Source organism: Panthera pardus, unplaced genomic scaffold (assembly GCF_024362965.1).
Source record: "Panthera pardus isolate Hobbes unplaced genomic scaffold, ASM2436296v1 HiC_scaffold_8, whole genome shotgun sequence".
Lineage (NCBI taxonomy): Eukaryota > Metazoa > Chordata > Mammalia > Carnivora > Felidae > Panthera > Panthera pardus.
Window position 1 is genome coordinate 56,027,066 of NW_026527013.1, and position 143,720 is coordinate 56,170,785.

The 143,720-nt window shown below is 50.8% G+C and overlaps 1 protein-coding gene across 1 annotated transcript; it reads left to right on the plus strand.

Annotated features, from left to right (window-relative positions):
- The first annotated feature begins 2,426 nt into the window (after positions 1–2,426).
- On the plus strand, positions 2,427–65,158 carry WNT7A (Wnt family member 7A). Its single transcript, XM_019433644.2, has 4 exons — positions 2,427–2,800; positions 7,884–8,110; positions 26,578–26,849; positions 62,701–65,158. The coding sequence occupies exons 1-4, from the start codon at positions 2,730–2,732 to the stop codon at positions 63,178–63,180; spliced, it is 1,050 nt and encodes a 349-aa protein (XP_019289189.1). The 5' UTR covers positions 2,427–2,729; the 3' UTR covers positions 63,181–65,158.
- Positions 65,159–143,720: the final 78,562 nt, after the last annotated feature.

Consider the following 143,720-nt stretch of genomic DNA (forward strand, 5'->3'; position numbering starts at 1 on the left):
TACAGGAGGAAAAACATGGCCAGGACAGACTTTGTGACTTTCCTCCCGAGCCCTTAGCTACTCCAATCCCCCTCCCCCACTATCACTCATGACTGCCTTCATCCATCCAGGACTCCAGCCATCCTAGGGGCTCACTGTTCATCCCTCTCTCCACTCTGTCCCTTCCCTGCCCCTCTCTCAACCAGGCCCTTCCAAGTCCTGTCAGACCTTCTTGTGGCCCAGGCCCAGCATCCTCCATTCTCCCTGCACACCCCCCTTCCACCTTAGTTGTTTCAGTTACAATTGCTGTGTAACAAGCACCCTACCCCAAAGAATGGCATAAAACAATCATTTTATTCTACTCCCAAATTATGGGGCTTGGAGATTTAGACAGGGCACATCAGGGATGACCACAGAAGCCCCTGTCCACGGTGCCTCAGCCGGAAAGACTCAAAGGCAGGGATGACTTGGTGGCTGCAGGTTGGAATCATCCACATGTCTGGCACCTGGGCTGAGAGGACTCCGATGCTGAACACAGCTGGGACTGTGGACTAGAACACCCACATGTGGCCTCTATCGATGCCTGAGCTTCCTCACATCATGGCAGCCTCCAGACCCCTTCCATGGTGGCTCAGGGCTCTGGCAGGAGTGTTCCAGCCAACAAGCAGAAGCTACACTGCCTCTTATGACCTAGCCTGTGGCAAGTCTTGTGGCATCACTTCTGCCACACATACAGCCACCCAGATTTAAGCAGGGAGAGCACAGACAGCCCACCTCTCAATGGGAGGCACATGGAATAATTGTGTGATCGTGTTTTAAAATCACCAGTGTCTCATACCTGGACCATGGGGTAGTCTTCTCTCCGGTCTGCCTGGCTTCACTTTGCCCAGCCCTACCTTTCCCCCACTAGTGGATTTTCCACAGGGCAGCCAAGGGGAGCTTTTGAACACACAAATGAGATGAGTCATCCTTCTTCATATCCCTCCAATGTCTTCCCACTGAACTTCCCCTTAAAATCTAAGCTCCTTGACATGCCTACACAGCTCTGTGGGATCTGTGTACCCCCATCTCCTCCCTTCCATCCCACTGGCCGCCTTTCTCTTTCTTGAGCAGAGCCCCACTTCCCCTCCTGGTGCTCATGCCCACCTCCAACCTTCTGCACTGCTGTCCTCCTTCTTGAAGTGCTGGGACCCCAGATCCTGCATCCTTCAGCTCTCAACTCAAACACCACCTGCTCAGATCTCAAATAATCCCTAGGCACCCAGTGTTGTCTCCCTCATCATTCTGTTTTATATTATCTTCACATCACAGGAAGCTGTGATGTCTGAAATTATGTGTTTACCTCTCTCTGGTCTGTCTCCCTCACTAGCTCCAAGAAAGAAGGTCCCTTGTCCTTCGTGTTCCTTGTGTCCACGGGCCTGCCATGATGCCTGGCATAGACATTTGCGGAATGTGAATGAATGCATGAACAGCGGTTTTCAGGGAAGATTTAGAAAAGCAATTCTGAACGATAGGCAGGTCTGGCGTGGTGGTGGTTAGAGTGGGGGATGGGGGGCGGTGTTTCCAATCTGCCTCTCCCACTCACTAGCTGCTGACTTTGGGAAAAAACCTTCGCGTCTCCGAGCCTCAATTTCTTCAGCTAAAACGTGAGTCCACCAGCCCCTAGCTCAACTGGACTCTGGGGTGTACATCATAGGAGGGGATCAGCATTTCTGCTCAGCTGGAAGGCTCCGAGCACCCCGTTTCAGGGAACTAGGAGGAGCTAACAGCGCCCACCGCGCCCGCCAGGTGTCGCCGCGAGCGCGTGCTGAGCGGCCAGCGGAGCCTGGCGCCCTCGGGCGGCTCCGGAGGCCCACGCCCGGGTCTCGTGCCGGGCATCCTGGCCTCCGCCCGACTCCGACAGTCCGCTAGGAGCGGCATTCCAGAAGAGGCTGCCCTACCTGGGCACCCACCTGCCGCACCCCCTCTAATAGACAGGGGTCGGGGAGGAATATGCTGAATCAGTTATCCCCGCTCCGCGGAAGGGGGCGCCCTCCCCTGAAGCTGGGCTCGGAAGCCTGGGGAAAGGGGGAACCGGGGTGCCACCTAACACCCCGCCCCCCAGCTCTGAGCGTTCCACAGGGCGGGGAGGACGAGGAGGCGAGCCAGGGTGCGGGGGTTTTCGGTCGCGCTTGATCCTCTCAACCCGAGGGGCAATCCCAGGGCGCCAGCTCGACCCGCAACTTGCGAAGTAGCGACGCGTGGGGGTCGAACTGACTTCCACCGCCCCCTGCCCGGCTCGGCGCCCCGGAGCCGGGAGGGGGCGCCGCGGGAGCGCGTGGGGCAAGGCGTGAGCGCGCGCTTGGAGCTGGCGGCCCTGTCCCGCGGGCTCTGGGGTGCGGGGCGGGCGCTCCGGGGAGGCGGGCGGGGGAGGGGGTGGGGGAGGGACAGGAGAAAGGAGGGAGGGAGGGGCGGGGGCGGGCGGCAGCAGCGCCCCCGCACTCCCCGCGCCTCACACACTTGCACCGGCCGCTCGCGCGCAGCCCGGCGTCGCCCCGCGCTGCGCTCGCTCCTCCCTCCCTCCTCCCGCTCCTTGGCTCCCGCGCTCCCGGCGAGGCTCAGGCGCCGAGCGCGCGGACGGGCGCACGGACAGACGGCCCCGGGGACGCCTCGGCCCGCGCCTCCCGGGCGGGCTATGTTGATAGCCCCGCCGGGGCCGGCCCGCGGGATCAGCACTGCCCGGCCCGCGGCTCCGGCGGCCAGCGGGGACTATGAACCGGAAAGCGCGGCGCTGCCTGGGCCACCTCTTTCTCAGCCTGGGCATGGTCTACCTCCGGATCGGGTAAGGGCCGCTCGCATCTCCTGCACGCTGTCCCGGCAAAGTTGGTGTGGCCTGGGGAGGGGGTCGGCCGCCGGCCACCAACTTCTTCGGCCCCTCGGGGAGGCTGGGTGGGCGCGGTGTGGGAGCCGTGGGCGCACAAAGGCCCCCCGCAGGCGGGCGCCCCAGGGGCGCGCACAGCTCTAGAGACTCCAGCAGAGGTTCGGCCATCCTGAGGATGTCTGAGTCTGGAAGCCCCAAGAACCAGAGACAACCAGCAGGGACGGTCCGGCCTGGGGGACTCTGAAGAGAGCTATAGCTGCTGCAAAGGGTCAGCCCCTCCTAGGGACACTTCTGACCCAGGTATAGGAACAGCAGGTCCTTCAGGAGCTCCGGAGCCGGGAGCCGGAACGACAGCCGCTCCCAAGGAACTTAGCCCCCGGAGCCCGAGAAGAACTCTGTACACAGAGGCGCGGGCACAGCCACTCCTGGAGTCAGGGCAGTCCCGGGGTGGCAGGTGGGGCTAGTCCGTGCAACAGGGAACAGGTACCTAAAGGGAGGGACCTTCGATGGCAAAAGCACAAACCCGCTGCTCAGAGCCCTGACACCACCGATTTCCGAGGACCCTCGTACTCCTGGAGCCCTTTCCTAGGCCAAGGGGACAGCTCCTCCCATCCCCACGAACACACACAAAGGTAGGACGAGAGATGGCCCTAGACACCCAGAGAGACAAGCTCGCAGAGCCAGCGCCAGAGAGACGCGGGCCACCCCGCCCCCTAAAACTGGGCACCCGAGTCCGCTGGCGCGCCTGCGGAGCAGCCCTCCCCGCTTCACTCCAGCATTTCTGTGGAGGTGGGGCCTGGGGCGGCGCTCTGGCTGGAAAGTGGGAGGGGGTGGCTCGGGACGCGTCTCGGAGCTGCAATTGCAGGGCCAGTCACCCTTTGTACTTCGGAGATAATGCGTGTGAAGCACGGAGGGGCGGGAGTGGGGGCTTTAGGGATTGGTAGAGGTTCTGACGCTAAAGGAAGGGCCACCTTGGCAGGTTTCACACAAGCTGCTTTCCCACCTCCAGCGGTGACCACCGCCCCCCCTACCCCCCCTCCCCCGACCCCGACCGCTCGGCTTGGGGAGAGGGCGGACTGCGGGGGTTGCTGCGAGGGGGTGTGTGTGGCAGAGCCTTTGTGTTTTGCCACAACCACTCCTCCCCTCTCCCCACCCCGCGTCTCCGGAGCGAGCGGGCATTTCGCAAGTTGAACAGCCGCCGGTGCGAGCAGGTGCGCACAGAGCGGACGAGGCGGCCGCCAGCCGCTACCGCGGACCGAGAGGCGACCGCAGGCGGAGAGGCGGCTGCGGGGCTCGCGCTCTGTCTGCCTGCGGGTGTGTTTTAAGTGTTATTGATTCATCCGCGTCTGGGTGGCTTTTCTTTCTCTCCCTGCTTTAATCTTCATCTTGGCCCGCGCCCCGCCGCCCCGCGCGCATCCAGCATCCAGGAAGCCGGTCGGGCTGATTGGCGCTGGCCGCGTGAGGCTTTATCTTCTTTTTAATTAGAAACGGGGCGGAGGGACCAGGGAAGGGAGAGAGAAAGGGAAAACAACAGAAAATAACCTCCCCTAGCTGCCCCGCCCGCCGGACCTCCCGCCGGCCGGGAGACCTCACTGGCCCCGAGGGGGCCCAGCTGCCCTGCAGGGAGGGAGGGAGCTAGGAGGGCGCTGGCCTTCAGCACCGACGTCGCCCTTTGGGGCAGGGAGAGGTCCAGGTCAGGAGAAGAAGTTGCAGGGTGAATTTGGCCCGGCCCCACTGCTCCCTGAGCCTCGGGTTATACATCTGTAAAATGGATATGAGGAGTAAAGTCCCAAGGTCCTTCAGAAGCCTTCCAGCTCCCAGGATGTGACTGGTTCCTCCCTGCTCAGGACGGATGCTAGGGCAAGTGTCTCAAGCACTATCCCCTTGTGACAGCAAATCCAATAATAATCAAAACCATGAGAGCAGCATACTTACCGAGTACATACTATGTGCCTGGCACTTTCTATGTTTTAATTTTCACAGCCACTCTGAGAGATGAGGACTAATTATCAATATCCTCATTTTAGTGATGGAGAAGCGGAAGTACAGAGAGGGGATGTAACTTGCCCAAGGCCACAGAGCTAGTAGGTGAAGGAAGCTTGGATGGCACCCTAGGCCTGACCTCTTAGCTGCTAGATTATTGTTCCTATGAATTTTTGACCCTAATAAATCATTACAGTCTGCTGGTGTAGGAATTCTCTGGGGGTCACAGGTGTTCACAGGTTCCTCCCGACTTGGGGCCAAAACGTCTCCACTTGCCACCTCTTCCTCAAACATCTCAAATAGTCTGGCTCTAGGTGTCTTAGACTCTCTCTTAGTGCCTCGGGTGAATGAATGAGAGCTCTACTGAGTCTCCTATTTCAGATCTGTGACCCACTGGCCCCCAGATCTCAATCTCTGTGAGCCTCAGTTTTCAGATATGCGAAATGGATATGGTGATTCCTGGCAGCCAGGGCTGTTTAGGAAGGTCCCAGGTATCTAATGTTTGCAGCAGCACTGGCCACACTGCCTTGGCATATGGTAGGGATGTTGCCAAAGTTCACTGCTTCATTCAGCACGTATTTGGGGGGCACCTGCTGTGTTGAACACAGGTACTTATTCTGAGTGATATTTTTGAAGCTCCATAATTCATTCATTCAGTAGCCATTTAGTGAACCAGCAGACGGCCTCCATGCCCCTCCGAAGAGCTCATAGTCTAATAAGACAAGTGGGAACAAAGTGGGCACGCAAAACCAAACACATTTTAAAACATTTCAGAAGACCGTAAGTCATAAAGAGAATTAAGTAAACAAAACAGAGACTGTGATAGAAAGTTATAAGGGGCGGGATGTGGAGGCAGGTTCCCTTAGCTGCGGTGGTCAAGGAAGGTGTCCTTTGAAGTCACATGAATGATGGCAAGAAGCCAAGCCTGGACATCTCAGGGGACCAGAGAGATTCCAGGGAAGGGGACGGGTAAGGACCTGAGGGAGGAAGAGCCTGAGGCAGGAAGAGGGCTGGTGTGAGGAAGGAATGAAGGGAAAGAGGGCAGGAGTGGTCTGTTATGTGCTTGGAAAGGAGTGGGATCACCTCATCTCCTGGGCCACTGGTACACAGAGCCTCGCTTTAAGAAATTCCAATTCCAGAACAACTTCCTGTAGCTGAGCCCCAGGATGGAAAGTGTGAGGCACTTCGCCCAGGGCTGGCAGTGACCTTCAATAAATGGAAGCTCTTATTATTATAACCAGAGTGAGGCATCAGGGGTGAGGTCTTCTCTTTAAAAGCTTCAGAGTGCGGACCATCTTTGTGTAAAGGGAGGGCTACCTGCACCATCGCAGGGTTACCACTGGAGCTTGTCTGGGGTTATCTTGGTATTAGGAAATGGCCCCACTCTCAGGCCAGACACCCAAGAGTCACACTGACGCCTGTCTTTCCCTCAGACCCTACCCCATCCCTCCCCTCAGCTCTGCCTTCAATCAGTCCATCAGCAAGTTTGGTCAGCCCCATCTGCAGCCTCCCCCACTGCTGCCAAGGCTAAGCCACCACCCCTCTTACCCGTCCGTCTGTTCTCCCTTCTCCTGCCCTGGCATCCTGCATTCCTCCCCACCCCCGCCCCCGTGGGGCTGGAGGGAGGGGATCCTGTGGGTTTCCCTGCTTTCAGCCTTTCAGTGCGTCCTGATGCACCTGAGAAAATTCTACTCTCTACCAGATCCTCTCCCCAGACCCTCCCCTTCCCTGAGCCTGAGGCAACAGCCTCTGTGGGTTCTTTCTGTTCATTAGCCATCCCAACAAGCTTGCTCCCCTCCCAGAACTTTGTGTTTGCCATTCCCTCTGCCCAGATTACTCTTCCATGGCTGGCTTCTGGCCATTCAGGCCCTGCTGCTCTGCTCCTCCCCAGGGAGGCCCTCCTTGACCACCCCAGCTAAAGTGGGCCCTCTCTCTTCCCTCCCAACCACCCCCCAAATGCCATCACAGTGTCTTCATTTACTTTCCTCATAGTGCCCACCACTGTCTGCAATGGTCTGTTTTATTCACTTGTGAAATGGGTGTAGTCCCTTCCATAGCTCCTGGAGGGCAGGCTGTTGCCTCTGTCCCAGCATGGTGCCTGGCACTTGATAGGGGTCCAAGACGTATCTATGTAGAGAATGAGTCAGGAACATAGGAACTGTAGACGGTTCTGTCATAGGCATCCTCTAGGTGGGTCATGCCTAGAATGGGATGCACATGCTCTGTTGGCATGAAGTTCTATGTAAATAGAACTTCTATTTACAATTACTTTTTAAAGATTTTGTTTGTAATAGAACACATACATACATACCAGAGAGTATATATAACATGTACAAGCAGTTGGGTGGGGTTTTTTTAATTAAAAAACATTTTTTTAATGTTTATTTATTTTTGAGAGAGAGAGAGAGGGAAGGGAAGGGGCAGAGAGAGAGGGAGACACAGAATCCAAAGCAGGCTCCAGGCTCCGAGCTGTCAGCACAGAGCCTGACACGGGGCTTGAACCCACGGACCATGAAATCATGACCTGAGCTGAAGTTGGATGCCTAACTGACTGAGCCACCCAGGCGCCCTGTTTTTTAAATGAATGTCTGTGTATGGACAACCTGCTGCCTGAAACTTTATAGTTACCATTCCCTGGCTTGACTTTGCAGTTTTACCACATAGAGATGATTCCTAGACAATATTAGGTTGTATTTTGCATGATTTTAAATTTCATCTCAATTGAACCCAACCATAAATACAAGGGCAACTTCTTTTGTGCACATTATGTTTGTGACATACATCGTCTTTGTGTGCGTATATCTTAAAAGGAAATCAAGCCTCACTGATATTGTGTGTATATATATATATATATATATATATATATATATATTTCAAAAGTGCCAATAGGGAATAAAAAAAATGAATAAATGTGGGTTGGGGGTGCAGTGTCAAAAAGTTGGGACCCTTGCTGGGAGCAGTGGGAGGCGGTGGCCAGGGCCAGACACACTGGGAGGGCTTGCAAGCCGTGCCCTCCACCTTGCTGGCCTAACACTCCTTCTCTCTGTGTCCCCTGTTCCAGTGGCTTCTCCTCGGTGGTAGCTCTGGGCGCGAGCATCATCTGTAACAAGATCCCAGGCCTGGCTCCCAGACAGCGGGCGATCTGCCAGAGCCGTCCCGACGCCATCATCGTCATAGGAGAAGGCTCACAAATGGGCCTGGACGAGTGTCAGTTTCAGTTCCGCAATGGCCGCTGGAACTGCTCTGCACTGGGAGAGCGCACCGTCTTCGGGAAGGAGCTCAAAGTGGGTATGTGCTCACCCAGACACCTCAGGCAAGGTCTCACAGGCTGTGGGAGACCACAATCCCTCCGGGAGCCCTCTAGGACCCTCTCACCTGCCCCGTGTGGGAATGCTCCCTAATATGGGATCATGACTTGAATTCAGATCTCCTCGTGAGGGTTGGCTTCCTAATTTGAATCCAGATCACCCCAATCATTTATGGCAAAGTTGAAAAACAGCAACCAGTGGCCTGAATGCTAACTGGCTGATATAGCACTCTGCTGTTTCGTTAAATTGAAGACCAATTAAAAAAAAAAAAAAAACTGTTTTGCCTAGAAATATGAATTTCTGTCTTCTTTTAAAAAATCAGCAGATCTGATGACTTATACATGTGTGTACATAGTTATAATGGGGTCAGACTGAGAATGCAGCTTCTTCAAGTGGAGCCGGGGCAGGCCAGTCACTGCCACGGTCCCTACCACTCCCTATTACCACCCAGTCCCCTTACGTGACCCACCAGGCCACTGTGTGCATTTGCATTGGTAACCTGCGATTTGTGGGGATTGTGGGTTGCTTGGACATGCACACACGGGCGTGCACGTGCACCTGCACACGTATACAGACAGACACGCACAAAGCATCAGGCCACACATTTGGTTTTCAAAGCAACTGTGACAAAAACCTGGTGGAAAGGGGTTTGGTCATAGCACTTGTGGAAAATGTCATGGTGTGTGTCTTGCTTGGGGGCCAGGAATTCTGCAGGCTCGCTGCTAAGCTGTGAACTTCCCTGAAAATAAGTCAGCCTCAAGTGTCTTTGGGCTGGAGTGGTTCAGCCGACCTGCCGGGCTGCTCTAAAGGCACCCCTGAGTTCTCTCTCTCCCTCAGCCCCAACACCAGCAAATTCAGTGGACACTGATGAGATCCATCCCAAATCCAGCCATTTTTCTGTGTCCTGACATCCTCCCTCTCAGGTCACAAAGCTGGGCTCCCAGGCACCCACATCATCCTGTTGCCCCCTGACTCCTGCAGACCTTCCTGCAGGCAGGGTCCTCCTTTGTAAATGAAAATCAGATCACATCATTTCTCTGCTCAACACTCCATGGAGGCTTCCTCTCGTTTCAAAACGCCCCCATCTGCCCCCATCTGCCCCTCCCCCCTTGCCCACCCAGGCTTGTTCTGTTTCCCAAACATACCACGCCGGGTCCTGTGCTGGAGCCCCAGCACCATGCATTCCTTCTGCCTCAGATGCCTTCTCACAGGCAGCACCGGGGCCCCTTTTCTCTGTGCATCTCTCCCTCCCGGCATCTGGGCCACCCGGGGCCTCCCTTGATCACGGGTGTCTAAAGTCCCCTCTCACTACGAAGCTGCAGCCCATCGGCCAAGCACTCGGCACCATCTGAATCATTCCTCACCCACTGAGATCGCCGGCTCCATGAGGCTTGGGGCTCCCCTGTCACATCCACCGCTGGATGTTTCGTTCCTCCTTCTTGGAAGGAAGAACAGTATCATCTTGGTCCTAAGCAGGTCTTGTGTCACAATCTTCTGTAGGCCCTTGCTACTCTCATACCTGAGAGGGAAAGAGCTCAGCATCATGGTGAGGTTGGCAGGGGGGCATGTCGGCCCCCTCTTGCAGAGCCTCTCTCCACCTGTGTGCCCTTCTGACATCTTCATGGTTAGACTTTTGCCTTGCAACACTTGCCCTTCCTTCTCCCTCTTCCCTACCTCAGGGCTGACTTTTCAGGTGGAGAACTAAGGCCCAGAGAGAGTGTGGGCTGCCCCCTGCTCACACGAAATTGGGACTCCGATTCAGGTCGCTGAAATCCCTGTCTTGTTGGCACCTGTGGTTTTTCTGCCGTCTCCTGCTCACATCTCCAGCCCCCTGTTCCTGGGAACCAGGCCTGGACTCCGGCATTATTTTAAACTCGCGTTTCGCTGACATATGAGATGCTACAGATGAGGAAACAGGCTCAGAAGGGACTTGTCCAAGGCCAACAAAAGTGAAGGACACGGTCTCCTGGGACTGGGTTTATGCCAGCACAGCCTGTAGCCTTGGAATAGCCAGCCCTTAGCCTGCCATTATAGTAGTGCCTGCTGGGGTGCATTGGAGGGCTGTGGTACACAGAGCCCCTACTGTCCAGCAGCCCCCCCGCTGGCTAGAGTTGTAGAATTGAGGGAATTCATTGCACGTTGGGTGGTCTCAGGGAATTCAAACAATAAGAAGAGCCCAAGAAAACCCCATGATAGTATAGCAATGCTAGGGCAACAGGTTCACAGGCTTGGAAGGGGAGTGGGAGCCAGGGCCAGGAGGTGTGTGGCATCCATCTCAGAAGTTTGGATTTCTAGGCAGTGGGAGCAATTGGAGAATTTTGAACAATGGCATAGCTGCCAAAGTAAGGTCATACTGTATGAAATAGCCACTATTCAATGATTTTTGACCTGCAAAAATGGCAACATCATATGATCCAGCCTAACAGCAATCCTGGAAGATTCATTAACGGGTGGCTATAAAATTCATTCATTTATTATGTCATTCATTAGCTCATACACTCACCAAATTATTTATTGAGTGCCCACTATGGCTGGAGGCTGCTGTTCCAGCCTGTTTGGTCAAAGAAGGCCTCTAGATTCATGAGGGAGTTGAGCTATGGCAGTTCTGGGTAATGGCATGCTAGGCAACGTGAATGGCATGTGCAAAGGCCCTGAGGCAGGAATGTGTTTGGCAGTTTGAGGGACAGTGAGGGGCCTGGTATAGCTGGAGTACAGCAACAAGGGGGAAGAGGATGTCTCAGAGGTCAGAGAAGGAGCCAGAACCTGGACAGTGTGACATTTCTCAGGCCACATCAGGGGTTTGGGTCTTACTCCAGTGAATGGAGGGCAAGAGAATGACAGGATCCGACTTTGAATTTAGCAGCATTGCTGTAGCTGCTGGGAACAGAATGAACCGTGGAGGCGCCACTGGGAGTTAGGAGTCTGGTCTAGTCTTCCAGACAGGAGGTGACAGTGGCTCTGGCCTGAGTGATAGCTGTGGGGATCTGCTTTGGAAGTGAGTTGCAGAGGATGGAGGGAGGCCAACGACTCAAGGGCCACTTAGAAAGGCATTACCCTGGCCAGGAAGTTGTAAGGTGGTGGCAGTGGAAGAGAGGAAAAGGAGGCCAAGATGAGACCCTCCCTTGGGTCTGAGAAGTCACATCCCTTCTGAGCCTTGGTTTCCTCACATATAAACATATCCTGCTTAAAGACACCAAGCAGTAAGCCTCAGATTTCATCTTTCTGGGTTCTTCATCAGTGCTCTTACCCTCATGGGGTTGCCTCTTCCTGTCAATGGCCAGCCAACAGGCTGCTTGTAGGTGAGGCATCAAGCGTGTAGTCTTTGATTTTGGGAGCTCTGGCCATGAAGACCGCACTCTGGATGGCAGGAAACGTTGTCTTTGAAGAGACTTCCCAGAAGCCTCCTGGCCTACCCCCTTCATACTTCTTCTGCTTACATCTCATTGGCCAGCACTCAGTCACATAACCACACCTAGCTGCATGGGAAACTGGGAAGTGTAGTCTTTTATTCAGAGTAGCTATGAGACCAGCTAAGGATCTGTGACTGAAGAGAAAGAGGAACATTGACGTTGGGGTGGGCAGCCACCCCCTGGCATAGTTATCCATCCCATGCTGAGACCGGGACCAAAAGGCTCGCCTTCCACTGCCTCCTCAGCCTCCATTCTGGTCCCCAGCTCTGCGTTTCATGGCTCTGTCTCCCCTTCTGAATGTTCCAGATTTTACTGTATAGATCTCAGGAGAGGGCCAGGGATGTGAACCAGACAAAGGCCACTGGGATGCTAGAAACTGAACCCCAGTTCAAGCCGCCTCAAGGTGAAAAGGGGAATTTATGTCTGCCTAAGTCACTGGAAAGTCAGGGATGGTGCTAATTTTTGAATGGCTTGAACCAGAGATGGTGTTGGCCTCTACCAACCCCACAGCTGCTTCTTGGGGAGGCAAGATAGCTGTTCAAGTGCCAGCACTGCAGCTTCCAGGTTCTAGAACTGCAAGGAAGAGCCTTAGCCTTTCTCTGGCTGCACCTACAAAAGTCCTAGGGTTCATCCTGACTGGATCAGCTAACAGGGCTTGACTTTTGGTCATGTGTCCATCCCAAACCAGTCATAGTGGCTGAGGGCGGCAGTGATTTTGTTGGCCAGACATGGGAGCCCCACCTAGACCGTCTCTTGGGGGAGAGGCACCGCTCACGGGTCCATCAGCCAGCTGGGGCTGCTGTAACAAAGAACCACAGGCTGCGCAGCTTAGACACAGATGCTCCTTTTCTCACAGTTCTGCAGCCTGGAAGTCTAAGATCAAGGTGTCAGCAGGTTTGATTTCTTCCGAGGCCTCTCTCCTTGGCTTGCAGGTGGCTGTCGTCTTACTGTGTCCTCACATGATCTTTCCCCCGTGCGCGGGCCCTTGATGCCTCTATGTCCTAATCTCCTCTGCCTACAAGGACACCTGTCAGATTGGATTAAGACCCACCATGATGGTCTCATTTTAACTTAATCACTGATTTAACGGTCATACCTCCAAATACATCTTGCCCCTTGCCATATTCTGAAATACTGGCGGTTAGAGCTGCAACATATTACTTTTGGGGAGGACATAAATCAGCCCATAACAACGAGCAAGCAGATTGTGGAATGGTTCGTGCTTTAGGGAAAGGCACAGATGGTGTGGTGGGTGCTCAGAGGTGAGACTGGACAGTGAAAGGTGAGACAAGTGGACTGGACAGTGAAGATGGCCCTTGCTCTGGGTCTTCAAGGGTAAGAAGAATTTCACCAGTGAATGCGATCTCTGGCGGAGAGAACCGTGGGGCAAAGATGTGGACATTGGATTGCTAAGAGGATCTTGGACAAGGCCCTGCAGCCTCAAGATGCAGGGGGTCAGAAGTCTCGGATGAGATTGCAGGCCAGCTATTCAGGGGTCTTGAATGCCAGGGATTATTGGAATCTACACTATTGGAAGCCACAATAGTGGTTCCACATTGGTTTTATCAATTGCTACCCAGTGTGGCCCTTGGGGGCTTAAGAAGGCATTCACCTCTCCCCCTTCAGCCTTTTCCTTTTTTGAAATAATACAGTGAACCCCCCCTTGAATCCAGCACCCAACACAACATCTAGAACAAGAATGGGTAATTTACATCCACCCCTGTGAGCATCCCTGTGTGCCCCCTGCTCTCCCCAACCCCTGCTCTCCCCACCAAGCCATACGTTCTCTATTCTGAACTGTGGGTTTCCCATTCCTTGCTTGTTTGTGTCTGTTTTATCATATTGATATAGTCCCCAGAAGTAAATTATTTGGTTTTAGTTCTATTTAATTTTATAAAGAAAAGACATCATCCTATACGCAATCTTTTGGAATTTATTTTTTTCACTTACTAGTAATAAAACCCATCCACGTTGTTCCTTTAGCTGTTGCTGATTCATTTTAGCGGGGGTAATAGACTCTAATCTATGCTCCTGTGCTTTTGGTTGTGGGACATCTGGGTTGCCTCTAAGCATTTATTGTCACATTGCCACCACACGCCTCCCTGTTCACGCCTTCCGGGGCCCATGTGCATGTGTTTCTCTTGGGTGCATACAGAGGAATGGAATTGCTAGTCACAGGTATGAATGTCAACCTGATTTCCACAGTGATTGCGCCAGGTGCCACTCCTGCCAGCCAGCAGTGTTGATCCACAGCCTCTGCAACACTTGGAATTATCCAGACTTCATTTTTGCCTAGGGATTGGGTATAAAATGCTTTCTCACTGTCGTCTTGATTTGCATTCTCCTGAGAAGTAATTCGGGTGAACCCTCTTCCTATATTTACTGACTCTACATGTTTACTCTTCTGTGAGTTGCCTGTTCATGCTTTTTACCCATTTTTCCATCCAGTTGTGTGTTCTTGCCTCAGGTTTGACTGTCGTGGTAGTAGTACTGAGTCATGGTGCAGGGGAGTGAGGCTGGATCAGATAGCACCCCAGTCTATGGTGGCTCATGTGGGGTTCACTCTTTTGTCTTTTCATTGAGGATCTGTGAGGGCCAAGCACTGCGATAGCCCTTCCTCATGTATGGCCTCATCTGCCCCCCAACAGGAGGTCTGTCTACCTTCATCTCAGGCTCTGAGTGAGGCGGAGGCTGACCAAAGTCACATGGCTGTTTTGTGGCAGAGCTGAGATGGGTAGAGAGTTCCCTGATGCTGGGATATTCTTCTCCTTGTGTGAGCCTGCCAGATTTGAGATTCTCGAAGATGCCACGTATTTGAGAACCTTGTCTTGCTGGGCCATGTGGCAACCAAGTGAGCACTGGGATCAAAGTCACATGGCCAGGTTTCCATTCCAGCCCCACCACTACCTTGCTGAGGACTCTGAGAGAGTACCTCACCTCTCCTATCTCAGTCTTCCCATCTGCAGAATGAGGGAGTTGTGTGGCAGCATTGTGCAGGATTTAAAATCCTGGCACCTGTAAATTAGGGCCATCAGAAGGTATCCCTTTGTCCCTCCCAGGAGGCTCACATGCCCATCTCAGACGAAGATGAGCTCAACGAATTGGGGATGCATGCACTGGGTTTTTTTCTTGGTGCAACAGAGTGAGGAGATGCAGAGAAGACTAGGGAGAGGCTACCGGTGCAATTGCTAATCTAAGCTCGCCATTTTGACTCTACCTGTGAATTGTGTCTGCCAGTCTGTCCACCTCTCACCAGCTCCACCACCACCTCCTGGTTCAAAACCTCCATCTTTAGAGACTTGTTGCCCAGACAGCTACATCAGCCTCCTCATGTACCCCCGCCTCCCCAGCTGCACAGCCATCCGGCGTAGCATCTTCCCAGCATTGCTCTGATCATGGCAGCCACCCCCCCCTCACTGTGCAAAACCCTGTAGTGGTTTACTGTTCCTCCAGGAATAAAATACCAGCAGGCCCCCTGGTTCTTTACAGACCCCTGTGACCTGCACCCAGACCCCCTCTCCCCTCCATCTCCAGCCCCTCTGCCTTTCTTTCCACCCTCAAGCATACCAAAGCCCCTCTCACCTCAACGCCTTTGCCCTGCCTTGTCCCCTCTGCTGGGATGCTCTTTTGTCCTTCCATTGAGGACACCCATGGGTAGCGTCGACCACCTGTCCCTATCTGCCCCTTACCTTGCCAGATTTTTCGTATCACTTCACTACTCCAGGGCATATTCCCTATTTGCTCATTTGTGCAGCACTGTATAACAGTTCAGCCCCTAGACTGCCCGCTTGGTTCTTTTCCTGGCTTCCCCATTTACTAGCTGTGGACCTTGACCCCACGGCAGTGATAATAGTGTCTGCTCCATAGGTTGTGTCCCATGGGCTGAGATCATTTAGTCCCCACGAAGCATTCAGAACTGCGCCTGGCACATAGGATGTGCTCCGGAAATCATAGTTGTGATGTTGCTATCATCTCTGCCTTGGGCCAGAAGGCAGCTCTGTGAGGAAGCAGACGGAGGCCTCTGACATGGCGCCTGGTACATGGAAGGCATGGTGACCACAGACAGGCACCAGAGGATGTGGGGACCTCCCTGGGTACTGGTGCAGACACCCGCCCTCAGCTCCCTCTGGAGAGGAGGCAGAGGAGAAGGGTGAAAGGGAGCAGCTGCCAAGAGATAGCAGGTAACCTGCTTGCTCCAGCATCAGGCAGGTCTCCACCCAAATGCCACCTCTTCCAGGAGGCCTTCCTGGACTGTCCAGCCTGAGATTGGTCAATCTGTTCTGATGTCTTTACAGCACTTACCACCTTCAGAAGGGACATTGCTTACTTTTGCAAAGATGTGTCCAATATCAATCTTCTCCCTGACTGTGGGGGTGTCCATGGAACCCAGACCTGTCAAGCATCTTCTCCTGGGATGCCCCACCCAGGGCCTGGCACACAGTAGGTGCTCAGGGCACACATGAAGAAACACATGACCCCGGAGCTCCTCTCTATCTTATGTGCCAGCAGCTGCTCTGAGCCCTTGAGGACAAGGCCCAGGTCTTATTTATCTTCTGACTCCCAGGTCGGTGGTACCTTGCACACAGGAAGCACTCTGTTTCCTCTGTTGTGTGAGTGAATGCTTTTCATTCTGACCTCAATACAAGGCTGAACATTCATTCCCGCACATTTTCATTTTAATCCGTTTTAGCCCGGCATTCTGTTGGCTCTCCCTTCCACCTTTTCATTGGCTTCAAATGGGGTAAACATGCTAATTAGGTCAAGGCCTAGGGAAGACCCCTTCCCCATGGCATGATTCAAAAAGACGTGTTCCCAGTATCTTGTCAGCAGAATGATACTGTCCACCCGCTCCCTTCCTCCACCAGCGTCTCTGGAGAAACATAGGAGGGCTCCCTGGATGACAAACTGGGGAGCTCCCTACTTGGGGGAGCCAGAATGCCCACCAGCATATTAAAGGCCCTGAAAAGTCTTACAGACAAGAGAGCAGCTTGAGCAGGCTTTTTCTGGAGGACCCACTCATCTCTGACCTTGGACTCACTGACCATCTGGTAGAATGCTCTGCAGAGGCACCCCCTGCCCCCCACCCCACAAGAAACACCACTCATATATATATATATATATACACATATATATGTGTGTGTGTGCACATATATGCATATATATATATCCCATTTATATATCACATTTTATGTATATATCATAAAATACACACACACACACACACACACACACACACACATATATGACGTTTTCTTTGTCCATTCATCCATTGATGGACCCTGAAGTTGTTTCCACATCTTGGCTATTGAAAGGAATGCTGCAGTGAACACAGGGTGCAGGTATCTTTCCAAGAGAGTGATTTTGTTTCCTTTGGATATGTATCCAGAAGTGGGATTGCTGGATCATATGATCATTCTATTTTTAATTTTTTGAGGAACCTCCATACTCTTTTCCATAGTGGCTACACCAATTTACGTTCCCACGCATACAGTGTTTTTATTTATTTTTCCCTTAGGGGCTTTTGGTTGAATTTGTAGAATTTAAATGCTCATGGGATCCCATACCACAAGCTCCCCCTGCCCCACCGTGTGTCCGCCATTCATTCATTTATCAGTTCCACAGATATTTACTAGAATCTTCTGTGTGGTAGACTGATGAAATGGCTCTGCCTTCAGTGTGCTCACAGTTTGGTGGGGACAGACAGCAACATCAGAGCAGAAAATGTGCTCTGGGATCTCATAGGAGAGGAGACGGCACCAGGCAGGTAGACTGTAGCACAGAAGGCTGCCTGCAGGGGTCATCTGTGATGGGCTGGTCCACACTAGAGGGGGGAAGGCTGTGGCAGGGGAGAAGCCATCAGGAGAGGCTTGCAGGTGTGACCCAGCCCAGAGCCAGGGGGTCCGGAGTGTGATCCGGGCACCCTGGACTCTAGGGTGTGGGGGAGGGAGGGCAGAAAGAGGCTGGAGAGAGAGGTGGGCATGAATCAGTCCGCCAGTGCTTTGCCTGGGAGGGGAGCTGTCAGAAGAATTTCTTTCCCTTGTGTCAGGGGAGAGACAGGATGTGGGAAGATAATCACATTCTTAGCACATATAGAAATTTGCTCTGTCCCCAGCATTATTGTCAACAAAGAAATGGTGATTTCCCGACATGCGGGACGGCTGCATTCTTTTCCAGATACTCACGACCTCCTGTTTGGTACTCCCCTGCCGGAATTTTTCCAGGGATGGGCACAGATGACCTAGGATCCAGGCCCTGGGAGGGGAGTACCACCCTCCCGTGTCTGCACACCGGATGACTTTAATGCATTTCTAGGCTTTTGCTCCTGTGGCACTCTTTAGAGCAGGGTGACCCGCTGGTCTGGGAATCCGTGCCTCACACAAATGGCTCCGTCTTTTTACCCATTTCAGGCTGTGAAAACAGCCAAAGCACATGTCTGGTGAGCTAATGACTGCTTGGAAGGATGGATTCGAAGGCCTTTCCAGTGAGTGAGAGAGACAGAAGCAAGGGGCGGGCCAGCTCCACTTTCTCTCTGCCATTTCTTAACAATGCGCCATCTTGCCTGAGCGAAAGACCTATTCTTTCCCTATTCTTGCTTAGAACGCAGCTAACAAAGGACTTTTTGTCTCCTTTGCATTTTTTTTTTTTTTTTTGCAAGCCTCAGTTCATCCTGGGTTTTAGCTCTCCTGACACTATTCTTTGAGATGAGTCTTTTGTTATAATGTTCTCTTTCCAGCTTTCATATGGTGGACAGACAGACACACACACACACACTCACATGCTTACACGCTTTTACACACACTGTCATTCACTCATTCAACTATGGAGGCTACGCAGATAAATAATCCAGCTCCCCACAATCTAGTGGGAAGAGACAGAATTCAATTCAACACCAAGTAAGGAGAGCTAAGGTGCTGGGCCACAAGCAGAAGGAGGGGCATATCAGGAAGGACCCTCAGAGAGGGGGCACTGGAGCTGGTTAACCAACAGTGCATCTTGTAAGAGCTACTGGTTATTGATCCCTTACCAGGTGTGGATAAGGGATTGACAGATTCTGTCATGTGCTTTGGTTTTTTAACCACCCAAGCGACCTTAAGAAGGTGACTATATTCCCAGTTTACAAAGGAGGACACTGAGGCCTTGAGAGGTCAATGAACTATCTAAGGTCCTGCCACTGGGAAGTGGAACCAGAATGTGAAACCAGATTTATCGCCTCCAGGGCCCTGCTTTGAAAACACCTGCCTCTCACCAGGCAGATGGGAAGAAGACCATGTCCAGGCTGACGGAACAGCACATGCAAAGGCATGGAGGCAGGAAGGGGCAGATGTTGACCCTTCGTGGACGGTCAGCAGGATGCACTGGCTTTGCCCAGTGAGAAGAGAGACCCTGAGGTGAAACTGAGGCAGGAGAGAAGGGTGGAGACTGGGGGCCTGCACATGCCCCTCCCCCAGTTTCCAGCTCTAAGGGCCTATTATCTTAGCCAGGCTCAGCCCAGACATGTACTCCCAGCACCCCCAGTTCTTCCAGTTGTTCACCGAGAAGCTCTCTAGTTCCTCTGGATGGAGACAGCCAGATGTGGCATTCTGAGCCCAGAAGGGCTGTGAGCTGCCATGCCACGGGACTGGCAAAAGCAACCTTTTTCCATCTGTATATTTTCCAAATCATCATATATTTCAGCCCGTGTCACTGCAGATTGCTCACTCTCTGACCCATTGGCTTTAAATAGCAAAAGAAAAAAAAATACAATGCACTTTGTGGTTTCCAGTAAGATACCGTAAATACACCCAGATAATATTCCGGTGCAAACCATTTACGGTGGCTGCACAGGGCGGTGGAATGGAATCTTTCGGGCAGGCTTGGTCATCAGTTTATTTCCTCTGTACCCACCGGGATCGTTATGGAGCTGGGCTGTGTGGAGGGCACCATTCGGGCTCCCCATGTTCACCTCAGTGATAACACTTGCCTGAGCACCTCCTAGGGCCTGGGCTCTTTACACAGAGGGTGCACTACTCTTCATGGCAACTTGGCAGTGTCCTCCTGGTGGTTCTCGTTTCACAGATGGGAAAGTTGAGATTCGGGGAGGCAGAGCCCTTGCTCAGGGTCCCCCCAGCCGAATAAGGAGTAGAGAGGAGGAAGGATGGATAAGCTCCATCGTATCCAAGTTCTGAGCTAAAGCCAGTTACCTGGGCTTCTGGATGGAAAGTTTACCAGGAGATGTGGGTGTCTTGAGAGTTAAAGAGGATGTGGTGGAGGTGAGAGTGGGGACCCCATGCTGGGAGCCAGGAGAAGAGCCTCGTTCTAGTCCCCCTAGTCTCGCTGAGTCACTGGTGACCTTGGGCAAGTCTCCTGGACTCCATGAACCTATCATTCCAGGAGGAATTTACGTCTGCGGCTCTGGGAGTCTGTTCTCTGATTCTGAGGATGCCTCTGTGCAGGGCAGGATGGTGGAGCCAGCAGAACCTGCCACCCGCCCTTGAGAGCTTCGGCTCCCCTGTGCCCCCCGCTCTCCTGCTTCTGCCAACGGCTCTTCTGTGTCAGGGTCATCACACGGGCTTCTCACACAGAGAGCTGCGTAGCTGGCTCCTCTGAGCTCTAAAGGCACCACAACCGGTGCACCCGGCTAGCAACACTGCCCTGTTTTATGTTCTTCAGAGTCCTCAGCTGCCACTGAATGATGTGATCGTGCTGTCTGTTCCCCTATGAAGGCAAGGCCATGTCTGAGTCTCTCCTGTCGGTATCCCCAGGCCCCAGCACGTGACAGGTGCTTAAGAAATATCTGTGGAGTGATGGCACAGGGCACATGGCTTGGTCCAGGAGATTTGATGGAGGTTCTTCCTCAGCTCAGGGGTAGGAGAGACAGGTAGACTCTCCAGGCAGAGGGGGGTGGGTCTGTTCTTGGAGGGCGCGTGGTCAGCAGTGGCCAAGCCCAGCGTGTGCTGCTCAGTGACTCCATGTGGAAGATCTGGGAAAGTGCCTGGGTCGGGGTCAGGAGGACTGAGTGGGTGTCATGACCTGGAGGCAGGAGAGTGGGTCCGACTCTGGAGCTGAGCCAAGTTTAAGTCCTGGCAGGTTGCATCACCTCTCCAGGCCTCAGTTTCCCCATATGTAAAATGGAGATAGTAATGGTCCATACCTCATAGGGCAGTTGCCAGGATTGAGTTGATCTATATTGAGTGCTTAGGAAAGAGCCTCTCAAATAATAAACATTTTATGACTTTGCCATGCTTATGATGAACTATGCCATTGGGCATAGGATGTCATAAACAGACACCCTAAATGCACTCTTGCAGATGCCTCATAAGAGACAAACAAGGTGGCCTTCAGGAAATCACCCAAGCAGCTGAGACACGGGCTGTCCTGGGAGCCCTGAGAATGGCCAGGGTGTAGGGCATTGCCCTGGAGTGGTTGGAGATAGCATGTGACCTCGAAGTTTGCATCCTGGCTCTGTCTGGGCAAGTCATTCTTCTGAGCCTCAGTTTCCCCACTGATAAATCAAGGCATTACTCACATGGGATGGGTGCAGGAAGATCCCATGGATGGATGCAGTGTAACATGGCCTCTCACCTTGAGAGCCTGAGATTTTAAGATTCTGGAATCCTTTTCTACCTTCTCCCTGCCATCAAAACCGGCTCTTAGCTTAGCAAGCCATTTCACTTGAATGGGTCTTATAAATTATTTGTTGATAGGTTTTAACTGATAACCTAATGGCATCTCTTGACAGAAATAAAGGCATTTTGATAAGCATCCATGCCTTAAGCCAAAAGAATCTCTCTTAACCGTGGGCTTCCAGATGCAACGAGGAGCCAGGAAGAGAGGTGGGTGGGGCTGAGAAAGGACACTTGGGTCCAGTTGTGGCCAGTTTGTAGGTGGGTGGCCTCAGTGAATCACTTTTACCTCTCAGAGCATCGGTTTCCTCATCTGTAAAATTGTGGACAGTGACGTCTACCGATAGGGCAGTTGGGAAACACGACACAGAGAGCCAGGTGTGGGTCTAGCACATAGTAAGTGCTCAACAAATGTTACTTTCAGGCCTTCTCCCTGAACCCAAACCCCCCCTCAAAAACCCCATCTTCTGGCTAACTCTGTGCTGGTACCTTGGAGGAAGTAGGCTGAATGGGCTGAGTTCACCACTGCTCCCCACCCTCCTGTCAGACCTTCTCTGAACCTTTCAGTCGGGGTTGTTTTCCTAAGGAATAGGTGAGCAGACTTTCCCAAATTGCCTAGCCGGGAGCCTGGCAAATAAGCCCTAAATAAAAGTTGTTGGCCACCATTTGAAGCTTTCATTCATTCATTCATTCATTCATGCAATGAAATTTACCAAGTACCTACTATGTGTCAGGCCCTGGGGACCCAATGGGGAACATGACAGAGTGCTTACCTTCAAGGAAATTATATTCCAGTGGGGGGATGGGAGTGGTAGGTGTGTGAGGAACAGACAATAAGCAAATCAATCTAAAATGGCAGGAGGGCTATGTAAAAAAACTAAATGGGGGGGAGGGGAGTTTTCTTTCTGTATCTCCCAACAGCGTGCCTGTAATTTCATCAATTATAATCTCTGCAATACTCACTGCAGTTTATTTAAGCACCAGCTTTGTGCTAGGTGAGACATATTTCTTCCTACAGAGTAGGTGACGCGAACAGGTATGGAAATGGTGACGCAGAGAGGTTAAATGACTCGTGCAAGGTCATCCAGCTCCTGGCGGGGTTGAAATTGGAAACAGACCTGCTCCTTCATTCATCCCTCACGCATTATTGGGGGGGGGGGGAGTTGTAAACAATGGAAGCAAGACAGATGTGGTCACTGTCGCCTTGTGAACCTGCAGTTTGGCTGGGCAGGCAGACATGGCTGGCTCAACCCCACCCACTTGCCTCTGGGTGAGGCTGTCTTGTCCTTCGGGGCATTATGGAGCACAGTGAGGCAAAATGGGACCTGGGGGTAATAATAACAAAAACAACAACGATGCTTGGCATTTACTGAACACTTACTACATGCCTGGCTCTGTACTCAGCCCCTTCCCCTCATTCTGTGGTTCAGTCTGCTCAGTAGCCCATGATACATAGATGCTGTCATTATGCCCATTTCACAGAAGAAACAACAGAGGCTTAAAGCGGTTAACAGGCCTGACGTTAGGTACGCAGGTAGCCTGATGCACAAGCCAGTTTCCTCAGTGGTCAGGTGGGGGGTGGGGGAGAAAGGGAGGGGGGATCAGGCAGTGCCAGTCTAATGTAGGTGGGCAAGGCCCACATCAAGGTCAATGGCAGGGCTCACAGTGACCCTTTAGCACCCAGAGGCATTGGACTTGAGCAGCCAGTACTTGGGTCCCTGGGAACTCTTAAGCCACAATTTTCACTTTTCAGGGGCAGTGGGTGCTGAGGTAAGGGCCAGCTTGGTGGGGAGGGGAAGGCCATGGCCCATGATGGGACTTCACTGTGGAGCGGGGAGGGGGGGTGGGGTCCACCTTGAACTTAGGGGAGTTAACTGTGTGGGGGTTCAACTGCGCTTCCCCGACCTAAGTGGATGTACCTGGGAACAGAAGCCGTGTTTAGTTCGTTGTCTGCCCCTCACCACCTGCACTGGTGTGTGCTGCTCAGGGGGCTCAGAGGGACCAGGGGCAGGTCACCTGCACTGAACACAAAATTACCACAAAGGACGCTGGTCCCACCCCTCCCCACCCTGCCCCCGGCCCCGCCTCCAGGGAGGAGTCTGGGAGAAGGGCAAGTCTCAGATGACCGGCCTGGCTCCCCGCCCCCTCCTCAATTTGCATACTCCATTCTTGGTCTGATAAAGGGGACACAGTCTCCTTTCAGCTGCTGCCGCACCTCCGGCCATTTAATCCCTGGGGACAGACTTGATCTATATGGGGTGTCTGGAGGCCAAGTCGGCAGCTCAGCTCTGTTGCCCACCCGTTGGGTGGCCCCAGGGCAAGCCAGACCTTTCTCTTGGCCTCGTTTTCTTCAACCATAAATGAAGATCAATGTTGCCTCCTACTCTTTACCTCCTCAACCTCTCATAAAGAACTGTTACTTGGGTATGGGGCATTAAGGAATCTGAAATCATTGTTGCACTATTTGCTAACTAACTTGGATGTAAATTTAAAAAAAAATAAATTAAAAAATAACTGTTACTACCGTCATGAATAGAAATTGTAATAAATCTAGTATCTGGGGCCCCTTTCTCATACCAGGCTCTGTGCTAAATGTTTTATCTTTGTTAGTGTTTCTAATCCTCTCAGCTACCCTAAGAAAGTGGGTGGTTGCCGTCCCTATTTTATAGTGGAGGAACTGGAGCACAGAGAGGTTAGGTGACTCACCTGAGGTCACACAGCTGGGAAGTGGTGGAACGGGAATGACCCCCATCCTGTTCTCTTTATGCTCTCCATCTCATTACTCTTTCCTTTGGTGTCACTGAGGGTCTATTCTCACTGTTGGCTGAATCTAGTATATTATTTCCTCGTGTGTTTCATACTCTCCTGTGAGCTGGTGCCTGGCAGCTTTATCTTTGCTTCTCGAGGGGTCTTAGGGAATGACTGGCCTGGGGCCAGTCTTCCCCCTTGACTTGGGAACCCCTGAGCATGCAGAAGGACAAGTCTGAGCCATATCTCGAAGGTAGGGACAAGGCTCCCAGTTTCCAGGATTCTGATGTCCTCACCCCTTACCTTCCCACCTCCTGTGCTGCCTCAGGTAGCTTGTTTATTGTCCTGCTTTGCTGGGTGTGTGTGCATGAGCAGTGACTTTCCCAGCGTGCCCTCTCTGCAATTCTGTCCATCAAGTAGTAGCTCCTTTCCAATGTCCTGCCCCTCTGGGACCCAGGGCCTGATCATCAGGCCTTGAGGCCTTAATTCATGAGCTCCCTTTTCTGCAGAGCCCAGCAACACAAGATGGCCACATCCCATGCCTACTCACCCTGCTAGTGATCAGTTCTGTCCTCAACACACGGCCCCCACGGGTTCCCTTGCCTTCCTGTGAGCCCGGCCGCGCAGCAGACGATCTTATGCAGCATTTCTTAATTTCACAGAATGAAAGCGTTGTCAGGAATCCAGCCTGCCCGAGGTCCAGCCTGTGCATGTGCCCACACTGTGGCTGTCCCCTGTCCACGCTGGGGCTGTCCCCTGTCGATGCTCCCTTGTGCTCAGCGCTCTGCAGGGCACGTGTTACACACACACGGTTTCTAATACTAATGTGATCAATAATGTGTGCAGGGTCAGGAACCTGGTAGGTGCTGAAATAATGCCTTTTCCCAGGTTCGAGCTTGAGGTACAGTGAAAAGGAGAGAGTGCCCAGTTTAGGGGTGTTTGGTGAGTCAGGTACTGGGCTAAGCAGGTCACCGCCACTCCTTTTCCTTCTGAGCAGCTCCTGTCAGGTAGGCACTGGCATCATCTGCATTTCACAAGCAGGGAGACTGAGGCTCAGAGAGGACAAGGAGCTTGCCTAAGTCACAGTCCGGAAGTGGTGGGGCTGGGATTGGAGGCGCTGTGTGAACAGGGGTGCCACGGACGGCTGGCACGGGATGGTGGAGCAAAGCGCCCTGGTAGAGTGAATCCATCTGACGGGTGGGCAGGCCGACGTCAGTCAGACAGTGGGAGAGCAGTGGCCGGGGATGGGGTGGGAGGCAGGCTGTTTGTGTCTCAGCAGCCCGGGTGGGCGAGGCCAGGAGGTGGATGAGGGGTGGATGGGGGAGGCATCTACCTGAGTGTGCATCAGTGTGACCTGAGGCCCAAAGGAGCTTGGAGGTTGCCTCACCCACTGCTAAGGTCACGTGCATCACAGCACCCTGGAACCCTCTCCCTGCCCCTTCATGACTGGACAGCCCTGCCTCATCTGCCTGCTCTGGGTGTGGGGCCTCTTCCTCCAGGGAGCCCTCCCTGAACCACCCCACCCCACTGTGACAGTGGACTTGCTGAAGGCTCACTGGGGCTTCCCAGAGAGTGCCTGGGTTCATCTTCATTCCATACAGCAGACGCTGCTCTCGGACCCATTTTACAGATGGAAAGACTGAGGCTCAGAGAGGTTAAGGGGCAGGATGGCAGCGCTGCTGTGCCCCAGCTACTCAGGACCCTTTTACTCCCACTTAAAGCCCTAGCACCATCCTGCAGAGCCTTTGTAAATCCTTACAGGATTTACGCCATCTCCACGCAGCTGGGAAGACCTGTGGGAAAGGTGCCCCCAAACGCCCTCCCTCCACTGAACCTTCCTGTCCATCCTGCCCCTTTCCACCCTGACTGTGGGCAGTCCCCATCCCTTCCCTACACCTTGCCTTCTCTATCAGACTGATGATGCCTGAGGACACAGACACGAAGGGGCCAGGTCCCAGCCTTCTCGGAGAGGCTCACAGTCTAGTGAGAGGACCATGGGGAAGAGGAGGGGATGGGGCTTATAGGCGACACACAGCCATGATAATAGGGACCACAAAAGCAAGACCTGCTGTGTCAGGCAGGTGCCATGAGCTGGGCACGGAGTCGAGAGCTTGACACGGACAAACTCTTAACGTTCTCTGTCATTGCTCTGAGAAAGGCACGATGGCCACATCCCCATTTTACAGCTGAGGAGACTGAGACACGGGGAGGAGTCATCATTGGCTGAAAGTCCCAGAGCCAGGGATTGACGGTCCTGGGATCTGAGCCCAGGCCTCTGGCTCCAGGGCCTGTGCACACTGGGGGTGTTTTAAGAAATGCCGCTTTGTAGTGTGTTGCCGTTAGTGTGCACACAGTTTACACGGCCACATCAAGTGTGGCGGGGAGTGGGTGGGAATCGACAGAGAGGTCCCCTCATCCAACCCTCCGGAAGCCGGACAACCCCTGCGCTGCCCAGCTGACACCCCAAGGGCATTCAGTGACAGGACTGAATGGGTGTGTGCATGCTGGCGGGTGTCGGGCATTGTCATCGGCCCCAGACGGAGCTTTCTCGGGGGGTGAGGAACGGTAGGCACTCAGTCCGTCTTTGCAGAGCATTACAGTGAGCTCGGCTCCCCTTCTTATCCAGGCTGGCCTTCTCCCAGGGTGCCCCGGACTTGACCCCAGTCTCTCCACTCTTCTCCCTGCAGGGAGCCGGGAGGCTGCCTTCACGTACGCCATCATTGCCGCCGGTGTGGCCCACGCCATCACAGCTGCCTGTACCCAAGGCAACCTGAGTGACTGTGGCTGCGACAAGGAGAAGCAAGGCCAGTACCACCGGGACGAGGGCTGGAAGTGGGGTGGCTGTTCTGCCGACATCCGCTACGGCATCGGCTTCGCCAAGGTCTTTGTGGATGCCCGGGAGATCAAGCAGAATGCCCGGACTCTCATGAACTTACACAATAACGAGGCGGGCCGAAAGGTAGGCAGCCAGGGAGGGGAGCCGGGCGGCTCTGGCAGATGTGCTGTGAAACAGCTTATTCCTAACGGCTGGTGTTGGGTGTCTGGTGGTGAGCCCCAGGGCTCTGCCCTCAGCCTCATTCGGCTGGACTCTGTCGTCGATTTGCTGCTGGTCAGGATCTGGGTATGGCGTGAAGCGTGTCAGTTACTGGAGAGATTGAATAACCGAGTCTCTGTTAAAACTGGATGGAACTCGGCAAGATGGAACGAGGGACGGATGTGATGTCTTATCCTTGGGCCCACAAAATCAGCTATACAGATCTCTGATTGTGGGGAGGAGGTGAAGTGAGTTCAGTAAGAATCATCCCTGTGGAGCAGCTGCCGGGGCCGCTGAAATGTCCTTGCTCACCTTAGTCAAGATATGGGTGACTGTTCTGTCTTTATTGCCTCCTGAGATCCTCCTGGATTCTGGGCTCAGCTTAGAAGAGAGTCAGGGATGTTTAGGAATGTTTCTAGTGGAGGTGCTGGGATCGAAAGGGGGCTGGACATCTCTTCCCATGAGGAGCTGGCTGTCCCAAAGCAAGGGAGCACATGGGTCTTCAGGCCCAGAGTACAGAGTGAGGGCCCATGGGTGGGGGGTGTCACAGAGAGGCAGGTCCTACCGGTGTGAGGACAAGCCACGGCCATTGAGAAACAGATTGAGTTACCAAGAAAGTGAGGCCCCCATCCCAAGAAGTATTCAAGCACAAGCAGCTTGACCAGGCGTCTCGGGGCTCCCAACTCAGTGCTGCCTGGCTTGGGTGCTGTCCCAGACAGAGGCCTGAGGTTGGGAGTGGTCTCTGTAAGTGCCTGTGAAGGCCACGGTGCTGGGAGCCCACGCTGGAGCCCCCAGGCCCAGGAGGTGCTGGGAGAGGAAAGTCTCTGGGGGCCACTTGCAGCTCGATAGAGAAGCCTCTGTGAGCCAGGGCAGATTGGGAGTGAGGGCTCCGTGCCACCTGGGTGGGGGATAGACCACCGCAGTGACAGGACATGTGCGGGCACTACAGGAGCTGGGCAGGAACAGGAGTGACAACAACGAGGGAAACCGTGCACAGGGCTATGGCGAACCAAGGAGCCCAGCGTGGTTCCTGCCTGGTGTGGCTCTGTGGGAATGCGGCCTACTGTGGCCGGACCTTTTGATTTTACACTCAGATTTTTCTGTGCAGTCCCTTCGTTTTTAAGTGTGGGTGTTTAGAACTGGTAGTCACCGGTAGCTCTTAAAAAATACAGAAAAAGGTGAAAAGGAAGATGACCAGAGGCTCCAACACATACATCTCCTGGCAAAGTGTGGGCCGCAAGCTGCCCACTCAGGTGACAGATGGTTAAGGGGCACCAATCTTGTTCTGCCAGAGCCTGTCCATCGGTCAGGTAGTCTTCTAGCTCTGGAGGCATCCGCTCACTTCATCCTCAAGGCATTCCTATGAATGGTCTTATCGTGATCCCCATTTCCCAGGTTAGGTAACAAGCCGAGGTTCCCACAGCTGATGAGCAAGGTCAGAATTCGAACCCAGTGCTTCTAGCTCTCGAGCTGGCCACGCGCTGCCACGGCGTGATGGTCGCAGCACAGGCTGGCAGCAGGCTGCCTGGGTTTGCGTTCTGGCTCTGTCGCTCCTTCCTTCACGAGAAGGAAGCAGAGCTGGCAGGAGTGTCCTCGGGGCTGAGGTGGAGAGGGAAGGAGACGGGGCAGGGGAGCACTTACCCCAGGGCCTGGCACCTAGGTGGTCCTCAGCACAGGCTGGGCATAACTACAAGTCGTGCGAGCATGTGTCGGGGGAGAGGGAGTCTGTCTGGCAAGTGGCGGGGGGTCACGCATGCACACCTTAGAGGGGAGCGAGCCCCCCTGGTGTGCAGAGGAGTGACACAGGCCAGCCGGACCCTTCCTGCTGCTTTCAGGCCTCCCACTCTCTTCCTTCTCCTCTCCAGCCTCTTGCCACATCCTGTGTGTCAGAGCCTCCCAGGCTGCCAGGGTGAGTCACACAGGCCGAGCTGCTCACCTGGCCTGCCCCAGGGTGATGTCCTGGGGTAAAGCGTAAGGCCCTGCCTATCCAGTCCTGTGGCTGGGAGTGCCTACCTATAGCCAGCACACCCCTCCAGGGTCCCCAGCTGCCCATTCCTCTGTATTCCTGTGGTCAGGAATGGGTTATGGCTGGGGTTGCAGATCATAGGCTCCCTCCCGCCCTGGAAGCTGTCACTCCCTGGGGGTGGACAGAAGGAAGGCAAGTGGCTTCCCTCTCCTGGCCTCAGTTTCTTTACCTGTGCCTACCAGGTTGGGCTCCTGTGAGAACTGAAGGAGAGAAGTCCTAGCCTGGGGTAAGAAAGGATCTGTGTATATCACATGGGAGAGGGTTTTAGGAGCCATGTCACTGCAGCAGGTGTGAGGGCCATGGTTGCCGTTCCAGGCAGCTCTTGGGGGAAGCAGATGCTGGGAGCTGTCAGAGATCAGAAAACCAACCTCGGTGGGCTTCCTGGAGGATACGGGCCCCCCAAATGAGTGAGGTTTGACTAAGCAAAGAAGAGAGATGAAGGTAACCCAGGTCTGCTGTATGGAGGGGGTGGCCAAAGGCCAGAGGTGGGGACTTGGGGTCAGTTTGGGGGTCATGGGTCCCTGAAGGGGTAACAGCCACTGTTACCTGCAAGGTCACCTGCCACGTTAAGGAGTGAGAAGGGCCTTGCATTCTCCCCTCAGATCTTCCTGGGGCTGCCTTCTTCTTACTGGTCACCTTTCAGCTCAGATGTCCCCTCCTCAGAGAAGCTTCCCTTTCAATTCCTTCTTGCCCTTTACTCAGATGCTGCCTTGTTCTGGAGCTTGCTCCCCTCCCTAGACCATAAGCTTGATGAGGACAGAGACCCTGTGTGTCTCATTCACGGCCACACACCAGAGCCTGGCATACAGAGACCTTCTGCATACATACAGAGTGAATGGTTGAGCACCTCATGGTCACTGGGGAGCCACTGATGGTTCTGGAGCAGAGGAGGTACGAAAATCATAGAAACTGACTCCAGGGATGCAGAGTACAGCTTTGGGCAGCGTCTGGGAAGAGTGCAGGCTGGGTCCTACTTGATGTTTCTGAGCAGGAACAACTCTCACGGCTCAGGGAAACCCAGCTGAGGGGATACTCCCCATACCTACCAACTCCACTCTAGTTTGGGAGGACCCTTGAGGGTACCCTTCCTGGAACAGCCATTGACCCTGACGCCATGTATTTTCCAGAGCCCGGAAGTAGAATTCAGGACTTCCCGTTGTACATGGGAATAGACCTGAGCACCCCTTTGTAGGGTGCAAAGGGAGGCCACCCAGGGCAGTGGTCATACTACTCAGGCAGAGCACAGAGGGAAGGCAGCTTTCCAGCCCAGCCCTGCGGTGGCCAGACTGTCACTCCCTGCTACAGGGCCTGCCAAGGGTCCAGGCACATATCTAAGTGGTCAGGAGCAAGGACAGCCACTTAGCCTGGGGTTAGTAAGGCTCAGTGTTAGCTCAGGGTCCCATCTCTGTTTGAAGCCTCCGTTTCCCCATCTGTTAAATGGGGCCCTGATCCTCAATTTGTTCTGGACCCTCAGGTGCTGGTCAGGGCCTGGTGAGAGCCCCAGTGGGGAGATGCCCGCGGGATCCTGCAGGGTGCTATTTGTTATTCAAAGACATGGGGTCCCACCACAGGACCTCCCCCACAGTAGGCTTCCGTGGGCCCCACACACAGCAGAGGTAGGGAGCTGACAGCAGAAAAGGGGCCAGCCCGCAGCCATTCCTGACGGAGCATCTTGGAAAGGATCACAGATGTGTTTATCGCTGGCTCCCTTGCCCCTGCTGTGAGAAGACAAGACTCAACCCGACCACAGGCTCTGGGCTTGTTGGCAGCTGGTGAGAAGCAAAAGGAGGAGGAAGTCAGGGAAGGGTTATGTGTCCTAAGGGGCAGAGGTGGGGTGGCAGGCCCCGTGACGGGGAACCCAGGGCAGCCCACCGCCTCACCTGGCAGATGAGGGAGAATAAACGCCATGGGGCACTTGCCTGACCTTACGGGTCTCCAGTTTGGGTCTGAGCCCAGGCAAAGCCAGTCACTCACCTGCAGATGTGGGCCTTGGGCCTGGGGAGGCGGGGGTACCACTGCAGGCCGGCAGGGCTCCCCCCGCACTGTCTCATGCAGTTGTGCGGTCCTTGAATCAGAATGGTCAGGGGAGAAGATAGAAATGGGGGTGCCAACAGCTCTTTTGGGAAGGTGATTTTAGAATTATAGTCTCTCCCTATTGGAAAATCAGGGGCATGATATTTTTGTAATGAAATCACAGACCGCTCAGGTTGGGATTGTAGAACGTGAGGTTCACATGCTCACGTGTGGAGTTTGGAATCATAGGATCTTTGGTTGGGAGGGAGAGAGGCGTCAGAAGCGCTGGGCTGACATCTTTGGATGGCAGGATTTTTGTGGCTTTGCATGATTTCTTCCCAGCCTTTTGGGGAGATGAACTAACCACAGTTCTCACCCTCAAGATGCTCAGTCTTGTGAGAGCGTCAGATAAGAGGAACAAAAAATAGGATTCCGGGCTACCCTCCACAGGAGAAATGCAATGCAGAAAGAAGAGGGAGTGGCTTCTTCTTGGAGAAGTCCGGAGACCTCTGGGAAGAAGAAGGGACTCCTTAGCAGGGCTTTGAAGGTTAAGTAGGAGTCCTCCAGGTGGACAAGGCAGGTGGGAAGAAGGAGGATAGTTCAGGCAGTGCAGGTGGCTGGTGAGGTGTTCTGTGTGTCCAGGGAGAGAGGGGTAATAGGCGATGAGGCTGCACAGGGGTGAGGACCAAATGCAGGGCCTTGAATGCCAGTTCAAGGAGTGAGACTTTCCCCTTCTGCAGGAGGTTGCTGAAGAGGCTTTGGTGGAGAAGTGTGTAGGCAGGTTTCTGGTCCTCTCTGGGACATAGTGTACAACAGAGTAAAGGGGGCAGGGCAGCAGCATGTGCCCAAACTCAGCAGGGGCCTCGGGAGAGTGGGGAAGGACAGCTGTTCAGGAAGCAGAATAGACAAGACCCACCTTGAGTTGTGTTTGGGATGGATGGGTGGACGCCTCTTCTCACTGGGATCAGGACCTGGGGCAGGGGGAGACCAGTGTCAGGGGAAATGATCAGGGTACCTTTGGGTGCTTTGGGGACTGGGAGACCCTGTGGCCTGCAAGTGGGGGTGCCCAGGGGTATCCTGGATGCCTAGATCTTAATTCTGGAGAGAGATCTTGTCTGGAGCCACTTCCCGGCAGCCACCAGCAGGAGGCAGTAACAGAAGCCCTGGCCTTTGGTAGGATTGCCCAGAGGGAGGATTCGAGTGGGAAAGCAGGAGAGCTGGGCATTTGCCTTTGGGAAGTGGGCACGGGACAGGAGGACTATGGGGAGCCAAAGAGCAGTCCTGGAGGTGGAAGGAGAGCCAGGTGCGGGGGCCCTTCCAGAGACATTCTGCTGCACATGTAGAATGCCCCTGTGGGGTTCAGAAAAGCCCAGCCTCTGCCAGGTGCCAGCTCTGGAACCCCAGCCGGGGGGATAGGGGACCGGCCTCTTGGAGCCTCCACAAACACATTGCACCTGGCGGGGCAGGCTGGCGAGGTCTTGCTGTGCACAGAGAGGGAAGTGTGCTGCAGCTCTGGGGCCTGGAGGGAGGGAGGGGCCCTCAGAGATCCCTTCCTGGGAGTGTGGTGACTGAGCCCCAGAGAGGCAGCCCCCAGGGATGGGGGCCCAGCTGGGATGGGGCTGGCCCTGCTGGAATGTGCTGCTTGCTCCGAGGGAGGTGAGCTCAGGGGGATGGAATGCCACTGGAGTGAGAAGTCACCTTCCAGTCCCTGCCCAGCCTCTCGCTCACGGGAGTGGTGGTGGTGGGGGGGTCGGTCTTGTCCCTTCCTGCCCTGCCCCGTCTGGTCTGGGTGCTCCTGGGAGCTGGATTCCCACCCTGCCCTGGCTGCAGGCAGGCCTGTGAGTCAAGGGACACCAGAGACCTGGCCCCTGGCAGCTGGGCGGGGCCCAGATAAGGCTTACTCAGCTATGCTCCTCTCCACAGTGCAGAGGGCCACTTGCATATTTGACCAGATAGAGTGCTCAGCAGTGGCACGTTGAGGGCCAGAGGAGGAGCCAAGCCCTACCTGGTGTGAAGCCGGCTGCCCAGGCAAGGCTGAGTCCTCCTGGGGCCACCATGCCCTCCATTTCTGCCCCAGATTCAGGAGCAGCTATGGGTTCTCACCTTCCCAGATGGAAAGGCTTCTATTCAGAATTGAGGCACATGGGCCAGTGGCAGCTTTCGGCCAATCTTGACCTCTAGAGCTTTGGTTTCTTCCATGGTGGGACCACATGGTCTCAGGAAGGTCTTCCAGATCTGACATGTGGGGAAGGGGAAGACACAGGGTTCTTAGGACCAGTGGATACCAATTTTGTCTGAGGCCATGCATTCCTGGAATTTGCCAGTCTTGTTCCTGCCTCAGGGCCTTTGCACATGCTCTTTCCTCTGTCTAGAATGCTCTTCCCTCAATCTTTGCATAACTAGCTCCTTCTATTCCTTCAGGCCTCTGCTTAGATGTCCCCTTCTCAGGGAGTCCCTCCCTGACTTTCCTCCCCTACATCTACTTCAGCTCTCTCTGGATACTACTCTGCTTTATTTTCGATGGAACACTTACCCCCATATGAAATTATCTTATTTACATAGCTCATTATGTCTTTATTGCCTGTCTTCTTCCACTTCAATGCTAGCACCACAAGGTAGGGATGAGGTAAGTGCACAGGTGGGTTCTCTGTGCCTAGGACAGTGCCTGGCACATATTAAGTCCTCAAGAGATCTTTGCTGAGTGAATGAATGAAATGACAAGTATCTGCTCTTACCTTGGGGAATTTCCCAGGAGTAAGATTGCCAGATAAAATACAAGACTCCCAGTTAAATTTGAATTTGAGATAACAAATAGTTTCTTGGTATGAGTATGTCCCAAATATTATGTGGGACATACTTATACCCAGAAACTATTGCTGTTTAACTCAAATTCAACTTTTACCGTGTTTCTTGTACTTTTAAGTACAAGTTTTTTATGCCAACATATTATAAATACACGTGCAGTTGCCCCAACACAGAAAGATACCACGTACCTTTCCCCGGTTTTCCCTAGCAGCTTGCAAAACTATGGTACAATATCACAAGCAGGATGCTGGCATGGATACAGTCATGGCATGGAACATTTCTCTGAGATAAATGCCCCAGAGTGCAAACGCTGGGGTGTATGGTAGTTGTCTGGTTAGCTTTGTAAGAAAGTGCATCCCCACGGGCGATGTACAGGGATCCAGTTTCCCCGCGTCCTCACCAGCATTTGGCATTGTCGCTGGTGTTTACTGTTGCCATTCTGGTAGGCGTGATAGTGGTAAGGCCACCGACACACTGTGGCCTTAATGAGCATTTCCCTAATAGCTAATGATGCTGCACATCTTTCCGTGTGTTTGTTTGCCATCCATATATCTTCTTCAGTGGAACGTTTTCATGTCTTTTGCCCGTTTATTTTTATTTTTGAGTCAAAAAAATTTTTTTTAATATTTGTTTATTTTTGAGGGGGGAGCAGGGGAGGGGCAGAGAGAGAGGGAGACACAGAATCCAAAGCAGGCTCCAGGCTCCGAGCTGTCAGCACAGACCCCGACGCGGGGCTCGAACCCACGAACCGTGAGATCATGACCTGAGTTGAAGTCGGACGCTCAACCGACTGAGCCACCCAGGCGCCCCTCTTGTGCCCATTTTCTAATTAGGCTGTTTATGTTTGTACTGTTGAGTTCTGAGGTTTCTTTATACATTCTAGATGCTAGTCTTTTGTCAGACACATGTTTTGCAAATAGTTTTTTTCTCAGTGTCTGGCTTGTCTATCTGTCCTTGTTACAGGGTCTTTTCAGAGCAGTAAGCTTTTAACTTTGATCAGGTCCAATTTATCAGTTTTTCCTTTTGTGGATAGTGCTTTTGGTAATGGGCTAAGAACTTACTGACCCCCGTCCCAAAGTCTGTGATTTGTTTTTTTAATGAGCTAGTTATTTTGAAATCAACAAAAGGCTTCTTTGTTATTTTAAAAAAATGTATTTATTTATAATTGTAGTAAAATACACATAACATCACACTTACCATCCTAATCATTTTGAAATGTACAATTTGGCGGTGTAAGTCCAACAGCACGGAGCCCGACACAGGGCTCGAACTCATGAACCACGTGAGATCATGACCTGAACGGAAATCAAGAGTCAGCCGCTTAAGGAACAGAGCCACCCAGGGGCCCCTCTCTGTGGCTATTTAACTTTAAATTAATTACAAACAAATAAAAGTAAACGTCCAGTTCCTCAGTCCACATTTCAAGTGCTGGGGGGCCACATGTGTCTCATGGCTGCCGTCTCAGACGGTTTCATCTTTTCAGGGAGGTCTGTTGGACAGCACCCATCAGCTTGGGGGATCAGTGGGCGCAGACATTGGTGTTGTTATTAAGGGGACTCGGGAAGGTCTTGGCAGCAGTGGGAGCGAATCCGTTCACCTCCTGGCCCCTAGCCAGCCCAAGGGGTTCTCAAATAGTGGCCATCTGATTTCTCTTGGAAGGAATTCTCAGTGTGGCTGCTGGCCCTTCAGCCAGGGGGCTCATTTGAAACCGAAGTGAGGTGGGGAGGGGGCCCTGAGGGGCCTCCCAAGTGGGGTGAAGCCGAGGGGGCTCAATTTCACCGTGGTGAGACCTAGTCAGAAGGCGCCCACCAGGGACAATCGCTGCCTTTGTCCTCAGGAGGGGGACTGGGGTTCCTGGGTGTTATCAAATCTGCTGGGATGAAGGGAGGGGGAGCCAAGTGCTGGTGGGGGAGACAGGGAGGGGAGGGGCAGGAGTGGTCTTAGAGGGGAGGAGGGAGGAGTGGGGTGGGGCCCAGCGAGATGGGGGAGCAGGCGGGTCACTTTCCCTAATTCTGAAAGCTTGCATGTCCTTTGAGGAGAAACCCAGGTGCCTGTGTGTCCTGAAAAAGGGCTCTTTGCCTGAGAAATGGGCTTCTTTAAATCATGACCTTGCAGCGTGCCGTAGAGTTGCAAATAACCAACACTGCTCACAGCGGCCAGTGCTTGCTGTGTCCCAGCGCTCTGTCTAAGGGAGTTAATCTGTTTCACTGGCCTAACAACCTTGGGAGATGGGGGGGGATCCTTGTTAACTCCATTCCACAGTAGGGCAGCTGAGGTCCAGGCAATGACTTGAGCAGCATCTCAGGCTCCTGGGAAGTCCCAAAGGTAGCAGAATGAGTTACCTCATCTCAGGGTCTCCCTGGATGTTGCGGGTGGGACCAGGCTCTGGGCCAGGAGGGTGCAGGCAGTGTGAGCCCAGCACTCAGCTGCTCTGTGCACCCCTCTCAAGGCCTGACGTAACACGTGCCCGCCCATTCCAGGTGCTCTCCGTAAATGATCTCACAGGGAAGGGCCTGTGTTGTCACTCCCATTTCACAGATGTGGAAAACTGAGGCACAGATCAGTTAAGCGGTACACTGAGGTTGCTGAGGTAGAAAGCATCTGAGTCAGGATTCCCTCCCGGCTATCTGCCTTTGTAGCCTGTGCTCTATGCAGCCTCTTCTCATCCTGCAGTAATGTATATATATAGTTGTGTGTGTGTACTGTATATGTATACACACACATACGTGTTTATATATACATAATATGTGTGTGTATGTGTATGTATTTGAGGGAGGGGGAGCCTAGAGGATTGATTGTATTACAAAGTAATAATTCTAACAAGAACATTGGTAAAACACTTTATAATTTGCAAAACCTTTCTTTGACACTTTGATGGCCAAGGCTTGAAACGCTCTTCCAAGGGAGTGGTGAAAATGTGCCCATTTTGCAGGCAAGGCGATTGAGGCTCTGGCTGGGTGCCACGCAGTTTGCTGGGAGGGTTGCTCTGTGGGGAGCTATTCTCCCCTGGGCTTTGAGGCTCCTGGCAGGGTGCAGGGAGGCAGGTCAGAGGGCTCCTGGCCACACTGTGCTCTTGACTCATGAAGGGATGTTGGACTTTTGTTCCACTCTGGGAGCTGTGAATGACACAGCTGGGGAAAGAGCTACAATAAAAACCCCAACTTTGCAACTTGTATACCGCATGACCTTGGGCAGTTTTCCCCCTCTGAGCCTCAGTTTCCTCACTGGGAGAAAAGTGATGATTTGTACTCCCCAGAGCTGCTGTGTAGACTGAATGGGACAATGCTCAAGAGTGCTGGGTTCTGTGCTCTCTTGCTTGATGACTGCTCAGAAAACAGTAGCTACTATTGTGAATATTGTTATTATTACTAGCAATGCTAGTCATTTTAAAGCTACGATTAGGTTTTAATCCCTATATTCTATTCCTAAGGGTCTTTCTAGCTCCATTTAAAGCTCCCTTTTTCCCCACATAGCAGACAGGTAGCATGCTGGAAGGACTGGGGAGCAGATGTGTGAGAGGTCATTGGAATTGTCACTTTACTGGACAGGAGACCAAGCCCTTGCAATGCCACACTGGTCCTCCCGGCTCTGAGACAGAGGAGGTCTGTCTGGGTCTGTCAGTCATGTCTGGGCAGCCACCTCCAAAGAGGGCCCTGCCCTTGCCCTTTCTGGCCCCATGCCACAGGTACCCAAGTTCATGCCACATTCCGGGACCTGCAGGTTGTCCAGTCCCGTCTCCTGCCCAGATTTCCCACCCAAAGGCAAGCCTCACACATCCAGCTGCCTGCCACTCTCCGCTCCAGGATATCTGCTGGAAAACTCCACCTGCCCCAAACCTCCCTGCTCATCTCGCTCCCGCCAACGGGCTCCTGCTTCATTCCTCCCAACCCCCAGCTCCATCCTTCCAGTTGTCCAGGCCCAAAAGCTTGACTTGGTCCTTGACACTTTCCTTCACACCCCACATCCAATTTGTTGATTCTACCTGTGACATCTTTCCGGAATCTTCCCCCTTCTAACAGCCCATACCCCTGATCCTCTGGTCCACGCTGCCGTCATCTCTTCCCTGAAATAGTACAACAGCCTCCTAACTTGTTTCGCTTCTCCCACCTTGGCCCCTGTGGTCTTATCCAGCATAAGTGAAACCATGTCTCCTCTGCTCATGACTTTGTAGTGGCTCCCAACTCACTCAGAGTAAACATCAAGTCTTCACCATGCCCGACATGGCTCTTCATGACCTGGGCCCCCATGACCCTTTGACCTCATCTCCTTCTACTTCCTCTTTGCTCTCTCTGTTCCACCTGTTCCTTAAACACACTGGGTCTATCCCTACCTCAGGACCTTTGCACTTGCTATTTCCTCTGCCTGGAATGCTCACCCTCCAGACATTCACCCCTTCACCTCCTCAAGTCTTGGCTCATGTACTACCTTCCTAAGGAGGCCTTTCCTGACCACTCTATTTGCAACTGCTGCCCCGTCGGCCTCACCACTTCCTGTCCCCTTCCATGTTTTCTTTTTCTACATAGTACTTATGACCACCTGACATAATATTGGTAGTTTGCCAAATGATCCCAGTGTGGCTGGGAAAAGTTAAAAGTGTTTGCTGTAGGAGCCCTCCTATGGGAACAGTGCAGGCTCAGACAGACGCTTCCTTCCCGCCTTTTAAACTCAAGTCTGTGCCTTCAATATTGGTTCCTATGACCAGCTTTACATTGGGATTTCATTCTTAAACTCCTATGTAGCCTTTGTCTTACTCTGGGCACTATTCTAAGTACTTCATATCTATGAACTCATAAAAATCTCAACCTAGTGAGATAAGTACTGTTGTCAGCTGCCTTTTATGAATGAGAACCCTGAAGCACATAGAAGTTCATTGACTCACCCAAGGTCACACGGCTAAGGAAGAGAGATCCAGGATCTGAATCCAGGCAGTCTGGCTCCAGAGCCTATACTTTGGCTATATTCCTTTTTTCTGCACTCATTCAGTCATTATGTATTTATAGACTGTCTTCTTTGTGTCAAACACAAGATTTTAGAGACCCACAGATGACAGAAAACATGGTCCTTTCCATCAGAGAGCTCACAGTCTTATAGGAAGTGAAGAGCAAGTAAATAAGGGGAAAGGGAACAAATATTCATCCAGTGAACATCCACTAACACCTACTAAGTGTTAGGCACTGGAAAGCAAGAGATAATATTTCTGCTTTTGAGATTCTTACATTGTAATAACAGAAGGAAATGGTGAATCACTGCATATATTCATGATGACATAAGCTGGATTTGGTAAAAGACAGCGTAGGGGACTGTGGGACCCCAGGATATGAGGTCTGACCATCTGGGGGTTGGTTTGGATGGGTGGGTGGTGGATGGCTGAATGGTTGGACAGATGGTTGGATGGTTATGCAGATGGATAGATGGATACTTGAATGGATAGATGTTAGAAGATGGATGGATGGATGGATGGATGGATAGTATTTGGAAGGATCATTGGATGAATGGTTATATGGGTGGACAGGTGGATGAATGGATGGATGGATGAATGGATAGTTATTTGGAAGGATGGCTGGTTGAATGGATGGGTGAAAAGCTGAGCTCATTGCTGGCAAGCTGGACATTTTCCCAGTGAGATCAGCAGACCAGCTGAAAGAAAGGGATGGAAATCCATGCATTCATTAATTCAGCAAATGTTTATTAAGCACCTATTTATGTGTCTGGTACTGTTTTAGGTTCTGGGATTAGAGGGTGCTTGCCTTTATGGAGCTGACATTCCAGAGGGAAAGCAGAGGACAAACAAATAATCAAACAGAGAGAATCTACTGTGAGAGAGCAATAAAGCCATGATTAAAAAAGGAAAGCACAGTGAGAAGAGGGGATGACAGGGGCAGGGGTGGGGGGCGTTTTATATTGGGTAGTCAGGAGGAGTCTCTCTGAGAAGGTGAGTTCTGAGCAGGAAGTGAGGAAGGGGCCCCTGTGGGGAATAGCATTGGAGACAGAGGGAACCACAGGCACAAGAGCCTGAGGCCCAGAGGCCAGTGTGTTTCTCACTGAGGGAGAGAGGGGAAGGTAGGAGGTGAAGTCACATGGGTGTGTTTGGGAGTGGGGCTGGGAGCCGGGAGGGCACATCACCTCCCAACCCCTGTGGGTTTGGTTGTGTCCTGGAAAGCCAATGGTGGATTTTGAACCTGGGCCGATGTGCCTTTGGAAATGCACCACCCTCCCTGTTCCCCTCTTGTGGGTTCCCAGCCCTGCTCCCTCCTGGCCTGCTCACAGTTGGGAGGCTGTCAGCATTTTAATTACAGCTCCCAGCTCTCAATGGTTTACAACTCAACCGTAAAACAGGCCCTGGGCAACCCGTGGCACCTCTGAGTGATTTACTTGCTTACCATTTCTATATTTAGTGCCATTTAATGCCTGTGGGCCAAGTTTTCAGAGAGAAAAAGAAGGAGGAATTTAGGGGGAGTTGGTCACATTGGTTTTTGTTTTTTTTGTTTTTGGTTTTTTTTGTTGTTGTTGTTTTAACACACAGCTCTGTTTTCCAGTTATTTTCTAAGATTATTTCCCAGCCTTTAAAAAGTTACAAGGTGCCAACCAATGGTGTATTCTGTGTTCATTTCTAAGAGAGACTGGTCCCTCGCGAAGCTGCCCTTTTTTCTTGAAAGTATGTTTGCTTCCTGGTGCGAGAGAGCAGGGTTTGAAGGACGGCATGGACCAAGTGTATGACTCTGGGACAATGGCATCCGTTGGGATTTCATGTAATGCAGGCTGGACTTGGGGCCATTGGCTCCCACTCCATGTCGGAAACGGGGATCCCCCAGACCTCCAGTCGAGGCATCCACAAGGCATCTCAAATTTACACGTGCACACAGATCACCTAGGGAGTGTGTGGAAAAGCAGATTCCGGAATCTGTACTTCCAATGAGCCCCCACGAGGCCATGCTGTTGGTCCTGGGGCCATGCTTTGGGCAACAAGGAATTGACCAGCTGTCCGATAGAAATTAACACAAGCTGTGTAGGTAATTTAAATTTTCTAGTAGCCACATCAAAAAAGTTAAAAAGGGGATACTAAACTTAATAATGTATTTTATTTAATCTAAAACACCCAAAATGTTATCATTTCAATATGTAATCAACATGAAAATACTGAGATGTTTTATGTTATTTTTTTTTTCCATAACAAGTCTTTGAGATCTGGTATTTGCTTTACACTTAAAGCTCATCTCCATGCAGACTGGCCACAGTCTGAGTGCTCGTGTGGCCGGCGGCTCCCATTTTGGACAGTGCAGATCTAAATCTGGCTTGCACACCTCTGGTGCTGGAGAGCCCACTCCCTCTGCAAAGTCCACTCCCATCCTGCAGGCTCAGTTGGGAGTTGCACCCTAAAACAACTAGGAAGAGCCACCTTTGCTCCCCAGGTCCTCCAGCTCATTGGCATCCTCTGCAGAAAAGAGTCCTGCAAAAATCTGGAAGCACCGACCAGGCCCCCTTGAAGCCCTGTCCTCTAGCTCCCTCCTGTGAGGCAGGCACGTCACACACTCTGCCTCGGTTAGCAACCCTGAGCCAGTTTCTGTTGTTGTTCTCAACCCCCAGTTTTCTTGCTGAAGAATCAGGCTCAGAGAGGCGAAGTGATATTCCTGTGATCACCCAGCCGGGAGGTGCCAGAGCTAGGACTCCCAGCGGGGACGCTGAAAACTCCTCTCTCTGCTCTAAGATGCTCCAGTTCCCTTGGTGTGATCTGGCTTCCGAGGACCTTCCAGGCCCACTCGCACTCCACCAAGTTCGCAGGGCCAGCCCACGTGGCACTGACAGAGCCTCAGAGATGGCCGGGAGAGTGGGGCACAGAAGCGACGCAGCTCTTGGTGGCTGGGCTGGGACAAAAGCCCAGGTGCCTCTGAGCCCTTGGGTCTCAGCTCCTGAAGCAGTTCCCTGTAGCTTCAGAGCAGTAAGAAATCAGTTATTCCTCCATCGTGGCCCCCCTCCGCTGCGGGGCGAGGCCCCACCCCACCTCTCTGGAAACTGGCCTGGCATAGAGATAACCCAGGGTGTTTTTCCCAGTTGCCTGGCTGGAAAAAACCTGACTCCATCAGGGGCAGGAAAAGGCATATCTCAGGGGACGTGTGCCTGCGCCCGTGTCCTCTGGGACATGTGGGGCAACAAGGAACCTGAGGCGAGACCGGCCCACCCTCCTGGATACCAGCTCCTATGCCCAGACACCGACACAAAGAGAACTTTTGTCCTGGGATGGGGGTTCAAAGGGCTTCATTAGTACTGGTCGCCCAGGCAGGGCCTTGTTGGGATCAGGGAGGTTCATCTGGGGGTGGCCAGGGGCACAGAGGATGACCTCATTCTTGAGTCTTCCCTCCATGCACTGGAGCGTCCATCCCTTATGTCCCCTGTTATTAGGCCCTTCCCTGGGGTGTCAGCCTTCCTCTGTGGACTAAGTCAGGGCCTCTTTACAAGATCCCACCGGGAAGGAAATGGCCAGCTAGGCTCCTGAGCCGGGATGAATTCATTCATTTGTTCACTAACTCACTCCTTGATTGCATCCAAATGCTGGCTGAGCACCTCCCATGAGGTAAGCCTCTTCTAGATGCCTCCTGAGCAAGAGATAAGGGCAGTGCTTTTTTGGAGCTGACATTTAGGCAGGGAGGGGGGAGGAAAATGAGTTATCTCCAGGGGCCCTGAGTCTTGGAAGATGTAAGTGGAGATACGACAGCTGGGGGAGAATGCATGGGCCACCATGGAGAGTTGCTTTGAGGAGCGGAACTGTAGCTGAGGGACCAGAGGAAGGGTGTCACAGGCAGAGGGAATAGCAGCTGCAAAGGCCCTGAGGCAGCGTGGGCTTCATGTGGTTCAGAAAGACCTGACATTAAGTGTTTACAGAAGGGATTTCCAGGGCCGCGCAACCAGCCCCGTAAAAATTTTAGAATGTTTTCATCCCCACCGAAAGAAAGCACGTGCCTATTAGCAGTTGCTCCCCACTCCTAATTCCCCCAGCCCTGGGCAACCACTAATCTGCTTTCTCTCTCTGGATTTGCCAGTTCTAGACATCCATATAAACGGAATTGTACAATATGTGACCATTCACATATTGTGAAGGTAGATGGCTTATTTCACTCAGCTTAATGGTTTCAAGGTCCATCCGTGTTGAGCCTGTGTCAGTATTTCATCCCTTTTTATGGCTGCGTAATACTCCATCATATGAATATGCCACATTCTGTTTATCTGCTTGTCAGCAGGTGGGCACGTGGGTCGTTTCATGTTTGGGCTCCCGCGAATAGTGCTGCCGTGAACATTCTCGTCCGAGTTGCACTGTCCTTGTGGTCAAATACCACAGGCCTTTGAAGTTTCACCTTCAGCATTGTCCTTGAAGGCGCACAGGTCTCTGGGTCAAGAGAGGAGGGTCTGGACATAGGCACCGGCCTGCTGGGCAGCACGGGCCGGCCGTGCCCTGGGCACTGGGGCTCTGATCCCCATAGGGCTGGCAGGGTGTGGCTGATTCACCACCGAAGCAGGTTCATAGGGGCCTTCCTCTGGAAAATGGCCAAGCTCTCTTCCAGCTTCTGTGAGCTTCCTTGCTGTTCATCTGCAGTTCTGCCCGGCTGAGCCCCCGTCTTATTGCTTCCCACACCTGCTCAGCCCCCCGGTCTGTCATCCATGCGACCACACGAGGGGGCTTCCCAAATGCCAAGTCCCTCTCTGTCCCATGCGAAGGCCGGGCTGGCCCTCTCCTCATGTCTTGACTGCTTCCTGCTCCCTTGTGCTCTGGGGCCTTTGCCCATGCTCTTTTCTCTGCCTGGTCTGTCCTTGCCTCCTTTTTGTCCGGCCAGGTCCTTCTCGACATCCTGGTCTTGACTCAGGAGGACATTTCCTCACCTCACTCCAGTCAGTTTCCTCTGTTACTGCTCTTAGTCGTTCATTTAGTGAGTATTTTCCGGCACCAACTATGGTCCTGGCACCAGTCTAGGTGCTGGGGACCCAGCAGGGAGCAGACAGACAAGTCCCTATCCTTGAACAACGTACATTCTAGTGGGAGACAAGAGCAACCGAACAAAGAAAATGCATGCTATGTCACTTACTGACACAAGGGAGCAAAATGAATCAGGGCAGGGGTCAGGGAAAGTGTTCTTGGAAAGGAGAGATTTGAGCAAGGGTCAAGTGAGGGACGGAGCCCTACGGAGGGTGGGGAAGAGTGTTCCAGGCAGAGGGATAGCAAGTGTAAAGGCCCTGAGGCAGGAGCACGCCTGGTGTGTGGGAAAAACAGAAAGGAACCTATTGTAACTTGAGCACAGTGGACAAGACATCCGAGGTGAGGTCAGAGGTAGCAGGGGATGATAGGGGTAGATGGAGACAGAACTGTATAGTGAGCCCCACGTACCCAACGCCGAACTACAACAACCCCAACATTTGGCCAAGAGCCATCAACATTGTTTTAGTCTCCACCCCAGTTCCTCTAAACTGGAACCGCTTAGGGCAGACATCATGTTACTCCACTAATCAATAAGGATTTTTTAAAAACATAATAATGGTACTGTTATTACCTGGAACAACACAAAGAATTCGTCAATGCTCTATGATACCCCATCTGATTCAGATTCCTCCATTGGCTCAAAAACGTCTTCCAGTCGGGTTGCAGGAGGCAAACTGCTGGGGGCTATGACCGCGGGAGGGGCAGGTGTGTGCTTCCCTTCAGAGCTATCGCTGGGAGAGGCTGGCCTCAGCCTGCGTGACACTTGGGTGCATGGTCACCTTCCCTGCAGAGCATAAGCTTCCAGAGAGCAGGGGGCTTGCCTCTTCCTGCCCACCTGGCCATCAACCTCAGGGCCCAGCCTAGGGCAGGGGTTAAATGAACACGTGGTGGAAAGGTGAATAGTAAAAGAATGAATGAATGAATGAATGCTCCGGAAGTCGGGGGGAACGTGTGGGTTAGTGGCTCCACCTCGCTCCTGCCGGCCTCCCTGCCCCTCATGCTATAGTGGGGTCACCTGACTACCATCTGGGCCACGGTCCACATTCCCCACCCAGACCCCGTCTCTAGGGCTGACCCCGTCGGAGGCAGCCCCTGCCCCTTAGTCATCCCAGCTCCTCCCAGTGAGTCCCCTCATGAGAAAGAAGCAGACAGAGCGTGTCTGCGAGAGATGGGCTGGGGCTAGGAGGCGGCTCCTGGAGCCACCACTGGCCCCCTTGGGCCTGTCCGTTCCACCTCGAAAATGGGGTTTCTACCTTCCATGCCCTAAACAGCCCTTTCAAAGGGTTGTGCTAGAATCAGCTGATAGGTGAGCAAAGCTGAGGCCTGGCCTAGGGCCCCTGGCAGGAAGCACAGTGAAGCCCGTCTGCTGCTCCCAGCTGGGCTCGCTCACCTCCAAGGGTGTGTGTAGGGTGTGTGTGAGCATGTGTGATGTGTGCAAGCCTGTGAGGAGTGTATGTGTGTATGATGTGTGAGCATGGGGGCGCTCTATGTGTGTATGTATGTGTTGGAGCACAGGAGGTTATGCGGTGTGTCGGGGTGGGTGAGGGACTATCTGAGTATGTGCCGTGCAGGGCTGACTGGCGTGTGGTGGTGTGTGAGAGTGTGCACACGTGTGTGTGACTGGGAGTGGGGCAGCAGGCGAGCCCAAGCACCCGTGCGACTGTGTGGTGAGGACCGCGAGGGTGTGAACAGGGTGGGGGCCGCTGGGGCCATGCATACGTGGAGGGTGCGTGTGCGTGTGTATGTGGCGTGAGGGGTGTGTCTGGGTGTGTGTGCCTGTGTGCAGGAGTGTACAGGTGTACTGGGGGGAGTGGGAACCTAGAAGGAGACAGGTCTAGGGGTGGGGGGGGGGGTCTGTCCCTGAGACGTGGCTCCCTACGAGTCCCCAAGGTTGGGCAGGGGCCAGTCCGTGGAGGCCTCGAGAGCCGGGCAGACTGGGCTCGAACCCCAACGACAGGGAGCCAGGGTGGCCTCTGAGCAGTTGTAACCTGGCCAGCGCTGAGTTTCAGAAGGTCCCAGTCTAGACCAGGAAACTTCTCTCTCCGCTTTGGGTTGACACTCCTTTTCCTGAGGCCCGGGCCGGACGCTGGGCCTGCCTCACTGTCAGGGCTAACCCGGCTGCCCTCCACTACCTCTGTCCTGTGGGGTGTGACTTTCCCCCTGCCATTCCCACCTGAGGCAGACGGGGATATTTGCTTGAGGTCAGTGCATCCAATATGACTTAAAGAATGTGGCTGAGAAGAAAATACTCCAAATGTTTACTGAAAAAAAGCTGCCTTTTCCTCTCTTTCATCTGAGTTGCCCAGAGGAATACAGCTGCAGCTGGGTGATATGCAGCTTTCTGCTCATGATGGATTGACACGCGGGGCGGGGGGGGGGGGGGGTGGGAGGGAAGGAGGATGAGGAGCAGAGGGGGAGGGGCAGTAGGAGGGAGAGGAGCAGCTGGAGGGGGAGGAGCAGCTGGAAGGGGAGGAGCAGGAGGAGTAAGAAAGAGGAGTAGCAGGGAGAGGAGGAGGAGCTGTAGGAGGAGGAAGAACAGGAGGAGGAGGAGCAAGAGGAGGAGGAGGAGGAGCAGGAGGAGGAGGAGGAGCAAGAGGAGGAGGAGGAGGAGCAGGAGGAGGAGGAGGAGCAAGAGGAGGAGGAAGAACAGGGAGAGGAGGAGCAAGAGGAGGAGGAAGAACAGGAGGAGGAGGAGCGGGAGGAGGAGGAACAAGAGGAGGAGGAAGAACAGGAGGAGGAGGAGGAGCAGGAGGAGGAGGAGGAGCAGGAGGAGGAGGAGCAGGAGAAGGAGGAAGAACAGGAGGATGAGGAGCAAGAGGAGGAGGAGGAAGAACAGGGAGAGGAGGAGCAAGAGGAGGAGGAAGAACAGGAGGAGGAGGAGTAGGAAGACAAGGAGGAGGAGCAGGAGGAGGAGGAGCAGGAGGAGGAGGAAGAACAGGAAGAGGAGGAGCAGGAGGAGGAGGAGGAGCAGGGAAAGATAAGGAGGAGCAGCAGAAGCAGGGGCAAGTGGTGTGGACTCTGGGCTGTCAGCCTGCAGCCCCTCCTCCCAGGGTAGTGCTCCGGCCTGTGGTCTCCTGGGGGCACGGTCCACGTCCAGCGGCCCACTGAGTTCCACACGGTCTTTGGTCGGGGCCCCTGGAAAGGGCCTCCGACGTGGAAATTCACACGCAGGGCATTTCCAGGAAGGGCTCCGGGGAGATACGCCCGGAAGGAGGTGAGGGGGAGAAGGTGGGCTGCGATGCGGCCACAGCGGAGTCTTCGGCTGGTCCCGTGAGACGCTCTGGGCTGGAATGGCCCTTTAGAGTTGTCCCCAGCGGAGACAGGGAGACCGGGCCTTTGCAGCCAGTACCAGCCGATCACCGGCTGGGGTTGCCCCGAGGAGGGTCATGACCTTGTGTGAGGTGGCTCCCATGATGGGAGAGTGGCTCCCAGGACGAACTGGCCTTCGAGCATCAGCGGCCATGGCCCGGGCAGCCGGGCGGTGAGCGTGAGTCCTGGAGGGGGACCTGGGTGGGCACCACAGGGTCCGCCACGCACACTAGCCCTGGGGACCACAGCCTGAGGGAACAAGGCCTTCCTGGCCCCCGGCCTTCCTTCTGTTCAGCTGTACTCTCCTTCCTCGGCCGCAGAACGGGGATGAGGATAATCCTGCCTGAGATGGTTGCTGTGCAGATTCAAAGAGTTGCTCCCGCCCTGGTGGGAGGAGCAGGTGAAGCTTAGGTGCGAGGCCAGCACGGAGACCTTTCCTGAGAAAGTGTCCCCGCTCTTATCTGAGCCCAACATAAAGATTTCACACAACACCAGAAATAAATAAGTCCTAGGAGCAGCAGCTGTGTTTCCTCACAGCCTCCTCCGGGCCCGGCACCGTGCCTTTGGTCATTCGGTGTTGGCCCTCCCGCCGGCCAGTGTGTTCCCTTGACTGAGGGGGCAAAACCAAGGCGCACAGAGGTGGTGGGACTCACCAAGTGGCCCAGCCAGGGTCTTGCAGATGGCACAGTTGGGGTCCCGGAAGAGGGTCTGCCGAAGGGATTACTTACAGGGGTGTGGGCAGCATCGGGTGAGTCCCATGAGGCCTGTTGCTGACCCGGTGTTGGTAACCCCAGCAGCTCTTACTGCCCGGAGGCCTGAAGGGGCAGTGAAGAGAACTGTGTCACTGAGAAAGTATAGCTGGAGGAGAGGGACCAGCTGGCAGGAGCCACCTTTATGGGTAGGGGAATGCGGTGACAGCCACCAAATGGCCCCACAGAGAGGGAATCGGGGGAAGAAGTGTCCCAGCCTCTTTTTCTTCCTGCGCTTCCGTCCTCTGTGGGGTCTCCCACTGGCCAGATCTGTCATGAGGCTGGGGGACAGGGGGTCTGTGGGTGTGGGGTACACAGGTGAGCCTCCGGGCTGGAGAAGGGGGCAAACAGACTGCCCGGCACAGCCAGGCTCTCATGGGAGGTGAGCAAGGGAGCAGGCCTGACTCCAGCAGGGCCCCGATCTTGTCAGGCTCCTTGGGATGTGTCTGTGAGGCACTGAGCACAGAAAGTGGCACATGCATAGTCAGGGACACCGTGATCACGCACAGAGGATGAGGGACAGGGTTCATCTCGGTTGGTGCAGGTGGTTTGGGTCACATGCGGCTGCGGGCAGTGAGGGCATGGAGGCCTGGGAGAAGCCAGCAGGACTCGGTGACCATGTCCTAGCCCAGGTCACCTCCCTTCGGTGGAAACCACGCGCCAGCCCTAGGGAGACGAGGCCTCCATGCCCAGCAGACCCACCACCTGCTTTCTGGGCCTCTCCTTGACCAGTGGCCAGCTTTTCCTGGTGGCCCAGCTCACTCGGGGTTTGTCCAGAGAAGGTTCTGGGACCAGGTGTCCTACTAGGGAGAGGGTGGTCAGGATCTCAGGGTGGGAGCAAGCACCGGCGATGACACTGATGGGAGGGGACACCGCAGGCACCGGGAATGGGCGCCACACGGGGAGAAGACGTGGCCTTCTCGGGGGCTTCATGAAGATGCCCTGGGCTCCTGTGCCATGTGGCAGCTGCACCGACAAGCCTCGGGAGCTGTGCTCGGGGTGTTCACAACAAGATGGGTTTTGGGGTGAGTCGGCCTGGCTGTGGGAGGAGGCGGGAGGGAGGATGAAGACCCAGAACCTCCTCAGCAGGGTACGCTCGACACGCGCAATGACCTCCGTGTCCACGTGGCTGCTGTACCATGCTGAAATTAACACACACCCCGGGAACGCCTGGGAGGATGCAGCCAGCTGCTCTTCTCACGTTCCTGCCCTCCTTGCCCCTCTGCGTCCCTGTCTTCTCTCTTGGAGATCCCTCTCTAGCTCCTTCATTGTACAGGTGGGGGAAACTGAGGCCCAGAGAAGGAGAAGGACTGGCCTGCAGCCACACAGCAGTGTAGAGGACCTCCAGCCGATTGCTCCTACAGCCCACAACGCTGCTCCTCTGCCCCTGCCCTTGGAGGGCTGTGCCCATGCATCTCAGCATTCGTAAAGGAAACTGGAAAACTCCTATAGGCCAGGGCTGCTAGGTGAGGTGCTCTGCACCAAGTCCCCATCGCCCTTCTCCCATTCAATCCGCACTGTTCCTTCTGAGGAACAGCTTGCTCCTACTTTACAAGAAGAAGTGAATTACCGAGGATGCATTTGGTTACAAGTAACAAAACATCCTACTAGAAGTGGTTGACGTGATAGGAGGTGGCTGTTTCTTACAAATGAAGTCTGGATGTAGGTGGTCTTTTGTTGTTGTTTGTTTTTGTTGTTTGTTTGTTTTTTCAGAGGCTCTCTTCCAGGGCCCAGGTTATTTCCATCCTTCTGGTCTGCCATTGTCATCTTGTCAGCCTCTGGTTCTCTTGACTTTCGGTCACAAGATGGCTGCCTAAGCTCCAGGAATCTCACTGTCACACCACAGCATCCGAAGATAGGAAACGAAAAGTTACTCTCTCAGGTCTCTCTTTTTATCAAGTGGTGTCTTGGGTTTTCCACCTCTGTGGTCAGAGGCAGGCTGGTTGTGATGAGGAAATGGAGAGCGAGACAGGGAGTGTGCCCTGCTCCCTTTGGTCATTTCTGTCATCACTGGCATGTGGCAACTAGAGGTCGCATTTGAACCAGGGTTCTTGGGCTACCTAGGTAGCTTTAGGCTGCCTTTCATCACAACATGCTGTCATGTAAGGACCAATTCTGATTGCTTGAGTCACTGCTCCTTACCTGGGGTGCAAATGGCCCAGAACTGACCCCTCCTGCAGAGGAACCAGGCTGGCCAACAGTGGAGGGGATTAAAGGGGCGGAAGCAGCAGACCACAGTCTCCAGCCCTCGAGGCCCTGGCCTCTTCAAGGCCCTTAAAGAAAACCCACAGTGCTTCCCCCACCCCCTCCCAGATCTGCTCCATGCTGCGACTTGAAACTCATGGACTGGCTATTAGCTTTACAAAGGGCACCTCTCCTACAGATAAGGGAGCTGTGTATCACTTAGGATATTTTAGGATGTGAGGGACAGAAACCCAACTCAAGTCAGCTTTGAAACGAAGGAAATTCATCAGTTCATGGAACTGAATGGTCCTGGGGGAATGAATTCAGGTCCAGCTTGATCCAGGATGCAGATGCAGAGATATTCTAGGAATCAGTTGCACACACCCATCACTGTCTCTTTTTTCTCAATTCTGCTTTCTTAGTTAACTCCATTCTCAGACTCACATGACTGACTGCAAGATGCCTATCCATAGCCCTGGCCCCTGAATTTCTTCTTCACATATGGTGGGAAATAACTAACAGTTCTTGTCTTTTCCTCACATGGAATCCCCAGGACTTGTTCTGATGGCCTGGGTTATGAGCCTGTCCTTAGGAATGACTAGTGGGAACGGGGAGTGATGAGCAGTGGGAACCATGAGCAATGATCAGTGGGATATGGGAACAAGGAGTAATGACTAGTGGAATCTGGGAGTGATGAGCAGTAGGATCTGGGAGCCATGATTGGTGGGAACTGGGAGGGATGAGCGTTGGGAGCTGGGAGCCATGACTGGTGGGAGCTGGGAGCCATCACTGACAGGATTACTCTAGTCTGGGCAAGCCTCACTGAGGAGCCAGGATTTGCAGAGCTCTGAAGGCCATGCCAGGCTTGCTGTGAAACACGGCACAAGGAGAAGGGCATTGGGACGGGGAGAAGGCCATGCTGGCAGAGTCCTGCCAGCATACAGTGGGCAGGGCAGGACTCTGAGAAAGAGGGCCATTTTTGGAGGCCCTTGAAGGGTTGGTTGGGTCAGGCCATGGGGGGATGAGGGAGCTGCACATCCGGGGGAGGGCATGGCAGGAGCGACGGAGCTCCACGAGGTAGGATTTCCTCCCGGACTGTGTAGGGCTTCCCGTTCCTCCCGGTGGCCTCAGTGTTGGAGGGTTTGTGAAAGGGAGTGGTGGAATTCAACGCTGGGAAATGGCTTTTGGGTTTTAAAAATTAGATGCTCTCAGGACGCTTTGGAGAGTCAGGACGCTCAGAAGCTTCCAGTCGCAGGAGCACCATGTGGCATGGACTGTGTGGGAACCAGAGGTCACTGTCTGACCTCCCTCCCTTCAGAACCCCTTCCTCCTCCAGGAAGTTCACCCCCAGATCCTCTAGGCAGCCCTAAGAGTCTGCAACAGGAGGCCAACTTTGATAGTATCTATTCGGTGCTATGAATCAAGGAATTTTCTGGAGCCAAGTTTCTCCCAAGGCCCCTCCCAGGCCTAAGAATCCTGCCCTGGGTAATTCTGGGCTCCGGGCAGCACCTGGTACATTGTTGGCACTTCCTGGGGGACCTGTCGGAAAGAGATTGATTTTTCTCCCTCCAGCGGTGCAGAAAATCCTTCCTACTCTCCACGCAGGTTTGGGGCCAGAGAAGCAGTTTGAGAGCAGCCCCACCCTACCCTGTGCAGGAATCCCCACTGCAGACCCCAGCTGCTGCTGCCACTTTCTCCAGGACAAGGAGCTCATTACCTCCCCAGCAGCCCCCATCCAGTTCTGGTCAGCTTGGTGGGGAAGGCTGGCCTTTCACCGAGCAGGCATCTGCTGTCCTGTGACTCCCCTCCACCTGGAGTTGCAGTTCTACCCTCTGGATGGACACACAGTCCCTCCCACTCACCCTGCCCCAGGACAGGCCTGCACAGCCGGTGAGACAGTGACCAGGGACATCATAAACTGCCTTCTCTAGGCTAAGCAGCTCCAGCTCCTTCGGTTTGGGGTCTCCAGCCCCTTCCCCTACACATGCTCTATCTCTGTCTGTCTCTGTCCATCTGCCAGGGCATAGTTCAGTTCTGAAAATCACATAGCAATCTCCTCCCTTACTGTGGGCACCCGACCTCCATTAATGTGACCTCAGGCCATTGGCTTTTTAGTAGCTTATTATCTCATGTTGAACTTGTGGTCGTCTAAAGCTTTCAGTCTTTCTCAGAGTTTCATGTCTTGTACTCTTGTAATCTTTTTTTTAATACCCCAAATTATAGGCGCTTACCCCGCTTCTGGCTGGTGTCAACCACATGTTCTAGTTCATGGAAGTGACTGAACCCTGACTGGGACTCCAGTCGCATGATGTCCTGTGGGCACCCATGCTGACGGGGGCCAGACTTCAGTGGCCCTGAAGGCTCCCCAGATGCCCCTCTTCTGGGCTACTCCCTGGGCCTGGGATTTCCTCATTATGCACTCAGTGCGTGTTCTTTCTCTAGCCGGGTCCTCCTTCGGGTTCCTTGTTTTAGTGCATGGTCTCCGTCCCCATTAGAGGCCTGTGAGTTGCCCCGGGCCCCCCACAAACTCCCCATGGATCACCCAGCACCAAGTATTGCCGATGTGGCTCCCCCTCTCCCCTCCGCCGCCACCGTTTTGTCAGAGCCGCTGGCATCTCTGGATGGGGACAGTTTCCTTCCATCCTGCCACTCTGGCCTTCCCTAACCTCATTTCTGCCCCATCTGGAATGATCTTTAAAGGTGTCATTCGGACCTCACCACTCCCCTGTGTGAAAGGCCTTCGGTGGCACCCCTTGGCGTGCAGCTAACCGGGTTCCTCCCTGCCCCGAGTGGCCAGCCCCGCTGCCCCTTCCCATTCACCTCCTGGGCAGGCCACATCCCTCCCACCCCCGGGTCTTGGCATGTACTGTTTCCAGGTCTGAAATACCCTTTCCCCATCCTGTAAGTTTGGCTGATCCTATTTTATCCTTCCTGTTATCTGGCTGCCAGCTCTGCCTTTGCCTTCTTGAGGGAAGCTTCCTGGACGTGCACGTAAGAGCAGCTTCTCTTGGGCCAGAAGTTTTCTTTGCGTTCTGTTCCACTCCTTCATGGAACTCACAAATTTATAATCAGATGCAGGTGGATTATTATAACTGCTCCAGGCTCGGATCTGCAGGCCTGAAGAAGGCAGGAAGAGCATCACCTTGTATCACGGTCCTCCCAGGGCCTGTGCCGCAGGGGTGAGGCCCCGTAGCACACAGTAGGTGCTCAATGCACAATGATGGAGTGAGTGAATACGAATAGACACACGCTAGGTCCGTCTTTCTGCTTCCTACTGGCCAGTACCTTCTCCACACCAGGCTTTCTCTGCCAGAGGCTGGGGTGGTGAAGGTGAATGTCCTGGCCCCAGCCTCCAAGGAATGGCACAGGTGGGGTTCTCCAGAAGCAGAGGCTGAGCTGGAGTTCTGGGTCCAAGCTGTTCATTAGGGATCAGCAAAGGGAAAGGGGAGGAGCAGGACTGGGCTGGAGTGGAGCTGCGTCGCTGGCTGGACAAAGCTGTAGGGGGAACTCCAGAGGAGGTATCGCCCATCGAAGTGGCCAGACCTCTTACTCTGGCCTCTCTCAGCCCCTGGCTGCAGCCTACCCAGGGAAAACTGTGGTTCTGCGGCTGGGACAGGCCCTGAAGGATCTGACAGCCGGCGGCCGTATGTGGATCCCACCCCCCCGTCCCGTGACACGCTGGAGCCGGCTCCTGTGGGCTCACAAGACCCAGTGTTAAAGATTCGGGGATTTGTGAGCCAATTGTCAAATCGTTTGCAGCCTAAAATCAGCTGCGGTAGGAACATTTATCGCAAAGAAATTAGCAAACACTACAAAACAGTCTGTACGGGTTTTTTGTTTGTTTTTTGTTTGTTTGTTTTTTTGTTTGGGGTTTTTGGTTTTTGGTTTTTTTTGAGGGCCAGTCTACTAGCACATCACTAGCTGTAGCTTTGAAGCAAGACTTTCCTTGAAGGGGCATCTGAATAGTATATCCCCACGTCCACCAAAAAGGTCTGCTGGCTTGATGGGAGATGCTGACAGGGAGATAGTCGTCACAGGGCCAAGGTGACAGATACTCCACAGCCCAGGACAGCCATGGAAACCATGAGGGAGTCACTGACTGCCTTGGCAATCAAGGAGGGCTTTGTGGATGAGGTGACTTTTTTTCTGACGTAATAGAATATTCGAAAGCTACAATACCACGAGAGGTAAAGCTCGTGTCCCTCCAGTCCCCCGGCACTGGGTGACCTCCCCGGAAGTAGCCACTCTTACTGATTTCCCATGTATCCTTCCAGAGATATTCTGTGCTCTTACTAACACACATGCACAGATCTTTTCTTTCTCCCACAAGTGAGCTCATGCTCTGCATACTTTTCCACGCCTCGCTGTGTTCTCTTAACCATGTATCTTATGGATCAGCCTTCATTAGGAAGTACAGAACTGCCTCATTCTCTTTAACCGCTACAGGACATTCCAGTTATTAGAAGTGTTATCATTTCTACAACCAGTCCCCCTTGGTGGATCTCTAGATTCTCTCGGCCTCTCGACATTTCAGATAATGCACCCGGTCATTTGGCACATGTGTGAGCCTCCGCAGAGGGTACACATCCAGCGGTGGAAATGTTGGGTTGAGCCTCTGGGGTGGCAGTAAAGATTAGCCAGACAAGGAACAGGGGTCAGAGCCAAGAGGTGGACGAGGAGGGAGAGCAAGGACGGACCTGGGAGTCAAGAGGTAGGGGCCCATTGTCAGCTCGCCGCAGAGGAACGACGTGTAGCCTGTGTGGCCTCTGGGTCATGGCCGGTATACTGGGTGCACTCAGACTAGGACATTAAGGGCAGTTTTAAAAGGGGGCTGGGGCACCTGGGTGGCTCAGTTGGTTAAGTGTCCAACTCCTGGGTTTGGCTCAGGTCATGATCTCATGGTTTATGAGTTCGGGCCTTGCATTGGGCTCTGTGCTGACAGCACAGAGCCTGCTTGGGATTCTCTCTCTCCCTCTGTCTCTACCCCTCCCTTGCTTGTGCATGCATGCTCTCTCTCTCTCTCTCTCTCTCTCTCTTTCTCTCTCTCTCTCACAAAATAAATAAATAAACCTAAAAATATATATCATAAAGGGGACACAACAACTGATGAATGGGACAGAGTGTGGCATATCTGGACAACGGAGTATTATTCAGCCATGAAAAGGACCTTGAAAACATGCTGAATGAAGGAAACTAGACACACAAAAGGCCACCTGTTGTATAATGCCATTTCTATGAAATGTCTAGAAGGGGCCAATCATAAGACAGGATGCTGTTTCGTAGTTGCCTAGGACTGAGGGGAAAGGAGACATAGGGAATGACTTCTAATGGGTATGGTGTTTCTTTCTAGGGAGATGGAAAATGTGAGGCCCTGTAGGGAGCAAGTAGGAGCGGGACTTGTCAGGACTTTCCTCCTTCCCTCCAGTCTCCCTCTAGTGCCTTCCACTGGTCAGGCCCAGGTAGAAGTCACAGCTGCATTCAAACTGTCCTATGACTGATATGCAGCCGGCCCAACCAACCAATCACCAATAGCAACGGTCAGAGGCCATTTCGTCCCCTGGGGCAAGGTCAACAAGGGATGGAAGTGTGGGGAGCGGTCTGGAGACACATATGGACACACACTCTGTGAACCTGCTGAAGTCCCTCCCTTTCTCTGAGCCTCCCTTTCTTTACCTGTGAAATGGGAGTTTAATGTCCATCTGTCAGGGAGTGTCAGGAAAATCAGATGTCATCAAGGTCTGAAAACACTCTGTATAGGTTAAAAGCAGTATGGATACAGAGCCAAGACAGACAGAGTCAGAAGACAGAGAGACTGTGGCAGAAGCGGCCTTGGAGATCATCTAGTTCAGACCCTTGAGTTCAAAATGGGGAAACTGAGGGCCAGCGAAGGTACACAGCCAGTTAGCATCAGAGATGGCCCAATCTCCACGCCAGAGACCATCCCCGCATACAGCTTCTCTTCTGAGATCTTCTTCTTTTTAAATTTTTTTTTTTTTGATTTTTATTTATTTTTGAGGGAGAGAGAGAGACAGAGTGCAAGCAGGGGAGGGGCAGAGAGGGAGGGAGACACAGAATCCAAAGCAGGCTCCAGGCTCCGAGCTGTCAGCACAGAGCCCGACGACGGGCTCAAACCCACAGACCTCGAGATCATGACCTGAGCTGAAGTCGGACGCTCAGCCGACTGAGCCACCCAGGCGCCCCTGAGATCTTCTTCTTAAAAATAGACTTTGTTTCTCAGACCAGTTTTAGGTTCACAGCAAAGCTGAGCAGCAGGTACAGGCATCTCCCACACACGCCCGGCCCCGGCACGCACAGTCTCTCTGCGCGAATGTGGTACGTTTTTTACAACGGCTACGCGAGCTTTATAAATCCTGACTCGTGGTCCTGGCCTCCACTGGCTTCCCTGTCCACTCACGATAAAGTCCCATCTCCTAGCCGAGCAGCAGCGACAGGTGGGGAAGAGAAGGGAACTCTGCCCCTTCGTCAGGTAAAACTTGAACCCTGCAGCAGGAACTTCTTGTTGCCCCCAAAGTCCTCCCACCCCACTAACCTGAGGCCCCTTGCGGTGTTCAGACCCCAGGGCACTGGCGGGAGGCGGGAGGAGTCCCATGTTCTCCCGAGACACCATGAGGCACCAGACTCCAGGCCTCGAAGCTTTATTTTCTCCTTCACTTTCCTTTTGCACTGAGGCATGTCTGCATCACAGGCTGGTGAAATGGCAGACCCCAACCAGTCTTATGTGGCTGCTCTGTAAGCTGGGACCCAGCAGTGCCACCAGGGACATAAAATACTGACACGTGTCCATACCGGGTGCTCCAAGCCCTGTGATTGCCCCTCCCCGAATCACGGTTGCCCCGGGGGTCCTCCCCACTTCCCCTCGGCCCAGCGACGCAGGGTTGATGCCTGGCCAGGCAAGGCCTCCCGGACCCTGAACATTCAGGGTGCCCCTTGCTGGTCGTGGAACAGTTTGAGCGCACCCTGATGTTGAGTTTACCTTTGGGCATTTCCTGAGCACCTGCTGCGTGCCAGGCACTGGGAGGGTACACCGGGTTGTGTCATCTTAGAGCCTGCAAACCTTCTGACTCCGTGTCACTGCATCACAGTCCAGACTCTTCAAGTGTAAAGGGAGTCCTGGAAGTCCCCCTGGACAGCCGAGAAGCCCGTAGCCAGCCTGGCCTCGGGGGGTGGGGGCAGGGGCCGCAAAGAATGTGGCTTTGTCCCACACTTGTTTCCTCTGCTGTTGTCCCCTGCCTCGGGCAGAGGGCTGGGTGCCCATCCGGATGCCCGTCTGGGTGGCCAGTTCTGGCAAGGGCGGCTGCGATTATGCCCGGCTTAGTGCGGATATAATGCAATCACTAAGTCTCTCAAAATGCAGAGTTTGCAGGGTTAACGGGCTGGACATCATCTGATTAGGGGCCCACACAAATACTGCCATGGCCCCAGGCCAGCTGTGGCCTCACAGGAAGAGGGAGGCGATGTGCGGGAGTGGCAGCTGCACCCAACCTGACCCGGGAGCCTGACCCTTGCCACTGGGGTTCAGGGCCCAGCATCCGCCACAGCGAAAACATTGGGTGTCACAACCTCACAAATACAACCTATTGCTTTTTCACTAAAACCTTCCAGGGACTTAAAAAAAAAAACAGCTTGGGGCGCCTCGGTGGCTTAGTCGGTTAAATGTCCGACTCTTGATCTCAGCTCAGGTTTTGATCTCACAGTTAGTGAGTTCGAGCCCCACGTCGGGCTCCACGCTGACGGCAGGAAGCCTGCTTCAGATTCTCTCTCTCTCTGCTCCTCCCCAGCATGTGTGCGCTCTCTCTCTCTCTCAAAATAAATAAATGAACTAAAAAAAAGAAAGAAAGAAATTTCTATTAAAAAAAGACAGCTCTATTGAGGTATAATTCGCATACCATATAGCGCACTCATTTAAAGTAAACAGTCCAACAGTTTTTAACACATTCTCAGATATGCTCAACCATGATCACAATTTTAGAATATTTTCGTTACCTCAGAAAGAAGCCTGTGCCTCCTTTCCCCCAGTCTCTTCCCAAACCACACTAATCTACCTTCTGTCTCTCGGACTTGCCTATTCTGGACAATGCACATAAATGCAGTCATACCGTTTATGTCTTTTGTGTCTGGCTTCTGTCCCTGAGCACAATGCTTTCAAGGTCCATCCATGTTGTAGCATGTGTCAGCACTTCATTCCTTTTCGTGGCGGAATAACGTTCCATTGTGTGGATCCGCCACATTTTGTTTATCCATTCATCAGGTGATGGACAGTCGGGTTGTTTCCACACTTTGGCAATTATGAAGAATGCTGCTGTTCACTTTGGTTTACAAGTTGTCGTATGGGCATATGTTTTCATTTCTCCTGAGTGTATCTGTAGGAGCGGAATTGCTGGGCGGACTCGGTCTGTTCAGGCTGCTGTCACAAAATACCACAGACCCTATAAACAGACACTTACTTCTCACAGTTCTGGAGGCTGCAAGTCCAAGCTCAAGGCGCCAGCACGGTTGCCTTCTGGTGAGGGCCCTCCTTCTGGCTCAAAGCCAGTGCCTTCTCGCTGTGTCCTCACATGGTAGAAGGGGCCAGGGGTCTCTCTGGAGCCTCCTTTAACAAGGCATTTAAGTCTTCATGACTTAAGAACCTCCAAAGTCCCCACTTACTCCTTGGGGGTTAGGAGTTCAACACATGAATATGGCGGTTGGGGGCTGTAAGACTCAAGGGAGGTCATAGCACTGGGCCATGTGACAACCCTGTTTAACATTTTGAGGAACTACTGGATAGTTTTCCACAGGGCTGCTCCATTTCTCATTCCCACCAGCGTCACGTGAAGGTTTCCATTTCTCCACCCCCTTGCCAACACTTGCTATGTCTGTATTTCTTCTGTCAGCCATCCTAGATGGTGGGAAGGGGTATCTCACTGTGATTTTGATTTGCATTTGCCTGATGCCTAATGATGTTGAGCATCCTTTCCTGTGCTTAGTAGCTATTGTACCCATTGCATTTTTTTAAATGTTTATTTATTTTTGAGAGAGAGAGAGACAGAGTGCAAGTGAGGAGGGGCAGAGAGAGAGGGAGACACAGAATCCCAAGCAGGCTCCAGGGTCCGACCTGTCAGCACAGAGCCTGATGCGGGGCTTGAACCCACGAACCTGAGATCGTGACCTGAGCCCAAGTCGGATGCTTAACCGACTGAGCCACTCAGGTGCCCCGTGTTGCATTTTTATAAATTGTGAGATAAAGCATTTGTGCAAAAAAGCACAGAGAACACCTACATTGGTTTAAAAGAATAATTATAAAGCATCCATATCAAGGAACAGACATTGCCAGCACCCCAGAAGTGCCCCAGGTGACCCTTGTCAACCACAAACCCTCGTGCCCAACTCCAGGTACAGCCACTGTCTTGATATTTGTGACCCTCACTTCTTTGCCTTTTATTGTAATTTTCCCCTCTATATGTGCCCTTGAACAATACAACCCAGTTTTGCCCACTTTTGAACTTGGTATAGATGAAATCATTCTGTGGAAGTCTTTTATGATTGCTGTTTTCCCTCTCCCCTGTGTTTCTGACCTTGACCTCTGTTGGTGTGGTTTGCTGTGGCTGTTCATTGTCACTATCCTGTAATGTCCCATTGACTGCACCCCTCAGCTTACCCATTCCATCATGGATAGACGTATGGAGAGTGCCCAGAGTGGAGAGAGATCATGAGTCCACACTGGGCACTCTCCGTGTGTCCATGAATGCTGTGCCGATGAACGTCCTTGAACCTGTTTCCTGTGCACACAAACATTTGATTCTCTCAGGTATATACATTGGAAGTGAAATTTCTGAGCGTCTTCAGCTTTATTAGACGCGTGCTGTGTGTGCACACCCACCAGCCGTGAAGAGGGCTCCAGGTGCCCTACGTCCTCAGTGTCGTCAGAATCCGCTCTGAGTGTCCCCAGCATGTCTGGGCTGAAATCTCTGACTGCACTGAAATCTCAGTGGGCCGGAAGCTGCTGCCTCACCCGGCCCCCAAAGCGCATTGCCACACCCCTGAGCTTTGCTCTTTCTCTGTGCTTCTCAGGCCAAGGCCAGAAGGAGGGCCAGACGCTTGGGAACTATCTCCTCACTGACAACCAAAAGGGACATTATTTGTGTTATTTGGGGGCTGCTCATCAGTACCAGCTGTATGTGTGTGCAGGTCATACGAGGCTGCCTGCATGCAGTAGGTGCTCTATCACACTAGGTGTCCTGGAATCAGAGCATTCAGCCAACTTGATTCTCTGTCCCTGAACATTCTGGATGCTTGTGGCGTTGCTGGCTCATTCGATTGCCGATACCGTGGTTGAAACAGGGTGGCCCTCCCTTCCTGTTGAGTCCATTGACTCGAGCACTGGTCACCTCCTCCTGGATGCAGAGCTCTTAGAAATGGGAGGACCCTGAACAGGAGCCCTTCCTTGGAGACAGGGACCTTAACTTGTCACCTCTGTGTCCCCAGCACCCACACAGGCCCAGGCCCAGAGGCAGAACTAATGACTATTTTTTTTGAATGTCTGATTCTGTTCCAGCACCCTGACTTTTGTCAGAAAAGATAGAATTGCTTTCATTGCATGTTTCAGCAAAGGCAACTGAGGCCCAGAGAGGGGGTGTGACAATTCCAAGGTCACAAAGCAAGTGAGCAGCCACCAAGCAGCTGATGCACAACCCTCAGCAATAAGACCCTTTCCTCTGAATGCCTCATAGGCCAGCTCTAGGACATAGTGAGCCTCAGTTTTGACCCCTGTAAAATGGAATCATACTAACCTCATGGAGTTAACTAATGCCATATATAAAAGCATGGGCCCAGTGTGTATACAGGTGACTAATATTCAGTCATTTACTCACTAATGCACTTTTTTCCCACTATACAACAGGCAAAATTAATTTGGGAGTCCAGATGAAGACCATGAAAATGCTCATATACACTATGACCCAGAAACTGTGCTCACTAGCACATGCCCCTCCCAGGGCCTGGTACACAGTAGGAGCTTCAAAAATGTCTGTTGGGATAAATCAGGCAAAAGATGATAAGGAGGGAAGAGAAGCTTTAGTTCCAAAGATACTCCCTTCTATAATACAGTTAAAAAAAAAAAGAAAGAACAAAGGGGAAGGAAAGAAAAAAATAAAATAAAAACAGAGGGAGGCAAACCATAAGAGACTCTTAAATACAGAGAACAAACTGAGGGTTGGTGGAGGGGGAGGGACTGGGGGGATGGGCTAAATGGGTGATGGGCATTAAGGAGGGCACTTGTTGGGACGAGCACTGGGTGTTATATGTAAGTGATGAATCACTGGGTTCTACTCCTGAAACCAAGACCACACTGTATATAAACTAACTTGAATTTAAATTTAGAAAAAAAAAAAAAAAAAGGAAGAAGAAGAAGAAGAAAGAAGGGAGGGAAAGAAAAGATTTTTTAAAAAAATCCACAGCTTGAAAACAACCTAAATATCTAGTACCATGGGGAGTTGCGTAAATGTTGCCTTCTTTTCCTGCTGGGATATTCCAAAGCGGGTGTCGGGAAAATGCAGCTCACAGGCCATCTGTGGCCCACTGCCCGTGTATGCAAATAAAGACCAAGTGAAACCCAGCCTTTAGTTTTGCCTGATCTTGAACTTCATATCAGTGGAATCATACAGTATGTTTCTTTTTTGCATCCAATTTCTTTCGCTCAGCATCACATCTTAGAGATCTGTTTTTCTTGTGTGTATAAGTTCATTCCTTTTTGTTGCTGTCAGGTAATTTGTTGCGTGATTATAATTAATTACAGTTATCATCCCTGTTTTGCATATGGGGAAACTGCAGCACAGAGGACTCAAGTAAGTTGCCCGAGGGCACACAGCAGGTTTATGTTAGATCTGGGATTTAAACCCAGGCTCCAGAATCTGTGCTTTTTGTTCCCTATACAGTGCTGCTTCTCAGTGCCATGGCGATGGGAGCCCAAAGGTATTGGCAACTCAGAAGAAGAGGCACATCATCTTAGCCTGGAGGTCAGGGAAGGTTAGATCAGAGCCAGGGTTCCCAATCACTGTGCCTGGCAGATGTCATAAGTGGTCAAAGCAGATGACCTCTGAAAATACATACTTGAGGTTAGGGAGGCAGTAGGGAGTGGTGGGACTGTGGCAAATTGGGGGTTGCCAGCCCGTGAAGGAGGCAGCTGGAGGTACAGCTCCAGGCGCTGTTGCCATGTGGCAGTGTGGCAGAGATCGTGGAGAGCAGGACTGCCATGCTGGCATTTTTGGCCAGCTTCCATGCGCAAACGTCAGCACTCAGCTGTACCAGTTATTAAATAATTTGAGTCTCACTCTAGAATCGCCAGATGCCCTTTCTATTTGTCAAAAAAAAAAAACAAAAAAAAAAACACCTGGAAGTCTAGCTCCCGGTTTTCAAGTGTTGGTTCAAAATGATTTTAAGCCTGTGCCGGCCAAAGAGAACCTCCGTGTGCTCTGGACTGGCCTGATCTGAGCACCAGTCTAAGGACCAGATAGGAGTTGGGAGGCCAGGAGAAGAGGTGAGTTCCAGGTAGAAGCACAGCCCACAGCCCGGAGGTGAGAGGGACTTGACACCAGGTGTGAGTTTCCCCCACCTACAAGGAAGGAAGCCCAGGCGGGGCGGAAGGGCGGGGGTGGGCGGGGCTGGAGGCCACCCGTGGCCGGCGTGCAGTGACGTGTGCGCTGTGCTCTTCCCCACCCGCCCCTGCAGATCCTGGAGGAGAACATGAAGCTGGAGTGTAAGTGCCACGGCGTGTCGGGCTCCTGCACCACCAAGACGTGCTGGACCACGCTGCCGCAGTTCCGGGAGCTGGGCTACGTGCTCAAGGACAAGTACAACGAGGCCGTTCACGTGGAGCCCGTGCGCGCCAGCCGCAACAAGCGGCCCACCTTCCTGAAGATCAAGAAGCCGCTGTCGTACCGCAAGCCCATGGACACCGACCTGGTGTACATCGAGAAGTCGCCCAACTACTGCGAGGAGGACCCGGTGACAGGAAGCGTGGGCACGCAGGGCCGCGCCTGCAACAAGACGGCCCCGCAGGCCAGCGGCTGCGACCTCATGTGCTGCGGCCGCGGCTACAACACCCACCAGTACGCCCGCGTGTGGCAGTGCAACTGCAAGTTCCACTGGTGCTGTTACGTCAAGTGCAACACCTGCAGCGAGCGCACCGAGGTGTACACGTGCAAGTGAGCCCCGCACGCCGCCGCGCCGCCCTCCGGCCGGGTGGGCGCTTCCAGCCGCAAGTCAGACTGCGGGGAGGACCGGACAGCTTCCAAGCTGGAGTCACCCTGGCGGGTCTCCTCCCGGATCTGCACGGGGAACCGCAGGAATGCTGAGCTTGTCTTTTCTGCTGTAGGGACACCTCTCGCGGGGTTTCCGGTGGGCGCCGGTCGGAAAGATCTCTCCAGAGCCCTTGCCTGTTCTCTTCCTCACCCACTGCTGCTGCACCCAACCCCAGACACCGCCGGCGGGTGGGGGGCCCTCCTTGGCAAGAGCAGAGCCTCTTCGCACCAGGAGCTCTGGACCCTTGGGCCTCAACATAGCAATATTTAACAATTTATTCTGATAAAAAAAATAATATTAATTTATTTAATTAAAAAGAATCCTTCCACCTCGTCGGGATCCGTTTTCTGCAATCAAAGTGGACCGCTTGCTTTCCTTGCGGGATAATTTTGTCACTAGGGCAAGGAGCCGAGTAGAACTGTACATAATTATTCTTTATACAGATATTTCTACTAGTTGATTTTGCAGGTACCCCCTTACAGCACTAGATGTTTAAGAGCAGATGTCCTTTATACATATATAGATATATATACACACACATTTATATTTTTTTGCTGTTTGCTGCTACTTATCCAGAAATTTAAGCTGGTCCAGATTTGGAGACGTTTCCCACCCTCGAGTCCTTCCCAGCTCAAACTGACACCAGTAGAAAAATCCAGTTTGGAATACAGAGAGAGAGGAAAGATAATAATAAAACTCCCAGCAGTTTCCATCTTTTGGAAAGTGAGCCACTGGATAAGAGAGAATATTTTGTTAAGAGACTATTTTTATATGAATATTTTATTTATATCGAGTCTGCCTGTATCATTCCATGGCCTGTGCTTCTTCTTAATTCCGGTACTCACTTTGGGGTAAGGAGGAACGAGGCCTGGTCCCCATGGGGACCCTCACATAGCTGGGTTCTCGAGTTCTGTTGGCCAAGTGGGCAAAAGTGGCCCCTGGATGGCTGGACTGAAGTGTCATCGGTATTACCTGGGAAAGGAATCAGATCCCCAGCCTCACCTGTGAAGCTCAGGCCTTTTGAGCAGGGTCGCTGAGCAGTGACCTCGTAATGAGCCATGTGGCAGGCAGGCCCGTGCCCTTGGCATTGGGTGACCATCACAGGGCTTGATCGCCACTCAGCAGAAACCAGCTCAGGGAGGCTGCTCCTCGCCAGGATGTCCCTGCCATTGCCGTGTGTCCCGAGAGGTGAGGCCAAGTCCTCAGTTACGGGGCAGAAAAGCTGGGGTGAGGGGTCCCAAGGATGGCAGGGCTTCCTACGGATGTCACAGTCCTGGGGCAGACTGGCAGAGAGGTGTAGACGAGGCCTCTCTGCTCCGGCTCCACCTACATCCAGTGCCTCTCGACCTGGAAAGCTCTCCTCCAAGAGGCTGTGGGTGTCCTAACATGTGTCCGTTTGCATTTCCGTGTGCACGCGTGTGTGTGTGTGTGTGTGTGTGTGTGTGTGTGTGTGAGACCTTCGGGAGACTTGGGGTCGTTGTGAGACTTTGCACCTTCACACCCCTCTGGGGTCCCGATGTACGTACATCTTGTGTGCCCCCGCATATGCCCGGCTGTGTGTGTCTCTCTCTCCATGTGCCTGAGAGATTCAGGGTGACGTGTGCATGCAGGCATGCGCCTGGGCAGCTGCTGGTCCCCTGGTGTCTCCGCTTGTGGGTGAGGTGTGGTGTGCAGGGACCTTTGGCAATTGTGTTGAGCCATCGAGATGGCTCCTCTGGGCTCTGTGCCCACAGACACTGGTGAAACTCAGATACCTCTGAGACCACAGCCTGATGGCCCCACGTGCTGGGAGCCCCTCGGTGTCTGGGCTCTGTTGGACTCCCCAATGTCAGCACTGGGCCCGGATCGCAGCATGGACAAATAAAATGGCTGGATGGTTGGTTGATTTCTTCCCTTGGACCATTTATTTCTTCTTTACTTGGGTGTCAGGGTGGGAAGGGATGTGAAGGAATGAGTGGACGGATGGGTGGCTGGCTGGCTGGGCGCGTGGCTGGGGGGCTGGGGGGCTAGGTAAGGGAGGAGAAGATGTACAACAGTTTCTTGCAGATCCCACGTCACAGTTTCTCTCTGCCTTAGAAAACCAGAGTCTGCCATGAGCAAGAAGAGTTTCCAAGCCTGCATCCCTCTGTTCCCGGCCTCATGGCGCCTGAGAAGGGGGAAGGTTCTGACCAGCCTCCCCAGATACCAGAAGTCCCTCACTATCCAGATGAAGAGTACACGTGGCGTGAGGGAAGCCAGGCCAACGAGAAGAGTGGCCGGGTCGGCTGCCAATCTGTCACCTGGCCCCTTGGCACACTGTTGGTCCCCGACCCTGGGGCCCGCTCCCTCTCCGAGGCCCCCAGCTCAGGTGAGCTCTGAGCCTCAGTTTCTCCATCTGTAAAAGTAGGAAAATAATACCTACGTCACGGGGCTGCTGTGAGGATCCTCCTGCTAATGATTAGAGTTTCAGAGCAGTAGATGAATGATACATATTATTATTAGTATTATTACTCTTCTTTCCATAATGATAAGGTTCTTCAAACCCAGCTTATGGCAATAAATATTTGACTCTGCTGGACAAAGGTATTTTCCCCCTCTTTGGCTTATTCCTGAAGTGGCTTTTCAACAAAACGGACATTAACAAGGCCAAAATCTTAAGAGACTGAAGCAAGATGTTAAGTAAAATCTCCCACTTTTTGGGTATTTTGACAAACACCATGAGGGTGGTGCAGGCAGCAAGCTGAACTTGGCCTTTCTGCCACCAGCATGCGGCCTCTGATTTGCTCCAAACCTCTGGTTTCTGAGATGGAGAAACTGAGGCCCAGAGAGGGGCAGGGCTTTACGCAAGACCACGCAGCAAGTCTAGCGGGAAGAAGACTGAGGCCGGCACTTGTGTCTCCTGGGGAAGGCCTTTCACCAACACAGTGCACCCCAGCAGCAGCAAAGTAGTTCGGAGGGGGTGTTGGGAGGGATAAAGTTCCTATTTGTTGTTCAGACATACATATGCACGCATGCAGGGGTACACACACCCACATGCCTTCTGGACTTCTGTTTAAACCTAGCGCAAGGCTCCACAGGGCAGGATCTGGGCCTTCCCAAGGGCCCTAAAGGGATAGGCCTGGAGGGAGTACCCTGGCAGCTGTCCAAGGGAACGCCAAATCTTCCCATTCTCCCCCCACCCCAGAACTTCAGTTTCTTCACCTCTGTCGGCTGCCTGGTCTTAGAGGCAGTCTTGGGTCTTGTCTTCCTCCACCTCCCATCCGTCAACAAATCCCATGTGTCTAAGTCAAAATATACCCAAATCTGATCCCTCTGTCGGCACACTCAGCGGCCACTCGCTGGAGGAGTCCGGCTGGGTTCCTGCCATGCCCGGGTCTTCTTCTTCTGGGTCACATTGCTGGAGCAATTGCAGTCTCCCCTGAAGTTGGGAGTGGCCGAGGGGGCTAGGTTCTGGATGACAAAGCACTCCATTCCCAGCCCGTCAACACTTCCTTCCCTTCCGTGCTTCTTCCCTTCCCCTAGCTTGACACAGCCACCCAGGGGCCATAGGGTATGGACAGTGGAACCACAGAAAGTAGGGCCCTGAATGGTCCCTGAATGGCCACTCAGAGGACAGCCCCCTGCTGGTCAGGAACACCCACAGGCAAGAAATAGAGGTCATTTTGTGGAAGCCGCTTCGATTTGGAAGTTCATCTGTTATAGCACAGAGCCCCTCCCTCATTAGGCTCCAGCCTAATGTTCTTCCAACAGGCCATGTTCCAGTCCTGCCTCTGGGCCTTGATACATGCTGTTTTCCCTGACCTCTGCATGGCTGGCTCTCTTTGGCTAATACTCAACTCAGATGCCAACTTGTCAGTGGTATAACCTCAGCGACCCTGGGGTCCAGCACCCTTCATCCACTATTTTTGTTTCTTTGTGGTATTTACCACTATCTGAAATATTTCAGATAGTGGTAATTTATTATTATTTATTAGAGGCTCTAATTATTTATTAGAGGCTATGCAGTATAGTGGTTAAGAGCATGGAGCCAGATGCCCTGTATTCAAACCTGCCTCCCTTGCCGTGTGGTTTAGAGCAAGCAATTTAACCTCTCTGTGCCTGCATTTCCCCCTTTGTAAAACAGAATTATTGCAGTCCTTACATGAACTGACACATATAAATTGCAAAACAGTGCCTGGCACACTGTAAGGGCCAAGGAAGTGTGAGGTTTGGGTATTAATATGTTTCTTAAGTTTGCCGAGTGTAGGACTTTGTCTGTCTTTGGTGCCACTGGGTTTCCAGTGCCCAGCACACGGTTGGGGTTAATAAATATTTGCTGAATGGGAACGACTGAAGACCTGAAGCCTGTTCCCAGATTCACCGGGCCCCTGCTGGGGCCCAGGCGGGGGGGGGGGGGGGCAGTGGGCTCAGGCGGGCTTCTAGAGCTAAGGAGCTAGGGGACAAGAGTTGGCCTGTCCTGAGTGCTGCCTGCCTGCTCGGGGGCCAGATGGGAGCGCAGAGACAGATCAAGCTCTCTTAACGTGGTCACAGACACATCTGCTCCATTGACAAGGTGGCCACCGGTTGCCACAACAACACTCCTAGCCCCAGAAGAATGTGCTGGAGACAACAGGAAAACTCTGCAGCCATCCTCCAGCTTAGCCCCCACAACGGCGAGCTGCTCTGACCCAGAGAAAGTGTCATGCCACACGCTTGTGTGGCGTGCACACGGACCCGCGGTCGCACACAGACACTGAGCGAGAGACCCAGAGGGACCGGCACACGGCCAAGGGAGGGACCAGACACTCACCAAGGGGAAACACCAGGGCGTCTGGGTGGCTCAAATGGTCGAGCGTCCGACTCTTACTTTCGGCTCGGGTCATGATCTCATAGCGTGTGCGTCTGAGCCCTGTATCGGGTTCTGCGCAGCCACTATGGAGCCTGCTTGGGAGTCTCTCTCTCCCCCTCTCTCCCCGCCCCTCGTGCACACTCTCTCTTTCTCTCAAAAATAAACTCATACAAAATTAAAAAAACAAGACAAAGGGGAAGTACAGACACACATCCTCCATGACCAGAGCCCCAGACAGACCCCGTTGACGGGACCTGAGACACATACAGGCCACCCCAAGGGGTACAGGGTCACACTCATATACACCCAGAGGCCACCCACAGACTGAGCAACCTTTATTACCTGGAAGGCCCTGGCTTGACCCTCACCTCTCGCCTATAGTCCCTGGCCACGTGTGTGCGTGTGTGTGTGTGTGTGTGCTGCGTGTAGGTGCAGGTGGGAATCAGGGTATGCAGGCTGGAGGACATCTAGGGCCTTCTCCCTCAGGAGAGCACACCCAGGCAGGAGATCACAGTATGAAGAGAGACGACTCCTGAGGCCCAGGACAGCACCCTCTGAGGCTCTGCTCCGGCCTCACATAAGCAGCGCGCCCCACGGCAAAGCCCCGCTCTAACCAAGCTCAAGATGCTGGGCTCAGATCACAGCTCTGCCCCCTCTCGCTCTGGACGGACAGGGCAAGGAAGGTCCTTCCCCTGACGGAACCTCAGCGACGTCGCCGTAAAGTGCATGCGGATCCCAGGCGGGCTCCCCGTGACTCTCGGCACAGGCCACAGCTGTGAACACCCACCGCGGAGGAGCCCAGGCCAGCGCGGCCACACAGCCAGCCTAGATCCTGTCCCCACCGCCAGCGCGCCAGCGGTGCGGTGCGGCCAGGGCTGCGAGGGGCCTCAGGGCTTCTCAACACATGATCCCCGTGATCTGGGAACCTCTGTCGGGATTAGCAGATCAAAAGGTCACAACTATTTTTATGGTAATACTAAGATACTCACCTTTTTCACACTCACGGGCTCCTAGGTGTGCAGGGGAATTTCCCAGAGGCCAGATGACAAGGGGCAGCATAGGGCACCAGATGCAGCCACAGACGCGAGAGGCCCGCTGACTTCGATGAAGCCACACATTGGAAAGATGGGCAAAAATGTAAAGCGATGCCACTTTTTCCACGGGCTTTAAAACGCAGAGCCATTTCCATTTAAAATATGTCATTTATGGGGGTGCCCAGGTGGCTCAGTCGGTTAAGCGTCCGACTTAACCTCAGGTCATGATCTCACGGTCTTAAGCTCAGGTCATGATCTCACAGTTTGTGGGTTTGAGCCTTGCGTCAGGCTCTGTGCTGACAGCTCAGAACCTGGAGCCTGCTTTGGATTCTGTGTCTCCCTCTCTCTCTGCCCCTCCCCCACTCACTCTCACTCTCTCTCTCTCTCTCAAATAAATAGCATTAAAATTTTTTTTAAAAATGTTTCAATCTGTTATTTATGTAAACGTAGTGGGCTAATTATCATTTAAGAGGAATACATAAATATTTACATTTTTTTCAAAGCTTTAATTTCTATTATCATAACTATTGATAGATCAAGCACACACACGCCACACACAACACCTCTGTGTCTGCAGTAATTTCTTTAAATGTTAAGGGGCCCTGAGACCCCAAGGTTCGAAAACTGCTGCCTTACATGCATGGCTGGCAATTGATCAGCCAAATTCAGTAAATAATAAGGATAGGGAGTACACATTGAGTCTAGACTGCATGCCAGGCTGCGCGCTAAGGGCTTTGGAAGGATCTCATGGAGTCCTCATGTCAGTCTCATGAGGCAGGTACCCTGAAGATGGAGGAGAAAACCCAGGCTGAATTTCCAGTGCATCCGACTTGAAAGCTCCCTCCCCAAACCCAGCCATCTCCTGCCTCTCTCTGTGTCCGGGGTTGTCAGATGAAATACAAGATGCCCCGTTAACTCTGAACTTCAGATAAGCAATGACAGAAACTTTAGTACAAGTATGTACCAAATATTACATGGGGCATATGTATACTAAGAATTCATTGTTTATTTGAAATTCAAGTTAACTAGCATCCTATATTTTTATTTGCTAAAATAAATATAAATACATAAAATATCTGGTGGCCCAAACTGTGCCCAGGCCCCTGGGTGCTGAGGGCCCCTGCCTCCTGGACATCTTGGGGTGCTGTCCCCAGGCAGCATGGCCCAGCCACTTTGTGGCTGTACATCCTGAGACAATGCCTTCCCTCTCTGGTCTGCATTATGGTTCCTCTCCCCAGGGCAGAGATGAGGGGTGGGGGGGGGGGGGGTGCTGAGCTGCGATGATTATAGGCACTTTTCATTCTGCTAACATTTCCCCTCAAATTCAGACCCTGGGGGAGTTTTCTCAATACCCGGCTAACTGCCCCCTTCACACACCCCCACACCACACCCCCCGCACCCCACAGCCCATCAGGACGACTTTGAGAGGTTGTCCCCGAGCTGTACAATCTGCTCACCCCACCCCTCTGCTATCCCCCAAAGGCCACCTGTCTTCCTTCTGCCTCCCCACCACACCCAACTGCACCCCTCCCCCATTGGGTGACCAGAGAGGACTATTCTCTGCAGCCTCACCCCGACCCTCTCTGGCCTCCAGCAGGTTCAGCAACAGGTTCTTGAAAACCCCCAGGTCCTGGGTCTCCCTGACCACAGTGGCACCCATTCTACAGACTAGGAAACTGAGGCTCGGCTCCCAGGGCCCGTCATTTAGCCCTTAATTAGGCATCGAACTGCTCCATCCTGAAATACCAGGCCCTCCTCTCCACAGGAACGTCTTCTTCTGCCCTGCACACCCTCCCGCCCACCTGCCAGCCCCACCTGCTAGCCAGCACACCTGGACGGCGGTGGAGACGTGACTTAGGGCAGACACTCTGACACAGCTCCTGCCACTGGAAGGCGTCCAGGGCTGCACATCCATCAGGGACTCGGCGGTGCTGATCAGTGAGCACGCCCACAGGACTTTTTCACTTAATATGTAATTACTTCCTTGAGTTAGATCCTTTCTCTGCCAGCCTGGTTCTCTTCTCTGTTGTTTCATTTTTCCCCCCTTTGACCTCTGAAAGGATCATCGATTCATGCGGTGAAGCACCAGCTACGGGCAAAGAAGGCACAGGGTGTCGGGAGGTCCGGCAAAGCGCACTCAGGAGAGAACTCAGATTGGAGTTCAAGCAGGACAGCAGAATCATGAGGAGCGTAGGTGTGAGCTGTGTGACCCTAGGAAGGTCGCTTCACCTCTCTGGGCCTCAGCTTCCTCATCAATCACTGAGCATTTGTGTGCCAGGCCCTTTTCCAAGCACGTTGCACACCCTCTGTCATGTGATCCTCACAGGAGGAGATGGGTGTTCTTACCAGCTTTCGTACAGGAGTTTGCGGGGGCCGCTGGAACATGGGCCCATAGACTGGGCGGGCTTAAACAACAGAAGCTGATCCCCTGACAGTCCTTCCTGGAGGCTCGAGTGCACAATCAAGGCATGCGCTGGGTTGGTTCCTACTCAGGGCTGTAAGGGAGAGTCTGTTCCCAGCCTCTCTCCTTGGCTCATAGATGGCCTCCTTCTCCCTGAGCCTCTCCACATTGTCTTGCCTCGATGTTCTCTGGGTCCAAATGTCCCCTTTTAATAAGGACACTTGTCATACTGGATTAAGGCCATCTGAATGGTCTCATTTCCACTTGATCACCTCTTTAAAGACACTATGTCCAAATAAGGTCATGTTCTGAGGGACTGGATATTAGGACCCCAACATATGAATTTGGGGGAGGGACACAATTTGACTTATAACATCTGGTTTAGGTAAGGACACTTAGGCAAAGAGTTTAAGCAATGGATCCAAGATCACACACCCTTTTTAAAAAAATTTTTTAGGGGCGCCTGGGTGGCTCAGTGGGTTGGGCAACCAACTTCAGCTCAGGTCATGATCTCGCGGTCCTTGAGTTCGAGCCCCGCGTCAGGCTCTGGGCTGACAGCTCGGAGCCTGGAGCCTGCTTTGGATTCTGTGTCTCCCCCTCTCTCTGACCTTCCCCCGTTCATGCTCTATCTTTCTCTGTCTCAAAAATAAATAAACATTAAAAAAAAATTTTTTAATGTTCCATTTATTTTTGAGAGAGAGATTGAGAGAGTCAGAGCATGAGCAGGGGAGGGGCAAGGAGAGAGAGGGAGGGAGACCCAGAATCCAAAGCAGGCTCCAGGCTCCGAGCTGTCAGCACAGAGCCCGACGCAGGGCTCGAACTCACAAACTATGAGGTCATGACCTGAGCACAAGTTGGACGCTGAACCGACTGAACCACGCAGGCGCGCGCCGCCCCCCCCCCCCCCACGCTTTAAAAGCTAGACCTGGGGGGTGCCTAGGTGGCCAGTCGGTTCAGGGTCCAACTTCAGCTCAGGCCACGATCTCACAGTTTGTGAGTTGGAACCCCACGTTGGGCTCCACGCTGACAGCGTGGAGCCTGCTTGGGATTCTCTCTCTCTCTCCCTCTCTCTCTGCTCCTCCCCTGCTTGTGCTTTCTCTCTCTCTCTCTTAAAAAGAAAAAGGAAAAAGAAAAAAAGCTAGAAGTGGGATTCAATCCCCATTCCAGAGCCCCACTACCCTGAAACCCTGTTGGAAACTGAAGTAGGCATTCCTGCTTGATGGGGCTGTGCCAGGGATTGTATAGCCTAGCCACGGAAGTGTTTAGAATGGTGCCCAGCTCAGAAAAGGTACTGAACAAATGTTAGCTATGAATATCATGGTCTGCCAGGCCTGGGTTCAAATCCTGCTCTGACGTCTTGTGCTGTGTGACCTTAGGAGGGGCTTCACCTCTCTGGACCTCAGTTTTGTCATCTGCGAAAGGCAGGGAGGATGGCAGTCCTTCCCAAGAGGTCACAGCGAGCTTCCTCTGGGCTCCCAGGTTTCCTCTGAGTACATGCTGGCCAGAGCTACAATGCGAACCCCTCCTTCTCCTCCCCAGGCTCTGGGCCCTCTCTGACCACCATGTGGCCTCCCTCAGGGCACAGTGAAGGGTCTGACCCAGAGCACACATCAGCCTGAGCTGGAAGAAGGGAAGGAGAGAGAAGAGAGGATAATCTGGTTTAATTCAGGTGAGGGGGGCATAGAATTACTGGGGTTGTCCACTTCTAGCCAAAATGGAGTCACAGGGACCAATTTACTTTCCTGCCTAAAACCGACAAAAACAGACAAAAGACACAAAATAGTAATTCTCGAAACACTGGGTTTCAGGCCACAGAGGACAATGTACTGTCCCTGTATTGCAGGGCACAAATGAAGTAAGCCCTATGGTTGCTAAGCTTGCTGCCTTGAGGGTTTCCAGGCTGGGGCGTGGGGACAGGGAGCCACAGCACCTAGAGTCTGCTGGGGTCCATGGAGACTGAGGCAGCCATGCTTCACAGGCCAGACCAAGAGGACAGAGTTGCCCGGATCTGCAGGGGCCCCGAGGACCCAACTACACGATCAGTGCACGCACATGAGGCCAGTACTTGAGGCCAGGGAGGAGCCATCTGAAAGGGACAGAGACAGGGTCACCTGGTGACCAGACTGAAAGTACCTAGGAATAGTGCCAGACCCCTACTCACAATTCTCAGGACAGCAGGTGGAGCATTCTGGAAGGCCTTGCTTGCCTCGGTACTGGAGAACGGTTAGCTCCAGACTGAGCACTGCTCCAGACCCACCTACTGGATCACAAAAGCAAGACCCATGAGAAGCACACCGTTTCCAAGGGATGTGAGGGCATCTCTGAATAAAGCTTGAGAAGATTCACAGGAACATGCAAAAAAATCTGCACCCGACAAGCTCAAATTCACAATGTCTGGCCCCTAACCAAAGATCACCCCCACTGTTGCTGCCTGCTCAGGCCTCAGGACTGTGGCCCTCGCCTCCCGGCTCTCTGGGCCTCCCTGGGCTCCTGTGACCACTGTGCTTTTCTCTCTCACACTGGAAAGTAGCTGTCTGTGCCTGCCTCCCCCCGCCAGACAGGGTGCAACTCAAGACAGAGACAGCGTCTGATCCTGCACTGAGGCCCCAGCAGGGCAGGGCACTCCGTGGGCACTACATAAATGCTTAGTGGGTAGACAGGTGGATGGATGAACGGTAAATTCATTAATGACAAGGCTTTTCCTTTCTTCCCTATCACATTCTGAAGTTCACAGTTAGGGATTACTTCATTCTTCTCTGTGTGCCAAGGTTTTCAGCACCTGCCTAACCTGAGTAGGCCCTAATAAACAAATGCTTGTTGACTGAGTAACAAAATGGGCCTTTGTGCATGCTGCTGCTTCTGTCTGGAATGCCCTTTCCCAGACATCCCCATGGCTCACCCCTTCATCTCCCTCCAGTCATTGTTTATGTGACACCTTCTCAACGAGGCCTGACCACCCTATTTAAGACTGAAAGGGCCTTCTTCCTTCCAGGATCCCAACCTTTCTGCCCTTGCTCTTGTTTCTGCCTTCTTGCTTACACTATCATTCACTTATTTATTATGTTGACTGTTTCTTTGTCTGTGTTCCCACTACCACCTGCAAAATAAAATAAAATAAAAGATAGAACACAGAGCTTTTTGACTCTCTTTTTGTATAATTTCCCCACTGCCGAAGACAGTGTCTGGCACATAGTAGCTGTTCAGTAAACCCTTGTCGAATAAGGGAATGGCTTTTGTCCTGCCAATGATGGCTCTCTGTGGTCTGGAGCTGACTCCTTGCTCCCTCTGAGCCCCATACTTAAAATAATAACGGCCAACATCGTAGTAATAATAATAATAAAAAAAAAGTCGGATGGCATGCTACTCATGGGCACTGCTTGCAAAGATTCTGTCCCTCCATCCTCCAGGCACATAGTAGGGTCGTGCTCGTTGCCCTCTTATGGTCCGCCTGTGACCTGCATCGGCCAGCCTGAATGGAAGGGCAGTGATGAGTTTCACTTCCAGGCGGACGCTTTAAGAGCCAGTAGCCTCCCATCTCCCTTCTCCCCTGTGCCAGAGCGATGGGCTGTGTTCCCCACGGTGGCTGCTACTCTGTTATGCCACAGAACAAAGCCACAGCTGACCCATTTGGGACATTTTGCAGGAGTGAGAAATAAGCTTTTGTTGTATTAAGCCAGTGGGATTTGGGACTTTTGTTATAGCAGCATAACTTAGCCTCTCCTGACTGAGGGTCCTGACAAATGGGATTCTGTAGCCCGAGGGCTACCCTGGGGGCTCAGTCCCCTTTGCACCAGGAGGGGTGGGACTTAGAAGAGTAACAATGACTGTGGCTTTACCAGGGTTGCGTGCTTAATGCCCCTTGATTGCCCCATTGTATGGTCACAACAACCCCATGAGTAGGCACTGCTGTGGTCCCCATGGAGGTACAGAGAGGTGAGATGTGAGCCCAGGTTGCTGAGAGGGGGCGGGGCCAAAACATGAGGCCTCAGGTAGTTCTTGTTCCTGCCTCTGTCAGTCTTCAGGTACCAGCCACTGTCATCCCGATGCCAGCTTGCTTCATGAGGAGGGTTTGTACCTCCATGCCTGGCCTCTTTGGTATGTTTGGGTCCAGGCTGATGGTAGGGGAGGCCGGACTCCAAGGATCTTTGCCAAGATGGTTTCCTGGAAGAGGGTCTGCTGGTCAGAGAAGGGCTGGGGGGCTAGCAGGCACCCGCACACAGCCTCTGGCTGCTGTGAACCCCATACCATGACCCCATATCGGTGTAGATTCATCTACACTCCTTGGGGGCCTGCCCTCTTCCCCACACTGGGCTCTTTCATAAAGAGCCCCCAGAGCTCCTGGGCCCTGACCAAGTAACAGTGCTTGGGTCAGAGTGCCTGCTCACCGGGACCAGCGAGTTTCACAATGGGGGAGACGGAGGCCCTAAGAGGGACAGGCATGAAGCGAAGGCCACACAGCTGGAAGAAGAGCTCAGTTTGCCTGGATCTAACTATCATAAAGCCAGTTTCCATGATCAGATACACCCCCTCCGAGAAGCCTTCCTTATTTACATTGGGCGTGGTGATGAGAGATTTCCCTTATGCACCCGGGGAATGGGGAGAACGGAAGCAAACATTGATTGTGCCCGGAGCTGGACTGGAGCAACCTCACGAAGGCCTCTGATGCCTTAGTGTGTGAAATGTGTCCATTTCACAGGTGCAAAGCCTGAGGATGACTTGTCTGAAGTCACGGGGCTGTTAAGCAGCAGAGCCAAGGCTCTGGGCTCCTACCCGGGCTCCTGCAGTAGCCAGGTTGTGTCCCACGAGACCCGGTACTGCCCAGCCCTGTGGCCACCCTCCGTGCAGGAGCTGCCCCTTCAATAGGGAGCTGAGTGAAACCACCCAGGACAGCTGACTCTGGGGGACACAAAGTCACACAGACCTCAGCTCCTAACTCTGAGCTTCAGCCTCCACAGCAGAACACAGGGATATAAGGACTCTTTCTGCAGTCAAATAATGAGGTCAAGTGCACCCCATAGTGCCCAGAAAATAGTATCGTGGTCAGGACATGGCCATCAACTCTCTCGTGGTGGGCATCTGGTGCCTACAATGCCCACTGCCCTGAATAGCACTGTAGGGCACATCCTTACACACGAACGTCACCTAAGGGACTTGTGTGAGAAGGTCGGGGGTAAGTATCCAGGAGCAGAATTGCTGTGCCCCAGCTAGGATAGGTGTGACTTCCTTTGCATGAGCCCTGGGAGGTGGCTCCCTTGACTGGCTCCACCCCTGCCATTCCCACGAAGGGCATCGGGTGTCGTCTGTGCCCCACCCACTCCAGCACTTGGCAGTCCCCAGCTTTCCAATTCTTGCCAGTCTAATGGACGCAAAGTGGCACTTTGTGCCTCTCTGCTTACTCCTCATGAGTTTGCTCATCTCCTCATGGGCCACTTGGCCTTTTCTGTCTTCTCTTCTGTAAATGGCTTGCTTATACCTTTGGCCCACTACCTGGGAAAGCTTTGGTAAGCTTGCTACCCGGTCAACCTCTCCTGCTCCCCAGGCATCTTGTCCTTAGAAAGGCTGCACTGGCCACACGTCCGTGGGCTCCCAGGACTCCTTCAGCTCCCCGCACGGGGCCTCTCTGTGCCACATTCTTACCTCTGTTACTCACCCACACCATGCATTCATCCATTAGTTTCCCAGCACAGCTGGAGTAAGATTCAAACACCACGGCCAACCCAAGGGTCCACACGGTCTGGCCCCCGCCTGCACCTACCTCTCCTGATGTCCTTGCTTGCTCACTAGCTTAGGCCAGGACTTCCTGGCCGGGTCTGGACGGCCACGCTCATCCCCAACCTCAGGGACACCACATGGCTCCTTCCCCACAGTCAGGTCCTCGTTCAGAAGTCACCTCCTCACGGAGGCCACCCCTGACGGCCCTGCCTAAAACACCAGCGCCTGTTACCTGTTTCCCCGTAACCCCCAGCCCAGCTTTGTGTTCCTTCTCGGCAGTTGCCCACACCGCACACTATGCCGTGCAGGTTTTTGTTTGGCGGTGTTGAGAGGCAAGGAAGCTGATGAATGCACAGAGCAGCCCCTGGCAGGAGCCCCCAAACGGACCCCATGCACCTTCCTCAGCACCGCTCAGACACGGTCCCTGGGGCAGCTTTAATCCCAGATCCACCTGGGGCAGATTAAGCATTAGCTCAGCTCTAATTCAGGTGAGCCCACTTAATTTCTCTTCTGAGACCCACTGCCTGCTTCTACATCAAGGCGCTTAATCCGCACAAGAAAGGCTGCTGGTAGTGAAGGCAGGGAGGCCCAGAGCATTTGTGCAGGAGCAGAGCCACTTCCCAGGGGGGCCCAGCCCTCTAGGAGATGGCTCGGTAGGACCACTTCTCCTGCAATGATCCGGGAGCAGCAGTGGATATGCATCATACCCAGACCCTGATGGGAAAGAAGCAGGTGGGCTTTGCTACCTCTCTCCCCTCACAGCCTCCTTGACAAAGGAGCCACAAGGTGGCAGGAGCCTGGGACTGCCTCCTGCTGTGCGGCCTCCTGCCACATGCCTACTCCAGACTGCTGACACCAAAGGAGTCACCTCGATGGCACTAAGTCACTGAGATGCCCAGGTTTCACTAGCAGACCAGCTGTAGTTACCAAGTAGAACAGCAGGACTGGAGCCGTGTCCACGTCGGTAGTTAGAGGCAACACAGTCGCAGCAAACGAGCGGATAGATGGGAGTCAGTGAGCCAGCCCTTCCCCTTGGTGCTCTCGCCAGGCAGACTGCCTCAGGATAAGGAACATCTTCTTCCTTTATATCTTTTAATAACAGAAAGTAATGCATGCTCCCTGGTTTAAAAATATACAGAAGTGTCAGGGGCGCCTGGGTGGCTCAGTCAGTTAAGCGTCCGACTTCGGCTCAGGTCATGATCTCGCGGTCTGTAAGTTCGAGCCCCGCGTCAGGCTCTGTGCTGACAGCTCGGAGCCTGGAGCCTGCTTTGGATTCTGTGTCTCCCTCTCTCTCTGCCCCTCCCTGTTCACGCTCTGTCTCTCTCAAAAATGAATACACGTTAAAAAATTTTAAAAAATATATATAGAGAGAGGTGTCTATAGTAAAAGGTGAAAATGTGTTCCAAAATCCTGCTACCCAGAGGGAGCCAGGCCACACTTTGTGTGAATACAAATGTGGACTTATATGTCCCCTTGTGGAACATGCCTGTTCCTCAAGGTATTTTCTCCACCTTCACATTCCACATGAGTAGATCCCCCTTATTCTTTTTTTTAACGGCGTGGAAGCACCCACATTTATTTCCTCAACCCCCTGTTGAAGGACATTGACAAGGATTCCATTGGGTTTTTTTCCACCGTCATCAACAACATGGTAACAAAGATTCTTGAACATGTATCTTTCAGCAGCGGTGTGAGTCTTGCCACAAAGTCTCCTTGTCTCCTAGAAGGGGGGGTTCTGGGTCAAACAGTGGCAGCTTTTACATTTTAAGGGATTCCCCCAAAACGAGGGCTGATCATCCCACAGGATGACCTTGGAGAAACCCTGGAAAACCTGTGAGGTAATGGGCTTTCCTTTGCTGGAGGAATTCAAGGGACTTGAAACAACCACCCACTGGGGTGCTGCAGAGGAGGCTTCTCCATCAAGTTCTGGGTTGCCCTGGACAACCCTGATTCGTTCCCACTAGCAGATGTGATTTCCGAACAAAGGTTCTGGGGCTGCTCCTGGCCGAGAATTGTATGAGGTTCCTTCATGACCACAATCTCCCTCTCCTGGGGGCCTGCTGGGGTCGCTAGAGCAGCCTCCCACCGACACCCAGCTTGAGGATGCAACTCCCCCATCCTCCCCGGGGACGCCCCTGTGAAATCCACACAAGAAATGCAAGGCCCTTGTAATCAGTGCCACTTTGTCACCAGATGTTCAGAGGCAGGGGTGCTAATTGATGCAGGCAAGTAGGAGGGAGAGGAGGGGATGGAAGCCGGTGGGAGGATGGGTGGGCTGGGGGGGCAAGAGAACCCCACACTGGTTGGGGGGGTGGTGCAAGAAAATGCATCCTAGGAGGGACTGAGCAGGAGGAGGGGCATAAGACGTTTAGGGTCTCCTGACAATGAGACGTAATGAGCCTGAGAATAAGGATCTCTGATTTTCTTAAAAGATCCTGTACTACTGTTGAGAATTTCTATCATCCAGTTCCTGGATTCTATGACTCTGTTTTAAAATGCTCCCATCTTGTGATTCTGAGCTTCTGATTCTTTGATAAAGCTCCCAGGGGTGCACGGGGCGTGTGGCTTTGGAGCGGGGCTCCTGGAGACCCAATTCAACTCATGAGTGTTGAGGACTTGGGCACACTGCCCGCCGGCTCCATGCCTGGGTTTCCCAGCCGGTAGATGGGGACAGCAAGGCACGGGATCCTGGTGCCTCAGGGAGGGTTCAAGGAGCACCTGATACACATGGGTACGTGTGGACCTGGCACACACTGGGCGCTCAGCATGTGCTGGCTTTGGTTGCTCTTGAATTAGTTTCTAGGGCAGGGAGTCCGAGAGAGGATTCTGGGAGCTGAGGCCAGGGACTGAGCTATTGTTCCGAGCTGCTTCTCTGGGTCTGGAAGTGTCCGGGGCTCTAGGACCTGGGTCCAGTGGGCGGCCAGCCCTCCACAGCAGGCAGCTGCTGGAAAGCAAAGCAAACACGCAGAGGGAAGGAAGCTCCTGGAGCTGCAGGAAAGCAAACAAGGGCCGCTTCCTCCAGCCGCATGCTGCGGACGGCCAACCTTTCCCAGGGCTGTTCCTTGGGAGTCCTCCTCGGGCGCCCGGCCCGTGTTTGGACAGCTTGAGGGGCGCGGGGGACAGAGAAAGTGGACCAACAGAGAGCCAGGCCTGTCCAGGCCAGTCGCGGGCCCAGGCTGCCTGTCCCGTTGGCAGGGCACTGCCATGCAGCCTACCTGACCACATCCTCGGCTCTGGCCCCCGGGGCCTGGCTGTTGGGGGCCCGTGCCTGGAGGGCGGTCCCCAGGATGGGGCAGTGGGGCTGGGGATACCATAAAATCAATAATAATAATTAGTGTTGATTACATGCTTCCCAGGAGGCAGGCACCAATCTTCAGAACAGCCCCCTTACTACTGCAATTTTACAGATAAACAAACTGAGGCAGGACGGAGTCATTCTACAGTCCAGATGGTCTGGGCCCGGTCACTACACTCTCAGTAAACCACATACTTCCTTTCACGAGGTAATGATCGTGATGCCAACACACAGCACTTTTCTGAATGATGACCCTTCGTGACGCTATTGGGTGGGTGTGGTTATGAGCCCCACGTTTCAGCTAAGGTAAACTGAGGCACCACCATTTAGAAAAGGTAGTAGCTGGGATTCAAACCAATTTCAGTCCAGCGCCAAACCTCATGCTGTTAACCACTGTGCCAGTCTATTCGTTTCCTGTGGCTGCTGTAACAAATCACCACAAACTTGGTGGCTTAACACAACACAGATTCGTTCTCTTTACAGTTCTGGAGGTCAGAAGTCTGAAAGGAGCTTCACTGGGCTAACGTTGAGGTGTGGGCAAGGGCTCATTCTTTCTGGAAACTCTGAGAGGTCAATTCCTTTCCTTGACTTTTCAGTGTCTATGGCCACCTGTGTTTCTTGGGTCACGGACCCTCCCTCTGCTTTCGGAGCACCTCATTCCACATCACCCCAATATCTGCTTCTGTTATCACACCTCCCCTCCCACCCACCACTGCCTCCTCACTCATATAAGAAAGACCATTACGATTACATTAGGTCCTTCTGGATAATCCAGAATAATCTCCGCATCTCCAGATCCTTCATTCACTCACGAGTTCAAAGTCCTTTTTGCCATATAGGTAACATACTGACAGGTTCCAGGGATTAGGACGTGAACATATCTGGGGGCCCATTATCCCACCTGTGACAACGAGGTTAGGCTGAGTCTTGCTAAAGTGGAGGAAATGAGCTCCCCATTCCTGGACGTATGAAAGCACATCTTATCAAAACCTTGGCAGTGGAAGTCATGGGTGCTTAACTCAGAACTTAAAGACCTGGCAGTTCATTCTCAGACCATCTGGCACGTTGCCAGGTGGAGAAACAGGGGGACTTCTTCACCACCAGGGCCTTTGGCACAGCTCTCAGGGGACCTTTCACACCTGGGTTTGGGTGTGATATGCACCCAAGCCTTCGCCCCACGCTGCCTGCTGTGAGCTGGCCCAGGGCAGAGCTTGGGTGCCCCTCCCGCCAGCATGCAGCAAGCACCCAATGAGCACGTGTGGGAAGGGCAAGCCAAGGAAGCCCAGAGGCCTCCCAAGACCGGCAGGTTTGTGGCTGGCCCAGGCCGGTCCTGGTGCCCAGCAGGTGCCCAGCAGGTGTGTGCGGAATGAAGTCACCCGCCAATAGCACATCCCAGAGAGTGTTGGGCCCAGTGTGCAGTGGCCACTCGTGGCTACTGAATCCTTCAAAGACGGGCCAGTGCGACTTCACTTACGCTGAATTCTCTCTCACGAACCCCAAGGCCTGGCCTGAAACTGGGCTTCTGCGGCTTACCCTGCCCACCCCTCTCCGTGGGGTCCATCGTGAAGGTCCCACCCTGATGGCTGAGCGCGGCCCTCTTCCCTGTCCCCCGACCCTGCTGAGCTCTCACAGGTCAGCCGCCACCAGCACCAGCAGTCCCAAAGACCCACTACGTGCTGTAAACACACAGTCCTTGCAACAGCACAGGGAGGTGGGTCTCATCATGAGACCTTACCCTGCAGGTAAGGAAGAGAGGGCTTAGCGAGGGCCCGGGGCTTCCCTGATTCACCCAGGAAGGCAGGGCCGAACGAGACCACTGGCCCAGGCCTCCACGTGCTCCCGCGGAGAACCCTTGAGAGCAAAGGAGGCCAGCATTCTGGGGCAGGAAAGAGGCAATATCGGGGCTACCCGAGGCAAAAGCGGGACACCCCTCACCCTGGCCACCGTCCCCAGTCTGCTCCCCGAGCCTGGAGGTCCCACCGAGAGCCGGTCAGGGGCCTGCGGGGCTGCCCACGGGCAGATGGCTACACTGGCAGAAACGGGACAGCCCCTCACCATGCCAGACCCAGTTTCGACCAGGGCGGAGGAACAAAGGGCTTTCACAGGGTGTAATTCAGGCCGAGGGGAGAAGAATGGTCAGGTGTATCGAGAGGCAGGTTCACATGGAGGGAGAGGGTGAGCCGCGCGGGCCTGGCTGGCACGGGGGCCCGGGTTCCGGCCCACACTCCCAGGGCAGCAGACGGTCGCTGGCAGGGAGTGAAGGCCCCGTTTGTGCGATATGTCAGCAGGGAGGGCAGGCCTTTTAAGGGGGGAGATCGTGTGGCCCGATAGCACAGCGGGGCCTCTCCCTGGGGGGGCCCGGGCCCCCTGTGAGGACTGTCGGCCATTGTTACCTGCGCCCCGAGTGAAGGAAAACGGGACACAGGCGGTCAGCCGATACCTGTGCGATCTGGCCGCCGGGACCAGCTCCACTGGTTGGGGCTCCAGTTACACAGCCAGGACAGGTGAGGGGGGCGCGCCGGCCCTGGGAGGGGCTCGTGGAGCTGCCGGCCTGGCTGCAGGCTCCCCCCCCCCCCCCGCGCCACACCCCTGCCCCGGCATGCCTACGGCAGGCAGGATGGAGTGATCCACCCAGAGTGAAAGGGTGGGGACCGTGAGGCCACAGGGGTGGGCGCCAGGTGTGAAGAAGGGGCCACAGAGCCCCCGTTATACGAGACTGCTCACTCAGTAAGGAGAGGACGCGAACACGATGTCCAGGGCTGCTGGACCACATCGGTCCAACTGTCAACATGGAAGAAGTCCAGGAGAATGTGGCAAAATTGAACTGCGTGCCAGGATCGGAGGAGACTCCCATCTGTAGCGTTTGCCAGTTACCCCGGTGTAAACGTTAGAGGTGCCCGCTGGGCCCCCCACCACTAACATTTAACTTCTAGCCAGCGCACATGGGGATTCTGTGGCCGCTAGGTAGTGGCAGTCACAGCGCTTGCTGTTTGGGGCATTCAGAGTTAATATGTGATCGACGTTACGGTAACTACCGCCCCCGTTTTACAGGGGAGGCACAGAGAGGCTGAGGAATTTGCACAAGGTCACACAGCTGTGATGTGGTAGAGCTGGGATTTGAACCCGGACCGTCTACCCGACTGCAGAGTCCCTGCTACTCTACCTTGCTCCCCTCCCCTGCCCTTATAGCATGCTCAAGTAACAGCCATTTCCTGTGCAATAGCAATGAGCTGGCCATGCTGCCTGGAGGGATTCTCTCACGTAACCTGTTCGACCACCCTGCATGCTGGCTACTCCCGTTTTACAGAAGCCAAGACTCAACTCTAAGAAGTGACCTGCCTGGAAAACGACGCAGGGTCCTAGCAGGGAACAGGGAGCACAGTCAAATAATTAACGAAGGGGCTGGTTACAGAGGCGTGGGCAGCGTGACAGAAACCAGCAAGGGACAGTGAGGCACACAGGGGCTGCCGGAAGGGGGGGGGCTGCTCCTTCCTGAGGCCTGGGACACAGAACAGCCCCTCCTGGGACCTGCTGCGGGCAGCTGCGGCTGGAGGAGTGGCCACCCACAGGAGCCACAGTCATTGGGGGATGCAGCCACAGCCACCTGCCGCCCTGAAGGAGAGTCCAGGGAACCCCACTTAGCCTCTGACCTCCTATCAGGCCAGGTGAAGCCAATGGGCTGGGAGGCCACGGACGCGGCCCCAGAGGCAGCCCCCAGGGCACAGAGCAGGGCCGAGCATGGATCTGGAGGGGCTCATGCAGAAGAGCCAGGCTGCGTCTCCACAAAGCTGGTGAATGCCAGAGCCTGGGCTCCCGTACAGTGCACGCACCTGCCCACGCACACACTTCCCACGGTCCACTAGCTCGCCACGCTGCCTGGGGACCAGACCTAGCACTCAGGCCTGGCACCGGCCACAGAAATGACACCGAGTCCCAAGGATATCGTGCCTCTGCCAAGCAAGCGCTTGTCCATCGATTTACCGAACGTTTCCTCATGTGCTAGATGCTTTGCTGGACAGAGTGAACCAGATAAGCTGTGGAGGCTGTTGTGAGTGTCCTATCCTCCAGGTGTCCAGCTGGCATCTGCAGGGCACGGAGTTGCCAGGGAGTCTGACACTTACTTGGCATTTTTAAATCGTTTTACAAATTGAAGATGTCCTTGACAACATTTTATATATATATGTGTATATATATATATATATATATATACACACACACATACATATGTATATGTGTGTGTATGCATGTGAATGTGCATATGTGTGTATGTTTTGTGCATGCATATACTCACGCATATATGTGTACATGCACTAGGTACATGTATGTGAGGTTATGTGTGCCTGTACATATATGTATCACACGTGTGTGTTTGTGTATATATGCACACATATGTATGCATATGCGTGCACTTGCAAAAATGTATATGTGCACTAGATACATGCGTGTGTATGTATGTGTGCCTATACATATGTCACACACACACACACATAACACATACATGTGTCCATCTTTGTTTCCAGACTGTGGATATTCTGTATGACTTCATTCACTCAGTCATTGAACAACACGCACTGGGGTCTCCTGAGTGCCAGGCCCTGGGATAAAGGAGATGGGGGAAGAACTGGACACAGAGCCCTATCTCCAGAAGCCCCTGAGCTGGGTCAGGGACCCTGTCACTGAGCGATAATGAGCTGTAGGCCTTGAGTGAGGCCAGGACCCAGCGAGGAGGCCGAGACCCACAGGAACTGCCAACTGTGAGAGGAAGCAGAGAGTGGAGCAAACTGGGTGTAAGGGGGTGGCTGCAGGGCCAGGGACACTGAACGGGGGCTGCCATAGCTACATATCACTCGGAGCCAGAGTTAGCGTCTGGCCGAGCTCCGGCCATGCGTGAGCCACAGGTAGATTCATGCAGGTGCAGGCAGGACACAGATGTCCCCTCAGCAGGTGCCTGAAGAAAGCCGGGTGGAGGCATTACTTACAGGGATGTGAGCAGAACTCAGGGGGCCCTGAAGGCCAGAGCAGCAGCCAGGGCTGGGCACAGTGGAGTGCCATCACCACCCTGGGCTTAGGACCAGGGCAGGGGGCGATCCCCAGAAAAGGGCTGGAGCCACGGGAGGGGCCTTGTGCGGGAGCCACAACTACAGCAGAGGAAGGCAGCCACGGTGACCCTGGACAGAGAAAGATGGAGAAGCAGAAGGGCAACAGAGCCTGGATGAGGGGGTCCTCAGGGGTCAGCCTCCGGGTGCCGATCACAGTAGAGAAGGGCAAGGGGTGTATGGGGTAGGGTAAGAAGAAGAGCCGGCCTACTGGGGCAGTCAGGGTGCTTAAGAACAAGATCTTGGGAGCCATTTAGACTGAGTCTGGGCGGCAGCCTCACCCTGGGGTGGCTGTGGCTCTCCTGCTCCCTCCCTCCCCTACAGTCCTACGGCTGCAGAAACTTTGGACCAAACACACTCACCGAGTGAGTTGTACAAGCTGCCCCGGGGCTGTGCCTGTGTGGGGCCAGGTGACCTCTGTGTAGCCCGTGGCACCTGAGTGTCGGATCCACCTGGATGAAGCGGTGACGCCAGAGTTTCAGGATGATGCACTGAGAAGGGGGTAAAGTCTTGGTGATGAACCCATCAGGGCTTACCACGACCTGACACCCTATTGGATGGCACCTGGCCATTGCTACCGACCTGAATGCCTGCCATGAGAAGTGGAACCACCTGCTCCACCCGGCCGTGACATCTCCTGGTCTCTGCCTTAAACACCACGACCGTCGGCTCGATTTTCTAGAGCCTCTGATGGAGCCTGGGGTCTCCACAACCACCCCAGCAGTGTGCCCTCACACAAGGGGCTCCCTTCCCCAAGCCTCTTGTTTCTCCCCACCAAACAGGAATACTAACAGAACAGCATGTGGGTTTTGTCGGGATGAAATGAGTCACCGAGCTCCATCCACAGCGGCTGCGATCGTCATAGCTGCTCTGCATTCACACGTGTTTGCTGCACGTCGTCGTCCCCAACAGAAATATACTGCGAGGCACGGAGGTCATTTAAATCTTTCTCAAAAGTGAAAATAAGCTGGCGTCATTAATTTTAATGTTATTTAGGCCAATATATCTCAAATATTTCATTGCACGGCGCCGGCCACATTTCAAGGGCTCAGTAGTCACTGGCGGCCGCTGCCGCCCTGGAAGGCTCAGGCTGCCGAATGCGTGCAAATGCGCTTCAGGCTGGGGAAATCGAGAGACTTCCTGCCAGAGGCAGTACCAGCACTGTCTATCCAAGGGTGAGCTGGATTTGCATATGTGGGGACGGGTAGGGTCATCCAGGCTCGTGTCCTTCCTGTTCTGCACATGGCGGAACCAAGGCGCGGAGACGTTGTGGGCAAGAAGCTTGCCGTGAGTTACAAGGAGGAGGCCCAGTACTGAGAAGGCGAATAAGGAACGTATGCTCCCTAATGCCAAGTACAGGGTGGGTGGCAGGGAGGGAGGGAGAGAACAGTGTGAAGAAGACAGGAGGGCAAGGGAAAGCAGAGGATGAGGCAGCGAAGAAAGAAAGTGAGCCCTGAAGGGAACCCACGTACGGCTTTAAAAGAGCCGGCTGCATCCTGCCGCTGCTTAAGATGCTCAGCCTGCTGTCGCCCTGGTAACGGGAGAAAAATCACAGAGCAATTTGTAATCAGCAGCGGTTCCTGCTGCTCCCTGGGAACATTGTTCCCCGTCGGAAGCCGCGTCTCTGAGCAGGAGGGGCCCTGCCGATCCTGGAGTCCAGCCCCCACCCGGTACCAGAGACCATCTGCATTGCCCTCCATGAGAGGCTGTCCATTCCTAACTCACATAGCTTCCCGAACACAGAGCCCCCTCCTTGTTGGCCAGCCTGCCCCATGCCTGTGGAGGCCATCTGGGAGGAAACTCTCCCTCGCGCCACACTGGAGCCTGCCTCTCTGGGCTCTGGCCACTGGAGCCATAGCGCCACCTCCTCCCCCTGCCTGGGGCAGCCTGCAGTGACTCAAGATGGAGAGCAGAATGTCCTCAGCCCCACTTATCAAATGGTGTCTACAGACTCCTCCTGATCCTGGTTGGTTCCTCCCAACCAGTCCCAGGCACAGGATCCAGGAAGACTCTGAACAGCATAAAGCACAAATGTCACCTCCTTCTTTCTAGGTATAGACCTTCCTTAATGGGACCTAAGCTCAAGTTGGCCGTAGGCCCATCCTCCTTACTTTCTCTGTGTCTGTCTCCAGGTGACCTCATCCACTGGTATGAAATATCGACCTCAGTGAGATCAGGCATCCCACTGCCTGTGTCTTGTCCATCTGAAGGTCTCACAGGCAACTCTGTGAGCCCAACATGGAACTCCTGATTCTCCCCCCGGATCTTCCTGCTCAGACCACAAACTTCAGCATCATTCCTCACTTGTCTTCCATCTTCACCACCTCCCATGTCTGATCCTTGAGCCTACCGTCTCCCACTCCTTAACAGCCATGGCGTCCATCTACTGCTCTCCTGCTCATCCAATGCCCCCCCTGGACCTGTCACCATCAGCTCTCATCCAGGTGGCTGCAAGAGCCTCCTAGCGAGTCTCCTGGCTTCTCTTTCCAGCAAGCAATCAGAAATGTGGCTATCTTGTCTAGAACAGCCCAGTGCTCCCCGCCCCAGCGGGAAGGAAGTCCGGCTCCTCACCTTGGCCTCAAATGAGTCTCCAGAGCCGCTCCTGCCCTTCCCCTCACCCCTGCACCGTAGCCACACAGGTTCCCAAAAGCTTCTTACCACTTTGGGATCGTGGCACTTGCTGCTTTCCCTGCCCAGGATGCGCTCCTCCCAACTATGCTGTCCTGAGTCAGCTCTAGGCTCCCTTCAGAGGGGTCTCCTTAAGCCCCTCCGGGTGCCCCTCCCCCGCCCCCCTCCCCCCGCCAAGCTCAGTGATTTTCTACCCCTGCATGGTTTTCAATTCCTCTATCACTGATGCAGCTTTCCTCTGGCCTTTTCCACCTGGTCGATGAGGTCCCCACTGGGCTGGGTGTCTCTGGACTGAGACTGTTTCGCTGGGTCTACCCCAAAACCTGGTGCTCAGTACACAGCAAATGCTCAGTAAATGCTCTGAGAATGCGTGTGTGGCTCCCACACCCTCACTGTGTGCTGCGGGCAGGTGCGAGGCCAGAAGCATCAGGACGGGGGGATGCACCCACACTCTGCCTGAGCTGCTCACCCGCCCTGTGACCCCGGGCAGGCCACTCTGCCCCTCCTGGGATCAGTGTCCCCCCTCCCCTCTGAGGCTCCCTTCACAGCCTGGTGATGAAGAGGAACAAAATAATTCCTGGAGACCCGACTTGGCGCTCTCTGTCAGGGCCTCTCTTGGGACCACTGGAGCATTGTGTACCCCCACCAAGAGCCTCTCCCCCATACTGTAGCTGGAGTGGCCTTTCCTCCCTTCAGGCACAGTAGAGCCCACAAAAGTTCTGTAGTCAGAGGCAACTCTGTGGTCTGGGCCCAGAGGTTGGGGGAGGACACAGGTTCATCCTTCTCTGGGCTAGCCCAGGGCTCATCAGGACCCCTAGTCTGAATCTGGGCTCCAGGATATAGGAGGCCCCAGTGTCAAGGCTCAGACAAGCATGTCTTGAAGGGCCAAGGCCCTAACAATTATTCTCACATTGTTTCCAACTGCTCTGAGAGCAGGTGCAAAAATCCCCCTCCCCATTTTTGTGGATGAGGAAATTGAGATTCAATGAGAAGTGACTTGGCCAAAGTCACACATCATGTAAGGTGGGAAATAACCAGCATCCTAAATCAGGCAGATGCAACCCAAGGCCAGGGAGAAAGCAGACTTGGGGGCCTCAAGGCTGGACCCTAAAGATGGGAGGACTCACAGCACAGGAGGCCGGGAGGGTCCCCACACACCTCTGGACTAGGAGAAGAAGGTCCTGGGACTCTGGAGTTCGCTTATTGTGTCACTTTGGACAAACCCCTTCTCTTCCCCTGGCCTCAGTCTCCAATTCTGGAAAATGGAGCTGCCGCGCCAACTAGGGAGGGCTGGAGGGAGGCTCAGGGGAGGATGGGAAGTGGGGGAGGAGCCAGGGGGAAGTGGGGGACAGGAGCACACCATCCCTTAGCTGCACAGAGGCCCGACGGCCCTGTCCTCTGCCACCCCAGCCCCCATTTCCTCCCAGTCTGCTCCCAGGGCTCCATCACTCACTCTGTGGTCCATTACTGCCTGTCCCAACTCCGGCCCTGGAAGTTGTCCAGTCGTAAATGGAAAGGAGCTGGGGGTTGGCAGAGCTGGTGGGCCTGCGGTTCTGAGGACAGGAGCCTCCTCTGATCAATGGGGTCTGGGGAGAGTGGTGTAGGGAGAGAGAAAGAAGCTGCGTCCATGCCCGCTCCCTGTGCCCTTCCACCTCGGACCTGGAACAGCTTGCACATGGCCACCTTCCTTGTCCTTGAGGCAGAGAGACACCCTGGACTTGGCCGTGAGCAAACCGAGTGGAGAGGACAAGCACTTGACCTCGAGTTGCTCATCACCCAGGGCCAGCGGGAGCTAAGTTCACGCAGCCCCAGTTCCTGACCACAGGCTCTTTCCAGCTGCCTGTCCACGGCTTTCACCCTGGAGAGTGGCATTTTCGTCTGTCAGTGAAGGAGTCTCCTAGATCTTTGAAGAAATTGGCGAGGGGAGGACTCTCCTAGATAAACTCCTGCAAGAGGCAGGTGAACATGCAGCTCAGCCACTGCTTCCCCGGGTTTTTGCATAAGTGGGCCTTCGTCTCCATGTCTGCAAAATGGGCTCAGCATGTGGAGGTTTGGAAAAGGAAACCAGGCTTAGGACTCCCCCTTCTCAGCTCACCTCCCACCTACCATACCCCACAGCCTCCACCCCCGCACTCCACAGAAGCTGCGTGGGCTCTGCTGTGGCTGAGAGGAGGGGCAGCCCCAGCCAGGGTCTGGGGGAAAGACCCCCGGGGAGGGCTGCCGAATGATCCAAGGCCCCTGAGCCAGGGCTCTGAGGATCACTTTGTTTCTCTCCATCATCTGGGCTGTCATGGGAGCTTCAGTGGGGGAAACAGATTCCTCTGCCTGAGGTCTCGAGCAGGTGAGCAGCCCAGGCTGAGTAGGAGCGCATCGGCTGGTCCCCTTTAGAGCTGTGCTGTCCAGCACGATGGCCACCAGCCACGTGTGGCCCCTGAGCACTTGAAATGCTCAATCCAAGTCTGGACTGAGGTGTGCTGTGAGTGTCCACTATTCACCCGACTCCAAAGGCTTAATTAGAAGGAAAGTAATGTAAAATGTCTTACTGATAGTATTTTAAATGTAGATTACATGCTGAAACAATAATACTTTGGGTAGAGTTACATAAATTATATTGTTAAAATTCATTTCACTTGTTTCTTTTTATATTTTTTAATTAAAAAAATGTTTAATGTGTATTTATTTTTGACAGAGAGAGAGAGAGAGAGAGAGAGAGAGAGACAGAGCATGAGCAGGGGAAGGACAGAAAGAGACGGAGACACAGAATGAGAAGCAGGCTCCAGGCTCGGAGCTGTCAGCCCAGAGGCTGACACGGGGCTCGAACTCACAAACCGTGAGATCATGACCTGAGCCCAAGTCAGACACCCAACCGACAGAGCCACCCAGGCACCCCTCTTTTTATATTTTTTAACGTGGCCACCGGAAAGTCTGAGATTGTAACACACGCGGCTTGCACTGTATTTCTACCATGCCATGCTGGCATTCCACAGCCTGGAAGGCCACCCGCCAAAGCAGGCTGTGGCCCTCCAGGCCAGGTTCCTTCTCCGGAGGTGTCTCCTCTGCACGCCGGGGGTGCTAAAATCTCCACCCCAAGATGACTGTGAGAATTCATGGAGAGAATGCATGTCAGGTGCTTCCAGAAAACACTCAGCAATGTCCACAGTTGTGTGGCTATTGTCATTGTCGCTGCTATTGTTACCCGCTGAGGCCCAGAGAGGGAAGCGCCTGTCCTGGGGTCACGCAGCAGGGCAGCGGGACCAGCGGCCTCCCCAAGGTGGGGTCTAGGAGCCCCTCCACCCACATCCCAGACGTCCAGGCCTCGGTGGCAGGAGGTAGAGGGAGGGAGGCAGCTGGGGGATGCTCTCGATTGCTCAGGTCCAAGCGCCTGACACAATGGAATTACTGACCAGGCCAAGGCCGGGTGGCCCAAGGCGGGCCTGGCCTCTGTCTGCTTAGCATACTAGGCGGGGGCCCCTGCCCCTTCCCGGAGAGGGTTCCAGGAGCAACCATAATGTCCCGATTGTCGGACAATGCCGTGATGGAGGGCCCTGTCACATTTTTGTCCCCGTTACTGGGGTCCCCATTCACGGCCACTGTCACCACACTCAGAACAAGCCAGGCCTGGCAGCCTCCTTTGCATTAAAATGGGATGAAAATAAGCCTTGTCCACTGTTCAGCTGGGCAGAAAACGGGATTAGGCCAAGGGACAGGGCTGAAGGCCCCTGACGGGGGCCCCTGGGGAAGGCGGGTGTCAGCTGTTCCCTGCCCCGGCCAAGGCAAGGCCTCACACCCACAAAGCACCTCTCCCCAGGCCTCAGTTTCCTTGGACCTAAAACATGGAGGGCGAAGGGGATCCCTGACTAAATAAATGCCTTTGGACATGGTTTTGTAGCTGAGAAACTCCACATCCACGATAAAAAATCCACCTAAAACTGGGCAAAGCAGAAATGCCACAGTTGGTTGGTGGTGATGAGGGGTGAGGGAATGGCCAGAGGGATGTGCCTGTCCGTCTGTGCTCTCACTCTCAGTGCTGGTTCCCATCAAAACCTTGCAGCTCCTGAACCGTGGCAGGACGTCACTGGGATAAGGCTATCTCTAAAGCAGTCTAGAATGGGTACTCAGCACCCAAAGGGTGAGTGAAATGCCAAAGGACCGAAAGCAACCAAAAGGTCCAGGGGTGGGGGTCTGGCCTAGTCAGGGAACTCGTCACCCCCGAACATGTCACCACTCGCAGAATGCAAATGCCAAGGTGTATGTGACAAAGAGGTTTGTGCAGCTGGCGTGGGCTGGAGAAAAGTTAGAAACAGCCCCAGTGACGGGGCGCCTGGGTGGCTCCGTCGGTTGAGTGTCCGACTTTGGCTCAGGTCATGATCTCGAGGTTTGTGAGTTCGAGCCCCGCGTCGGGCTCTGTGCTGACGGCTCAGAGCCTGGAGCCTGCTTCGGATTCTGTGTCTCCCCGTCTCTCTGCCTCTCCCCTGCTCGTGCTCTCTCTCTGTCTCTCAATAATAAATAAACATTAAAAAATTAAAAACAAACACAAAAAGGAACAGCCCCAGTGCGTCTAAATGGGGACCAGCTAAATAAATCATGAGGCAGTCACACCTTGGAACACCAGGTGCCAGTACCATGAATGGGGAAGGTCTGTGAAATTTGAAAGAGAAGGATGTTCAAGAAGCATTGGCAAGTGAAAGAAAGAGATGCAGACCATGGGGTCCATTTGGAGAGAAAATATATACTGTGTGTAGAGGCAGAAAACAGTCTGCAGTGCAGCACAAGGAACTATTAACATTGGCTACCTCGAGAAAATTCAGGACGTTGAGAAGGAAAGGTTTACTTTCGCCCTGTGTACTTTTTTTTTTTTTTTTTTTTACCGTTGTATATAGTTTTCCTTATGACACGTATTTCCTTTTCCAACAGGTTCATTAAAAGGCACCCGCCCTGGCATAGAAGTTCTCTGAGGGTCCTCCTTGCCTGCCGATCCAACAGGGTCAGTTCAACCAACACTTGGCAAGCTGTTCTGAGTGCTGTGCCCAGTGTGGTTATGACGCCAGCCACCAAAACACCCCCAAACACCCCCGCTCAGAGACAGAGACAAGCCAGTGGCCTCCTAAGCTGGATGCCACAAGGGCAGCTAGCACCCAACAGATATCGCCAGCTGGGTTTTGAAGGTTGAGTAAGAGTTCCCCAGACGGATCAGCAAGGGAGAGTTTCCAAGGGAGACAGAGAGGAGAAAGAGGAGGGCATGTGTGTGTGCACAGAGTAGAGGACAATATAGCCCCAGTTCCTGCACACGCACACGCATGTGCACACACACGTGCATGCATGTATATGCACGTGTGTGTGCGTGTACCCCCGCGTGTGGGGGTGTGCAGGAACTGGGGCTATATTGTCCTCCACCCTATCCACAGTTCCTCAGCACGTGGCACGCACGCGTGGCTAACACTTCATGAGTGCCTACTGCTGCGTGCCAGGCGTTATTCTCAGCACGTCAGTGAATTCGTGGCATAAACTCTCTGACGTAGGTGGCACTCGTGACAATTATCCCCATTTTGCAGATGGAGAAACACGGACTCTAAGTGGTCAAGTAATGTATGCAAGTTCGGGAAGATCACAGGTACCGGGCCTGAGCCGGGAAGCTGGGCGGTAGGCACCAAAGCCCACTCTCTTAACGGGTACACTTCGCTGCCCCTTGCAGCTGGAGAATCTGTCGACCCAACCCTGCAAGCCAGGCATACTGCACATGTGCATAGTCTCTCTGGCACACGGAGAGGCTCAGAGAGACCCTTTTCTTTGCCCAAGGCCACTCAGCTGGCAAGGGACAGAGGGCAGATTTCAACCATTGGGTGTCCGGCTCCAAAGCCCGTGTTGCTCTCACCCGTGGACACCCCTTCTGGAAAGGGGCAGGCAACTCAGTGCCAATAGCACCCAGGCGGTAAAGGTGCAAGGGAAGGTGAAAGAAAGTGGGCTTCAGGGGAGGTGATAGGGAGCGGTGGGGAGTATGGTTACGCGAGAGTATATGCCCCGTCTGAGGCTCTCAGGTGCGTCCTTCCAGAGCACTGTGCAGCCCAGACAAAACATAGCAGGGGGCACCAGTTTCCGACCTCTAGTTCCGTCCAACCCTACTGGTAGAGGGGAAGCCAAACCGGCCATGGCCCTGTCTCTGGGCTCCCCACCTGCCCCCAGCCAACCAGGAGGCCGACCGTCCCCGACCCCCCAAAGCTTTCCCGAGTCAATAACCTAAATTCCCCTTGCTGCAGTTTAAACTGGGGCTTACGAGGAAGCCACCGTTCTTGGGCGGGGTAGGAGGGCGGGTAGAGATTCATGCCAGCTGGCGTTTGTAGCCCAGCTTCACGCGATTCACCTCATTGTGGCACGTCAAGCCAAATGGAGGAGGTCCCCAGCACCCTGCCTTTGCCTGAGCCCCGGAGACTCTGGCTGGGGAGCTCCATGTTAGATTAAATGGCATTTACAGCAGCTGTAAGCACGTTTGAGTTGATCACCCTATAATTTGTATGCAGTTGCAGTCATTACCTAAATGACAATTAAACACTGGCACCCTGTAATTAGATGTTTTTATGAATTAGGTCCTGAGGTATTAATGTCAAATTTCTAAGTTCCGCCCCTCCCCCAATTCCTCTGCCCTTCTCCTGCCAGCCTAGGGCCCACGACCCGCTTTGGCTTTTCCAGGGTCTTGGGCTGGCTTCAACCAGAGGTTCTGCCACTTCCCACATGGGGGTCACCAGTGTGGGCATCTGCTGTCACCCACAAGGTCTTTGAGGACAGAGATGGCTTCTCTCACATCCGATCTAAGCACATGGCGTGCCTCATCCCATGCACGTTTATGGAGAAACTTCCACATGCAAGGCACTCACTAGGTGCTGAATGTATCGGACAAAAACCCCCATTCTGGTGTAACCGATAGTCATATAACAGTAACCACAAAAATGAGTAATATTTGAAATGTCTTAGAGCACAATAAAGGTTCAAGAGAAATAACGAAACTAAGGATGGCAGGTGCAACACGCTGCCCGGAAGAGGGTGTTGAAATCTTGGAGAAGGTAGGCAGAGAAGGTCTCCCTGAGAAATGAAAGTCTTCGGAAATGAGGCGGTGAGCCAAAGGGACAGCCGGGGGAAGTGCTTTCCAGGACGGAGAACAGCGGGTGCAAATACCCTGGGGCACAAGTGTGCCAGGTAAGGCCAGGAAGCGGCCAGGCAGACTGTGTGGCCTGAGTCCAGGGGATGAGGTGGGAGAAGTCACAGTTTCCAGATCACAGGGACTCGTAGGCCCCGGGAGACTTGGGCAGGCGTTTGGAAAAGCATTGGTTGAAGGAATTTATGGATAAACTGGAAGGACCCTGAGAGGCAGTCTAACCCGAGAAAGGCTTTTTAAACATTTCTTTTCTTTTCTTTCATCGCAAACTCTCATTCCCTGAGTGCTCGGCTCTGTGCTGAGAGGTCAGCCCGGCACTGTGTGGATGCTGTCCCATGCCCCACGGGGAAGATGCTGCTATCCCCAAATCACGAGAAAAGCAAGTCTTAGAGGGGACCAGCCTGGCCCAGCACCATTAATGGAGCCAAAACTTGTGCCTTATGGCCTCAGGAGGCACAGCAGTTTTGGGGTGAAGAGCATGAACTCAAACAGCCTGCTCGGGTTTAAACCCCAGCTTAGCCACACACCGGCTGTGCAGCTTAGGCAGATTCACTAAGAAACTGTTTGCCCGGGTTTCCTCACCTGTGCAAAGGGGGTAAAACAGCACCTCCCTTAGAGGGCTGCTCTAAAAGAGACTGGCCCAATGCCTGGCACATAGTAAATAGTTACAAAGCGTGAGTTAGGGGCGCCCAAGTGGCTCAGTCTGTTAAGCGCCTGACTCAGGCTTACATCATGATCTCATGGTTCGTGAGTTTGAGCCCCGCATCAGGCTCTGTGCTGACAGCTCAGAGCCTGGAGCCTGCTTTGGATTCTGTCTCCCTCTCTCTCTGTCCCTCCCCTGCTCATATTCTCTCTCTCTCTCTCTCTCTCTCTCTCTCTCTCAAAAATAAATAAACATTTTTAAACTTTTTTTAAAAAAGCATGAGTTAGATTTACCATTAGCTCTGCCCCTCTTGGACCATGTGACCTTGGGGAGTCCCTCCATGTCTCTGAGCCTTATTTTTCCCCCAATGTAAGTGGTTGCAGGGTGTTAATGAGATACCAGTCAGAAAAGCAGGTGTTGGTGTTGGTTATTGCTATGGTGAGGACCTTAGAGTCAGGCCCCCCAGAGATGCCCTTCTAATGCCCTTGAGCATGATGGGGCTTAAAAGAGGTGAAAGTAAAATTCTCAAAACTTGGAAGTCATAATTATATCAAGTGAAAAGTATTTTAAGGCCTCCTTGAGAACTAATTGAAATCATCAGTGGGACAGTGCCTGTAAAGAAGGAAGTGCCTACCTCAGGTCATATCAACTAAGATCTATACCCAGCACAAGGGAGGTGATTATTCAATTCTGTTCTGCACTATTCAGAGTCTCCCTGGAAGGAACGAGTCCTACTCTGAAGGTGAAGCAGGAATATCCAGAGTATGTTCAGAAAAGAGGAGGATGTGGGCTGGAGACCCCAGCCGGGGAGGAGCCAGAATTTTACGGGAAGTCACAGGGAGTCAGACTCTAGCTCCCTGCAAGAAAGCACATCCTCAGTGTTAGAGCTACGTAGGGACTGAATGGGCTGCCTAAGGTGTGTGTGTCAGTGGTGGCGGGGAATGTAAGCTGGAGTAGAGGGAAGCCTACGAGGGCTGTGGGGGAGCGAATTCCAGCCCAGGACTGGAATTTGGGCCATTGGTCCACCGTTCACTTCTCCAGGAGATCCACATTTATGGAGGCAGCACAGAAAGTTGGTCAGACTTGTGGATTTTAGAGCCTGACTTCACGGATCTGCATCCTGGCTTCTCCGGGCCTCAGTTTCCCCGTGTCTAATAGTTCCCACCTCACAGGGTCTTATGAAGATTCAGTGACTAAATACAGGCGAAGTGTTGAGAGCAGTGCCTGACACTAGTTTGGGGAGGGGGCTTAGGCTGCAGGCTCTGTGAGTGAGAGCCTTGGAGGGGAGGTTCGAGGAGTCTCACCCCACCGGAGATGTCATGCTGCATGGGCACAAAGCTGTCTCCCGGGAACTGGCTTCCCCAAACCCCCAGGCTGCTGAGGGATTCCCCTGAGAGTCGCCACTGCCCTGGGAGACAGTGAATGGGCGCTTTGTGTCTCCACCACGGCCTGTTGCTGCACGCCCGGGCCCCTGCGCTGCCTGCAGCCTGTGCTCGCGCCCTGGCTCCTTCCCGACCCCACGGCACATGCCTTCTTCATGCCCAAGACACAGCACCTCCTGTGGGCCCCGCCAGGCAGCCCTCCCCACACACTCCGGGTCCGGAATCGGCCCAGTTTCCTGGGTGGCACGTGGGCAGGGTTCAGAGGGAGGATGAGGCCCAGCCCACCTCCTCAAGCCCCTGGAGCAGCTGGGTTCCAACCTTGTACAGGCGGGGTCTGCTGGGCTGCGGTCAGCCCTCCCCAGAAAACGCCCCATCTTCTGCTCCCCGCACGACCCCTTCCAGGTCGGGCTGGTCCCTGCCCTTGGGCCGGGTGGGACGGCAGCTTGGGATCCCTAAAGCAGAGGTTTCGAGGGCTTCCTGGGGTGTTGACAGCAGGGCCCTAGAGATCAGGGGTTCTCTGGCCACCCCCCTGGGTACACCATGTCCTGTGGTGAACAGAAAACTACAGCAGCCCGTATAGGTGGGACCACCAATGGCACAGCCCCCCCCCCCCCACCCCGGGAAGGCAGCCACCAGGCCAGGCGGCTCAGGGGAGGCCCAAGGGGAAATGGGACCGGGAGGGGAAGAAGGAATTGTAAATGTACCTACCTCCACGTAACTAACTGCAGAAATGAAGACTAGAATTTATGCGTATTTTCCTCTGCTTCCATACAAATATACTCGTATATATTAACCCATTATTTTTCTCTTCCTCCTCTCCCATCTCCGCCCCGTCAAGCCATAAGGTGCACCGATGGTGGTAACATCACAAACATCACGTGCGAGTCACAGACGTGGAAGAGGCATGTGGCTCAGCTGGAAGACACCAGGCGACATAAGAGACGTTGCGTCCTCCCTGGGGGACAGGCAGAGCGCGCCTTCAGTGGGTCGGAGGGCAGTTGCACCCGGTTAGGTAGAAACACAGTGTTGTCATGATCTCATGCAAAAGTTAATACAGTTAAGCTGCATCCGTGGAATGTCGACTGGACATAACATGGCTGCGTTGGGCTGCCCGTTGCTGGGCTTGGCAGGCCACAGAGTCTGGGAACGGTGTTTCCCGGGATCCCTTCCCCGTCTGGTGCGGTGAAGAGTCTCCAGGGAGTGGTATTCCTACAGGATGGGGAGCGCAGTGGCTGTGGCTGGGACACGGCAGGGGCAGGTGCAGTGGTGGCTCCCATTTTGTGCTGTACTTTTGGGAGCCAGACTCCATAACGTCCCAGACTTCTCTGCTTTCCTTTTTTTTTTTTTTTTAGCTTATTTATTTTTGACAGAGAAAGAGCAAGCATGCATGTGTGAGCAGAGGAGGGCAGAGAGAGAGAAAGAGAGAGAGAATCTCAAGTAGGCGCCACACTGTCTGTGCAGAGCCTGATGAAGGGCTCAAACTCACAAATGGTGACATCATGACCCAAGCCGAAATCAAGAGTCAAAAGCTTGATTGACTGAGCCACCCAGGGGCCCCTTCTCTGCTTTTCCTATATGGAGGTTTATATATCACGTGAAGTGTGGCAAATCCCTCTGCAGGACACTGAAGGGACAGGGGTTTGACAGGCGAAGAGTTCTGATGGTTCTGATGACTCCCTTGATGAAAATAATAAAAACCGAATCAAAGATCAGTTGCACAGTTTCAAAGATCCTGCACAATCTAAAGCGGTACACAAAGCCCTGGAGGCCATTGAGATGAGTTTAGGTGATTTTCCATTTCAATACCTATAGCATCAAGCCCATCATAATTGGGGGATATTGTTTCTGGTGGTTGGATAAAAGCAGGTAGTACTTTAAAAAGGGAGGGATCAGTTTAGATAAAAACACAAATGGGGGCACCTGGGTGGCTCAGTTGGTTGAGCACCTGACTTCGGCTCAGGTCATGATCTCACGGTTCGTGAGTCTGAGCCCCGTTGTCGGGCTCTGGGCTGACAGCTCGGAGCCTGGAGCTGCTTCGGATTCTGTGTCTCCCTCTCGCTCTCTGCCCCTCCCCCACTTACACTCTGTGTGTGTCTCTCTCTCTTAAGAATAAATAAACATTAAAAAATAAAAAAACACAAACGACAGCGGACGCAGATGGTGGGAAGACACCCCGTGGAATCCCCTGATATGATGTCCTGAGAAGCACTTCTGTGGCCCTCTGGCCCAAAATGCACAACCTCCATCTAATCACGAGAAAGCAAACACCAGACAGATCCCAAACTGAAGGCCATTTGACAAAATAACCGGTCAGCATCGTGTCCAAGCATTAAGACAAAACATAAATGAGACAAGACTGGAGCTGTCCCAGATTGGTGGAGAGGAAGGAGGCATCACCCCTACGGGCCATAGGAGACTCTCGATCGGATTCGGGATCAGAAAAGGGGCACTGGTGTGAAAATAGCAAAATTCACGTAAGGTCCTCAGAATGGTTAGTGGCATTTTTATCCGTGTTCATGTCCTGGTTTGAACAATTGCACTCATGGCTCAAAATGGTCAGTATCAGGGGAAGCTGGGTGAAGGCTACAGGGGAAATCTTTGTACTCTCTTTATAAGTCTAAAGTTATTCCAAAATAAGTTTAAGAGAAATAAAAGAAGAGAAATGGTACCTGACTGAATACAAAAGAAAAAATATAATAGGCTTGATGGGAGGGCAAAAGTTTTCAAGAGGTATAGGAGTATTTGACATGTGCAAAGCCCTACTCTAAGGCATCTGAACATTCTAGGCTTTGAATGGTTCCTTAAAAATGAAAACACCTAAAAGTTGTAACAATTCTAAACATTCTCCCTTCCCCCTAAGATCAGACTATTCCAGACTTCTGAAGATATTAAACAGCCCGAAGAATCTGACCGCTGTAAAGTTCCCAAACCACCAAAGATTCTGCAGGGCTAAAATGAGGCGGTTCAAAATTTAGGATGCAGATGAGTTGTTGGGTCACCTCTATTAGGAAGTTAAAAATCAGGATTGCCAAAAATGAAGATTCGTGAACTTTGTCCCCCCGGGGCTCTGGATGGGGTCTGCCAGGGATGGGGCCCAGGAATCTGCATTGTGAATGTCCCATCCATGATCCTGCTGTCAGCACCCCAAGAGACCCTCAGCACCCCTATGTTTCTCTGAGACACGCTCAGATACGCACAGACGCATACCCTGCTCAGATATATCCCCAACCTAGGTTCCATCACATACCCAGTCCTTCCCATACTGTGTCACCCCCACTGTGTGTGTCTCTCCTTCTCACACACACTTAGACACACACACATATAGACACACACACACACACACACACACACACACACACATTCTCCCAGCAGTACAGGGCTCCCACCTTCCCCAGGTGAGCTGCAGGCCCCAGAGCCACTGGACATCCTCTCTCGCTGGCCAAGGCAAGCCCCAGTGCCAGGTGCCCTGACTGGACAACAGTGAGGGGCGGTAACCTCCGGGGACCCCAGCAGCTCCCTGTTGCCCTTTCCCTAGGCTTTGCAGGTCCCTCTCTCCTTTTATTTGGAACCAAATAAAAGATTAAGATAAAAATAATTCCCAGAAGGCGGATCATTTGATAATTATGTGCAGGTGTTAAATCACTCCTAGCTCCTCAGCTGCCCCCTTTTTACCTCCCTGCCTGCCCCCCCCAACTCCGCACCCCCGTGGGGGGTGTGATAATTCCAGAGCCAGCCACCCCTGACGCCCCCCCTCCACCCCCCGGCCACGGGCCAGGCCTGTCTGCCTGCCTACCCACCTGGCAGCTCAGCCTCAGAGCCCGGCTCCCCAGGAAAGAGGGGAACCCCATGAGTCACCACCGGGGCCAGGCCTCACCATTACCCTGCGAGGCAAGCTCTGTGACCCATTCTCAGGTTCCAGAGGAGGAAACTGAGGCCGAGAGAGGGGTCACATGCACAAGGTCGCAGACGAATCAGGGGCATACGCACTCCCTCTGGCCCTGCAGGGCAGGGGTTCACCCTCCCTGTGCCTCCCCCAGCACAAAGACAGGCTGGAGATGGGGCTGTGAGAAGCCACAAAGGATTCGGGTGGAACTGTCTGGAGAGGAGCCGCCTCCATCCGGGACCCTGTCACCGTCCCCAGGCTCTGCAGGGCACTCCAGGACAGTCAGAGCAGGAGAATTTCTATCCTTGCGGATGGAGCCCAGACCTGGGGTGGGGGCATGGTTACAGGAGGGGTAAAGTCAGCTCTGCCTGAGGAGACGGTTTATCAGCCACAAGCTGCCTGGAAGGAGTGGGGACCTCGTGAGGGAGGTGAACTGGACCAGCCTCCAGGTTACTGGGCATGACTGGTGGCTGCTTACAGACTTCTCAGCATCCTTCCAGCAGGGATGCCCAAGGTCCTCTGGCCACAGAGCCCCCAGGGCCAGCGGGCTCTGCCAGTCCCCTGGCCCAGCTCCCACTACCAGCAGGGGCTCCATCGTCCCAGCTTCACCACCTCCTTGCCCGCCCCACACCCCTCTGCACCCTTGCACAGCCTTCCCCTCCCAGGGAAGAGGGGAAGTGCTGGGCACTTCCTCTGGGAATCCTTCCCCCATCAACCCAGGCAGGGGCCACCCTGGCCTCTGAAATCCCATGCCCCTCTCTGACCAACTCTGCCATTTTGCCTCACTTCATTGGAATTCTCTGAGATCCCTATCAAGGACACAGACCGTGCCACATCCGCCTGTGATCCCCAGGGCCCTCTGGCCCCTGCCTCCTCCCCATGAGGCACTGGGACCTCCTGCCCAAGCCAGTCCCGGCTTCTCCGTTTTCACTGCGTCCTTAGGGCCATGGTGAACATGGTGGTCCCCCTCTAGAGCAGCGTTCATTCAATGACATTGTCCAGCTCAGGTGTGGGTCAGCCATGGAGACAGGTTCCCCAGCCTCTCCCACCTGCTGGAGCTCACAGGACAACCTCCAAGAACCCGTCAGACCCTCTCGGCAGAGAGTGAGATCCTTATAGGACAGGCAGTAAAACATAGAGGGACGAAGTGAGTCAGAGGCAGTGTTTCGACCCGAGTCCAAACTTCACTCATTCTGTAATGCTCTGCCCCCCACCACCGGGGACCCCAACATTCCTCCCCTGACTCCCCACCCCTAGTCCAAGTTCAGACGCTCAGGAACAAAGCCTAGCGCAATGGTGGACACAGGGCAGGCACTTTGCTTACTCGACAGCTGCCACTGTGTGTGCTGGGAACACCGGTGGGACCCAGGTGTGCCTGTCCTGCTGGGGAGACCCAGGTGATGCACACAGAGACAAACGAATCTGCAGCAGGGCAGATGGGGTGAGTGGTGGGAAGAAAGAGACTGGGGTGAAGGGGCCACCCACGTAATTCCATATATACTCCTCATCGCTTTGAAAAAAGTAAAAAGAAACAGATAAAATCAATAAATAACATATTTCATCGAATCCAATAGATCCAATCGATCTATCCAGTATTTTATCTTGGAAACATGTAATCAATACAAAAAATTATTAATGAGGTATTTTATATTTTTTTAAATACTAGCTATTGGACATCTGGTGCATATTCAACACTCACAGCACATCTCAATTCTGATTTGCGACATGTCGAGTGCCCAGGAGCCACATGTGGCTGGTGGCTGCCGCACTAGCCAGAGTGGTCTAGAGGGTACGGGCCATACAAGGGTGGTCAGGAAAGGCTTCTTGGAGGAGGTGATTTCTGAGCAGGGACCTGGAGGCCAAGGAGTGAGCCAAGACTCTAAATAGAGGGAGAGTATCCCAGGTTGTGGGGACGGCAAGTGCAAAGGCCCTGAGGCGAACATGAGCCTGCAGCTGGAGCAGAGTGAGCCAGAGGTGAGAGTGGAAGGAGACAGGCAAGAGAGGCACTGGCTCAGTTGACACTACGGCCACCGTGAGGACTTTGGCTTTTCCCCCGAGTAGGTAGGAGCCATGCAGGTTGCTGGGCAGACAGCAGAGCCCCGCCTGGCTTGGGTGCTGACAGAAGCACTCTACATCAGTGTGCTAACTCTAGCCCCAGACTGAAGGGTATGAATCCTGGCTCTGTCTGTCCCCAGTGGGGTGACCTTGGGACAGCACCTACTGCTGTGAGGGTCACCGCACTGTCTGGCAGGCACTGGGCGCTCCCTAAAAGCCAATGTTATCCAATGCTCTGTGAGGGTGAGTTTTCAGGAGAGACTCACGCCTTCCCAGATGCCAAGGGTCTGGGTTCTCTGCTTCCTGGAGAAAGGCAGGGAGAAGGCCCCCCACCCCCAAGGTACCTCCCTCTTTGGCCCCCTCTATCTCCACATTCCTAGAATTGCTACAGGTGATAAATGGCTCTAAAGCAAGGCTGCCCTCAGGGTTCTGACATGGCAGCCTCCACTTCCTGTGCCCCCAGTGGTGGGCGGGTGGCTGGGCGGGGCCTCCTGACCCTGCCAGGAAGCCCTCCACCCTATCTTGGCCCCAGGGCTTTTCCCTCCCCCTGACCCCTTGGGGACAGCCCAGCCTCTGATGTTCAAGCCTTGGAGGCTGCACAAGGCCTTCTCACTCAGTTCCCCACCTGCACTTTCTCCCGCATTCATTCCACAAACTTGAGCATCTGCTCTGGGCCAGGCACTGCTGTGGGTCGTGGAGAGACACGAGGGGACAAGACAGACAGAGGCACCTGCCCCCCAAGGAGCTGGACTTCTGGGTTGCCGGGGCCACTTAGCGACCCCCCAGTCCTTGTTTAATGGGGTGCCCAGAACCTCTGACCCCTCTGACCAGATTCCAGTGAAGACCCTTTTTCCAATCCACCTCTGCAACCCAAGATGGCAGCCTCTTAGGGGTCCACCGCTTTGGATGGCTTGACCTACGGTGAACCCGGTGAGAGGGATCCAGGCTACATGCAGGGGGACTTACTGACCCCCCGGGGAACAGAGCCTGAACTAGGAAAAGAAAAGGGGGAGCTTCCCCTTGCCTGCAGAAGTTTAAATAAATGCTTTGCAATAATGCACGAAGAGAAAAGTCTGCTGGCAGGACCCATAGGCATTAATAGCGGCCAGCTCTTGGGGACGGTGCAGGATTCTAACAGTATTTTTGCCTTCTGCTTTTCTGTCTTCAGACTTTCTACAACACATACTCAGGGGGTTAAAAAGAAAAAAACAAAAATGTGACAACAATCACGGTATTATATATAGCCCAGCACTTCTTAGAACCTTCTGGAGCAACTGTGTCTGGCTGGCAGGCCCAGGAACTCTCCAGCCTGGGGCAGGACACGGATGATTGTTCCCTCCAATCCAGGGCGAGGGCAGCATGGGAGCTGGAGGCCTGGAGCTGGACTTGAGCAGAGGGAGAAAGGGTAGGGCAGAGAATGGGATGGTGGGGGGTGGGGGGAGAAAGGTGTTCAAGAAGATAAAGCTGGCCAAGGAGTGGCCAGCAGGTGACGCAGGTGGTGGAGGGTGAGGAGGACACAGGGGTTAGGGGACCCAGGGCCCTACATTAGTCCTGCAGGCACTGGGGAGCCACAGATGGTATGTGAGCAGAAGATGGCTGTAGCTTCGGAAGACCCACGGGGCATCTTCCAGATTCGTCTCTCCTTCTCCTTTCTGACATTGATTCTAGACTTCTTCACAGTATAAAGATCCTCAGCATTCTCACAAAGTCAGCACGATTCCATGGTCAAAAGCGTTGGCTTTACAGCTCGACAGCCTGGGTTCAGGTCATTGGTCACCACTTCCTGGCTGTGCGTTGTGTCCTCAGTCATGCCCCGACCCCTCTGTGCTTCCGCTCCTCTTCCCAAAATTGAGAATGGCCACAAGACACCAACCTCCGGGGATGGTGTGGTGGAGGGCATCCGATGAGATAAAATGTGTAGAGCATTTAGAACCGGGGCTGGCACACAGTAAGTGCACAATAGATGCTAGTCATTGCTGCCATCCCCATCATCATCCCCATCATCATCCCCATCATCATCCCCATCATCATCCCCATCATCATCATCGCTGTTGTAATCTCCCAGCTTACTCTCAAAGTTCCTCAAGGGCAAAGACTGGCTAGGAGTCTGTCAGCAGGTAGACACCTCCCGTCACCCTCAGGAGATGGCGTCCCCGAGCTCGCTGCCTCCCTTGACCCCCTGTGCCTTGCACGAGGTGGCCCCGCGGCTGCTGTGAACCAACACCTGTGAGCCCCCTGCTTCAGCTACTTCTCTATGTCATTTATTCCCCTCAGCATACTTGTGGGGGGGGGCATTCTTTTTTTTTTTTTAATCTTTTAACGTTTATTTATTATTGAGAGACAGAGCATGAGCAGGGGAGGGACAGAGACATGAGACGGGGAGGGACAGAGACATGAGACGGGGAGACACAGAATCCGAGGCAGGCTCCAGGCTCTGAGCTGTCAGCACGGAGCCCGACGCGGGGCTCGAACTCACAAACCACGAGATCACGACCTGAGCCGAAGCCGGACGCCCAACCGACTGAGCCACCCAGGCCCCCCTGAGGGGGGCATTCTCATCCCCATTTTATAGAAGAGGAAAAAGGCTCAGAGGTGAGGCACCAGCTCTAGACCAAGCCCACCAATAACCACCATTCTCTCCAGGGGCCCCTGTGGGGCTCTTGGCAGGCCTGGCACCTCCCGGGCACTTGTAGTCCATCTCCCAAGGCACAGGGGACCCAGCTGGAGAGGGATAGAGACGAGGGGGGCACCTCTGGCCTTTCATCTGGAGCCCGACGACCCCTCCCCCAACTCCTCAGTGGGGGGCCCTACGATCACTCACCTGGAGCCATAAATGAGCCGGTTCTGAGGCCCACCTGTTGCCTGGCAGGTATGCCAGGACCCGAGAGGGGGAGGGGTCCCCAAGAAGGAAGCGTCGCCCACCTCAAGCTGAACCATGCCAAACTTTTGAAGCCCCGTAAAAGCTCCCAGACCTTCCCTCTGCCAAACCTCACCTGCCTGCCTGTCGGCCACCCCCTCCCCCAGCCCAGCTGGGGTGCAGAGCCAGGAAGCCCAGTGCAGAGTCCATTAACCAGAGACTGACCTCTCTGAGCCTCAGTTTCCACTTCAGAAGAGGGCGGGGGGTGGGGGACATCCTAGGGCATCTCAAGGAGACGACTCCGGTCTGGGGGTGTGACGCCAAGGGTCCACTACGTTGCCCGCCTCTGGCCCGGCATGGCCCCGTGAGGCCTTTCTGACTGTGGGGAGGAAGCCGGCATCCTGGCAGCTGTCAGCTGTTTCTGCGGTTCTGAGCTGGAGTCTGCCCCATAGCGGGCAGGCTGGCTGGGTGGTCCCTGGGAAACCAAGCCCAGACAACAGGCCCAGCCTCTACCTGGGGGCTGTGTGGACTCTGTCTGCTGGGTCCCAAGACAGTCAGGAACTCTGTTTATCGGGTAGCTGTTGTCTGCTGGTTCCTGAGGGGAACATCGCTATCCTCATTTTGCTGAAGCACGGAGGCTCTGAGAGGTTAGGTCCCAGCCCGGGGTCACCGGGCTTAGCATCCTAACCCACATCGGAGGCCCCAGATCCCAGCAGCAAGTGGGAACTGGTTTTCAGCAGTGGGGGCCCTGCCCAGAAAGGGCCCAAACGCTCCTTTCCTTGCACCGTGCACCAAACCTCCTGGGTTTCAGAAGTTGGATTTTCTAGAAAAACAGGTATGGAGTGGAATGGGGCCATACCCTGCCCTAGCAAAGGGGAGAGGTAAGCCTCAAGGTAATAATCGTCTCGATAAGGGACTAGTGCATGTCTCTCTCTCTTTCTTTTTTTAAATCTTCAAAGTGATTTGCAAACCCAGGCTAATTAATTTTCCCCAGAGCAGCAAGCACTGTCACCTGTCTCACTTTCTACTGTACCACCCCAGCCCCCAAGCACACCTGAAGGAAGGAGGGGGGGTGCTGCTGATCCGGGAGTCCTGGAGATGGCAGAGAGGATAACTCAGCTGGCAGAGGCCTGGGGCAGAAAGAGGGCGGGACTGGCCCCTGGGAGGCTGCCTGCCCAAGATGGAGGAAGAGAAGCAGAGATTAGGGGAAGCAGGAGGGCCAGGAGCAGGCAGGCCTCCACCTGCCCTGTGAGCAGCAGGGCCACCTGGTCTACCTTCGAGGAGAGTCACCTTCGAACACCGAACAACCACCGCGTCCTGCCCAGAGGAGAGGCCAGTCTGGCCTCTGCCCGCAGCCTGGCAGCCGAGAAAATTCACTCATTCGTTCACTCACTCACTCACTCACCTTACTCATTTAGCTAACCAATGAAAATCATTAGCCCCTGGTCTGAGCCCTCCAAGTCCTTGCTTTAGAAATGGGGACCACACATCTAAATTAAAACCCATTTCCTGGACTTGTAGAAGTCCCAGTCCCTAGCAGGAGAGACCATCAGCCATTGGGGGCGAGCAGCAGAGCACAAGGAAACACACAAGAGATACTGCGGTGGAGCCGCCGGGGCTTGGAGAACTTTCATAAAGGAAGCAACATTTGATCTCTAACTGGGCTTTGAGGGGTGAGTAGGAGTTTACTGGAAAGAGATGAGCATTTGAGCAGAGAGAACAACAAATGCAAAAGCATGGCGCTAGGTAGGGTCTGGGGAGTCTGGGGAAGAGTGAAGGGTTCCAAATGACTGGAACAGAAGATGGGTACAGTTGCCAATAGTGAGACATGCAGCTCTCGGGGCCTCAGGCAGTGCTTGTCAACTTCCACCCCATCCCTCCATGGTATCGAGAGAGAGGACGGCATGGGCCACCTACTGTGGGAAACAGAAGGCACTGCTGGAGGTCAGAGGTGATAAGCCGGGGAGCTGCAGCCACTCAGCTTGCTCTAGCTGCTTGAGGCCTGGGGGACGTCATAGCTCGGCACACCGAGAACGAACAACACAACCAACAGGAAGCAATAGGAAGTTTTAAGTTTATTTACTTTTTGAGACAGAGAGAGAGAGCAAGAAGGGGAGGGGCAGAGGGAGAAGGAGACAGAGGATCTGAAGCAGGCTCCGCGTTGACAGCAGAGAGCCCAACGCGGGGCTCGAACTCGACCTCGAGATCATGAACCGAGCCAAAGTCGGACGCTTCGCCGACTGAGCCACCCAGGCGCCCCGGGAACTTTTACCTTAAATATTAGTGTTGCCTGAACAAGAAGTTCTAAGGTAAGGGCGCTGTGCTTGTTCACGGGTTCAGTGATGTCACTGAGGACACAATTTCCCACTCTGCCACTCTGTGCATGCCACTCTAATCTCCCCTCGTGGTCACAAGATAGATGTCACAGCAACCAACATCACCTCCCCTCATGATGGCGGCTCAAGCAAAACCTAAGGGGAGATATGGCAGAAAGGGCTTTCTCTCTGCCTGCCCCTTTCTAGGAAAATCATTCCCAGAAACCCCTGGCAGTCTTTCCCTTAAACACTATTGGCCAAAATGGAGTCACATGCCCATCCCTGGACCAAAAGGGACCGCCAAGATCAGCCAAGTCCAATCAAAATTCATCCTTGGAATTAGCCCCAAAACTGTCATAGGATCAAAAGCTAGATGTTTTTAAACCAGGAAGGACAAAATGGTATCTGACTAGGATTAACTTTTTTTTTAAGCATTTTTTTAACGTTTATTTTTGAGGTGGGGGGAGGGGCAGAGAGAGGCAGAGACACAGAATCCAAAGCAGGCTCCAGGCTCCGAGCTGTCAGCACAGAGCCTGACGTGGGGCTCAAATCCACAAACTGTGAGATCATGACCTGAGCCAAAGTGAGACACTCAACCGACTGAGCCACCCAGGCGCCCCCAGGCTTAAATTTTAAAATACATACTTAAGAAAACTCCTTCCTTACTGTCTCCTGACCCTGCTACATTTTTCTTATCTGTTCTTAACTGCAACTGTCATCTCACAGTATTCTGTTTTCTTGTCTAGCTCCCCACCAAAATGTCAGTTCTGTGAGATCAAGAATTTCTCTGCTGGGGTTTTATTAATTTGCCTGGCCTCTAGAGCAGGATCTGGCATATGGTAGGTGCTCAATAAATATGTGTTGGATGAAAAACAATGGACGGACGGGAGAGTTTAGGCCGGAAGTCCTAGGGTGGAGGCCAGAACAACCAGTGGTCCAAGTCACCAAGGAACCGAAAGCCTTGCATGAGATGGAGCCATGGAGGGTTTAAGCAGAGCTGAACAAGGTTAAAAGTAAATTTGGGGAAGATTTCTTCTTGGCAGAAGGGGTCAGGGATGGATTAGAGGGGCGTAGCTGGAGGCCAGAAGGCCGGGGAGACATTGGTACATGGTGCAGGCTAGTAGGGCCTGTATTAGGCTAGTAACAGACAGAATGGTTTTCTGATTACCTTTCACATCCCAGCCTCTCAGACACTGACCCCAACACTTCTACCCAGGACGCTCTTCTCCTCACAGCTCCATGTCCAAACCTTCCCCATCCTCAGGTACCCCCTCCTCCAGGAAGCTCTCCCTGCTGCCTTCAGACAGCACAGGGCTCGTGCTGAGCCTTGGGTCTGAGCCCCAGCCTGTGACCCCTTTTATATCCTCACAGGGCTTTTGGGGCACACATCAGGTGCTCAAGCAGTGTTTGAGTGAAGGAATTACAGACCAACAGAGTTTCAGGTTTCTGGATGGCACAGGCTTTGGAAGGGCAAGGTTGCACAGATGCAATGCAAGGCCAACCCACAGAAGCTTCTGGAAGCACACAGGGCTAGGCTGATCTGAAGCCTCTCTCCTGGAGTGAGAGAAAGGGTGGGGTCTTTGAGGCCTGACCGATGGTTACAGGGGATGGAAGGAGAGAGCTCCTGCCCACTGAGTACCTGCCATGTGTCAATGCACCATCTTGCCTAACATCAAAAAGCCCCCATTTAACAGAGAAGAAAACTGAGGCTCAGGAGCAGTTTACTCATGGCTATAGAGCCAAGCCTCATCCCTGTAGCTGCCAGACTCCTTTCTAAACTGGGGTTTCTCAAAGGGATTTTTATCACCCCAGGGGCATGTGGACTTTTTTACGGGGTGTTTATGTTCATCCCAGTCGTTGGGGGTGGAGCTGCTCCCATTCAGCAGACAGGGTTCCTGGAAGCTGGACATCTCCACGTGCAGGACTGTCCCACCCAGGAAGACCTGTCGGCATCCCTCCGTGTCCTAACAGAATCTAGAATCTCACTCTATTTTGCATTTAAACACAAAGTGGTTTGATTATGTTTCGCAAGGCGTCTGCGTACTCGTGAACTTGCCAGGGATGGAGCCACCGTGTGAAGCAAGGGGAGGCTGTGTTTTCTATTTTTCCCAGGACTCTCCCAAGAGTGAAGAGTTGTCCACCCTCTCCTAACATCACCTGCAGCCCCGAGCTGTGTCAGTCTGCACCTGTAGCTGCTGTATACAGGGTGCATTCTATGCACGTGGGTAAATACATGTTTTATCCCTATTTCAATGTACTACGTTATTCAGTTAAAGAGTGCCTTATTTCTTTTGGGTCTAAACGCATTCATTATCAACAGGCGCAATCATCTGACAACTTTATCCTCTCTTCTGGTGTCATTTCAGCCCAAGCATTCATGAAATGAAATATGTGTTATTTGTCACAAATTATTTCCTTTTATTTCTCTTTAATATTATAACTAGGACATTGTATTGATTTATCGAAATCATGGGTTGCAAGTAGGCGATATTATCTACGAATTTGACTTCGGGAAAGGAAAGAAACCACCACAATACACTTATTGAAAGAGGAAGCAGTGGGTCTGAGCTCCAAGCCATGGGGTGTTAGCCCAGAAGTCTCGTTGCCTGTGGATCGGACCGCCCGCAAGCCAAGCCCTTAGGGTATATTCCCTTAACAAACACTTTTAGGCCTTCTGGTCAGGCCTTCTGTCGGCAAGGTGGGGGGAGACAGCGACAGTTAACCAGTCTTCAGAACATCAATGTCTATGGAACAGGTAGGGGCAGAGGTAGGGTTTGGGGGACATAGAGTGAGCTCTCCCCTGAAAATCACAAATGTGCCAACATCACTAGCATTTTTAAGCCTTTGCAGGGCTGAGAGCAGGGCTTCTTTGGGGTGAGAGATAGTAAACAGGTACAGCAACAGAAGGGACAGGGCAAGAGTTAGGAGGGCACAATTTCCAGAAGGCATGGGACATGGAGAAGGACAACATGAGTAGGTCTAAGGTAATTGCCTGAACTGAGCTGAGGTGCTTATAAAGAAAAAGAGATACAAGGGGAGAGGTGATATGAACTCCCCCCTGGGAATATTGTAGAAAGGTGGGGGAAAACACGGACTCAGACACACTTAGCCATGGGGTGGCAGTGCTGATGCTGGGCAGCTTGGCTGCAGCTGAGAATGTGTGGAGGTGTGGAGGGAAGCAGGTTACCCAGCGGTTTTCAAAAGGCTCGTGAAGAGAAGGGCATCTATACGTATAAGCCAGTCAAAGGCCAAGGATCATGATTTCAGCACGGACTACACGGTCTTTCTACATTTGTGGAACACAGTTCTTTTTTTTATTTTTTAATTAAAAAAATTGTTTTTACATTTATTTATTTTTGAGAGAGAGAGGGAGAGAGAGAGGGGGAGAGCGAGAGAGGGAGAGAGAGAGGGAGAAAGCAGGGGAGGGGCAGAGGGAGAGGGAAACACAGAACCCAAAGCGCGCTCCAGGCTCTGAGCTGTCAGCACAGAGCCCGATGTGGGGCTCAAACTCACAAACCATGAGATCATGACCTGAGCCAAAGTCAGACGCTTAACTGACTGAGCCACCAAGGTGCCCCATGGAACAAAGTTCTTTTTAAAAATGCAATTAGAAATATACGTAGGGGCGCCTGGCGACTCAGTCAGTTAAACAGCGGACTCTTGATCGGCTCAGGTCACGATCTCACGGTTTGTGGGTTCGAGCCCCATGTGGGGTTCTGTGCTGACGGCAAGGGGCCTGCTTGGGATTCTCTCTCTGCCTCCCCTGCTAAATACATAAATAAACGTTAAAAAAAGAAATACAGCGAAACCTTGGGTTGTGAGAAACCTTGGGTTGTTCTGCAAGTGTCCCACAAGATGGGCAAATACTTCTAATAAATTTTAACTTGACAAACGAGGGATGTCTGGCGATCCAAGTACGTGATGACAAACATCACACAGTCACAACTGAGCCGATGGTTCTTGAAATTCATCTTGATATACAGGTGCTTTGCGTTATAAGCACGTTTCCAGAAAGAATTGTGCTCACAAACCAAGGTTTTACTGTGTATATATGTTAACTTCCATCTCACACAGTCTTGGAATAACTATCGTCTAGGACCCTTTCAGGTGCCTAATCCAAGCTGGCTTAAGGAATAAAAGGAATTCTTTTTTTTTCTCACTGATCAAAAAAAGCAAAGAGTAGAATTGCTTTGGTTCTACTCAGGTATAGCTTGATGCAGGGGTCAGGTTATGTCACCAGGACTGATTTCTCTCTTCCCCCAGGGGGTCCACCTACCCCCCTCTGCACTGGCTCTTTTCTCAGGCAGGCTCCCCCGTTGGGGTAAAGGGAAGGGTGCAGAGGGGCTCGGCACTCCACTCATCCAGCTTTAAGTCCCTGGTGGCCAAAGAGCACAAAGATCTAGAATTGAGTCTTCCTATTGTGGATTGGCCGGGCCTCAGCCATGTGATAGCCCTGGAGCCAATCGCTGTGGTTGGGGAAGGGATGCACAGATTGGCATGGACCAGGAGCTATGGTCCAGCCCACCAAGACCGTGGGCATTTACCAGAGGAGGGACAACAGGGGGCCATGGAGACATCTGCCCACTATACAGACCCAAATTCATTTAATTAGAGGCGAATAATGCTGATGACGACGGAACCTGACATTTACTAAGAACTTAGCATGCGTCGGGTCCTGTTGCACATTCCATATCTCCTTTAATCCTCTCGACCACAGATGGGGGTAGGTACTAGCACCGTTTCTCCCTTTTACAGACAGGGGAAACTGAGGCAAAGATATTTTACGCAACTTTCCTAACATCCCACAGTTATGGAAGCGATTCAAAGTCAACCCTCCCTCCACTGGATCATGTGGCCACTCGGAGGAGATGGCATCTTTACTAAGCTTCTTTTGCGGTCAGGAAGATAAATCCAGCCACAGATAACTGATTCATGAAGGCGACAGAATAGGCAAACCGCGAACAAAGTGGCAAGTGGCTTGGGGCAGAGAGAGGGGGTGGTGTTCAGAGGAGGAAGGACGAGAGTCCTGAAGGAGACATGTGAGACTGCGTTTCCCCATCTGTACATCACTCAGGTTGGGTCAAGGTGATTTGACAAAACTTCCAAATGCCGGTCATCTCATAGCCTATGTTTTCTACTGCCAAGAGTGAAGCAGGGTCAGTTTCCACATTCCATGCTTCTACCTATATGCCAGGGAGCTCCATGCTGCCCAAGGTAATCCATCCTGGCAGGAGAGGGTGGGCAGGGCGGCATCATGGTTGAGGCTACACCCCCTGAGGTTTGAATCTTGGCTCCTGCATAAATTAGCCATCGGGAGTTGAACAAGATCTCTTAGGACCCCGTCAGGTCTGCTGTTCTGTCACCCACGACCAACTGTTCCCTGTTGCAGGAAGGCAGGATACTTTCAGGGTTTAATTCTGGCAAAGTGGGCACTTTGCCCCCAAACTACCCGGCCCCCGCCTTCTGTGATGTGAGTCCTTACCCCTGCGTGTTAATGTTTTCCTGAATCCTTCTACACTGTTATGGTCCCCAGCTGCCTTGGGCCTTACTCAATTCATCTGTTGACACACACACACACAAAAACCCAAAAAAACATCTCTTTGGGCCAGGCCCTGGGGTTCCACACAGGAATGAGGCATCCTGCCCTCAGGGAGCTCACACACTTGTTTTTCTCATTTTAACATCCCTGTTGGAATGACATGTGCTCCACTTAATTGCCACTTAAAATGTCTTCAACAAGAATTACACTGTGACGCCGTCGAAGTGAAAAGTTATTGCGTGTGCAGAAAGACTTGGGAACCGAGGAAACAGAGGATAAAGGTGATATTGGTAAAGCGAATGTTTATCAGAGGAGAACTAGCCAATTTCTCTTGCAAAGCAACCGCCGAATGCTCTAGGGTCTCAAAAAGAGAAGATCCACACAAATAGATGAAGCTTGTCTCTTTCTGTTCTCGATACATGCAAGGTGGTTGACCATCACATGCCAGGCAAGAAAAGGCCAGAGTCAAAGTTTGCAGAATGGGTGTCAGAGGTTTGGAAGAGAGCCTCAGGGATAACAGTGGAGCGACCTTCCCAGAAATGCGGCAACGTCGCACAGTCTTGATGGCACAGAGGACAATATTACGTGGAAAACCATAGACGTCAATGACCAAGTCAGAAATTACTCAAAACAGCACGACTCTGAATGTGAACACGTTTGAGGACTAACTTACCCAGTCTCTGACGTTTTTTTAGGCACAAGAGTAATAAGTGATAGATTCTATATCTAAAGAGCTTTTTTTCAGGGCACATGGGTAGCTCAGTCAGTTAAGCGTCTGACTTCAGCTCAGGTCAGTATGTCGTGGTTCATGGGTTCGAGCCCCGTGTCGGGCTCTGTGCTGACAGCTCAGAGCCTGGAGCCTGCTTCGGATTCTGTGTCTCCCTCTCTCTCTCCCTCTCCTCTGCTCACACTCTGTCTCTCTCTCTCTCTCAAAAATAAATAAACGTTAAAAAAAAAATAAAGAGCTTCTTTCAATGACGATAAAATAAAACTTTCAAGTGATAAGAAAGAATTCTAAGTCTAAGTTTAGCTGGAAGAATAAAGATGAATTTTACAACCAGTGGTGTTTTAGATGCAGTGGAATACACCAGATTTTGAAGTGGACTTCCAAGCCAGACAAATGTGGCCGGACGTTTCAGACAGAGGAGGCAGCACCAGGGAGGGGGATGGATAGAGAAAGGACTCAGAGTGGTTCTACCTCAAGGAACTTCACACAGTTCAGCGGCACAACCAGGGTGGGAAGGGAGAGGCAGGGCTGGCACTGGAATAAGCCCCCCATCACTGGGCACAAGCACGCAGTGGCTGGTTGACCCTGTTGAAGATGAAGAGGAAGGTTCAGGCAACATAGAGCCGTATAGTATGTGCCCACATGCAGAGGTTAAGAGGCCAGGCTTGGGATTTGACTGCCCAAGTTTGATTCTGGCTCAGCCCCCATTTACTATGGCTGATCCCCCAGGCACAGACACAACCTGTCTGGATCTCAGTCTCCTCATCTATATGGTATAAATGATAATACACCTATCATGTATCACTGGGCTGTTATGAGGATTAAATGGCTTATTGCATTTTAAATACTAGAGATCCCTGACACATAGTAAACTTTCAAAAAAAAAAAAAAAAGTGGGCCGATTTGTCTCAGTAGACTCCCTGTGAGAACTGGCCATTCATCTTTCTAACAAATACTCTCAGCTTCAACCATACACAAAGGAATATCCAAAGGATATTTCCACCCCTGACCTTAAGCTTTCATATGTAGTATCTTTTTTTTTTTCTAAGTAGGCTTCATGCTCAGCGTGGAACCCAATGCAGAACCCATCATGGGACTTGAACACACGACCCTGAGTTCAAGACCTGAACTGAGATCAAGAGCTGGATGCTTAACTGACTGAGCCACCCAGGTACCCCTACATATGTAATATCTCGACCAAGGTCATAAAATTCCCTTTGAGAGAGCCCAGGCAAAATCATAATAAATAAATAGATATGTAAATAAGTAATATACTTTAAAGCGATTTATTGGAAGTGTTGATAAGTAAAAAGAGTCAAGACCTGGAGATTCTGAGGGAATCAGCAGATTCTCTTTCTTCTCTCTGGAGCACGTACTGTTTCATGCTCTCTGTTGCCGGCTGCATAGCAGTTGAGAGCAGAGATCCTGGGATCTGCCTCTGCTCTGCCACCTCCCAGCTGGTTGACTTTGACCCTGTTCTCCCATCTCTCCATGCTTCAGTTTCCTCACCATACAAACAGGGATAATAAGAACCTGGTGGATTGCGGGGAGGATTGAATAAGAACAATGTTGGGCCAGGAGTAAGCGTCCAACGAATGGCAATTCAGGAATGCAAAGTGGATAGAATGTCCTGGAGTTATGCAAGGCAGTGGCCACGCCCACTTTCTCTGTCCAGGCCCTGATTCCAGCTTCAGGCATTCTGGGTCTTAGCTTGAGGAGTAGAGAAGGATGTCTCCTCATTCAGAATCACCCATGGCTGTGGTCTACAGCCCCTGAAATCTCTGTACCTGAAGACAAGTGTCTTCAACAGCTTTGAGGAGGAGTTAGCTTGAGGGCTAACTGAAATGAATCCCCTATTGCATGGGCGCCATGACACTTCCTGTCACGTATAGAAGAGATTGTATACACTAGCAATAAGCAATCCAAAGAGGAAATAAAGAAAACAGTTCCATTTATAGTACCATCCATCAAAAGAATAAAATACTTAGGAATAAATTTAACTAAAGAAGTGCAAGCTTATTACTGGAAACTAGAAAACATCATTGAAAGAAAGAAGATCTAAATAAATGTTCATAGATGGGAAGACTTAATAATGGTACGATTACGATACTCCCCAAAATGATTTACAGATTCAGTACAATCCCTATCAAAACTTCAGCTGCTGTTTTTTTAAATGTTTATTTATTTTTGAGAGAGAGAGAGAATGAGCACGTGAGTGGCGGAGGGACAGAGAGAGGGGGGGACAGAGGATCCAAAGTGGGCCCTGTGCTGACAGCAGAGAGCCTGATGTGGGGCTTGAACTCATGAACCATGAGGTCATGATCTGAGGTGAAGTCAGACGCTTAACTGACTGAGCCGCCCAGGAGCCCCTCACATGCTGTTTTTACGGAAATTGATAAGCTGATCCTAAAATCTATATGGAAATGCAAGGGACCCAGGATAGCCAAAACAATCTTTAAAAAAAAAAAAAAAAAGTCGGAGGATTCACATTTCCCTATTTCAAGACTTACCACAAAGCCACAGTACTCAAGACAGTGTAACACTGACATAAGGATAGACATGTAGATTAATTGAGAGTCCAGAAATAAACCCAGGTATCTATGACCAGTTGAATTTGACAAGGGTGCCAAGACAATTCAGGGAAGAAATAATAGTCTTTTCAACAAACGGTACTAGGCAACTGGGTAATCACAGCAAACGAAATGAAGTCAGACCCCTATCTCACACCACATACAAAAAATGAACTCCAAATGGATCCAAGACCTAAGTGAGAGACTTGAAACAGTAAGGCCCTTCAAAGAAAACACAGGCGTAAATCTTCATGACTTTATATCAGGCAACGGTTTCTTAATGACACCTAAAGCATAAACAACCAAAGGAAAAAAAAAAAGATAAATTGGATTTCACCAAAATAAACATGCTTGTGCTTCAAAGGATACCATCAAGAAAGTGAAAACAACCCACAGAATGGAATGAAGTATTTGCAAATCATATATCTGATAAGGGTCTAATGTTCAGAACGAAGAAGTCTTAGGATAAAAAGACAAGCAACCCAATTAAAAATGTGCAAAGGATTAGAATAGACATTTCTCCAAAGAAGATGTTAACATGGTCAATAAGCCCATTAAAAGATGCTCCGTGTCACCTGTCATAAGGTAAAGTAAATCAAAACCACAGTAAGATTTCACTTCCCACTCAGTGGGACAGCTTTAATAACAAAAACAACAAGAAGCATAGGCAAGGGTGTGGAAAATCTCAAGCATTGCCACTGGGGTGTAAAATGGTGCACCTGCTGTGGTAAACTGTTTAGAGGGTCCTCCCAAAAGTAAACACTAAGTCATTACATAACCCAGCAATTCCACTCCCAGGTATAGGCCCAAGAGAACGGAAAACACAGGTTCACACAAAAAGCCTGTACATAAGTGTTCATAACGGTACTATTCGCAGCAGCGAAAAGGTGGAAACAACCCAATTTTTCATCATATGATGAGTGGATAAACAAAGTGTGGTCCATCCGTACAATGGAACATTCTTCAGCCATGAAAAGGAATGAAGATCTGATGCACGCTACAACACGGATGAACCCTGAAACAATTATGCTAAATCACAGAAGTGACACACAAAGGCCACATACTACATGACTCCGTTTCTATGAAATTTCCAGAATAGGTGTACATAGAGACTGAAAGTGGATCAGTGGCTGCCAGGCAGAAAGGATGATGGGAAGTGACCGCTAAAAGGTACAGGGTTTATTTGGGGGACGATGACATTCTGGAAGCAGATAGTGGTGGTAGTTGCAGAACCCTGTGAATATACTGAAAAACCCTACATTGTATACTTTAAAATGAATTGTATTGAATGCGAACTACATACCAATTTTTTTACAGCATAAATAACACACAAAAACTTATATGGAACTCAGGGAAGAGCCAGGACATGCCTGAAGAAGAGGGTCAAAGGCTTGCTTGATCAGATGCCAGGATGTGGTATAAAACTCCAGTAATCAAGACAGGGTTGCCTCGGGCGCCTGGGTGGCTCAGTGGGTTAAGCATTCGACTTCAACTCAGGTCATGATGTCACCCTCCATGGGTTCAAGCCCTGCGTCAGGCTCTGTGCTGACAGGTTGGAGCCTGGAGCCTGCTTTGGATTCTGCGTCTCCCTCTCTCTCTGCTCCCCACCTCACAAAAATAAAAACATTGAAAAAAAGACACGGTTGCCTAGGGGTTCATTAAAATCTGGTGCTAGTGTTACCACACTAGCATGCATATTTTCATTTCATGATGGGCCTCCATGAACATACCATTGATGACATTCCACAAATGTCTATGTACATGTCATTCCAGTGACCCACAAAGTAATAAATCATCCTGTCACTGGTGCACCTAGCATTAAAGGGAAAACAGGCAGGGGCTGCAATTAACTGTTTCTCAAAGTGTGGTCCACGGGCCTCCTGCACTGGAGGTGCAGGGAGATTGTTGGGAACAGTGGCAGATTCCTGGGCCCCACTCCATGCCTCCTGCATAGGAAGTGTCATGGGCTCACTATGTGACTCTCTTGCTGGGTGAGGTTTAAGGACCACTGCACTGGTTAAGTTCACTCTACTTAATCCAGAGTTCGAATACCTCTGGATCATTCTAGATCATTCTAGAAGAGAGTAGCTTACTTGGATTTCTTTAAGATGCAAAGAGTTGGGATGTATATTTCTCTAGCATGTGGAAGACTTAAAGGACTTAGACAAACTGATTCATAGACATTGACAGCCATTACATAGGACATTTGGCTAAAAGGACAGACAAGACTTTGTGAAATCATGAGTTGATACCTAGAGAACAGTATCATTGCCGTTCTAAGAAACACATGAAAAATAACTTTTTTTTTTTTTTTTTTTTTTAATTTATTTTTGGGACAGAGAGAGACAGAGCATGAACGGGGGAGGGGCAGAGAGAGAGGGAGACACAGAATCGGAAACAGGCTCCAAGCTCCGAGCCATCAGCCCAGAGCCTGACGCGGGGCTCGAACTCACAGACCGCGAGATCGTGACCTGGCTGAAGTCGGACGCTTAACCGACTGCGCCACCCAGGCGCCCCGAAAAATAACTTTTTAAATTCGTATTTCCCACATCCCAAGTTCCCTTACCAAAATTTTGATGGGCTCTGATGATGTCATAGAAATTTCTTGCATCATTGGATTCTGCCCATGAACCCCAGGGAAAGACAGGAAGTGTAATCTCTGGTCTTAGGCTGGTTTTTCAAAGCCCTTTTCACTGAGTGTTTGATTTTGTAAATACACTAAATGAGAGCAAGATTTCAAGAGCTAAGTGTTTTTTGCATTTTTACTCCAATCATATTAGCTTTGAAAGCACAAGAAAATTTTCCAAAGAGCTGTCAGGATCATTACAAATACAATGACTGCTTTGCATAAAATATTTTTTTAAAAAGTCACATGGAGAAACTTCAAACCACCTTCGAGTCGGTTTTGAGCATTCTTATGATACTAAGCTGTACGTTCCAGTTTTCTTAAATGTGTTCTTATTTTGTTATTGACAATTCCCATCATGGTACCTATAACAGAATGCCCTCCCGCCTAATAAAAAATTATTTAAAATACACTAATGAACACCAAGAAAAGGTTTACAAGGCGAGATTCTTCAGCTCAGAGACTCTAGGCAGTTACAAACCTAAAAACCTAAGAGTTCCTATATGTGTCCATTAGTGACTTTGCTGATATCGAATGCTTCCCAGTGACTTGAGCTGAGTATCTGTACAACCATCTCAAATACATCTTCTAATATGTACAAGATTTAGCAAAAAGACAAAGGCTGGATAAAACATCATTTTAAAACGTCGACATCCTTGTTTGATAATTTCTCCACTTACCCTCCAAATACTGTCAATGCAAAAGGCATCACTAACGATTTGGTAGTATTGATTTTATACTCATTGCTCCTCTTCAATAAATGTAGTTTCATTCAACACTTATTAGAGGGTTTTAAAACTTGTTTTAATAGCACATGAAATATAGAGCATTGCTATCTTCTATATGAAAGTAATTAAAAACATTTTAATGTGAAAATTAAGAAAAAATTTTTTTAAGTTTATTTCTTTTTGAAAGACAGAGAGAGACAGAGAGACAGAGAGAGAGAGAGAGTGGGGGAGGGGCCAACAGAGAGAGGGAGACACAGAATCGGAAGCAGGCTCCAGGCTCCGAGCTGTCAGCACAGAGCCCACGCAGGGCTCGAACCCATGAACCGTGAGATCGTGACCTGAGCCGACGTGGGATGCTCAACAGATTGAGCCACCCAGGTGTCCCAAAGTGAAAATTTTTAATTGTATTTGCGTTGAAGATGTATGTGTGTTTAATAAAACACACTATTGTTCAGCTTCTGATTTTTACAGTCAACCTTTTATTGAAAAGACAGATGGGATGATTAGTGGGGTTTGGCACCTACACACAGCACACTTCACGTTCAGAGCTCAGCAAAGACAGAGGAGGGCTTTGATTTTGCTTTGAGGCCCCTTTGAACATAATTAGCAAAAACCTGCACACTGTTTTGCTCTAATCTGGTGGATCAGGGTTTTCTCTTCCGTGACATTCGAGCTCCCCTCCTTTTTTAATGAACTTAAATTCCTGGAAGAAATATTTTGCATGTAATACAACAACAATCACCACTAACAACAGATATTACTATTATTATTATTATTATTTTCATACCTACACCTGACAAGGCAGCCAAATGGTTAAGGAATGGACACCTGCCATTATTATTATTATTATTACTACAATATTCATGCTTCCTATTTATTGAGCAGTTAGCAGCCAGGTCTCCACCAGAGGCTTTAGACCTCAATTTTAAGGATAACAGGTGCTCTTACTTACCACCCCCGTTTACAGATGCGACAACTGAGGCTCAGCCATGAAGTGAATCATCCAAAGTCACGCTGCTAGCAAATTTGAACCCCCGCCTGCCCACTGGTCTCTACCCCCCTCCCAGAGACAGATTCTGAGTCCCTAAAGATCATAAAGCGGGCAATGTGGATTATGCAATACAACCATCTCCAGGTCAGCCATGCTGTAGAGCCCTGGGGGGATTTGTTATAGAGTCCTAAGTCCCTTCCCCCGTGATTCCGATGGGACCAGGCTGGGTGAGGACCCAGAATTCTGACGCAATCTGTCCGCAGATGAGTTGGGGGGAATTATCCCTGTAAGCCAGGAATTGGGGCTGCCCATTTGGGCACAAGATGAATGAGTTATGACCCTGACAAGGTGAGTCCTTAGCCAAAAGCTGCTGGGGTTTACAGCTTCGCTTCCCAGAGCCCGGAGCCCCTCCTCTGACTGGCAAAGCACATTCACCCCCATTAAGCCCCCAAGTCTCTGATCCCAACAGCTGCACACTGTTACCCCACTGTAAGCCAGGGAACCCCATCTGGTCACACAAGTTACAGGCGGTGCCCCGTCCTCCCCAAGCACCACCCATTCTTGTGCCCTGCTGACTGCAAAGAGGGGTTTCAGCCCCAGCTCGAGTTGGCGGTGACACAAAGCAGAAGGGAGCTGGTGACAAGCATTCTTTCTTGAGTCCTTCTTAGTCTTCGACTTTTTGACTCCGGCCAGTTTTTCAACCTTATTTCTAGGAAAAGAAATAATTTTCCCAATAGTAACAGCTAAGAATGTACCAGCCCTGCTCTGAGCACTTTATATAAATGATCTCATTGACTCCTTATCGCAACCCCATGGAGGTGAGACTATTTCTGTCTCCACTTTACAGATGAGATAACGACAGCTCAGAGAGGTTAAGCAACTCACCCAAGGACACACAGCCAGGAAGCAAAGAAAGCAACCAAACAACCCACCAAAATGAGGCCTCTGTTCTTGAATGCCATGATTCACGAGCATTCACTCATTCTCTCATTCGTTGATTCACCCACCCAAGGTATATTGGGTTCCAAAATAGGATGTACAGTCCCAGACATTGTGTAAGATCCATGGTGGAGAGGCAGAACACACAAAAATATCTCTTTATGTTCATCCATGCCTTCCTTTAATGCTTATTTTGAGAGAGCGAGCGAGCAGGGGAGGGGCAGAGAGAACGGGAGAGAGAGAATCCCAAGCCGGCTCCACACCCAGCACAGAGCTCCATGCGGGGCTTGATCTCATGACCGTGAGACCATGACCTGAGCCAAAATCAAAGTCGGACACTTAACTGAGTGAGCCACCCAGGTGTCCCTATGTTCATCTATCTCTTTAATATTTCTCTTTTGGGGCATGTGTGTGTATATAAATGTGTGTGTGTGTGTGTGTGTGTGTGTGTGTGTATAATTTACAAATGAATAGATGGCAAAGATGGAGATCTATACTCAATTTTTTACTCCAATAAGGAGTATTTTTAACCAATACTCAATTTTTTAACCAATTCTTTTTTAACTTCTCTTTTTGGTAAAGGGGCGTGGTGATAGCCAGAGCTGTGCACAGGGTTGTTTGAGATGGAGTGTGTGGGTGCAGGCAGGGCGCACAACACAATGCCTGGCAGTGTGCTCTCTGTTCATGTTAGTGGCTGTTACATTGTTTGCTCTCCTTGCTCACCCACCTCCCCAGATATTTTCCCCCTTCCTGCCTGCATTTCCTCAGAAACATCTATTCAGCACCTGCTAGGATGCAGGGCAATGGCCAGTCCCTAGGGACCCAGAGCATACTTGGGCCACAGCCCTGAAGGAGTTCACAGCCACCGATTGAAGAACAGGTGGTGGCTGAGCGGAGGGAGGTCAGGTGTCTTCAACAGGTCTTGATGGGAGGGTGTGGCCCAGGAGATTCCTGGAAGTCTTCCTGGAGGAGAGGGCCTTTGGGTAGAGCCTCAGTAATGACCAGAACTTCATGTAAAGCAGAGAACATTCAGGCTCAAAGTCAAGTCAGCTGTGTGTTATTAATTGAGCACCTACTGTGTGACAGGCCCTGTTTTAGCCATTCAGGGTATAGTAGTGAACCAGCCAGAAAAAAAAAACCAACCCTCTGGCCTCAAGGAACTGACAGCCTTGTGGGAACCACAGAGAGTAACGTGTAATATATATGGTGAATTAGAAGGCAATAAGGTAAGAAGAAAAATATGGGGCGCCTGTGTGGCTCCATGAGTTGAGTGTCTGACTTCGGCTCAGGTCGTGATCTCACGGCTCATGAGTTTGAGCCCTGCACCGGGCTCTGTGCTGACAGCTCAGAGCCTGGAGCCTGCTTTGGATTCTGTGTCTCCCTCTCTCTGTGCTCTCCTCCACTCACTCTGTCTCTTTCTCTCTCTCTCTCAAAAATAAATAAACATTTTTTAAAAATTTAAAAATAAGATAAGAAAAATAAAGCAGAGCAGGAGAATCAGAAGTGCTGAAGGCCTTGGAGTGGCTGTTCCTGAGAAAGGACCTGAAGGAGGCCAGGGAGTGAGTGTGTGAAGGAAAAGCAGTCCAGAAGGAGGAAACAGCAAGTACAAAGGCCCAGAGGCAGGAATGTGCGGGCCTGTGCTCAGGCAGCAGGCCAGTGGGCCTGGAGCAGAGTGAGTGAGGGGAAGGCAGGAGGTAGAAAGGGACAGCTCTGATAATACAGGCCTGCAGACCTTTGTCTCTGCCTCTGAGGAAGATGGGAGCCACGGAGGGTGTGAAGCAGAGGAGGGATGTCGTACGACTTCCAGTTTACCTGCACGCCTTCCGACTGCTTGTGGAGAATGGATTGCAGGAGCATGGGGAGCAGGGAAGACAGATGGGGAGGCTGGGACCAAGATCCAGGCAGCGGCTTCAGGCTTCCCGCCCCAGCTCTGAGGGAGGCTCCTCCGGACTTGGTCCCCCACCTGCCCTGCACCCCAGCCCAGGCAGCGTTCACTCAGAAAGCCCTGCCAGCTCCCCCCCAGGAAGGGCCCGGGCTAGCGGAAAGAGACATTCAGAAACCACCAACCCTACAATTACCGATAAGATGGATTCTTCTCCCTGACAGGGTGCGGGAGATACCGAGCCTGTTATTACCAAGGCCTAATTACAGCGTCTCGGGCTGCAATGCTCCTTGCAAGAGAAATACCAGCAGCCTGCAAAGCAGGGCTAATTGTTCCCTCCTCCCTCCTTCTTTTTGTCAGAAGCATTCAATCTGCCCGAAATAATTACACATCTACTCCCCCAAGAGGCTCGGAGACAGGCTTTGCTCTCTCCCAGGCTGCAAATTCAACAACCTGAATCTGAAATTGCCAGCAGGCAGTTTGGCTGTTGGAATCGAGGCCCTAGGCGAGTCTTGTCTCCCTGAGCCTCAGTTTCCCGGGTCCAAGTCCCAGCACTGCCTCGCATCGGCCAGAGCCTCCGGCTCAGGCACTGTCCAGAGCACCTCTCGACGTTTAGGAAATTACTTCACGTCTCAGTTTCAGTTTCCTCGTCCATTAAATGGTGATATAATACCTATCTTGCGTGGGTAGACGCCCCCAGGCAGATGCTGGTGTGGAGTAGGTGTTAATACCTGGTGCTTATAATGCCACAGAATCGCTTTTTAGCAGTGAAGGAGATTCTATGTGTTGAGCACCTACTATGTGCCAGACATACAATGCTCAGGAAGCATCCACTGAAATGATAGTCTCGTCTTACCGACATCTCACAACCAACATGGGGAAGGGAGAAGCATTGTTCCTACTGCAAAGAAGAGAAAACCAAGGCCCAGAGAGGTCAAGCTGTTCTCCCAGGGTCATGGCCACACACTGGCAGGTACATGTGCTCACTAGAGTCAAGCAGGTCGCAGGGACGCGGAGTGACCCTTGTAGAAATGAAGCTTTCAGAAGCAGCATCCTGCTGTGTGACCTTGAGTGGATCCCTCCTCCTCTGTGGGCCTGGGTCTCTTGGCTGATCTTAGAGTTTCCCATCCCTAAGATGACATTGGATGGGACATAAGTGTTAGGTAATGTTGGTGTTGCATGCTGAGCCGGTTTCCATGATCTTTTCTTCCCCCAGTGGCATCATGGGACAGCTCGGGTGCCTGCCTGTCATTACCTTTGTTCCGGGCAAACAGAGCACAGGCTGGGCACCCTGAGATGGACCTGATTGTTCACACTCACTGCCCCCACGGAGGAGTCACAGAATTGATTTCTACCATCTCTTTAATGGAGAGTTTGTGATGCTGGGCTTGTTTGTTTGAGTTTTTTAAGACAGTCTGTCAAATTTCCGCTTGCTTAAGTGAAAAAAAGGCAAACGTACTTAAATAAAGGTCATTGCAAAGACAAGTGCTGCCTGATATGGTAGAAATGGGGAGGCGCCGTGAGGCTCGACAGCCGCTCCGGGGAGCCTTGAGCAACTGGACACTGGAACCCTCCCACGTAGAGAGCCATCACTCTGTGGTCCCGTGGGCCGAAACCTGGCCCGGGTAGTCCTGCCCCTGAGCCGCTGCCACCCTTTGCAGTGCCTCAGTTTTCCCCAAGGGGAAACTTCTTCAAACCTCTTCACACTCCAGGCCCGGGTCCCAGCCTGGACCACGGTCCTCTGCCAGGTGCCATGGCTGAGTGAGATGTCACTGCTCAGTGGCTCCGTTTAGCCTGATGGGCTAATAAGGGGGCACCTGACAGCCCCAGAGACCTGACATGTCTATTTTCAGGAAATGCAACATCTGGTTCTCAGCCCCGTCCTTCTCCTCTGCACCACCTGCCCGGCCTCAGTGCTCACCACCAACGTCTGTGCCTGACAGATTGCCCTTCTGATATCTTTATTATTGCTTTGAAAAGACGCCATGGGGGCTCCTGACCCACCATCCTTTCCTGGAGAAATGCTCCCCCCAGGGCGTTCCGATGTCAGCCAGGTTACGGATGTGACACCACAGGCAGTTCCTGGCCAGAAGTTCCCCCTGTCACCTGGACATCTCCATAAATAATGCCCAGCCTCTCCGAGCATTCCCGCTCAGGATGGGGCGTGGCAGACGCTCCCACGAGGCACTGCCCCTCCCGTGTTTCCTGCCAGAGGTCAGTTGTCTAGATGAGTTTTGGGAAACAAGGATTTCCAACAAAACCGTCAATAAGTAAATTCAAATACCACGCACTTTACAAGGCCTGAGGTTGGATTCAGTACTCTCTTCCACTTTTCCTCCAAAAGTATCAAGAGGAGGTACACGAGCGGTCATTCATTCACCAACTCGTTCATTCATCCGTTCATCCATTCATTCATTCCAAAGCATGTACTGGTCTACAGGACAAATGACCAGGTTTGTTCAAGAAATCCAAGGCATGAGAATTAAAAGGGAGGATAGTTTATAGATTAAAAGACACTTAAGACGCTAAGAAACAAAATGCACCATGTGGTTCTTGTTGGGATCCCGGTTTGATTAAACCCACTGTGGGGCGGGGGGGGGGGGGGGGGGGAAGCACACTTGAACAGGAACCACTGAATATATTCCCAGTTAGAAAATTATTAAGGAATTACTGTCCTTTTATTTTAGATGCAATGGAGGCTTTGCGGTATCTGTGAAGTCTGGGATTTCCTTGAAATTGTTCCAGGCAACCCCTCAGCTTCTCCCCCTCCCCCTCCACACACACATACACTTTGATAAAACATGGACAACACAGTCTGGTGATGGCTGACTCTGGGTGGGAGGCACAGGGGGTGCACTTCTGTGTAATGACTATGCCATGCTCTCAAATTCCAGGTACATTTCTAATGTCCACTATTTATTTGTTTAAGTTAAAAGGAATGGTGGCTCCTACAGTGTCGGCTGTGATCTGAGCCTCAGCCTGCTGGCTGGGCGAGCTAAATGGCACACAGTAGGCCCTTCCTACTCCCTCAATCGCATTTCATGCAATCACCCCCAGATCCCCCAAGGGAGGTACCTTTACCTCCTCTGTGCAGGAAAGGAGCTGAGTCTCAGAGACATGCAGTCACCGTGAAAGTGACAGCAGTGGGACTGGGGCCAGGGCTATGCCAGTGTCTTGGTCTTGAGGAGCCCCCAAAGGCACCTCCCAAGTTCCCGTGGAACTTGGCCCTGAAGCTACCTGCGGGTCAGAACATGCTGTGAATACATGTAATAGAACCCATAATACCATATATTGTTGTATATAACCACCATATATATACCATTATCACAAACTTATCCTATTGCATAATTATACATGTGCATGGTATCATATAATATATATTATATATATACAACATATATTATATTACACATTAACACGTATAATATATTTTATACAAGGTTAGATTGAATAGGATGCACAATGTGTTGTAGATTATTTATATTTGTATGTAATAATCTCAGGGACATATGTACAGTGTTTTATGTTTTTTTAATTGAGATAGAATTGACATAAACAGTGTGCAAACTCAAGGTGTAAAGCATGTCGATCTGATAATTTGATACATTTACACATTGCAATATGATTAAAATGGTAGCATTAGCTAACACCTCCATCAAGTCACATAATTATAATTTGTTTTTTTGTGTTGAGAACAATTAGGATCTAGTCTCTTAGCAGCTTTGAAGTTTATAATGCAGTATTGTTGACTATAATTACTGTGTTGTGCATAAATCTCCAGAACTTATTTATCTACTGGTTGCAAGTTTGTACCCTTGAACTACATCTCCCCAATTCCCTCAATTCCCAGCTGCTGCTAACCACCATTCTGTTCTGTTTTTACAAGTTTAGGTTTTCTTAGATCCCACATATAAGTGAGATCAGATGTCTTTGTCTTTTTCTGCTGATTTATCTCACTTGGCATCATAGCCTCGAGGTCCATCCATGTTGTTGCAAATGGCAGGATTTCCTTCTTTCTCACGGCTGAATGGTATTCCGTTGTATGTACATTACTTTAAATTGCAGCTGGTCCCCCCCAGCACTTTCTCCCCCTCCCTGTTCTAGTGCTAACATCTGTTAGCATATCAGATATTAACTGATATAATTTAATGGCGTTAATTATCCTATGTATCCAGAATGGCAGGTTCACTCTCAGCACATGGACGGCCCCCAATGAAACATTGCTGGATAATGAAACAAAGCCTGTGTTTATACACACACACTCATAGCTCCCTAGTTCTCAGCACCCTTGTCCACATGCCACTGGGGCCTGACCCCAAACAGAGGAGTTTCATGTGAAGGTCCTCAGGGATCACAGGCATTCACTCACTCCTTCCTCTCTTTAGCCTTCCATTGCACAACCACTGATGCATCTGTTGTCTGGTCACCAGACTCAGTACTGGGGACTCATAAAGTCCATAAGCTTGGAGACCTTCCTTTTAAAAAGGGGGGGGGGGAGCAAACCAGAAACAAATACTTAAATAATTCAAATAATTGCAGGTGGGGATTAGAGACTTAATAAAAGGGAAGCAACAGGGACGCCTGGGTGGTTCAGTTGGTCGGGCATCCAACTTCAGCTCAGGTCATGATCTTGCGGTTCGTGCGTTCGAGCCCCATATCAGGCTCTCTGCTGTCAGTCCATAGCCTGCTTCAGATCCTCTGTCCCCTTCTCACACAGTCTTTCAAATATATAAAATTTAAAAAATAAAAGGGAAACAACAGTAGTGATGGAGAATGGGGGAGATGCCCTTTACATGGAGTGATCAGGGGACTGTTTGAGCAGATTACCCTGGAGGGGAGTGTGAGGAACTGGGCAAGAGCATCCCAGACCAAGAAAAGCAGATGCAAAGATCCTGACACTGGACAAGCCCAACATGTGCAGAAGTCAAAGAGGCTGGTGTGGCCAGAGCTCAGGAGGGGCTGTAGCAGCACCCACACTGCAGTGGGATGTTGGCGTAAGAGAGGCATCATCTTGTCTATTGAGCTAGAGACTTTAAGGGTCAGAGAAATTGACACTGAAACAGTTACTGGCCAGGATCCTGTGCAACAGCCAGGATCCTAGTTCTGTGTCTTCCACTCAGGAATCCCCTTCTCCATGCTGGGCCTCAGTTTCCACAGCTGTGGCTTCAGTCCCAAGGCTATGGCATTTGTGATCCAGAGGGTCAGACTGAGGGAGTTTCTGGCCAAATCACATGGAATTCTTTCTGCCAGGAAAGCAGAATCACATAGGCCTTTAAGGGGATCTAGTTCCCTGCCTTTCACACCCTCATTCAATGCCCCAAGTCCTAGAAACTGTTATGCTGGAAAAACTGCTGAGATCCAGATAAAAACAGTGGAAGGCCATGGCCTTTGTGCTTCATTGGCTCTTGGTCTCCTCAGCTCAGTTGGCACAAGGGTTCTTCCAGGGTAGGTCAGACCTTAAGGACCTGTATGTGTAAAGGACTGAGAAAGCCCAAGCTATTCACATGCTCCTGGCCAGCCCTGAGTTGTGCAATTATATAAGAGACATGGAGATTCCCAGAAGAAAGTGAAAGCAAAGGCAGACTTGAAATCATCCTGACCTTTGAATAGACTGTATCCTACACACACACACACACACACACACACACACACACATCAGGAGAAGACAGAAGCCTTACTGGTTCAAAGAGTTTGAACACGACCTCTGTCCAATCACTGGATTATTATTAAGCTATCCAGAAACAGGAACGACTTATAGAAGTTAGACTTAAAAGTTAAAGCAAGAATAAAAAACTGTAACATAAATAGCAGCAGCCACACTCAGGGTTGTCAGTTGTTAATGTTAGCCAGGCAAGTTATTAAACAAACAAAAGTTACTAAACAGGGAATATCAATTACTTCCAGGGTGAAAACATCATATCAGAAGCCAAAGCTACTACATTATCTAAAATGTCCAATTTTCAACAAAATTATGAGGTATGAAAAGAAACAGTATGTGTGACCCATGTTCAGGAAAAAGAGAATTCTGTAGAAACTGTTGCTGAGTGTCCCTGTATGTCTGACTTAGGAGAAAAATACTTCAAAGAAACTTATACCAAAATGTCCAAATAACTAAAAAATAATATTTAATTAACTGAAAGAAAGTATGACAACAGTGAACCAACAACGATTATTGACTAGGAGACATAAATCATAGAAAAGAATCAAAATGAAATTGTGGAGTTGAAAAACTCAACAACTGAAATGAAAGGAATCCTTGGAGGGGTTCAACAACAGATTCAATATGGCAGAAGGAATAATCTGTGAACTTGAAGATATGTCAATAGAAGTTGTCCAGTCTGAAGAACTGAGAGTAAATGAGATTGAAGAGAAATCAAGAGAGCCTCAGAGGCCCATAAGACAACATCAAGCACACCAACATATGTGTAATAGGAGTGTCAAAAGGAGCAGAAGAAAGAAAGAGGCAGGAAATTTTTTCCAAGAAACAATGGCCCAAACTTCCCAAATCTGATATACAACATTAAACTACACATCCAAGGAGTTCAACAAATCCCAAGATGGAAACAGAAAAGAGATACATATGTAGACACATGACAGTAAAACTTCTGAAAGCCAAAAGAAAGCAAAACCTAGAAAGCAGCAAGGAAAAATAAAGGTTCATGTACTGAGGGGCAACAGTAAGAATAATGGCTGACTTCTCATCAGGAACAATGGAAACCATAAGGCAGGGGCACGCCATATTCCAAGTGATGAAAGGAAAATGCGGTCAACCAAAATTATTATACCCAGCAAAACTATCCTTCAAAAAATAAGGCAAAATTAAAACATTCCCAGATAAGCAAAAACTGACAGAATTCATTGTGGACTGGTGTACCTTAAAAGAAATTCTAAAAGAGGTCTTCCAGGCTTCTAAAAGGAAATGACTCCAGGGAGCAAATCCTATCCATAGGAAGAAACAAAAAACACCAAAGATGGTAAATATATGATGTAATAGAAAAGATTCTACTAACACATATTTCTCATCTCTTCTTTTAATGTTTAAAAAATAGGGGCACCTGGGTGTTTCAGTAGGTTAAGTAAGTGTCCAACTCTTGATTTCAGCTCAGGTCATGATCTCACCGTTTGTGAAATCAAGCCCTGGATTGGGCTCTGCACTGACAGTGTGGAACCTGTTTGGGATTCTCTCTCTTCTCCTCTCTCTCTCTTTCCCCCCTCAAAACAAATAAGTATTTCTAAATAATAATAACAATAAAATTAAAAATGCATAATGTTGCATAAAACAGAAATTGTAACACTGTACTGTTGAGTTTATTACATATGTAATAAATGCAATAAACAGATGTAACATCATGAAAATATGACAAAGGGGGAAGGGAATAGAGCTACAGTGAAGCAAGGTTTTTATATTCTACTGGTGCAAGTTAGTACTAATTTAAAGTAACAGTTATAAGTTAAGGTGCATATTGAAATTCGTAGAGCAAGCATTGAGAAAATAACTAAAAAGTGTAGGGTAAAATCTACAGAAAAATTAAACTGGTACCCTAAAAAATATTTACTTAACACAAAAGCAAGCAGTCAAGGAAAAACAGAAAAACAAACAAAAAAGAGACACAGAAAAAAATAACAAAGTGGCAAAAGTAAATTCAGCTATTAATAACTACATTAAATATGAATGGTTTAAACATCCAAAGCTAAAAACAGAGATTGTAAGACTGATGAAAAGGGGAGACCCAATTATGAACTGTTGACAAGAGAGAAACCTTTGATGCAAAAACAAATAAGTTGAAAGCAAAAGGGTTGAAAAATATATACTATATAAACAGCAACCATAGAAAGCCAGAGTGGCTATGTTAAAATCAAACAAAACAGACTTTATGCCAAGATGTCTCATACATTGCTAATGGGAATGTGCAATGCTATAGTTACTCTGGAAAATAGTCTGGCAGTTTCTTTTAAAACTGGATACAATACATTTTCACTGAGATATAATATATCAATTACATCTCAATTTTAAAAAAAGAAATGATAATTATGTGTTGTGACAGAGGCATTAATTATCACTATAATGATAATCTTACTACCATACATGAATCTATCAAGTCGGTGTATGTACACCTTAAGTTTACTCAGTGTTATATGTCAAAGATACTTCAATTTAAAAAATTACAATAAAACAGCAATCACTCTTGGGTGTCTATGTCAGAGAAATGAGAATTTACACAAACACCTAAGCCTGCACACAAATTGTTCACAGAAGTCTTATTTGTAACAGGCAGAAACCAGAAACAACCAGAATGTTCCTCGATAGGTGAATAGTTAAACAAATTTTAATACATCCATTCCATAGAATACTTCTCACCAATGAAAAGAAATGAACTATTGATATATACGCCTTAGCTAGATCTCAAAGACATTATACTGAGTAAAAAAAAAAAAAAAAAATGCCAGTCTCAGAAGGTCACATACTGCATGATTCCATTTATATGACATTCTCAAAATGACCAAATTATAATTATGAACAGATCAGTGGTTGCCAGGGGTAAGTAGTGAGAGAAATGTGTGACTACAAAAGGGAAGCATGAAGGTCTCTTTAAGATAATGGAACATTTTTGTATTCTGATTGCATGATGGTTACATGAATCTAACCATGTGATAAAATTTCACAGAACTGTAAACACATGCACGCACACGCGCGCGGACACACACACACACACACACACACATGAATCCATGAAAAAACTGAATAGGGTCTACAGTTTAGTTCTATGCATTTCATCATTATTAATTGTCTGGTCTTGCTCATTGCGTTAGGGTTATATAAGATATTGTCATTGAGGGCAGCTGGGTGAAAGGAACAGTAGAGCTCTCTGAATGACCCTTGCAACTTCTATGTAAGTCTAAAGATGCTTCAAAACAAAACTTTAAATATATGCAAACAAGTCTAAAAGAATACTGACAATACTAATGTTGCTATAATTAGTAATAGCCATAGTGTTAAAAATACATAGGTAATTAAAATAAATTACAGCAACAACATGAAAATTAGGAGGATAATTTGAAATCGAATATGCCAAAGTCCTTGCATTATCTAGGAAAGGAAAAAGTATCAATTAATATTAGGCTTTGATAAATGAAGGATGTCAATTTTATTCTTTAGGGTAATAACTGAAAGAATAGTAGAAGAGTGTATAATTTCCAAAGTAACAAAGAAAAATGGAATGGTTTTATTTATTTATTTTTTTTTCAATATATGAAATTTATTGTCAAATTGGTTTCCATACAACATCCAGTGCTCATCCCAAAAGGTGCCTTCCTCAATACCCACCACCCACCCTCCCCTCCCTCCCACCCCCCATCAACCCTCAGTTTGTTCTCAGTTTTTAAGAGTCTCTTATGCTTTGGCTCTCTCCCACTCTAACCTCTTTTTTTTTTTTTCCTTCCTCTCCCCCATGGGTTTCTGTTAAGTTTCTCAGGATCCACCTAAGAGTGAAAACATATGGTATCTGTCTTTCTCTGTATGGCTTATTTCACTTAGCATCACACTCTCCGGTTCCATCCACGTTGCTACAAAGGGCCATATTTCGTTCTTTCTCATTGCCATGTAGTACTCCATTGTGTATATAAACCACGATTTCTTTATCCATTCATCAGTTGATGGACATTTAGGCTCTTTCCATAATTTAGCTATTGTTGAGAGTGCTGCTATAAACATTGGGGTACAAGTGCCCCTATGCATCAGTACTCCTGTATCCCTTGGGTAAATTCCTAGCAGTGCTATTGCTGGGTCATAGGGTAGGTCTATTTTTAATTTTCTGAGGAACTTCCACACTGCTTTCCAGAGTGGCTGCACCAATTTGCATTCCCACCAACAGTGCAAGAGGGTTCCCAAATGGAATGGTTTTAAAAAAACACTCAAATGAATACAAAAGTAGTCATCAAAGTAGAGAATAAGGAAAATGGCCCAGGTTGTATAAATAAAAAGAATTTGGCAAGATGCTAAATTTAAACCTAAATGTAGCAACAATTACATAAAATGTAGATTGTCTAAAAACCTTCAATTATAAAAAAAGATAGATTGGATTCTTAAATGCTATAACTATATGCTGTTTCCAAAAGATACACTTAAAGTAAAAGATAATTAATAGATTGAAAGTCAAGGATGGGACATATGCAGACAAACAACAGGACCAAAAGTCAGCAGGTGTAGCTATGTTAATATCAGGCAAAGCAGACATTAAAGCAAAAAAGCATTAGTAGAGATGTAAAGTGGGGCATGTCACACTATTAAAAAATTCAATTTACTAGGACTACTTAGCAATTCTAAATTTGGATACACCTGGCCTCAAAATTTATAAAGGAAAAAACTTCAGAACAAGGAGGAGAAATAGACAAGTCCATGATCATATAGGCAGATTATAAACACCTATCTCAGTAATTGATAAAACTTAAATACAAAAAAAAATCAGTAAAGATACATACGATTTGAACAACATGGCAAGCAGACATCATCTAATTAATATATACAGAACACTGCACACACAAATGCAAAATGTTTATTTTTTTTTCCTGTGCACTTAGAACATTGCCAAAAAGTTGACCATATTCTAGGCTGTAAAGCAAATACGTGAAATCACCCAAGGGATGCTCTGACCACAATACAATTAAGGTAGAAATCAATAACTAGCAAATCCTCACTATTTTGGAAATTAAAATATGCAGTTCCAAATAATCAATGGGTCAAAGAAGAAATCACAGTGAAAATTAGAAAATATATCTGAAAGATAATGAAAATGTGACATATCAGAACTCTTGACTGAAACTAATATAATATTTAAAAGTGAATTACAATTATTTAGTATTCAAAAAGAAGAAATGCTGAAAAAAAATCAGTGAGTCATCACAAGGAGTTAGGAAAGAACAACAAAATGAGGAAGCAGGAAGAAAATAATAAAGAAAATATCAGAAACTAATATAACAAGAAATATATAACAAAGAGAATCAACAAATGCCAACTTTATCGTTTTGAAAAGTTTGATAATAAAACCAATAAACCCCTTAAAAGACTGACCAAGGATATGAAGGAGTCAAGACAAATTATTAATTAAAAAGGGGGCATCTCTACAGATCCTGCAGGCATTTAAAAAAATGAAAGAAGACATTATGAACAATTTTATACCTATAAATCTAAACATTTTGGTACAATAGCCAAATTCCTAGACAACTGTAAAATATCAAACTGATAGAAGAAGAAATAGAAATGTGAGTAATCTTGCAACTATTTTAGAAATGCCATCTGTATTTAAATGTTTTCCACCCAGAAAAATGGATACTCTGGCAAATTCTACCAAATACATAAGGAAGAAACAGAGTCAATTTTCCAGATTTTTCCCCAGATAATAGAAAAAGAAGGAAAACTCTAATTAGTTTATGAGGCCAACATAATCTTGATACCAAAATCCTGAATTCAACAAAGGCATCATAAGAAAAGAAAATTACAGGCCATTTGTATTCATGGCCATAGTTGCCATAATCTTAAACAAATAGCAGCAATCAAAACTGAACAATATGGTCTCTTTCATGTATTATTTCTTAGCAGCAATTTAAACATGCAAAAATCATTCTTAATTCAAGGGTCACACAAAAACAAGCTATGGGCAAAATTTGGTTTCCTGGTCATAGCCTGTCAACTCAATCTAAATAACCATGTTCAGGAGTTCACTCTTAGGCCCTAAAGAGTAAATCAGTGCAATTCCAATAAAATTATAAGAAGGCTTTTTTTTGTGGAAATTGACAAGAGAATTTTAAATTTTGTATGGATGTACAAAAGGCTAAGAAAGCTAAGATAGATATAAAAACTTACCACAAAGCTTCAGTAGTTAACACAAAAATGGTATGGTGTTGGCACAAAAATAGATGACTAGATAAGTAGAATAGCATAGAAAAAAATCCAGCCATATTTGTACATTGAAATTATGCCAAAGGAGACTCATCTAAGAAATGAGAAAAAGGCAATTTCTTCCATACAGGAATAAGAGGAAACTTAACCCCTACCTCATATCATACACAAAAAAATCAAATTCAGGTGAATTATAGACCTAAATGTGAAAGGCAAAGCAATAGGGCTCCTGGAAGCTATTATAAGACAATATCTTTGTGAGTTCCATTTCCAGCATAACAGCATGAGGAGCTCCCTGGGCCACTCTCCAGAGAAATCAGTGAAAAAAAAATTGTTAACAGCCGAAGTATCTGGAAATAAGGACATACAGCAAATGAATATATTACTGAAGAAAATACACTAAAATATAGTAAGAACATCAAGAGTCTCTGGTATTTAAACCAAGATCCACTCCATCCCTTCCCACTCCCAGCTCAGTGAGACAGACTGGTACATCCAAGAACACAGGATTTCCTCTCTCCCCAGCTCCCGTCAAAGCCTGTCTTCCCAAGAGGGGAAGAGTGTCAGCATTTCTCATTCTGTCCCAGCTGCCTGTTGCTGAGTCTAAGTTCCAGACAAGTGCAGCCAAGAGGTGGGGGAGGTTCCTTCTTCCTTCTTCCACTCAACCCCTGCCCATGGTATAAAGCCTATTCATAGGCACAGATCCACAAAGATACTGGAGCTCCAGTTACCCTTGCCCCAGCTAATGGAGCAAGGGTTTCATACCAAGAGAGGTTAGTCAGGACTCAGGGCTGCTTCCCCCTGTACAGTGAGCACTTGAGTCCCAAATGTGGGTGTCATTCAGACAGAAGTTTGCCATTGCCCCACTCCCTGCACCAGGGCTATACATCAGAGACTTTTTTTCTTGAGGGAGAAGCAGGCCATAGAAAAGAGAGCTATAAATCTCTCTCCATAGGAATTTATTTCATTTGCAACCAAGTACAGAGAAGTTCACGTGAACAAGCACACTAAAAAACAGTGGAGGTGTGCTAAAAGGCAATTGGGAGGAGACTGATAGACTTATTGGAGATATAGGCTAACCTGTAAAGCAGCTATTTTACTGGAGAGAATGAGAGAAAGAGACCACTGGGAAGAATCCTCTGGGGGTGGTTACAGACAATCCCCAACATCAACCTAGGGAATTATCTGTCCAAAGGAGTTTGGTTTTGATTGGATAGTCGGTGAAAAACTGTATGCCCCAGGGAATTGATGAAAACAATAGATCAATCAGCTAGCAATTAATGGAACTCAATAGCTGGTGTGGCCGGGGAAAGAGGCAATCAAAGAGAGGCCCCCTAAAAAACAAATCATCCCAGGATAGCTCTGGGTACACCCAAGTCTGTGCCCACTGAGGAGTGACATCAGAGGCTACACACTAGAGGGCTGGGAGAAACAGACTTTAATAAGATAATCCAGCAAGTCACAAAATAAGTAAAAAAATAAATAAATAAAATAAAATAAAATAAAATAAAATAAAAATAATAACAATAAGCCTCTAAAAGGAGAACTAGTATCCAGATTTGCTACATTATTTAAGATGATTTTTAGTTTTTAACAAAACAATTATGAGACATACCAAAAACCCGAGAAAATTATGACTCATACACTGGGAGGGGCAGGAGGGGGCAGTAATAATAACTGCCTGTGACAATGACCAGATGTTGCACTTAACAAAGACTTCAAAACAGCAATTGCTTCAACAAAGCACTAAATTAAACCATGATTAAAGAAGCAAAGGAAGGTATAACAACAATGCCACATCAAATTGAGAATACCAATAAAGAGATAGAAAATATAAAAAAGAATCAAGTGGAAATTCTGGAGTTGAAAAATACAATAATTGAGATGAAAAATTCAGAAAAAGGGCTCAACAGTTTAACTGACATAAAGAAGAATCAGTGAACTTGAAGATAAATTGATAGAGATTGTGAAATTTGAAGAACAGAGTGGGAAAAATGATGAAAAATGAACAGACCCCTGGATAAATGTGGGGCATCATTAATCACAACAACACATGTATAATATCCAAAAAAATACCTGAAAACTGCCCAAATGTATTGAAAAACATGAAACTACACATCCAGGAAACTCGGTGAATTCCAAGTGGCACAAATACACAGAGACTGGCAAATACATCATAGTAAAAATGCTACAATCCAAAGACAAAGAGAAAATCTTGAAAGAAGCACGAGGAAAATGATTCATTTATAAGGGAACCCCAATAAGATAAACACCTGACTTCTCATCAGAAACAATGGAGGCCAGAAGGCAATGGGGTAACACATTCAAAGAGCTCAAAGAAAAAAGCCTGTCAACCAAGAATTTTATATCCAGCAGAGCCATCTTTTGAAAATGAAGGTAAATTAATGGCAGTATAATATAACAACAAAGAAAAAAAAACCCAGAAAATTTGTTGTTAGCAGACCTGCTATATAAGAAATACTAAAGGATGTTCTTCAGGCTGAAAGCAAATGACCTCAGACAAGAGTTTGAATCCACATTAAAAAAAAAAAAAGCAGCATTTGTATAAGTAATTACATAATTATAAAAGGCAGTATAAATCATATTTCTTCTCTTTTGTTCTATTAACTGATTATAAATGTGATTATATAAAGTAATCTGTATATAATGTATTGTTGGGCCTATAACATATAGAAATATATTTGCCAATAACAGAACAAGAGGTGAGCAGGACCAAAGGTAAAGGAATGACTCCAGGTGGTAAATCAGATCCAACAGGAATAAATGAAAAGAGACAGAAGTGATAAATAAGAAGGTTAACATAACAAAATCTATGAGCATATACTTGCTCTCCGTTCATCTCTTAACTTCTTTAAAGACATACAATTTAAAAAAAAAAAGACATACAATTATGTAAGTTAATAATTATAACAGAGGTTTGGGGCTGTGGGTGTTATCATTTTCATTGGCTTCCATGTACTTTTTAATTTCCTCTTTAACTTCTTGGTTAGCCCATTCATTCTTTAGTAGGATGTTCTTTAGTCTCCAAATATTTGTTGTCTTTCCAAATTTTTTCTTGTGGTTGATTTCGAGTTTCATAGCGTCGTGGTCTAAAAATATGCATGGTATTGTCTCAATCTTTTGTACTTGTTGAGGGCTGATTTGTGTCCACAGAAATCGGTTGCATTTCTATACATCAATAATGAAGTAACAGAAAGAGAAATCAAGGAATCGATCCCATTTACAATCACACCAAAAACCAGAAAATACCTAGGAATAAACCTAACCAAAGAGGTGAAAAATCTATACAGTGAAAACCATAGAAAGCTTATGAAAGAAATTGAAGAAGACACCAAAGAAAAAAGGAAAAATATTCCATGATCATGGATTAGAAGAACAAATATTGTTAAAATGTTGATACTACTCAAAGCAATCTACATATTCAATGCAATACCTATCAAAATAATACCAGCATTCTTCACAGAGCTAGGACAAACAATCCTAAAACTTGTATGGAACCAGAAAATACCCTGGATAGCCAAAGCAATCCTGAAAAAGAAAACCAAAGTTGGAGGCATCACAACCCCTGACTTCAAGTTGTATTACAAAGCTGTAATCATCAAGACAGTATGGTAGTGGCACAAAAACACTCAGATCAATGGAACAGAATAGAGAACCCATAAATGGACCCACAAATGTATGGCCAACTAATTTTGACAAAGCAAGAAAGAATATCCAATGGAATAAAGACAGTCTCTTCAGCAAACGGTGCTGGGAAAACTAGACAGTGACATGCAGAAGAATGAACCTGGCCCACTTTCTTACACCATACACAAAAATAAACTTAAATGGATGGAAGACCTAAACATAAGACAGGAAGCCATCAGAATCCTAGAAGATAAATCAGGCAAAAATAAACCTCTTTGACCTCAGCCGCAGCACCTTCTTACTCAACACATTTCGGGAGGCAAGGTAAATGAAAGCAAAAATGAATTAGTGGTAGTTCATCAAGATAAAAAGCTTTTGCACAGCGAAGGAAACAATCAGCAAATCTAAAAGGCAACTGATGGAATGGGAGAAGATATTTGCAAATGACATATCAGATAAAGGGTTAGTGTCCAAAACCTGTGAAGAATTTATCAAACTCAACACCCAAAAAACAAACAATCCAGTGAAGAAATGGGCAAAAGACATGAATAGACAATTTTCCAAAGAAGACATCCAGATGGCTAACAGACATATGAAAATATGCTAAACATCACTCATCATCAGGGGAATACAAATCAAAACCACAATGAGATACCACCCCACACCAGTCAGAATGGCTAACATTAACAACTCAGGCAACAACAGATGTTGGTGAGGATGCGGAGAAAGAGACTCTCTTTTACATTGTTGGTGGGAATGCAAACTGGTGCAGCCACTCTGGAAAATAGTATGGAAGTTCCTCAAAAAATTAAAAAAAGAACTACCCTACAACCCAGCAATTGTACTACTAGGTATTTATCCAAGGGATACAGGTGTGCTGTTTCGAAGGGGCATAAGCACCCCAATGTATATAGCAGCACTATCAAAAGTAGCCAAAGTATGGAAAGAGCCCAAATGTCCATCGATGGATGAATGGATAAAGAAGGTGTGGTGTGTGTGTGTGTGTGTGTGTGTGTGTGTGTGTGTGTATATAATTCTTCAAAAAGAATGAAATCTTGTATGGTATGTGTGTGTGTGTGTGTGTGTGTGTGTGTGTGTATATATATATATATATATATATATATATATATATATATTTCTTCAAAAAGAATGAAAATCTTGCCATTTGCAACTACATGGATGGAACTGGAGGGTATTATGCTAAGAAAAATTAGTCAATCAGAAAAAGACAAATATCATATGACTTCACTCATATGTGGAATTTAAGATACAAAACAGATGAACACAAGGGAAGGAAAGCAAAAATAATATAAAAACAAGGAGGGGGATAAAACGTAAGAGACTCTTAAATACAGAGAACAAACTGAGGGTTGCTGGAGGGTTGTGGGTGGAAGGATGGGCTAAATGGGTAAGGGGCATTAAGGAGGACACTTGTTGGGATGAGCACTGGCTGTAATACAGAGGATGAATCAATGGAATCTACTTCTAAAATCAGTATTGCACTATATGCTAACTAACTTGGAGGTCAATTCAAAAAATAAATAGATAAAAATAAATAAATAGATAAATAAGTAAATAAAATGAAAAAATAATAATTATAACAATATGTTGTTGGGTTTGTAATATTTATAGATGTAATATGCATAACAACAATTTCACCAAAAGAGAGAGAAAAAGGGAATAGAGCTACACAGATGTAACATTTATATTTCTCCCTGGAATTAAGCTAGTATAAATCTGAAGTTGATTGTGAAAAGTTACGATGTATATGGTAAGTCCTAGACCAACCAGTAAGCAACTAATTTAAAAATACATAGTAAAAAAATGATTAAAGAAATTTAAATGCTACATTAGAAAATATTCACTAAATGCAAAAGAAAGCAGTAAAGGATGAATAGAGGAACAGAAAAGATATATAGAAAACAAAAAGTAAAGTGGTAGATGTAAATCCAATGACATCAGTAACACGATTAATTGTGATGGTATTAGATAATCCAATCAAAAGGCAGAGATTGTCATATTGGACTTAAAAAATGAGCTCTAACTGCAGTATCTGTAAGAAAAACACTTCAGATTTAAAGGCACAAAGAGATTGAAAGTGAAAGGATGGGGGGGCACCTGGGTGGCTCAGTTGGTTAGGCGACCGACTTCGGCTCAGGTCATGACCTCACAGTTTGTGAGTTCTAGCCCCGCGTTGGGCTCTGTGCTGAAAGCTTGGAGCCTGGAGCCTGCTTTGGATTCTGTGTCTTCCCCTCTCTCTGCCCCTTCCCTGTTCACACCCTGTGTCTCTCTGCCTCTCAATAATACATAAACGTTAAAAAAAAAAAAAAAAAAAAGAAAGTGAAAAGATGGGGAGAGATAAATCATGTAAATAGCAACCATAAGAAAGCCGGGATGGCTGTACTAATATCAGACAAAATAGACTTTAAAACCAAAAAAAAAAAAAAAAAAAAAAAAAAAAAGGTTACTAGAGACAAAGAAGGATAAGAAAAGTCAAGCCATCAGGGAGGTATAACAATTATAAGCATATGTGCACCTAATAACAGATCCCCAAAATACATAAAGGAAAAAGTGACAGAATTGATGAGAAAAATAGAAAATTCAAGAATAGCAATTGGAAAATATAATATCCTATTTTCAATAGGGGATATGACATGGCAGAAAGAAAGGAAGTAAATGTTTGAACATCACTACAAACCAAATAGATCTAACAGACATCTCCAGAACACTCCACCCAACAATAGCAGGACATGTATGTTCTTCTCAGGTGCACACAGAACATTGTCCAGGACATACAATACATCAGGCCATGAAACAAACCTCAATAGATTTGAAAGGATAGAAATTATAAAAACTATGCTCTCCAATCACAGTGGGTTGAAATTAGATATCAATAACAGAAAGAGATTTGTGGAAATTAAAATATGTGAGTATAATTTTCCACAACCATATGGAAATGAAATAACATACTCTTTACTAATCAATGGGTCAAGAAGAAATCACACTGGAAATTAGAAAATACTTTGATTAAAATAAAAATTACTTCGAATGAATGAAAACAAAGACACAACATGCCTAAACACATGGGATGCAGCTAAAGCAGGGCTTAGAAGAAAATTCATAGTTGTAAATGCCTAGATCCAAAAAGCAGACAGATCTCACATCAAAAACCTAATTTATACAGGTTATTACAGATACCCTGGAAAAATGAGAGCAAACTCAACCTAAACCAGGCAGAAGGAAGGAAATAATACACATTAGAAAGGAAATTAATGAAATAGAAAATACAGAAACAATAGAAAAAATCAATGAAACCCAAAGCTGTTTCTTTGAAAAAGTTCAACAAAATGGACAAACTGCTAAACTGGCAGACTAAGAAAAAAATACAGTAAGGCAATGCTGTATTAAATACACTGAATTCCAGGGGTGCCTGGGTGGCTCTGTCGGTTGAGCGTCCGACTTCGGCTCAGGTCATGATCTCACAGCTCGTGAGTTCGAGCCCCGCGTCAGGCTCTATGCTGACAGCTCGGAGCCTGGAGCCTGCTTCGCATTCTGTGTCTCCCTCTCTCTCTCTGCCCCTGACCCACTCGCATTCTGTCTCTGTCTCTCTCAAAAATAAATAAACATTAAAAAAAATTTTTTTAAA

Coding starts and splice junctions, on each gene's coding strand:
- WNT7A (XM_019433644.2), top strand. CDS start 2,730: ATGAACCGGAAAGCGCGGCGCTGCCTGGGCCACCTCTTTCTCAGCCTG. Junction 2,801..7,883: donor ATGGTCTACCTCCGGATCGG/GTAAGGGCCGCT, acceptor CCCCTGTTCCAG/TGGCTTCTCCTCGGTGGTAG. Junction 26,850..62,700: donor ATAACGAGGCGGGCCGAAAG/GTAGGCAGCCAG, acceptor CCGCCCCTGCAG/ATCCTGGAGGAGAACATGAA.